The sequence below is a fragment of the Penicillium digitatum genome, chromosome 4, assembly GCF_016767815.1.
Source record: "Penicillium digitatum chromosome 4, complete sequence".
Classification (NCBI taxonomy): Eukaryota; Fungi; Ascomycota; class Eurotiomycetes; order Eurotiales; family Aspergillaceae; genus Penicillium; species Penicillium digitatum.
Genome location: NC_089387.1, coordinates 1,502,411 through 1,635,369, shown reverse-complemented (window position 1 = coordinate 1,635,369; position 132,959 = coordinate 1,502,411). Strand labels below are relative to the sequence as shown.

The 132,959-nt window shown below is 49.9% G+C and overlaps 48 protein-coding genes across 48 annotated transcripts; 31 read left to right on the top strand and 17 right to left on the bottom strand.

The window, feature by feature from the left end:
- Positions 1-548: 548 nt before the first annotated feature.
- On the top strand, positions 549-1,107 carry Pdw03_0541 (Cupin, RmlC-type; the record flags this gene model as incomplete). Its single annotated transcript, XM_014675121.1, has 2 exons — positions 549-842; positions 925-1,107. The coding sequence occupies 2 exons, from the start codon at positions 549-551 to the stop codon at positions 1,105-1,107; spliced, it is 477 nt and encodes a 158-aa protein (XP_014530607.1).
- A 511-nt stretch (positions 1,108-1,618) lies between these two features.
- On the bottom strand, positions 1,619-4,364 carry Pdw03_0540 (Pseudouridine-5'-phosphate glycosidase; the record flags this gene model as incomplete). Its single annotated transcript, XM_066099634.1, has 7 exons — positions 1,619-2,945; positions 3,017-3,317; positions 3,371-3,601; positions 3,655-3,696; positions 3,752-3,851; positions 3,902-4,110; positions 4,187-4,364. The coding sequence occupies 7 exons, from the start codon at positions 4,362-4,364 to the stop codon at positions 1,619-1,621; spliced, it is 2,388 nt and encodes a 795-aa protein (XP_065957361.1).
- A 324-nt stretch (positions 4,365-4,688) lies between these two features.
- On the top strand, positions 4,689-6,357 carry Pdw03_0539 (Oligosaccharyl transferase subunit (Alpha), putative; the record flags this gene model as incomplete). The annotated part of the gene is made up of 3 exons (XM_014675118.1): positions 4,689-5,029; positions 5,131-6,172; positions 6,232-6,357. 3 exons carry the CDS (start codon positions 4,689-4,691, stop codon positions 6,355-6,357), a joined length of 1,509 nt encoding a protein of 502 aa, XP_014530604.1.
- A 347-nt stretch (positions 6,358-6,704) lies between these two features.
- Positions 6,705-7,499, top strand: Pdw03_0538 (Ribophorin I; the record flags this gene model as incomplete). Its single annotated transcript, XM_014675117.1, has 1 exon — positions 6,705-7,499. One exon carries the CDS (start codon positions 6,705-6,707, stop codon positions 7,497-7,499), a length of 795 nt encoding a protein of 264 aa, XP_014530603.1.
- Positions 7,500-7,862: 363 nt separating this feature from the next.
- Positions 7,863-10,413, bottom strand: Pdw03_0537 (Pre-mRNA-splicing factor cef1; the record flags this gene model as incomplete). The annotated part of the gene is made up of 4 exons (XM_014675116.1): positions 7,863-9,834; positions 9,887-10,227; positions 10,299-10,332; positions 10,388-10,413. The coding sequence occupies 4 exons, from the start codon at positions 10,411-10,413 to the stop codon at positions 7,863-7,865; spliced, it is 2,373 nt and encodes a 790-aa protein (XP_014530602.1).
- Positions 10,414-10,722: 309 nt separating this feature from the next.
- Pdw03_0536 (tumor suppressor protein Gltscr2) lies at positions 10,723-12,146 on the top strand (the record flags this gene model as incomplete). Its single annotated transcript, XM_014675115.1, has 3 exons — positions 10,723-10,856; positions 10,931-11,875; positions 11,930-12,146. The coding sequence occupies 3 exons, from the start codon at positions 10,723-10,725 to the stop codon at positions 12,144-12,146; spliced, it is 1,296 nt and encodes a 431-aa protein (XP_014530601.1).
- A 311-nt stretch (positions 12,147-12,457) lies between these two features.
- On the top strand, positions 12,458-13,430 carry Pdw03_0535 (RNA exonuclease 4; the record flags this gene model as incomplete). Its single annotated transcript, XM_014675114.2, has 2 exons — positions 12,458-12,738; positions 12,824-13,430. 2 exons carry the CDS (start codon positions 12,458-12,460, stop codon positions 13,428-13,430), a joined length of 888 nt encoding a protein of 295 aa, XP_014530600.2.
- A 471-nt stretch (positions 13,431-13,901) lies between these two features.
- Positions 13,902-14,643, top strand: Pdw03_0534 (Ribonuclease H2, subunit C; the record flags this gene model as incomplete). Its single annotated transcript, XM_014675113.1, has 4 exons — positions 13,902-14,064; positions 14,133-14,207; positions 14,298-14,515; positions 14,593-14,643. 4 exons carry the CDS (start codon positions 13,902-13,904, stop codon positions 14,641-14,643), a joined length of 507 nt encoding a protein of 168 aa, XP_014530599.1.
- Positions 14,644-15,057: 414 nt separating this feature from the next.
- Pdw03_0533 (MRNA decapping hydrolase, putative) lies at positions 15,058-16,196 on the top strand (the record flags this gene model as incomplete). Its single annotated transcript, XM_014675112.1, has 3 exons — positions 15,058-15,139; positions 15,195-15,872; positions 15,955-16,196. The coding sequence occupies 3 exons, from the start codon at positions 15,058-15,060 to the stop codon at positions 16,194-16,196; spliced, it is 1,002 nt and encodes a 333-aa protein (XP_014530598.1).
- Positions 16,197-16,440: 244 nt separating this feature from the next.
- On the bottom strand, positions 16,441-17,830 carry Pdw03_0532 (putative integral membrane protein; the record flags this gene model as incomplete). Its single annotated transcript, XM_014675111.2, has 4 exons — positions 16,441-16,907; positions 16,981-17,045; positions 17,105-17,607; positions 17,678-17,830. 4 exons carry the CDS (start codon positions 17,828-17,830, stop codon positions 16,441-16,443), a joined length of 1,188 nt encoding a protein of 395 aa, XP_014530597.2.
- Positions 17,831-18,723: 893 nt separating this feature from the next.
- Positions 18,724-19,884, top strand: Pdw03_0531 (Ubiquitin Carboxy-terminal hydrolase L3; the record flags this gene model as incomplete). The annotated part of the gene is made up of 4 exons (XM_066099633.1): positions 18,724-18,726; positions 18,854-18,918; positions 18,999-19,114; positions 19,184-19,884. The coding sequence occupies 4 exons, from the start codon at positions 18,724-18,726 to the stop codon at positions 19,882-19,884; spliced, it is 885 nt and encodes a 294-aa protein (XP_065957360.1).
- A 266-nt stretch (positions 19,885-20,150) lies between these two features.
- Pdw03_0530 (Major facilitator superfamily domain, general substrate transporter) lies at positions 20,151-22,068 on the bottom strand (the record flags this gene model as incomplete). Its single annotated transcript, XM_014675109.1, has 5 exons — positions 20,151-20,519; positions 20,584-20,916; positions 20,967-21,123; positions 21,183-21,692; positions 21,839-22,068. 5 exons carry the CDS (start codon positions 22,066-22,068, stop codon positions 20,151-20,153), a joined length of 1,599 nt encoding a protein of 532 aa, XP_014530595.1.
- Positions 22,069-22,550: 482 nt separating this feature from the next.
- On the bottom strand, positions 22,551-24,053 carry Pdw03_0529 (MT-A70 family; the record flags this gene model as incomplete). Its single annotated transcript, XM_014675108.1, has 1 exon — positions 22,551-24,053. One exon carries the CDS (start codon positions 24,051-24,053, stop codon positions 22,551-22,553), a length of 1,503 nt encoding a protein of 500 aa, XP_014530594.1.
- Positions 24,054-24,648: 595 nt separating this feature from the next.
- Positions 24,649-28,210, bottom strand: Pdw03_0528 (RNA binding protein Jsn1, putative; the record flags this gene model as incomplete). The annotated part of the gene is made up of 3 exons (XM_014675106.1): positions 24,649-24,654; positions 24,725-27,986; positions 28,053-28,210. 3 exons carry the CDS (start codon positions 28,208-28,210, stop codon positions 24,649-24,651), a joined length of 3,426 nt encoding a protein of 1,141 aa, XP_014530592.1.
- A 199-nt stretch (positions 28,211-28,409) lies between these two features.
- On the bottom strand, positions 28,410-29,110 carry Pdw03_0527 (uncharacterized protein; the record flags this gene model as incomplete). The annotated part of the gene is made up of 4 exons (XM_066099632.1): positions 28,410-28,446; positions 28,595-28,625; positions 28,807-28,870; positions 28,934-29,110. 4 exons carry the CDS (start codon positions 29,108-29,110, stop codon positions 28,410-28,412), a joined length of 309 nt encoding a protein of 102 aa, XP_065957359.1.
- Positions 29,111-30,414: 1,304 nt separating this feature from the next.
- Positions 30,415-32,789, top strand: Pdw03_0526 (Signal transducer, putative; the record flags this gene model as incomplete). The annotated part of the gene is made up of 2 exons (XM_014675104.1): positions 30,415-32,365; positions 32,422-32,789. The coding sequence occupies 2 exons, from the start codon at positions 30,415-30,417 to the stop codon at positions 32,787-32,789; spliced, it is 2,319 nt and encodes a 772-aa protein (XP_014530590.1).
- A 1,753-nt stretch (positions 32,790-34,542) lies between these two features.
- On the top strand, positions 34,543-35,793 carry Pdw03_0525 (Life-span regulatory factor; the record flags this gene model as incomplete). The annotated part of the gene is made up of 3 exons (XM_014675103.2): positions 34,543-34,751; positions 34,888-34,947; positions 35,076-35,793. The coding sequence occupies 3 exons, from the start codon at positions 34,543-34,545 to the stop codon at positions 35,791-35,793; spliced, it is 987 nt and encodes a 328-aa protein (XP_014530589.2).
- Positions 35,794-36,553: 760 nt separating this feature from the next.
- On the bottom strand, positions 36,554-37,424 carry Pdw03_0524 (uncharacterized protein; the record flags this gene model as incomplete). The annotated part of the gene is made up of 2 exons (XM_066099631.1): positions 36,554-36,616; positions 36,750-37,424. The coding sequence occupies 2 exons, from the start codon at positions 37,422-37,424 to the stop codon at positions 36,554-36,556; spliced, it is 738 nt and encodes a 245-aa protein (XP_065957358.1).
- A 4,391-nt stretch (positions 37,425-41,815) lies between these two features.
- Pdw03_0523 (uncharacterized protein) lies at positions 41,816-42,300 on the top strand (the record flags this gene model as incomplete). Its single annotated transcript, XM_014675101.1, has 2 exons — positions 41,816-41,904; positions 42,081-42,300. The coding sequence occupies 2 exons, from the start codon at positions 41,816-41,818 to the stop codon at positions 42,298-42,300; spliced, it is 309 nt and encodes a 102-aa protein (XP_014530587.1).
- Positions 42,301-44,665: 2,365 nt separating this feature from the next.
- Pdw03_0522 (Asparaginyl-tRNA synthetase, class IIb) lies at positions 44,666-46,488 on the bottom strand (the record flags this gene model as incomplete). Its single annotated transcript, XM_014675100.2, has 2 exons — positions 44,666-44,792; positions 44,882-46,488. 2 exons carry the CDS (start codon positions 46,486-46,488, stop codon positions 44,666-44,668), a joined length of 1,734 nt encoding a protein of 577 aa, XP_014530586.2.
- Positions 46,489-47,425: 937 nt separating this feature from the next.
- Pdw03_0521 (uncharacterized protein) lies at positions 47,426-48,028 on the top strand (the record flags this gene model as incomplete). Its single annotated transcript, XM_066099630.1, has 4 exons — positions 47,426-47,452; positions 47,586-47,628; positions 47,821-47,935; positions 48,013-48,028. The coding sequence occupies 4 exons, from the start codon at positions 47,426-47,428 to the stop codon at positions 48,026-48,028; spliced, it is 201 nt and encodes a 66-aa protein (XP_065957357.1).
- Positions 48,029-48,269: 241 nt separating this feature from the next.
- Pdw03_0520 (Differentiation regulator (Nrd1), putative) lies at positions 48,270-50,735 on the top strand (the record flags this gene model as incomplete). Its single annotated transcript, XM_014675099.1, has 1 exon — positions 48,270-50,735. The coding sequence occupies one exon, from the start codon at positions 48,270-48,272 to the stop codon at positions 50,733-50,735; it is 2,466 nt and encodes an 821-aa protein (XP_014530585.1).
- An 884-nt stretch (positions 50,736-51,619) lies between these two features.
- Positions 51,620-53,373, top strand: Pdw03_0519 (Transcription factor Iwr1; the record flags this gene model as incomplete). Its single annotated transcript, XM_014675098.1, has 3 exons — positions 51,620-51,686; positions 51,815-53,119; positions 53,225-53,373. The coding sequence occupies 3 exons, from the start codon at positions 51,620-51,622 to the stop codon at positions 53,371-53,373; spliced, it is 1,521 nt and encodes a 506-aa protein (XP_014530584.1).
- A 10,598-nt stretch (positions 53,374-63,971) lies between these two features.
- Positions 63,972-64,802, top strand: Pdw03_0518 (Polynucleotidyl transferase, ribonuclease H fold; the record flags this gene model as incomplete). Its single annotated transcript, XM_014675097.1, has 1 exon — positions 63,972-64,802. The coding sequence occupies one exon, from the start codon at positions 63,972-63,974 to the stop codon at positions 64,800-64,802; it is 831 nt and encodes a 276-aa protein (XP_014530583.1).
- Positions 64,803-67,418: 2,616 nt separating this feature from the next.
- Positions 67,419-68,876, top strand: Pdw03_0517 (putative MFS-type transporter Rv1877/MT1926; the record flags this gene model as incomplete). The annotated part of the gene is made up of 3 exons (XM_014675095.2): positions 67,419-68,010; positions 68,066-68,511; positions 68,565-68,876. The coding sequence occupies 3 exons, from the start codon at positions 67,419-67,421 to the stop codon at positions 68,874-68,876; spliced, it is 1,350 nt and encodes a 449-aa protein (XP_014530581.2).
- A 2,282-nt stretch (positions 68,877-71,158) lies between these two features.
- On the bottom strand, positions 71,159-72,776 carry Pdw03_0516 (uncharacterized protein; the record flags this gene model as incomplete). The annotated part of the gene is made up of 4 exons (XM_014675094.1): positions 71,159-71,234; positions 71,295-71,404; positions 71,465-72,280; positions 72,537-72,776. 4 exons carry the CDS (start codon positions 72,774-72,776, stop codon positions 71,159-71,161), a joined length of 1,242 nt encoding a protein of 413 aa, XP_014530580.1.
- Positions 72,777-73,324: 548 nt separating this feature from the next.
- On the bottom strand, positions 73,325-75,116 carry Pdw03_0515 (Cytochrome P450; the record flags this gene model as incomplete). The annotated part of the gene is made up of 5 exons (XM_014675093.2): positions 73,325-73,441; positions 73,501-74,283; positions 74,340-74,458; positions 74,520-74,760; positions 74,808-75,116. The coding sequence occupies 5 exons, from the start codon at positions 75,114-75,116 to the stop codon at positions 73,325-73,327; spliced, it is 1,569 nt and encodes a 522-aa protein (XP_014530579.2).
- Positions 75,117-76,054: 938 nt separating this feature from the next.
- Positions 76,055-83,980, bottom strand: Pdw03_0514 (Acyl transferase/acyl hydrolase/lysophospholipase; the record flags this gene model as incomplete). The annotated part of the gene is made up of 5 exons (XM_066099629.1): positions 76,055-82,964; positions 83,041-83,374; positions 83,441-83,498; positions 83,605-83,691; positions 83,753-83,980. 5 exons carry the CDS (start codon positions 83,978-83,980, stop codon positions 76,055-76,057), a joined length of 7,617 nt encoding a protein of 2,538 aa, XP_065957356.1.
- A 430-nt stretch (positions 83,981-84,410) lies between these two features.
- Pdw03_0513 (Short-chain dehydrogenase/reductase SDR) lies at positions 84,411-86,341 on the top strand (the record flags this gene model as incomplete). The annotated part of the gene is made up of 7 exons (XM_066099628.1): positions 84,411-84,464; positions 84,531-84,623; positions 84,709-84,778; positions 84,862-85,248; positions 85,306-85,868; positions 85,939-86,099; positions 86,176-86,341. The coding sequence occupies 7 exons, from the start codon at positions 84,411-84,413 to the stop codon at positions 86,339-86,341; spliced, it is 1,494 nt and encodes a 497-aa protein (XP_065957355.1).
- Positions 86,342-86,555: 214 nt separating this feature from the next.
- Positions 86,556-87,649, top strand: Pdw03_0512 (Short-chain dehydrogenase/reductase SDR; the record flags this gene model as incomplete). The annotated part of the gene is made up of 3 exons (XM_014675091.1): positions 86,556-86,622; positions 86,687-87,141; positions 87,224-87,649. The coding sequence occupies 3 exons, from the start codon at positions 86,556-86,558 to the stop codon at positions 87,647-87,649; spliced, it is 948 nt and encodes a 315-aa protein (XP_014530577.1).
- Positions 87,650-89,030: 1,381 nt separating this feature from the next.
- On the bottom strand, positions 89,031-91,080 carry Pdw03_0511 (Cytochrome P450; the record flags this gene model as incomplete). The annotated part of the gene is made up of 4 exons (XM_014675090.2): positions 89,031-89,597; positions 89,678-89,859; positions 89,930-90,601; positions 90,672-91,080. The coding sequence occupies 4 exons, from the start codon at positions 91,078-91,080 to the stop codon at positions 89,031-89,033; spliced, it is 1,830 nt and encodes a 609-aa protein (XP_014530576.2).
- Positions 91,081-91,324: 244 nt separating this feature from the next.
- On the bottom strand, positions 91,325-92,773 carry Pdw03_0510 (Transferase; the record flags this gene model as incomplete). Its single annotated transcript, XM_014675089.2, has 1 exon — positions 91,325-92,773. One exon carries the CDS (start codon positions 92,771-92,773, stop codon positions 91,325-91,327), a length of 1,449 nt encoding a protein of 482 aa, XP_014530575.2.
- Positions 92,774-93,291: 518 nt separating this feature from the next.
- Pdw03_0509 (Cytochrome P450, E-class, group I) lies at positions 93,292-94,959 on the top strand (the record flags this gene model as incomplete). Its single annotated transcript, XM_066099627.1, has 7 exons — positions 93,292-93,340; positions 93,414-93,806; positions 93,871-94,042; positions 94,106-94,216; positions 94,270-94,534; positions 94,591-94,751; positions 94,803-94,959. The coding sequence occupies 7 exons, from the start codon at positions 93,292-93,294 to the stop codon at positions 94,957-94,959; spliced, it is 1,308 nt and encodes a 435-aa protein (XP_065957354.1).
- Positions 94,960-95,711: 752 nt separating this feature from the next.
- On the top strand, positions 95,712-97,399 carry Pdw03_0508 (FAD linked oxidase, N-terminal; the record flags this gene model as incomplete). Its single annotated transcript, XM_066099626.1, has 3 exons — positions 95,712-96,772; positions 96,851-97,065; positions 97,131-97,399. The coding sequence occupies 3 exons, from the start codon at positions 95,712-95,714 to the stop codon at positions 97,397-97,399; spliced, it is 1,545 nt and encodes a 514-aa protein (XP_065957353.1).
- Positions 97,400-98,331: 932 nt separating this feature from the next.
- Pdw03_0507 (uncharacterized protein) lies at positions 98,332-99,197 on the top strand (the record flags this gene model as incomplete). The annotated part of the gene is made up of 7 exons (XM_066099625.1): positions 98,332-98,536; positions 98,595-98,600; positions 98,669-98,679; positions 98,762-98,810; positions 98,892-98,962; positions 99,016-99,035; positions 99,089-99,197. The coding sequence occupies 7 exons, from the start codon at positions 98,332-98,334 to the stop codon at positions 99,195-99,197; spliced, it is 471 nt and encodes a 156-aa protein (XP_065957352.1).
- Positions 99,198-99,892: 695 nt separating this feature from the next.
- On the top strand, positions 99,893-102,216 carry Pdw03_0506 (uncharacterized protein; the record flags this gene model as incomplete). The annotated part of the gene is made up of 6 exons (XM_066099624.1): positions 99,893-99,939; positions 100,068-100,299; positions 100,419-100,461; positions 100,617-100,750; positions 100,810-101,994; positions 102,049-102,216. 6 exons carry the CDS (start codon positions 99,893-99,895, stop codon positions 102,214-102,216), a joined length of 1,809 nt encoding a protein of 602 aa, XP_065957351.1.
- Positions 102,217-104,782: 2,566 nt separating this feature from the next.
- Pdw03_0505 (Oxidoreductase, short-chain dehydrogenase/reductase family) lies at positions 104,783-105,804 on the top strand (the record flags this gene model as incomplete). The annotated part of the gene is made up of 2 exons (XM_014675085.1): positions 104,783-104,852; positions 104,960-105,804. 2 exons carry the CDS (start codon positions 104,783-104,785, stop codon positions 105,802-105,804), a joined length of 915 nt encoding a protein of 304 aa, XP_014530571.1.
- A 159-nt stretch (positions 105,805-105,963) lies between these two features.
- On the bottom strand, positions 105,964-107,727 carry Pdw03_0504 (Cytochrome P450; the record flags this gene model as incomplete). Its single annotated transcript, XM_014675084.1, has 2 exons — positions 105,964-106,648; positions 106,745-107,727. 2 exons carry the CDS (start codon positions 107,725-107,727, stop codon positions 105,964-105,966), a joined length of 1,668 nt encoding a protein of 555 aa, XP_014530570.1.
- A 366-nt stretch (positions 107,728-108,093) lies between these two features.
- Positions 108,094-109,222, top strand: Pdw03_0503 (Terpenoid synthase; the record flags this gene model as incomplete). The annotated part of the gene is made up of 3 exons (XM_014675083.2): positions 108,094-108,376; positions 108,475-108,748; positions 108,808-109,222. 3 exons carry the CDS (start codon positions 108,094-108,096, stop codon positions 109,220-109,222), a joined length of 972 nt encoding a protein of 323 aa, XP_014530569.2.
- Positions 109,223-110,529: 1,307 nt separating this feature from the next.
- Pdw03_0502 (Mannosyltransferase 1, CMT1) lies at positions 110,530-112,104 on the bottom strand (the record flags this gene model as incomplete). The annotated part of the gene is made up of 1 exon (XM_014675082.1): positions 110,530-112,104. One exon carries the CDS (start codon positions 112,102-112,104, stop codon positions 110,530-110,532), a length of 1,575 nt encoding a protein of 524 aa, XP_014530568.1.
- A 572-nt stretch (positions 112,105-112,676) lies between these two features.
- On the top strand, positions 112,677-113,270 carry Pdw03_0501 (Siderophore iron transporter mirC; the record flags this gene model as incomplete). Its single annotated transcript, XM_014675081.1, has 1 exon — positions 112,677-113,270. The coding sequence occupies one exon, from the start codon at positions 112,677-112,679 to the stop codon at positions 113,268-113,270; it is 594 nt and encodes a 197-aa protein (XP_014530567.1).
- Positions 113,271-115,349: 2,079 nt separating this feature from the next.
- On the top strand, positions 115,350-117,409 carry Pdw03_0500 (Siderochrome-iron transporter MirC; the record flags this gene model as incomplete). Its single annotated transcript, XM_014675080.1, has 5 exons — positions 115,350-115,570; positions 115,628-115,758; positions 115,821-116,555; positions 116,608-117,269; positions 117,320-117,409. 5 exons carry the CDS (start codon positions 115,350-115,352, stop codon positions 117,407-117,409), a joined length of 1,839 nt encoding a protein of 612 aa, XP_014530566.1.
- A 2,180-nt stretch (positions 117,410-119,589) lies between these two features.
- Positions 119,590-120,487, top strand: Pdw03_0499 (Small GTPase superfamily, Rho type; the record flags this gene model as incomplete). Its single annotated transcript, XM_066099623.1, has 4 exons — positions 119,590-119,609; positions 119,731-119,850; positions 119,971-120,349; positions 120,425-120,487. The coding sequence occupies 4 exons, from the start codon at positions 119,590-119,592 to the stop codon at positions 120,485-120,487; spliced, it is 582 nt and encodes a 193-aa protein (XP_065957350.1).
- A 1,318-nt stretch (positions 120,488-121,805) lies between these two features.
- On the bottom strand, positions 121,806-123,152 carry Pdw03_0498 (Ureohydrolase; the record flags this gene model as incomplete). The annotated part of the gene is made up of 3 exons (XM_014675078.1): positions 121,806-122,776; positions 122,833-122,959; positions 123,024-123,152. 3 exons carry the CDS (start codon positions 123,150-123,152, stop codon positions 121,806-121,808), a joined length of 1,227 nt encoding a protein of 408 aa, XP_014530564.1.
- A 266-nt stretch (positions 123,153-123,418) lies between these two features.
- Positions 123,419-125,395, top strand: Pdw03_0497 (Beta-ketoacyl synthase; the record flags this gene model as incomplete). Its single annotated transcript, XM_066099622.1, has 7 exons — positions 123,419-123,470; positions 123,865-124,031; positions 124,113-124,220; positions 124,272-124,343; positions 124,400-124,753; positions 124,812-125,180; positions 125,234-125,395. 7 exons carry the CDS (start codon positions 123,419-123,421, stop codon positions 125,393-125,395), a joined length of 1,284 nt encoding a protein of 427 aa, XP_065957349.1.
- Positions 125,396-125,823: 428 nt separating this feature from the next.
- Positions 125,824-127,248, top strand: Pdw03_0496 (Putative 3-oxoacyl-acyl-carrier-protein synthase; the record flags this gene model as incomplete). The annotated part of the gene is made up of 4 exons (XM_066099621.1): positions 125,824-125,851; positions 125,966-126,079; positions 126,135-126,773; positions 126,845-127,248. The coding sequence occupies 4 exons, from the start codon at positions 125,824-125,826 to the stop codon at positions 127,246-127,248; spliced, it is 1,185 nt and encodes a 394-aa protein (XP_065957348.1).
- A 761-nt stretch (positions 127,249-128,009) lies between these two features.
- Pdw03_0495 (mRNA-capping enzyme subunit alpha) lies at positions 128,010-129,257 on the top strand (the record flags this gene model as incomplete). Its single annotated transcript, XM_014675076.1, has 1 exon — positions 128,010-129,257. One exon carries the CDS (start codon positions 128,010-128,012, stop codon positions 129,255-129,257), a length of 1,248 nt encoding a protein of 415 aa, XP_014530562.1.
- A 440-nt stretch (positions 129,258-129,697) lies between these two features.
- Positions 129,698-131,633, top strand: Pdw03_0494 (Histone acetyltransferase esa1; the record flags this gene model as incomplete). The annotated part of the gene is made up of 6 exons (XM_014675075.1): positions 129,698-129,780; positions 129,869-129,896; positions 129,986-130,050; positions 130,114-130,148; positions 130,213-131,399; positions 131,475-131,633. The coding sequence occupies 6 exons, from the start codon at positions 129,698-129,700 to the stop codon at positions 131,631-131,633; spliced, it is 1,557 nt and encodes a 518-aa protein (XP_014530561.1).
- Between the last annotated feature and the right edge of the window lie 1,326 nt (positions 131,634-132,959).

Sequence of the window (132,959 nt, the reverse complement as noted above, 5' to 3'; positions counted from 1 at the left end):
GGGAGTACGAAAATAATATCCACTCATCATCAAATCCTGTGTTTCTCTTTCTCTTGTCTGTATAGCGGTCAGGGTTCTTTAAGCCCAAGTGGTGCCTGAATGCCTGAATGCCTGATTTAGGCCTGGCAGAGAGACATGAAGAACTTTCACAGGCCCCTTAGTCAGCACTGCACCTCTGTTCTGCTAGCCTTAGGCAGCAAATAAAAATGAAGCTTTTCAACCTATACAGAATGCATGCATCTCTGGGTGTTGGGTTAATGAAGCTTTTGTGCACATCTCAGTTTGTACGGGATTGGCCTTTTAAGGATTTAGGGTATTATAACTTATCCGCATGTCCCAGCTCAATGATTGCTATACTTAGTGCTCATTTCCCTTTTCTTAGACGCCCTACAATGTATTACGCCACTGATCTTTGATTTACTGGGAGAACAGCAATGGCACGAATATCGCAACCTGTTGTGACTAATCGAGGGTACAGGTCTATTTGATTGCCACAATCTCTTTCCCACTTCTAAACTCATATCTTCACCCTCTCTACGATTTCCCCCATGGCGAACAATTCTTCTGCACAAGACATTATCAAGAAATTAAATCTCTCGCCACATCCAGAAAAGGGATATTATGTCGAGACCTTCCGCGACCGCCATTCATCAAACGATCGCTCGCATAGCACCTGTATTTATTACCTCCTCGAGGGAAAAAGTGGTCTCTCGCAATGGCACCGTGTTCTCGATGGTGCCGAGATATGGCATTACTACGCTGGTGCCCCTATGCAACTCTCACTCTCCTGGAATGACGGGAAACCCACCCGGGACACGATTCTGGGGATTGATTTTGCGACGGTATGTGATTTCTCTCTATATACTAATGCAAGGGTTGCAATATGTTTTGCGGCTTGACAATGCTTAATTTCTGTTGATACAGGGCCAACGGCCACAGGCTATCGTTGAGCGTGGAGAGTGGCAGCATGCGAAAAGCCTAGGGCATTGGACTCTCGTCGGGTGCACGGTGGCACCGGCTTTCTCATTCGAGTCGTTTGAGATGGCTATAGCGGGATGGGAGCCTTGCTCGGACAGTGCTACTGAAGGCGAGATCCAGACTAGCTAATGCATAGGACTTGATAGCAATATTAGGGGAACACTAGTTGTTCGCCACGTCATTTAACTGTCATGTATCACTCCTTTTACATCCTGCAATGGGTCGTCGCTAGGTGCTTCACGGTTTCTTCATCATATCAGATATTTGCTTGGACTTCACTTACAGAGCAACGTGACCCAGTCCCCCTGTGGCACCGCAAGAGGGACTGGGTCATACTTAACAAACTCTACAAGACGGCAAAGTTGTTACATACCTACTTAGAACAACTCTCTTTCGTCGCCATATGGCGGGTTGCTTTTGAACCTCATCCGGCACTGAAATCCCCCACAGTGGACCTCAGCCCTACAAGTTGCAGGAACGTCAAAAAGCGGCTAGGGGTGAGCACTTGAACGGAACGGGAAAGTCCGATGTATAGGTACATTAGTCCGAAAAGCCCAAGCCATTCACTTCACATGGAGAGCCTCAGACTTCAAAACATCAATGTCACATTAGTACCAAGGTCCTGCCACAGCTACAGATATTACAGCCCCAATGAGTCCCGCAGCTCAACCAGTTTTTCGCTCACACCTCCAGCGCTAGCCAATGTCTTCCGGCTCGCCTCCTGAGCAATTGGAATGACATTCTCAATGCGCACGGAAGGATCCTTGGCCAATCCTGCCACCACAACACCTAGCAGCGTATCACCCGCCGCATTGACACTGACAATGTCCTCGGCATCTAGAATTATGTCAGGCGAGAACAGACGCATGTAAACACCGCCGAAAGGCACGTCCGACCCAGGCCACGCGCGAGCAAGAATATACGGCGCAGACTCCGGGTCCGTAAGACGGGGATCACCAGGCGGCAGAAGCTGAGTGAGCAACGCACCCGCCCCACCGAGCTTGGTAACAATACAGGGAATGAAGGGAAGGAGCTGAACAGTCTGCTGCGGAAGACCCTCGTCGACGAGAGACAGTGAAGTGATTGCAATGAGGCGCTCACGCGAGCCTGTCGGAGACATGTTCATAGAGTTAATGATATGCCACCATCCGGCCGACTCGAACAGAAGTGATTCCCGCGCAGCGGTGTACATAGCCGCCAGCTCAAGGCGGTTTGGACACGCAAGACTGATAGTATTATCTGGGACAGTCTGATTAGGACCGATAGTCGGGCCGGTGCTGCTTGCATCGCTGCCGAATAGACGTCGAGATTTCGCTGTTGAAACGGGCTCGAAGGCTACGCGTGCACCGTGTTTGCGTGCTACAGCACTCCACTTGGCTATCACGTCGGGCCGCCAGTTGGCGTCGACGACGACCCAGGTTGGCTTTGTGCGTTCGAGGAGAGGTTCCCAGAAGCCGTCAAAGTCGATTTGGGATTCGGATAGCTCGATGATGCCCATATCAGCCATGGCTATTAAAAGGTCTTTTTTGACGTCGTTGATTGCGATGTATTGTGCTGTGCGGGTGGATGGTGTCGCTGGGAGGACTTGGATGCCTGCGGTGCTGAGGCCTTCTTTTTCAAGGGTTGATAGTGCGGCGCGGCCGCTGAGATCGTCTGCAATGACGCTGCAGAAGAGGACGTCGCTGCCGACGTAGTTGGCAGCAACGGCGACATTGTGGCCAACGCCGCCTAGACTTTGTCCGATAATTGCTGGGTTGGAGGTATGTGGTACTGGTGCAGCCTGTGTGAGTTCGTCTCCGAACGGAGTATAGTCGCAGGATAGATCGATGGCTAGCGAGCCAGCAACCACGACATCTGCCTTTAGCGTCGGTATAATAGGTGCCTCGGTGATGGCTGGTTTCGGGATATCTTCAACTTGCGAGGCAACTTGACTTGAGAAGGCTACACCTGGGATTGATGGCATGTGTCTATAGGAAAAGAGATATCCGAGCTTAGCATTGATTGAATCTCGCATCTCATATCTAGAAACAAAACTTACCGAGACCCTGTTCCTAGGTCAGCTTGTTCAAGCTTGGCAAGTTCCACAGCTACTAGGGTTGCACGCTTGACGTTGGACTCAACCAACGCCCGATTTGCGACTACACTCTTTCCGCCACTTAGTTCCTTGATCTTAGCAAGCACAAACGGCGTGTTGTCACTGCCGTGATAACCTTCTACATGGGAAAGACGGATAGCTTCATCAATAACAAGATCCATCTCAGCCTTGGAGATTGAGTACTCCAGGGGGACGGGGTTGGCGAAGTGGATACCGGAGGATACCGGGAGCTTTGATTGCGCATCTGGAGATTCCGTCAACGCGACTGTAACTTCCAACACATGGGGGTAAACTTACAAACTATGGCAGCAGCCTCAGCTTCATTTTGGATGACACGGGGACTGCGGATACCACTCTCTCGTGTAAAGAAAGCAGGGAAGTCAACGGGGCCATCACGGCCATCTGCGAATGTACCCACGCAGACACCTTCAGTCTCGAGGTATTCGAGCGTTCGAGGAATGTCCAAGAAGCTCTTGCACCCAGAGCTAATCACCGTCACGGGGGTGCGCCCAAGTTCAGTAAGATCGGCTATAATCATTTGTCAATATTGATGCCGCTTTTGATTCGACAGTTTCTCCTACCAGAGATATCCATTGAGTTTTCACCTCCGCGATGCACACCACCTAGAGCAGGTCAGATGGGCTTTTTCTTCAATTGAGCTTTGATCGTTGGATTTACCTAGTCCACCGGTGCCAAAAATTTTGATGCCAGCTAGTTCTGACAGGATCATAGTGCCCGAGATTGTAGTACCGCCGTACATTGGCTTACCAACCATGCCCTAATACGGATCAGTTTCAATCCTCCAAGCCATTGTTAGAGCTGACTCACCATGCCACAGATATATCCAAGATCCCTACGAGACACTTTCAGAGCGCTCTTATTTTGGGCTGTCGAGGCCAGCTCGATAAGCTCTTCCGCACTCAGGCCAACTTTGGCCACACCACCAAGGATTCCTATAGTTGCAGGAACTCCACCGTTGGCTCTCACAGCAGACTCCAGCAATGCGGCGAGAGCAATGTTATCAGGGTAAGGGAAACCTACAGCCGATCAGTCTTGGCTTCCCCGCTTTTGAACAAAGCTCTTCACTCCCAGGAGTGAACACAGAAGACTTACCGTGTGTATAGATTGTCGTCTCGAGTGAGACGACTGGTTTGCCTGTAGCAACTGCATCACGCACTTCTTCTGACACCTGAAAGAACTTGCTCTGGGCAAGACCGTGGTAACGACGAGTAGACGACAGTTGGGTTCCTCTCAAACAGCCGGACCTTAGAGAAGCCCGAGAGGCAAGCATCGTGCGGGATAACATGAAGATAACCTAACGAACCATTCAGATGTGCCTATAGCCAATTAGAACCTGCGATTCAAGTATGCAAGAAGTAAAGATGCGGGATGAGGAGAGATGAGGAGAAGCTTCCGAGATCAACTATGTTGTAGACCCTTATCAGCGATAAGCCGGAGTGCGCGATGTGGCCGCTTCGGCGACCCTAATTATACAATGGGGACCACGTATCATCAGCCTCGCAAGCTTTCCAAGGTTCATCGACCAGACACAATCCCATCTTGGATTCTTGAACCTTTGGCACCTTGGAGAAATCGTGTCCTCCAGGTACTCAGAATGAGGTTTTTCACCGCCACGGTGCTCGCGCTGCTCGCGCCCAGCCTGTGCGCCGCAACCAACCTTACTACGCCCAATCGATTGGATCTTCCGTCCGGCTTCAAACCCCCGCAGGTTTTCAAAAACACAAATCTGGTTCGGAACACCAATCTTGAAAAGAGCTATGTGCGGGAAACAATCAATGTAGTTGTGGAGAATGTCGATAAGAAGCCTCAGAACGACTACTACATCCCCTTCCCTGCCGAAGTGTTTGACCGTATTGGGGGCTTCGAAGTGAGGGATAAGAAGGCCCCCGAGAAGGGACGCTTCGATGTGGACTACACTGAAGCTGTATCATCTGAGTGAGTATCAATTGGGAGGCCAATGGCCATGCCAGGGGTCTAGCCTTGTAGTGAGCGAGGGATATACACCGTGACACCAATTCTAACATCTATTGAAACAGCGGCAACCAGTACTTTGTCATTCACCTCCCCGAGCCTTTGGCCCCGAAGTCGCAGATTACTCTTGGAATCTCGTACTCGGTGCTTTCCTCTCTCAGCCCGCTTCCCGCGACCATTGGACAGGCGGACAAGCAATACCTCACCTACTCCTTCTCCGCTTACATGCCATCTGCCTACACGACGGAGACACAGAAGACCAAATTGAAATTCCCCAGCACCAATGTGCCGGATTACACAACAACTGATGGTCTCAAGTCCGGCTCGGACCCCGAGCGCAAGGGTGCCACATACACCTACGGTCCGTATAACACGGCCAAGGTGGTCCCTGGCACCGAGTACCCAGTCACCGTCCGCTACGAGTTCACTAAGCCCATAATCACCGTAAACCTTTTGGAGCGTGACTTGGAAGTCTCGCACTGGGGCGGCAACCTTGCAACCGAGGAACGGTACTGGCTGCGCAATAACTGCTCGAAGCTGACCAACCAGTTCTCGCGTGTCGAATGGACCTTCGCAAACTACCAGAAAGCGCCTACTTCGGCCGTTCGCGAGCTGACATATCCGCTTCTGCCTGGCTCTGTCGATCCGTACTTTATTGACGACATCGGCAATGTCTCGACCAGCCGCTACCGTCCGAGTGTTGGTAAGAGCGCGGGTAGCTTGGAGTTGAAGCCCCGTTACCCGATCTTCGGAGGCTGGAACTACAGCTTCCGTATTGGATGGAACAATGACCTTGCTTCGTTCCTGCGTCATGCTGCGGGCGTCGACTCTGACTCTTATGTCCTCAAGGCCCCGCTTATTGAGGGCCCTAAGATGGCTGAGGGTATTCAGTATGAGCGTGTGATTGTTCGCGTTGTTCTCCCCGAAGGTTCTCACAATGTCCGCTTCGAGATTCTTGAGGGAACTAATAGCAATGGCCTTCCTGGCGCGAATCACATTCACGCTCACGTGAGCTCTCTCAGGACTTACATGGATACTCTAGGCCGGACCACCTTGACCCTGGAGGTTGACAGTCTGACCGACGAAGCGCGTGACTCCAAGTTCGTGGTAAGTATTGGTCTTTATTGTCGTTTGTTCATCTCGCAGTTATGCTGATTCGCCACTAGGTCACGTACGATTACACCAAAATCGATGCCCTGCGCAAGCCTTTCACAATCTTCGCGGGTCTGCTCACAGTCTTTGTCGCTGCCTGGGGCATTGGAAAGATTGATGTCAGTATCAAGAAGCGGTAAACTGCCATGAAATGGGCTCATATCGGTATCATATTGTCACTTTTCTATAGTCGTTTCCAACGGATGTCACCAATCGACATGTATGTTTACAATATTTTCTCAGATTCCCAGCTATCCCAGCTTCCTTGCAAGGTCCATGTAATCCTCAAGAAGTCGCTCCTTCCTCTGGACGTACTTGCCCACCTGGGTATAGGCATTCATGCACCATCGGATCGTAATTGTAAACAAACCATCATACCGACTCTGCGCTTGTTCAGGTATTTTTCCTCGTTTTACCCTTCCATTCCATCATCCATCATTCTTCATCTCTTTCACCTCACCCTTTGCTCATTTCATCGCCCTCAGCCATGCTTCAAATTAAGCAATCGCCGGACAAACCTCGTCCACCCCCTGTCGATGACAACACCACCCAAGACTCCCCATCCAAACTAAGCCTGTCTTCTTCGCGCACCCCCCTTGGCCCAGTGGTGGTCTTCATTGCCCGAGCCTCAAACCTGACTGACCACAACTACCCAAAGGCGAAAGTTGACAACAACCAAATGCACGAATACCTACGCTCACTGCTTATAATCACCGTCGCCGAGCACCGCAAGAGATTCGGTCTCCTGGGTCTCCGTCCCCACAAGATGCAGACAATCATCCAACCCGCCCATAGCCGAATCCCATCCGTCAGTCGAGTCGGCAAGTATCTGGGAATGGCTCTCGAGGAAGCACGCGCGTCCAAGACCGAATGCATCTTTGTCCTACACGGCTGGGATGGCTGGACGACTGATAAGATGACCATTATGGATCTCTGCGAGCAGTTCCGCGACATCCCTTTCTCCCTTCATGTTTATGCGAACCGCGGCACGCTTCGTGAGTTCTTTGAGGTCAATGCTCACAAGGTCAATGCCTACTTCAGACACTTGGTTACAGTGGATGATCTGAGTGTTACTGGTGATCATTCGACGGCGCTTTTCATACGCATCCTGGAGGCTCTGCCTACCTTGCAATATGCCAAGTATTATCCTGTTCTGTCGGCAGCGGAACGGGACAATCTTGCCAAATACGATAAGCGGTTCGTTGGGATCTATGAAGAGGAGAAAGTCAACGTTCCAAAGCTTGAAGTTGCAGATTCAGATGGCCCAAAGCCCGAAGTTTAATATGGCATCCGTAAGTACGATTAGTAATGCTGGATTGCATTTTTTAATATGGATCTTAACTTTGAACTTTTTGTGTAGTTTGCTATTTTCCAAAAGGATCTAAGAAACAAGACACTATTTCATGGAAACGATGCTGGAGAGGCACTGGGCCGTTGCCATGTCGAATGCTATCAACCGAGCAAGCAGCTAAATTAATACCAAATCTTCATCAAACTGCTTCTAGCACACCAAAACTTCGTAAAGTCAGGGATATCTTCTAGAAATGACCGCGTACGGTACGTCAAATTAGACTGAGGTAGTAATTGTACAGAAGAGCAAGATATTGTGGTCATGACGCAGAACAGAAAAAAAAAAGCAAACTACCTAGTGCCATCCATTGACCGTTCCTGTGCCAGCAAGAAGTTCATCAAGCTCATCCTTTCGGCTCTTGTACAAATCCTGAGCCTCTCGTTCACGCCGCATAACAAACGACACTGCTTCACGGAGTTTCTCAAGTCTCCGGGTCAGAGCCGACTCCTCAGAGATCTGGAGTGTACGGAAAGCGTCCAGCTCATTTTCAGCGGCAGGTAAAGCAGCCCCTGCCTCCAAGATTTTTGACCGCAGCGTCTTGGCACGGTTCTGGTATCCGCCGTAGTGCAAAGACAACTTCTTCTCAAGCTTGTTTCCGTGCTCAGCGGTAGCAAAGAGGGATGTTTGAATAGTTTCGAACGCTGAATTCATGCGTTGTTCTTGTTGGAAAGGATCCTGCTCGTCGTCCTCGTAAATTTCAAGACCGGGCAGAGACTTAGCGCGAGCTGACGACCAGCCGTCGTCGAATTTTTCTTGCCATTCTGATTGCTGTGTTTCGGTGGAAGCAATCTCAGCGGCAATAGAAGCTCGTGCTGCGTCCAAAAACTGGTCGTCCAACTGGCTTAACTTTGGTGCTCGGCCCTTGACCTGCGCATCGGAGACGGGGAATTTGCGAGAGTCATGTGCAATCAGGATGGCAGCTTCGTTGGCAATCTGGCCTTCGATGGTGTCAGTGATCTTAGAGGCACGTTGCAACAAATCATTCAGATCTAGAACGGCGGGACGGGGTAGGCCTCGCTGGTAAACTTGTGATTGACGCTTGAATTCAGCCTTGGCGGCCTTCTCCCGTGCCTCGTTGTTACGGCGATCACGCTCGGACGCATCCTCTTCACTGGTGTCCGCAGATATGGTAGGCTCAGCAGACTCAGACGGAGTCTCAAAGTCCCATTGGGATTCTTTGGGCTTGGGAAGCGAGGCCAGCTTGCTCCGCATCTGTTGGCGAGTAAAGTTCTCGTGCATTTTTACGTCTCGGGGTGTGCTGCCAATAAGCTGGCCACCCTCTCCCTCCCGATTGAGAGCTAGATGGTCTCGAGGAGTACGCAAGGGCGTAGCACCGGCCCCAACACCGCCAAGCATAGGAGTTGCACCCATGCCATTCGCCTGGCGGAATGGTGTGGCCATGGGGTTGGGGGTGACAATCGCTTGCCGCCGAGGAGCAATCCCATCAAATCCAGTTGATGAGCTGCCCTCATAGAGAGGTGTATTATCCCCACCCAGAAGGGAAGACTGAGTTTCAGTCAAAGCCCGAATGTTCTTGATCTCGTTGGCGATGCGATCCTCTTCGGGGGCGGCTCGCGGGGTTCTGATAGGAGTTCCTCCAACGATAGCCGAGTAATTTCCAAGGAGTTCCCGAGTGCTTGTTTCATCGGAACTTATTCGACTGGCTTTATCACCAGCCATTCCCATCTTGATAATATCTTCCATTTCGCTTTCGCTGACCTGCGGTGCTGGCAAGTTCAGTCCCCGACGCTTGCTGCTCTGTTCAGCCTCGCGAATCTTCTGCATTTGACCTGCTCGTGCAGCTGCAGCTGAGGCGGCCGAGGTGCTACTTTTATCGTTCTTGCGTTTCTTGCGCTCCGCATCATCGTCTTGATCACCCTTTCTCTTATTTGCAAGTTGCTGCTTCCGAGGATCAAATGCCTCTCGTTGGCGTTCATTCTGTTCCTTCTCTTCAATCGTATCGTAGAACCCAGGAGCAGCTGGCTTTTCAAATGGAATGTCTGCATTGTAATCCATCTGACCGGGCTTCCGCGTTACAACCTTTACGTTGATACCAGCATTCTTGAGTTCGCGACGCTTCTGGAGAACAGCCAGTCGACGTGACTCCTCTAATTGCCGCTCTCGCGCCTTTCGCTTGGCCTTTTTACCCTGTGTGTTGGCGAGACGGGCACGCGCTTCGCTCAGCATTTCTTTCTCGTCTTCATCCAGATCGATTGTGTCGGGGCGGGCAGGCTTGGACTCAGGGTCGGGATCGAGTTCACCGGGTCTAAAAGGTATCAGCAACATAAACGTCATGATCTTGAGCAAAATTCGCGTACCGTAAGCGGCGGACATCGTCCGCACTGGGGGCGGCGCTCTCCTCACCAGGTCCTCCCAGACCAAGCTCGTCATTTTCGCGAGATTCGGCTTCATCCAGAAGTTTCTGATAGCGTTCAAGACATTGTGTGGCAGTGCGCCCGACGATAGGAGCAATTGTGCGCCATTGCGTGGGCATCAGCTTCGCAAGGTGGAGCAGTTTCTCATCCTCTTCCCGCGACCACTCGACTTTGCGAATACCAGGGTCCAACCATTCAATCCAGCGCGCCTTGCATTGCTTAGGTGTTTTCCGTGCCAGCAGGGAGGAGACTCGAGCCCACTGGTTGAGACCATATTTGGATACCTATGATCGAATCAGTTTTTGTCCCATCAAATGTTGGCCAGGGAGATTCCAGTGGGTCGAAAACAACGTACAGCTGCCCGAAGCACTTCATCCTCAATGTTGGTCCTAAAAGTATGTTAGCGACGAAAGCTCTTGGGCGGGTTCCAACAGTGGCACTTACCAGACACCTCCTTTGACGACAGGCATGGCGTGCGATCGCGCTAAGCGCAGTGTCAAGCCTTCGAAAAGCGATAGTGAAAGATCAAGGGTACCACCAGAAAGATGGAAAATGACAACACACTGGCGTACAGGGAGTTCACGCGCCGTAAGTGATGACAGCTTGTAGCGGAAGAAAAGCGAGTTCGCAACCAAGCGCGGTAAACGTAGTAGCCGCGATCACCGCCCCCGCGCGTGCTGAGATAAGCAGATCCAGAATTTTTTTTGGACCAGAAAAAAAGATAAGCCAATATTTTCGTACTGTCACCGTCGACTGTCTGTCTCAGTTGATTTTCCACGATGTCGGCCTCAGTGAATGCCCCGCAGCAATTTAAGCAAACTTCCCGTAAGGGCAAGAAGGCGTGGCGCAAGAATGTCGATATCACCGCCGTGCAGGAGGGTTTGCGCGATCTGAAGGACGCCGAGATCACAGGGTAGGCCCATCTTTGCTCTTCTTTTTTTTGGCTCTTTACTTGTGAATTGAGATTCTAACTCTTGTCTCTGATAGTGGTCTTATCTCCGAAAAGCCTTCCGATGAACTTTTCGTACTCGATACTGTCGGTAACGAAGATGTGCGCAAGTCTTTCGCCAAAAAGCAAAAGAAGCCCCTCAAGTCAGACGAGATCCTTGCCCAGCGGTCGATGATTCCCGCCCTGGATGGCCGCAAGCGCTTAAACCCTAACGTCACCGATGGAGTCATTGAGCCGAAGACGAAGAAGCCCAAGAGCGACTGGGTTAGCAAAAAGGAATATCTCCGCCTGAAGCAAGTAGCAAAGGAAGGAAACCCTCTGGGTAAGAAGACCGAAAATGAGTTCTACGATCCGTGGGCGGAAGATGCCGAACCCACGACCACGTACGACGACCCTCGCTTTGATTTCCTGCAGAAGCCCAAGCCCAAGGTTGAGCCGGTCACATTAAAACAAGCCCCAATCTCGCTTGCTGCCAATGGAAAACCGATTCCCTCCGTCCAGATGCCACACGCCGGAACCAGTTACAACCCTGTCTTTGAAGAGTGGGACAAACTATTGGAGACACATGGTGCTAAGGCGGTCGAGGCCGAGAAACTGCGGCTGGCCGAAGAGGCCAAGGAAGCTGAGAAGCAGCGTCTTATTGAGGAGGCCCAGAACGACAACGGCGAGGTGAAGTCGGATGATGAGAGTGCCTGGGAGGGCTTCGAAAGCGAGTACGAGAAGCCCGAGTGGCTGAACAAGAAGCGCCCCGAGAGAAAGTCCAAGACACAGCGTAACAAGGTCATCCGACGCAAGGCGGCCGAGGGGAAAGCGAAGTGGGAGGCAGCGAGGGTAAAGAGAGATGAACAGGCCCAGCACATTCTCAAGATTGCCGAGGAAGTCAAGCAACGGGAGCTCGAGCGCCAGAATCAGTCGGATGCGGATGATTCTGAAGATGGTGATGACACTGCCCTCCGCAGGAAGACCTTTGGTGGCAAGAGAGCGTACGTTTTTGTTCATCTTCATATACCTCTGTTGCAACTAACAAGATCATTTAGTGTACCCGAGAAGCCGTTGGAGCTGGTGCTTCCCGATGAGCTGCAGGATTCTCTACGTCTCTTAAAGCCGGAAGGCAATCTCTTGGATGATCGATTCCGAACACTGATCGTTCAGGGTAAGCTCGAGTCCCGCACACCAATCACCCAGGCACGCAAGGCCAGACGACAGATCACGGAGAAGTGGGCTGCGAAGGATTTCAAGACTGGGTACGAATGATTCTGCATATTCCCTCTAAAAGCGCGTGCATTTTGTTATCTGGACATATAATGTGGTCCTAAGGTTAGATGATATATAGGATCAGGTTTCATCACATTTTTCAAGCACATAAAAGCGACGCAAAGCAAGCACTCTGTTAGAAATAATCGTATCTATCGTATATAAATTGTGAGTACCTCCAACACCACCCAAATATTGCCTGGTCAACTATCAACCCCAAAATAAAAGTGGGTCCCGAAAATTTACTTGCTTATCGCTTTTTCTTTTAATCTTAATCTTGCCCATCTTCCCTCTCACCAACAGAACACAGAATGGACAAGACAGCGCTTTCCAGTAATTGGAAGAAGCTGCAGGCGACATTCAAGAAAGATCCTACGATCAAGCGCAAGCCCTCCGACTGCGAATCTGGAGATGGCATCGTGAAGAAACGCAAGTTGACAGAGAAGCAAAAGCCATATAACCAAGACGCCAAACCAACATTCAAGCGCAAGAGGATGTCTGATAAAAACGAGACTGGCGATTCAGCCGATGCACCCGCTCCAAAGATCGAGACGAGTTCGCGTTACAAGGAAAATGAAGGCCGTTCATCAAGGTAAGTGCCAGAGTGCAGATCAGATCGTACAACCATGCTATTTGGGCTGTCCTCTCACTTTCAGCTACTAACCATCCATCTCCAGTGCCGAATTAGGGAAATATGTCGCCATGGATTGTGAAATGGTGGGTGTCGGACCAAACCCCGACAACGACTCTGCACTTGCCCGCGTCAGCGTCGTAAACTTCAACGGCGACCAAATATACGATTCCTACGTGCGCCCCAAGGAGATGGTCACCGACTGGCGCACGCATGTGAGCGGGATTGCTCCAAAGCACATGGTGGAGGCACGAACCCTTGAACACGTCCAAAAGGAAATTGCAGAAATCATGAAGGACCGCATTCTCGTCGGCCACGCTGTCAGCAACGATTTAGATGCTCTCCTTCTCAGCCATCCCAAGCGCGACATTCGAGACACGAGCAAGCACCCACCGTATCGAAGGATCGCGGGCGGTGGATCACCCCGTTTGAAGATGTTGGCTGAGGAATTCTTGGGAATCAAAATCCAGGAAGGAGCGCATTCTAGTGTGGAAGATGCTCGGGCTACGATGGCTTTGTATCGTCGGGAGAAGGATGCGTTTGAGCGGGAGCATTTGAAGAAATGGCCCGCTCGGATGTTAGCCGACACTAGGGAGAAGGGCGAGGGCCAGAAAAAAAAGAAGAAGAAGAAGAAGACCACACGCAAGCGCTGATGTGGTTGAAAATTTGATATAGCTTTCGAAGAGACATGCTTAGATACTCTGTACATGTATACCCCCTGGTCAGTGTCAATTGTATTACATTTCTATGAGAATTTAGAAGACTTTAATTATTTTTCTACTGTTTCACCTGCACTGAAATATCTACATTTCACTTGCCGAGATCGCAGAGATCGCAGAGTAAGTTTTTATAGTCCTCGTCGATATCCTTCGAATTTCCACTTAACGCGGATAACGGGAGAACGCGTCGCGCCTCACCTTCAATCTTTTGCAAGAAACAGCGCAACTACTCAACACCGCAGAAGCCAGGCACTACCTCTCCCATTTCAGACCTCCAAGACAATCTCAACGACACAAGATAAACTGGCAACCAATTGATTCCGGCAAATATCCTGAATTACACTATTAGTGCCCCGCCAGCCCTCAGCTCAACAGATCCATTCTCTACGAAGAGCAGCCGACACAATGCCCGGCATGTACGCTATCCGGCCCTGCTCAAAAGCGATCTCACTGTCCAAAAAGAAAGACTCGACTGGGCAACTCATGCCAAATATCCTCCCATGCCGTATTCACCACGATGGTCCAATTAACTCGTGGGACCGGTATTGGACAGTGAAAGACGAGAAAGGTATACATGGCAGTGAGATCTAGCTAGACTAATGTACAAACAAGAACTAACATCTCTTTGATCTCCAGATAATACACAAACGGCACATTTTCGCGGACGCAAACTCCGAGGTCGGCGCGTCGCCCTTCCTGATGGCTATCGAGGTACGAGAAAACGTCCAAATGAGCTCCCCAAAATGCATCAACGGCATTTGAATCACAATAGGCTGACTATACACCGTTGAACATGTATAGGTGTCATCGCAACACACACAGACCGTGTGTTACCTGCAACCCAACGGGCAGACGATGGCGGCGCCGAGGAAGCAGAGGCTGAGCCTGAGGAACCAGTGAAGATTATGGAAATGCAGGGGACGTTTGATGAGTTTGTCGTATGGGGACATGAGGCTCTTCCTGCAGCAGACGACACTTTTGTCAAGGGGGTGGAGGAGTGGCTGCAGTTTGCGGACGCGGTATGTTCTGTTCCCCTTTAAATCATGGTTTATCTAGGTCGTTGGGTTGCCTTGATTCTTTTCTGATCGTCTATTAGATGCATACAACTCCAACATCAGCGGCGAATGGAAAGGAATCAGCTGCTTGAGAGAGACTGGTTTGGTTAGGATGGAGTTGATGGAGAAATCATTGTAGATTCTATGCTATCTATCAATTGCATCTGAGCATTATTCTGTGATGCATCATTGCTTCTGCTTGGAACTGAGTACTGGGGTCTGCTTACAACCTTCACCAAATCCGAACCAAGTGTTGACGAAGGCTTGAGAGGAATTATTCTCAGTTCAATGCGCTCAATGGATATACGTAGGGCTCCATGTATCAGAATATCAAAGCAACCCTACTATATGATATAGATCGAGTCTAAGCAGATGAATTTTCGCATTGCCCCTCTTATAGATCTACACCAAACCGATAAGCCTGACCGCCCCACCCGACAAAGATGAATGAATCGTACAAAACCTCTTGAACTTCCCTACAATCCAACATTGAAAGCCTCCCAATCATGGTCGACTCCCTAGACACTGACAAGCTCGCCCCAGAGGCACTAATCACCAAATTCCAAGTGAGCAAGCTCCTCAAACAAGGTCCGACTCATCCACTCCACCCCCGCAACCAAGAGACTAAAAAAAGCCCCTCTAGACCAAAACGGCCGACGAATCGCCCTCCTAGGCACAATTGACAACACGCAAGGCATCTTAACAGCCGAGCGAGCCGCCTTCGCAACCGAATCCCTCGCGGTACTCCAAGCCTTCCACTCAGCAATCTCTCGAATCAACAACTTGGGTGACAACGACATCTACCGGTGGTACCTGGCCTCCTCAAGCGGCAACAGTGACCCAACACCAGCCGAAGCGTCCACCAACCCTCACCAAGACCTCAAACTCAACCTCATCTGGCCCTGCACAGCGCAGCACATCAAAAAGTACTCCGACCAGCAGCTGCGCATGGTAACAGAGACGGCGGAGATATACCGCACGCACGTGCGGCCGTACATGCAAGCGAAACGCGAGGAAGGACGACTGAACTGGGTGTTTAATATTCTCGAGGGTAGGACTGAGCAGGAGGATGTGATTCTACGGGATGAGGGACACGGGCCGCAAGATGGGTTTTTGATGTTGCCTGACTTGAATTGGGATCGGAAGAGTGTGGGGTCCCTGCATTTGTTGGCCTTGGTGCAGAGGAGGGATATTTGGAGTTTGAGGGATCTGAAGAAGAGCTTTGTGCCTTGGTTGAAGTATTTGAGAAAGAGGGTGCTTGAGGCTACGGTTTCTATGTATCCTGCTTTGGAGGAAGATCAGATCAAGCTTTATGTTCATTGTGAGTGGTTGGGGGATTGTACTGCGCTGGATATCGTTCCATTGAACATTGGATGGTGTTTTGCTGACTTTGAATCTCGCAGATCAACCGACGTACTACCATTTCCACATCCACGTTGTTCATGTTATGCTGGAAGCTGGTGCAACCCAGGCAACGGGTAAGGCTTTTGGACTGGAGAACTTGATCTCCCAGCTTGAGACTTTGTCTGGAGATGGGGACGCTAGTCTGGCCGATGTTGATTTGACATATTTCCTGGGTGAAGCTCATGAGCTGTGGACGGAGATTTTCGAGCCGTTAAAGCAGGGAAAGCATCCTAGTCGATAGAGGGGAGTTGTTATAGGTCATTTCAGATGCACATGGGCCAGACATTTTAATGACTGAATGAATCGAATACAACCCATTCGTCATAATTATCAAGTTGCACCCCTATCCACAACTATGATGCCCGCTTGCTAGGAAGTGTTGCACTGTGCAGACCCAGAAAAGAACGAAACAGTAAATGATGAAATTTACAGGGGTTTTTTTTTTTTAAAAAAAAAAAACCTGTTCATAATGTAACGTTGATCAATTATACATGTTCCCTGACAACTTTCCTTTCTGAATCGTCCCTTTCCGATGAAATTTGCGTAACCTCAAATGTGCGATGAATCCCCAACCCAACATCTGGCAACCGAGGCGAAGGCCGATCAATAGTCAACCTCTCCTCGCTGCTACTCGGGCTCGTGCTATAGGCATCGTCAGTGTCCCTCTGGCGCTGGCTTTGGATAGTTGTGACAGTGACCGCAAGCTTATCCGGTCTCAGGCGAGACTGCACGCTACTGTCCAGCGAGCTTAACGGAAAGGGACCATTTTCACCACCGCCCAATGGGCGCGAGGCAGACCTTGAGCGTCCGCCCGGAAGTCTAGAGGAGTAGTATGGGTCTGAATTAGAGCCGGTCCAGGCGCGGAGGAGGGGTCGGAGCGTTGCGAGACTACCGGCGGTAATACCGAGGCCTGCTTCGATGTTAGACCAAACGGCAATTTGATAGGTTGCGTCTAGAATGAAGGGATTTGGTTAATATTTTGCTCAACTGTTGGTCGACCATGCGGGGAGGGAGCAGGAACATACAGAGGAAATCGGGGTCATAGAATGTTTTGACGAAGGGGAAACGGACGATCACGGCCGCCGAAGCACTATGGAATCTTGTCAGTGATCTGGAAGGAGTCCGGAAACTCAAGACGAGGAAACATACATGCAGGCCATGCTTAAGATGCCCACGACAGCGATCTTGGTCTGGCGCTTCATGTGAAGTTTGTGGACGAGGAAGACGGGCAACGAGCCGACGGTGAAATCACACAGTGCGGCAAATGAGCTGTAAATGTAGGTCATCATAACTATGATCTTCACATCCATACATTTTCCTGTGATAGCCGGATCCTCGGCCACCCGAGTCCAGAAGTATTCCAGTGGCCTGCACTGGAGGAGCATGAGGAACATGAAAATCAGGCCTGCTATGACGGTCAAGACCATGATGACATAGAGGATCCAGATATGAATGCGTTTGACGGTGATGCGCATTAAGAAGATGCAGATGGAAATCTTGCATCCAACGGAGGCAAAGCAATAGGCGATCTCGCAGAGCCACCAGTACTTCATTGCGATGCGACGATTTTCGACGGGGAGGTGTTCGAACTTGTAGCCTGTGCCATAGAGCGTGCCTCCGATCATGGTTCCGCAGAACATGGCGTAAAATAGCTGCAGCAAATTGGATCTGTAAGATCTTGTGACTCTACAAAGCCCTTTCGGGGTTCCAGATTGAACTTACCAGTGCAATTACCATAGCTCCATCATCCCATCCAAATGCCTTTACGATCCACCCGCGCACATAGATGCGCAGCATCACTGTGATGGTGGCGATCGGCAGAAAGACCGCGGCGATAGTCTGAACCGCCGTTTTTCGTTGGTGTTCGTCGGTCATATCGCCTAGTACATGTCATGCCGGGAAGAATTCATATATGTGGGGGAGAAAGATTCTTAATAAAAAAAGTTCTCCTGTCACGACCCGCAAAAAGCTACAAAAATACAGGGGCAAACAGGAAAGAACTGGAGCCGTTTCGCCCTTAGGCTGGCCAAATGGGCTGGCCAAAAATGGGAGTTTTAGTCGAAGAAAAGAACGCTAAGCCAACCTTGAGACAATCGATGACATAGCACGCCTCATGATTATGGTCAGAGTATAAAATAGGGTTGAACAAAGGTAGCTGGAATTCATTCCACGTTGAGTGTGAAAGAAGGATATGATCTTCTATGCATTAATTAGCAACATATAGTAGAGGATTAGAACTGCCGAGCACAAACATGTGGCAATGAGACAAGACCCGGAGATTCCGGTATAAGGAATTCCACTAGATTTTCAGTAGCCAGTCTGGGAAGTTCTCGGCAGAGAGTTGCAAAAGCTACCATGTCGTTGGGTCAATGGGGGGGGGGGGGGGGGGGGTGTTCTCCGTAGCTTCATTTGATCTAGCCCCGTTTCCCATTTTTAATGAGCCCGGAAATTGACAGGGGTCCCACGGGACATCAGTGTGCCAATCCAGTCACTGCTGGCGGAGACTCGACGTTTGCGGAAGGAGTGGCCGATTTAGAGGCAAAGTGGCGATTTGACAATCTGACGCTAACGGCACTAGTTTCCTGGAAACAATGTCTTTCTCGGTATCCACTTTTGAGTGGTTCTCAGCGGTGATTAGCATGATCCTTGTTGGAGGAATGATCTTAATCCTGCTAGATGGGAAGTGCAGAACTGTCCCAAGAAAGCTGAATCTGTTGCTGTCGATATGGAACGTGGTGTGTGCAAACAGGGCAAAATACTCGCCTGAAATGGTAGCCTTGTTTTTCAGGCTTCTCGGGCCAATCCAACTCTTTGGGAAAGTATAACCCGATGCAGATAAGTTGTACATATTTTGTACATAAAGATTTATGACCCTATCATCTTGTTAATGATGTCTAGATCCCCAAAAAAATTACAAGGAGAGAAGTCCACTATGTCCAACAAACTGTCAAAGCTCCATTAAAGTAATTAAGATCGAAAGGTCCCCATTTTCTACTAGAAATCGTGGAAGCTAACGGACCCCGCAATCCTTCCCCCCTCCCAGCCCTTACCTTATCCTAAAGACATGCGAACAACACAATCATAAACAAGAATCACCAAGCCCGCATACAATGGCACACGTCGATGTTCCAGCGACGCAAAAGGCCTTCGTGCCATTAGGTTTGCCCTCACCTCAAAACCCCCGCCCCCAAAATGGCCTCGAATCCCAAACTAACCCCTCACCCCCAGAAAATAACCCAGAAGTCATGTCACACCTAGTACACCAACTCGGCCTCGCCCCAACATTTGGCTTCACCGATGTATTCTCCATCGACGAACCCGATCTCCTTGCCTTTGTCCCCCGCCCCTCCCAAGCCCTCCTCCTCGTCTTCCCCGTCTCACAAACCTACGAAGCCTCGCGCGAAATCGAAGACGCCTCTAAACCAACCTACACGGGCTCCGGGCCCTCGGAGCCTGTAATGTGGTTCAAGCAAACTATACGGAACGCATGCGGGCTGATCGGGCTGCTGCATGCAGTTTCAAACGGCGAGGCCCGGAAACATGTCGTCGCCGGCTCGAATTTGGATACGTTGCTTCGCGAAGCGGAAGGACTAGAGCCGATCCAACGGGCGGATCTGCTTTACGATAGTAAGGCGCTGGAGAGTGCGCATGCTGATGCGGCGAAGCTGGGGGATACGGCTGCGCCGGCGGCGGAAGATAATGTCGATTTGCATTTCGTTGCTTTTGTTCGGGGGGTTGATGGGACCCTTTGGGAGTTGGATGGGAGAAGGAAGGGGCCTTTGGCTAGAGGTGTTTTGGAGGACGGGGAGGATGCGCTTAGTGAGGCTGCGTTGGAGTTGGGGGTGAGGAGGTTTTTGAAGATGGAGGCGCAGGGAGGGAATCCGGATTTGAGGTTTAGTTTGGTGAGTTTGGGGCCGTTGTTTGATTAGGGGGGTTCGGGGTATTTCTGGATCTGGTATTCGGATAGACAGTATGTCTTTCTCAAGCTGTGCTTTGAGGCAGTAGTGGGTTGATAAGTACGTTTAATGATGTTTCTGTGCCTGGCATCCCGATGAAAGAGTAGGCAGGATATTCTGGGATGCGATGTATGTATATACATGCCCAGGGAGATCTAGTGTCTCTAGATATCGCCCCCATTTTGCTCTTCAATCCCAATGTCGACCCTCTTCGATACTGAATAGACCAGCTCAGTAGGCTACCTCTTCTCATGCTCCGTGATATCAAAAGTAGAAGACATCCCAGAATCGGCATTAACAGTAACAGCTGTCTTCCCACCAGCCTCCTCGGAAATCAACCGATCGTTTGACGGAACGTTATTGCCCTGTTTACCAATTGTTAAGAACGGCACCAAAAGCAGAGACACGCCCGAAGCGGCAGCCGCAAACCAATAGACCGAGAGGTAAGGCCGAATCGCAGGCGTGGAGGTGGTCATACGAAGGGCGACTGAGCTCTCCACAGAAGTGGCAATGCCAACGCCCAGGTTGTTACACAACTTGATGACAGTGTTGAATATACCGCCGGCAACGGATTGCTGGGATGGTGGGAGGGTAGACATCACGTACATCTAGATGAAGTTAATCAATACCCCTCAAAGACAAGGAATGGACAGGGCATGGAGCTGAGCGTACATTTGTGACGTTGAATTGGATGTCAGCACCAACAACTACAAGAACTAGCGCTGGGAAGATAAATGCCCAATAGGTAGCTTCTTGCTTCATGAAGCTCAGGATAAGGAACGAGGCTGTATACGCCAGTGCTCCGATGCCGGTTAGGATTTTGTTGCTTACGCGGTGCAGGACCAGACCGCAGACGACGTTGACCAGCACCCCGTTGACAACCATTGGGAGTAGCTGGACGGTGATTTCAAGGGCAGACAAATGTTTTAAGTTTTGAAGGTAGAGGGAGAGGAAGAAACTGACGGCAGAGAACCCCATGAAGCCAAGGCAGCAGGCTCCGATGAGCTGAACAGTTAGTTTTGGCCTAAATCTCCTTGGAAAGGGGGCATACACACAAGGGAGAAGTTACGATCTTGCCAGACCCAAAGAGGCATCAGAGGGTTTGTAGCAACGGATTGCCAGTATAGAAATGCAACGAGAAGGAAAAAGCCCACAAGAAGCAGAGCAAGAACGTATTCCGTTTTCCAGCCATCTGGAGCATCTGCAGCGAGACTACTTGAGTAGTCAGCGGAAATCCCAAGAAATTATCCGGTTCACAAGGGAAAACATACGAAAGCGAACTCGAGAATAACGCAAACCCAACAACAATCAAGATCATCCCAAGAAGATCTAATTGCTTCAAAGCCTGAACACTCAAAGGCGTCCTAGTAAACCCATCAGTGGGCACCGTCCAGACGGTCAAAATGGTAAAGATGGCATAGACAACCGCAAGGGCCCAGAATGAAGCGCGCCAGTTATACAAATGCGCCGCGACACCGGAAATGATCATGCCACCGACAAACCCCAGCGGGTTTCCCGCGCTGAAGCAGGCAAAGGCAAGGTTCTTTCGCTTTGAGGGCTTCTCGTAAGTTGCGCCTAGAGTGCCGACCGCGGGTGGAACGACGGCGGCTGCGAATAAACCTAGAACTCCAGAGAATATATCCATGTAGAGGGCGTTTTTTGCAAAGCCGACGATGAGTAATGAGATGGTGAAACCGCCCATGCCGATGATGAAGAGCACTTTGCGTCCGAACATGTCGGCTAGCTTTCCGAAGGTGAGAAGGAAGGCGCCGCTAGTAAGGCTGTTTATGTTGATTGCATGGTTAGTGGTTCATGGTTCTTTGATATTTGATATTTGATGTTTGTTGTATGGTGAGTGTGGGAAAAGCATCGATCAAAGTTGCATATAAAAACTGGGGAAGCTTAGAAAAATATGGGGAGAACGTACGAAGCACCGGCATTGATCCAGGTGATTTCAGCGGAATTCATATGTAAATCCCTGCCAATGGATGCAGTCACTCCCACAATACAGCCCTGGAAGAACGACTGCTGGCCAATGGCCATCGTGGCAGTTAAGACGAAGAGAACTTCTTGGAAGGTGCTGTTGAAACTTTTTGGACGTTCCGAATTGTCGTTGACCCCTGGATCAATTTCACCATTTTCTTGATCCTTAGCCATTTCCGGAAGATCTTAGACAGAACCGTTGGAAACTTCTGTCCACTCGATGAGGCTGAATTCCTTCGGCGGGTTTGGGGGTCACGCGGGGTTAATTTAAGCGATAGAGGGTTTTTCCCACGTTTCCCAAGAGATTTTTAATAGAAATTAAGATGTCTGTTCATCACTGCAGTTGAGTCGCTCGAGGTTACAGTTGCAATTCCAATTAAAAAGATGAAATTTGTCAGCGCAGCAGGATTTCCGCGCTGTTCACTCATCGGGATGAAAGGGACTCCGGGGGGAATAAGCATGCGGTGTGTTCGCCCGGGATAGGACCTCCTCTATGTATATATAATGCACCATACATCATATACAACATGCACCAAGTATGTATCACCACGTATACACAAGTGCTGAGTCAATAGGTAGCCCCCGCTTGTTGACAGCATAGGAGGTCACCGATTAACGTAACGCTTCTGACCGACTCTAAAACCCGACTTGGACAGTCATGCATATTCATGCATGTCTGTATTCTTTGTACTCCCAAGATCGACCCAGCACTCCCGTTCATTGAACCGGAGGACCTCATTGCCAGCAGCCCACCAGCCAGCTGTCAAGTTGCGCGCAAAAACCTCGAGGGCAGAATAACTCTGGAGTTGACCAGTCTCCGTGAAAAACACATTCTCAAGAATCGATTTCAGATTCGGTTTACGAGAATGCAAGTCCGGAACCGCAGCGATAACTCGTCTCGTGGTAATGGCCTCACTCATCCGCGTCAGATCATCCATTTGAGACAGGGGTGGTGCATTTTTGGCGTTGCCAATAGCACTGAGGTTGGAATTGTGGCTACCCTTGCGGCCAATGACAAGGATCTCATATGGTTTTCGCCAGAGCCCGTCCAGTGCAGAGATCGGTTGTCCGTCCCATGTAGTCTTGACCCAGATCCATTCCTCGCAGATCCAAAAGCCTGCGCCGCTCAAGGCCTCGTATGCTGCTCGTCGGGCTTTGTCCGCATTCGTGATCCATATAGCAGCTATAGACTGCTCGCTTTGGATGGGGTCCGAGTGGGATTCAGATGAACGTAGCCCCTGCTTTGTTGTCGGGTCATGTGAGTGGATGCAGAGTATATCTCGTAACCCTTCGGTAAGCACATCCATCTCAGAATATTGATGTGTTGGGTAATGCCCGCTGCGTCGCACGGATTTGTTTGGCCAGGGCGGGTCCATGAGGATGAGATTGAATTTCCGGTACTGAGGCAGACCGGGAATAGGATATCCATTGGATACAGATGGCCGGTCGGCTTGGGCTTGAAATAGAGGTAGTGTACAAAGCACAAAGCTTGACTCAGGTGGAACGACATATTCACACGAATGAGAAATCAATTCACTACCGTACCAGTTTTCAACCCTGAGGATTGCGTGCTCTGGTGATGGATTCTTGACAATGGCAAGATCTGATAAAGACTCGAAGTTATTCAACGAGGTAGTCGATAGAATCGTTGGTGGTTCATTTTCAGTTGAAACATGGCCATCCAGCGCAGACTCTAGGGGCACGTATTCGTTTCCCCTCCGCCGCTTCCGTGTATGCTGCTTCGATGCTGTGGTAAAATGAGATTCAGACCCAATAGGCACCGCTCGAGCCTTACACCATCGGCGATCATGGGAATACCCAGCCTTGATAGTTTCGAGGGAATCCCTCACGAGTGGCAGGATCAGTTCCGAGTGGAACCGCTTCTCGGAGATTGGAATCTTGTTGAGGACCTTAGCAAGAGCAGCTGGCGTTTTAGGCTCAGTAGAAGGGTACGGTTCTTTGATAGGTGAGCATGAAAGTAGGTTCAGGATCTTCCTGCAATGGCCTTTTTGTGTTCCTGAACTTGATTCTGGGGATGGTTGTTGGTGTGTTGCTGGCCTCCCTTCTTGCGCGAGGGCGATTGAATGCGGGATGTCTAAAAGGTATGTTTTTGTGTCCTGGAAGAGAATTGCAGTCTCCTCTTGGCTAGTATTGCTCATCTCTGAATTTCTCTTTCCCTAGTTGGTGATGGTGAAAGTGAGCGGGTTGCACCGGGTAGGTGTGGAGGTTTCAGAACTCGGCCTCAGATAAATTCAACATTGGAGGGATTTTGATAAAGTTGATTCTTCTCAATTCGACTAGATTCAAATTATTTACATTCACCATGACATCGTATCTTTTCACATCTGCATCAATTCACTATGCTTCCACTAGGCAGCCAAAATCTCGATCTTAAAACAATAGACAGAAGAGAAAAAGCTCCATCATAACGATCACAAGGTAAAAGGTCATTCAAAACGCTGAAGAAGATACAAAACTGGGCCTCCACCCAGAAGAGACACAAGACTTTTTTTCACCACCGAATCCCCATGCATCCAGTTCCTCTCCCGGGTCCGATTTACCCCTGCCGGCGATCCAGCGTCCGATCAGGGCAAAGAGATAGGACAGTGAAATCACAACACGTAGCTAGATAAACCCGCTTGGTCTCCATGAAAAATTTCAAAAATGAGAAAAAAAAGAAGAAGTGATGGTCGAGAAAATTTATACATGTAGATGGTAAGGTAGATCGATTATAAATCATACGCGAAGATGGGATCAAGGCTAGGCGCAAGGCATGTACGTTAGTTTTGCCGCAGCACACGGTTTAGGGCCGATCCGAGAATGAACTCACCCGTCCACGTCGGCCTCCGCCCGATTGCCCCTGCACAGGCTGTGCCTGGGGGTAGTATTGCAGAGGATATTGATACATCTGGGCAGGGTTGCCAACGGGGCTGAACTGTTGGTAGTTGTTCTGGGAAAGCATCTGGCCCGGCCCGGTGGACAGCGAGGGAACCTGCTGCGGTTGCATAGATCGTAAGCTGTCCACAGCAGGGGAGCCAGTTGAGTAGCCGTAGCTGGCGCCCGGAATGCCAGGGTAGCCCGTGGAAACGCCACGAGCCTGTGCGGCAAGGAAGGCTTGGTATTGCAGCTGCTGGTGACTCAGAGGTTCCTGGCTGTATCCGCCTGCACCGGCAAGACCGGTCAAGTGGTTTCCGAGCCCGTTGCTCGAGTATAGATCAAGGGACGGAGGGTTGGACTGGTCAGCGGAGATCGGACGGTTGTCAGGGTTCTGTCCAAACGTGTTGGGAGCAAACTGCCCATTGTATTGTCTGTCCATGGACGGCTGGGCCGGATAACCTGTGCTCCCGTGACGAGAGGATTGCCGGTGTTGCGATTTCTCCGGGGTGGAGTGCTCACGTCCATGGTGATGCTCCCGCCCGTTACCTCGTGAAGAGAGGCCCACTTCATCCATTAGACGCTTATAGCCTTGGCTTGGGGAAGCTTTGAGCTTCGTGAGAACCTTGGACACGTTCTTCACGACCTCAGTCCGCATTGACTCGTCAAAGAACGGAGTAGTCAAGACCTTGAAGATCAGAGTTGCACCAGATGTCTGATCACTCAGGATCTTCTCCAAAATTTCATCGCCGGGGCTGAAGAAGAGTGCCTTAAGAACTATGTCCCGAGCATCTGGCTCGTTACGCTGGTTGATCACCTTGAGGACAGTCAAGTAGGCAACCTTGTGCGTGCAGAGGTGAACAAGGTGAGGCACGAGTCTCGGAGCCAACACTGTTCGGCGGCGAGGGAATGTGCACGTATCAAGGAACCAAGTGAGCAAAAGAGCTCCGTTGGCATTAGTAGCCAGCTGCACACTGTGGAGAGCAATGGCAGATGCAAGCATCCGCTGCTGATCCTTGGTGGCATGGTGGCTTTCGAGACAAGCTCGCATTGCTCGGGCGCCGAAACGTCCTTGGGCGATTTCCCACATTCGGTTGAGCATAGACTCAAAGATGAAGCTGTTGAAGGGGCTGGCAAATCGCAGGCAGCACTGCAAAACGTAGTTTCCATACTGATCCAAGAAAAGAGGAACAGTGTATGGGCGGAGAGCATCAACAATCAACTGCATCTGCCCAGGAGTCTTCGCGACATCAATGATCTTCTGCGCAGCCCAAGTACCGTTCTTGTGAACACCAATTTCAGAAAGATGGGGTGCAATGTGAGACAGCATCTGCTCCTTGGTGGATTCAGAGCAGAATTCGAACAGTTTCTGAACCACTGTGTTGCCCAAATAATCGGACGCGAGCTCTGCAACCTCAGGAAGCATGGCCTCGGCAGTCTCCTCAATCTCTTGGATCGAACAGGCGCCATTGTCAATGCGCTTCCGAATGTCACGGAGACGAGGGGCGTCGAACATCCGGGACTGGCTCGTTTCCTGGACCGATGGGATTTCATCCTCGAAGGCTTGGAACGCAATGGAAGTTTGAATACTTGTCGTGATGTTCTTCAAGTCATTTTCAGTTGCGCCGAATTCTTGCACAATTTGCACCATCTCAGGCAACAGATCAGCCAGAGCGGGAACCTGAGGGATGATATGGGCGTTGTCTGCTTGATTTGCCCCATCTGCTGCTGCGAGACTTGATCTGAAGTTTTGGTCAGGAGTTGGAGACGATTGGATGCCATTTGCACCAGGAGTACCAGTGGCCGATGCACCAGGAACCTTGGCATAACCAATTCTTACGGGGCCTGCGCCTGGGAAAATCTCCTTGCCATTGAGCAGCGACTTGGCTTGCACAGCGCTGTCAAGGCGATCAAAGTTGACAAACCCACAGTTCTTGTGAGTTAGAACACGGGTTGACTCAATCTTTCCATATATGCCAAAGATGGCCTCTAGTGACGTGACAGTTGTGGATACAGGAATGCTACCAATCCAAAGTGCCCGGGTAGGGCCATCCTGGTTGTTCTCATCCGCCATCTCACCGGCCTGTCGGCTACCCATCACGGGAATACCGTTGCCGCCAAGATGCATCAGTTGAACTGCCTCGGACAACTCGTCATACTCACCATTCTCGGGAATCTGCAGGTCGGCAGCACTGAAGCTGTTATCAAGGCGGGAAGGTGTGGCGAGGTAGTTGCGGATGGATGATCGCTGAGGAGGTGCTTCTAAAATGCCAGCAGTTCGCGCCCGGGGTCTGCTGACAGATGCATGGCTGGCAAAAGCCTGGACAGCAAGATTATGCTGGTGAATCTGGGCCTGTGTGGCGGCAAGTTGCGCGGCAGTTGCAGCGGCGGTTGGCGTCAAGGTGCCTGAAGGAAGTTGGGAGTAGCGGCTCTCATACTCAAGATCCTCGTCGTCCGCGTACTTCTCCTTAGCATTGACAGAGTATGATCGGAATCGATTATTGTTCTTCATCATCGCCAGCTCAGCCAGGAGTGGCGGCAGCGCCGAAGCTTGCTGTTGCTGCTGCTGCATCAAAACTTCCATCGAGGGACGTGTAAGAGAGGCCATTCCCTGTTGAGGGGTCTCAGCAAGGCCCAAGTAATCCAAGGTCTTCACATCGGTGTCCGCAAGTCCATCTCTCGAGAAAGAAGAGTGGCTAGGCGAAGTCGGCCCTTCCGAAGACCGAATGCTGGTTAATGTTGTAGCCCTCTCACGACTCGTCGACCAGTTGGTTGAAAACAGTGATGGACCGAAGGGGCCGCCCCCTCCCAAGAAGTTACTTCTTTGCGGCATGGAGCCAGCTCGAAGGCGAGATAGCGATGCTGGGTTGGGCACACCAGTTGCACTCACAACCTTTGAACCTGCATCTATGCCGGAAACGCCGGGGGGCCTAAAAGGACTAGTTGAGGGTGTTGGCCGTGAAGTTTGTGGCATATAAGGCTGCTGAAAATCCATCTCATTCAGTGTGCCCAATGGAGGGAAACGTGATGGAACCGTTCCAGCGCGGGCGCGGCGGCCAGGGCTGTCCATCGAGCCGTTGGTGGTAGTAATCAGATCGGGAAAGCTATCTTGACTCGGCGATTCGGGAATATTCTCGCGAAGCGGGGTTGAATGGCCGCTAGTCGGAGGGCCCCAAATACTGGGAGAAATGCCTTCTTGCGCTTGAATTTCACGGGCTCTGTGAAAAAAAATTAAAGTGTCAGCCACTTGATGCAGTTGCGTATCCCACTGAAAGCAAACCTACCGCTTCGAGTACAGACGTGATGCCAAATCATGAGAAGGGGAGCCAGCCCCCGGCCTCGAACTGCCAATGGACCCTGGAGAAGGTCCAAACGGCATTCTTGGGTTCCCAGACCCGGTCAGTTCACTGGGAGAGCTGCGTCCCGTCGAGGTACCCGACATGGGCTGGGTGGTTGGGATGTAATTGAAATTCATCTGGCCGTCAGGTCGCGAAACCGGCAAAATTATGGATTAACACTTTACGCCTGCAGCAAGGCGGTCCCCGAAGATCTTCCAGAATGTGATCTCCGCGTGAATGCCAAAACGGAGCAAAGTCAGAAATTAAAATGTAGCTTTGTCGTTCAAGATTGTGGGGCAGGAATCATGGAATAAGAATAGAGCGAAGGGTTGAGAGCACCCTAGAAACAGAAGTCGAAATTAGTTGGTGTTCGAAATGTGTGTGTTGTTGTTGTTGTTGGGGGGGGGGGGGGGGGGGGGGTCGCAAAGTGGGAGGGGTTGACAAAGCAATTCCACAAAGTCGAAATGGATCGTGAGGTTGTTTCGTACCTAACCCGATGCTTTCCAAATGCAAGCACCGCTGTGCAGTGTCAAGGGTCTTTGACGATAATCTCACCGTTTTCGCGGGACGTTTGACGATCTGCGGGTATCCCAAAGCAGTCGAGTTGATCGATTTGAACGAAAGAAAAAAAACAACTAGTCCTTTTCTATAGTCGTCAAATGCTCAAAAACACGGCAAATTCACAAGGATGGTCTGGCACGAAGTGCGTCAGGTGAGAAGTAAAAGATGGAAAGGATGATCCGGGTCCAAAGGGATCGAGATGGCTGGAGGTGAGTTAGTGTTGCGCTCCGAGAGTGTCTTCGACGCTAACCGAGAGTTGAATTCACCATAAGAATGCAGAAAGCCAAAGAAATAAAAAAAAGAGAGGTGAGGAAAAAGTCAAAGGGAGGATCAGAAGGGGAGAGGAAAAGAAGGAGAAGAGATGTTGGGGAGCTGGCCGGATGCCCGAGGAAGATTGCTGTGGTTGGTGGAGGGCCCTCGTTCAGCTTCACCCACAATTCCATTGTTGATTCAGATGAATTTTGGGGTTTAAAACATGGAATATGGTTAATTGAATGTATTTGGATCAATTTACGCTATAACTATATGATTGGTTTCATTCTCAATCGAGTTCTAACATGTTCAAGATGCATCACTACCTAGACGAACATCTACAAGTACTTAACTGCGTGTTGTGTATGTTCTACCATCCGAACATTCAAAAGAGAACAAAAGATGAGGAATTGGTAGTTCCTCCAGGCGTTTTGGCAATGGCTCAGCCCCATCGACTTCATCATTCAGGCAGACCTAGACATGGTAAGGTATCAACGAATCTATAAGGGGCGTAGAGGTATAGTACAGATGCGAGGCCTTTGAAGGCCCAGCAATCCCTCCAGAAAAGCCCAATTCAAAGTTCACTCGGAAGAAAAGCGCTCATGGCATGACCACGAAAAGAGAGACAAGAGTGGAAACCCAAAAAAAAGCCCCGCATTCCAATGCGTCATGTCTCGACGCTTGAGTCCTTGACAGGACATGGAGGAAGCAGGCTCATCAGAAATGTGAGAATATCGTCCTAATGTATGAGATATGATGCAATCGGTCATGTAAGGAGAATTGATTGAGGGGTTGAAACGACAAAAGACGGCGTTTTGAGTGCGCGCAAGGGATACGGGTCAGGTACGTGTCCTCGTCCTCGTTCCCTATCACAGGCGTCAGGCCGAGAACCCTCTCGGGTTGGTCAAGGTGGCTGTGTTAAAGGTGCAACTATAACATGTTGTAACGTCTATCTGTCGATTGCTAGCTTGAAGAAATCCAGGGTGCATTCTGGAACTTCACCGTGTTCACAAAGCCTCTAGAAGTATTTTGGGGCGGTTGGCGGAAAAACCGGGAGATGCCATGATTCATGGCATCGTGGTCTATGAAAAGGTGGATTGTCACTTTTAGAATAACGGTAGGAGTGGTACCAGTCACTATGCAATGGAGGTTATGACCAAATGAACTATTAGAGAAACCTTGTGTCGTTACTTGAAGGTCGGTGTAAACACGTTGGTGAAGACCATTGGTTAGATCATTTCTGTTCGCCTGAGGCATCAACTTCTCTTTCTCGCCACTATCTGTTCAAGCCACTCACTTAGCTTGCCAACTTGCGGTATCTTTCCATCACTTCAACAGCCCATATTTAATCGTGTGGCAGAGTTCATAACCTATATGCTATAGTTTTCCAAATTGGTGCTGACCATTGACTCGCGATTCAAGCATAGTTTGTCGCGCGCGCGTCCCCTTCTCGTGTCCGATGCTTCATCGTCCATTTTAAGGCGCCAGTAGCACCATGGCCGACGTTGTGGAAGAAGCTCCCTCATCTGGGACTCAGTTTTGGGAGGAAGAGGAGATGCCCGTGGAGTCATTGGTCAGAGGGCGCGCGAAACGAAGTACCGCAGGACTGCATATGTCTGCCCTCCTTGAAGCTGCCGCCGATGATGACTTGGCTCTTCTTTTTGAAGAAGTCGAAGACGATAATGATTTTGCGGACGTGGCAGACCCCGACGCAGAGGATGACTTGCTTGAATCGTCGGACGAAGATGAAGACCAGGGACCGAACGCGCAGAACGATTACGAGGGCGAACAGAAACTACAAAAGGACGAGCGCAAGAAGCGCAGAGCCCTGAATGATCTCCGGTTTCAGACCTTGCGCAAACGCGTCAAAATCGACCCGACCGCCCCATCCGCCATGTCCGCCGCTCCTCGTCCGAAGAAAAAGTCAGAGCGCATCTCGTGGATTCCCACGGTGGAGGATGGGCCTACTCGGCAGTCATCGCGTCGACAGACTATGGTCAATAAGGAGCTTACGCATGCTCGTCTCAAGGACAGCCAGGAAAAACGAGTCCGCATCATCGCTACAATGAAGGAGGCAGAGAAGCGGAAAGCGCATCTGAAGCCGAAAGAGATGACCCAGGAAGATCATCTTGCTGAGGCTGCAAGAGTGGAACGGCTTAACAGCAAAAGTTTGAACCGCTGGGAGCTGTCGGAAAAAAGAAAAGCGGACGAAAGACGAGCGAGGATCGAAGCACTACAAAATCGCCGTCTCGATGGTCCGGTGATTTCCTACTGGAGTGGTGTGGCTACATGGACGAATGGGCGTCTCACACGGGTGGGCAAAATCGACATCAAACCAAAGGCAGATAAAGAAGAATCGAGGAAGAGAAAGAAAGAGAAAGAAGATAAAGAGAAGGCTGCGGCGGAGTCAAAGGCCTTGGAGCCAACAACCACCGTTGGACCCGCCCCTGCCTCTTCCTCTACCACAGGCTCATCACAACCACCACCAGACTTCCATGCAGTTACTGGTCCAGCAAATCCAGCCCCCCCTCCCCCCTCCTTCACATTAGACCAAAAGACGCCTGAAAATAAGCCACCCGCAGCTTCGACTACAGAAAATGCAGACACCCTCGTGGTGTCTTCTGGGGCGAACGTCAACCAACCAGATGCAACCTCTTCGGAGACGAAGTCAATCACGTCACATGCCGAGCAGAGCAAGAATGAGGCTGTAGAAACGAAGGTCCTAGATTTTGACGCAAATACACCAATACCACTCTCTGTGCAAGATCAGTCTATCACCGCTGAAAGGCAACCCTCGGAGTCGTCTAAATCGGAGAGAAGGATGTTTGCTGTGGAAATTCCAGCGTCTCGTCATGCATTAGATTCTGCGGGCAATGGCTCTGCCCAAAAATTGTCTGAGCGGTCCCCCGCCAAGCACGACGATGTTATGGATATTGACCAACCTCATGCGGCTGCAGCGGCCACATGTTCTACCAAGGTTAATCAAGAAGGTCCAGGATCAAAGGGCCAGACAGGCTTGGCCCCTCCGCAAGTTGCCAGTGCCCAACCGACTTCGATAGAGATCCCTATATCACATGCTACTGGGACGACTGTACAAGAAGTACCGCCAGTGGATGACTCTCGACCAATTGAACCAGTCACGACTACCAGCTCTGGAATTCCACTGGCCCTTCAAGCCCTGCCAGCCACTGCAGTACCCGGTCAAGCCACGGTGCCCGAAAATGCCCCAGCTCAGAGCCTAAACCAACCATCCTCATTACAGTCCGAATCACAATTATCGAATGGAATGGTGAAGGAACCAGCACAACCAGAGACTCCAGAACCCCCTCCAGTGATTGAGCACACGGGGCGCTGTCTTACAATCTTGGAAAACTTTGATTATGCGACCGCCAACCATCGCAAATACAGCATGTACTTCAACGCCAAAAAGCCAGCTCGCTTGACAAGTACGCATCATTTTGATTCGTTGATAGGAATGTGTAAGGCTAACATCAAGTTATAGAAATCTCGTCCTCGCTTTGCGTCATCACCTCATTGCCATCGCGTTATCGCGATCCAGAAACCGCTCTTCCTTACGCCAATTCATACGCATATGGCCAAATTCGCCGTCTGCTGTCGGAAGGGTATATCTGGAGCTCGATGCTTGGCTGCTTTGTCGGGCCGGCTGAGGCTGCCCGTGGCGTACCCGAGCGATTTACAGGGAAGCCCGGTCCAGGCACAGTAACACTGCCGACCGACAAGGCTGAGGGTCAGGCCGACTCTACTACAGAGAAGAGGGTTGACGGACTTTTTCTTAGCGGGGAGGTACCTTTGACGCCCACCCCCGCCGCGACTCGAGCAGCGCCTACAGGAGGAGCCACTGGAGGTTGATCAAGCATCAGCGATTATTTGTACGACATGTAGTAGATACCCAGACAAAATCCCAAGCCTAAGAGCCCAAACGTCAGCATCCCCTCTACTCCACGAATACCTCATACTTTTCCACCGTCCAAATTTTACTGTGATGATGTGTTTTCTATGTTGATCAGATGTCACTAGCCCCACCATGAACAATCAATTCAAGCTCGCCCTGTGATATTCTACACCCCGATCTGGGCTATCCAAGGAACGAATTCGGGACCCGGCGGAAAGCAAGCGGGAAGAAAAAAAGACCACAAACAAACGGCTCCGAGGACGGTGGTCTTCTGAGGTAAACAGTGCAGAATATCCGGGAATCATTCTCGAAAGCCCCGATTTTCCCCATAGACCCGAAACACGGAAGATCGACGATTAGCACTCGAGGACTGATACCTAGGGAGTCCCACCTCTTTCTGCCGAGGCCCCAACCCTCTCTCGTAATAGGTAGACGTGTCTGACTCCGGAGTACCACATCGTCCCCGCAGAGATTCTCGATCGTTCCGATCCATTTTGGTTGTCGCCGTAGCCGGCAGTTCTTTTGATTACCGTGTCCGGAGTATGACCTTGACTACACCCTGCTTTGTGCAATTGTTTTTTTTTTTTTTTTTTTTTAAAAAAAAAAAGAAAGGGATGTAAATAAGGGACGGGGTATATTATACCCACTAGGTCATGTCATCTGGGTTTATATGCAATCCTTGTCGAGGTATTTATGGCGTCATTTTAGAATGGAGTCTCTTCCATGGTATATGGTATGTTGAACAAAATGTATCTGGATTGTGAGGAATGGTGTCTATCGATCACGCCAGATCCGATCCCCTCCGGAGATATGGTCACCACTGCATGCATATACTTGGAAGTCGACATCTGTGCGATTCAGACGTAGGAAAAGAGAAAAGGTCGCAAATGACGAAGTATCCTTCAATGACAGATCCGATGAGAAACAGAACGCCATACCAAGAAATATTAAGACCGACTTGTGGCCCTGAAGATGCTCGTCACTTGTGACTCAGCTGGTCTAGATCGGGGGGGGGGGGGGAGGATTGCGTGTTGGGGCAAGTACCCGGGGACCCGGGTAGTATTTGACAAGTACATTTTACCGGTTGGAGACAGCCAAAAGTGACTTCTCAGATACATGATCGAGTTTGGTTACCAAAAGTCTAGACGTGATCGTCTCATCCTACCGCATCAGCACGTTTCTCTTTCGTCTCTCAGGGCTTTTCCCTTTTGTATTTATTATCATCCAATTCATCCCGTTGATTCTTTTTGTGTCCCCCACTTTTACTACCTCTAGTTTCAGAGATTCTTCACAGATTTTTTTTTGGAAACTAGAAATTTCACCGTTGGTATGGCCTTATCTGTCCTCTTATCTCTCCCCACTCACAGGCTAAAGATAGCCTTGCATCAACATCCGAGCCCTCGAGTGTGTGTGTGTGTGTGTCAGATGCTAATTAATACCTTATCAGCATTTCTTTTCTTCACGTTTCTCAAATATACATATTCCGGTGTTTCTTCCTCTTTTTGTTTAAAAAAAAAAAAGCATTTGGATTCTCAATTGTACCGACTCGGCACATTCTAGGTGGAATCAAGACTTTCGACACAAATCCCTCAGTCTGTGCTCCCCCAGGGGTCCTTGTGCTCCACACTTGCTCCAGTCTGGGCTCCAGTCTCGGCGATAGAGTCTTTTTGATAAGAAAGTGAGGCATTTGAAAGTCTTTCACCGCCACCCATGACTCAAACAGCCCCCTTTCAACGCCGTTCCCCTTCCTCTCCCCATGCCTCTAAGTCCAAGTCTACTCGTCCAGCTTTACATCGACGAGGGACATCCGGTGCCAACGTGTTAATCTCTAAATTGGGCTCGGGACAAAAGGGAGCGAGCAAGCCGTCGACGTCTACGGACGATATCGAGTTTGACATGGCCAGTTTCTTGAACTTTTGGTATGTGTTTTAACTCCAAAGCCCTTATCTCTGAATCCTGCAGGGGTTTTTTTTTTCCCTCACATACCTGTTGCCGTCATTTGTGTTCCATACACCGATCTGTTCTTCAATGGACATAAAGCTGACCCAATTCCAGCGCCATGTGTGAGAACCAAATCACTGTCCCCAACAACACTTTGTTATATTGTAGCGAAAGGTATGTGGTACCCCCCTCGGTCTATATTTAGAGCCATTGATGCCCTCCCCTATCGAAAATTTATTGGGTGTGGAACCTGCATCATATATTCGTACTTGAATACTCATCATGTCCATTCATCTATATAGTTGCCGCCGCAAAGACTCCCGCAAACCACTCTCAGCATCACTCCCTTCAATGTCCTCGATGTCTTCCAACACTACACCACCCACATCTCCCCCTCTCTCTCCACGCACAATCGTGGCCCCATTGACCCCTACCAGGGTGCCAAGCCACTCCATCCCTGCCATGCGGATACCTATCCACGCGCATGATGCCAAGTCAGATCTCGACCCCACCGAATGGAAGCCCGTATTAGTGCGCAGCGCCTCATCCCTGGCATCTTCCGACGCATGGAACTATCTTTCTCAGTTCCACCGTGGCACCGGCGAGCTCATGCTCTCCCGCCCCACCGTCCAACGCAGCAGCTCCAGCTTTTCCGCCCTAGCTGGAGGTGTGGCCCCTAGCCACGTGCCCGGCCTGACGAACACCCCGTCCACCGTGGCCTCGTCCTTCAGCAGCACCGCCTCCGACTACCTGGGCAGCATGTACGAGGCTCGACCGCTCCCCCCTCGTCACAACCCCTACTTTTCCGGTACGAGCGTGACCAAGGGCGTCGAGCTGGTTGTCCCGCATATCGTTTCTGCGCATGAGGACCTCGGCCCCATCGGTGTCTCGGACAGTGGCTCCATCTTCCCTGCCAGCAGTGCTGTGTGGGAAGATAACTCTTATGAGAAACGCTCTGCTCCTATTTGCATGGCACGGGGTACCGGCGGCCGGCCCGTCGAGACTTGCATGAAGAACTGACTTGAACAAAGAAAAATGGACAGTTGGCTGTCCCGTGACATGAGTTGTGCTTGTCTCAGGCTGGATTCTCTTTTCTTTGTTTTCTTTCGGTTTACTTCTGCCCCGTCGCTTGTCCTTTTTTTTTTTCTTTTCTTTGGATACTTGGTCCGAGCTAGGTGTGGCTCTTCAACCTCGAAAATGATATGATCTGATGGATTTTGCTCTTTAATTTAATTCTTTACTATCTAGCACACCAGTGAATATAGATTTCTTAATGCGGGCATCTCTGGTATCTAGACCCAATGAAACCTTTGGAAATATTCCCATCCGCTCTGCCCAGACTCAGTAAATCAAGCAATGTTAGTCTAGTACTTTAATTCAACCCCGTTGGCTAGTGGACACAACTACCACCCAATCTAAGGTGCTTATCCGCTGTGCACGTGTACTGCCTGCAGGTGATGTACCACGTACTTGGGTTCAGGCTGAAATCTCAGTGGCGTAAAAAAAAAAAGGGCTACTGGTCGTTTTCAGTCGAAGAGGACGTTCTACCTCGTTGTGCTCTTACATCAGCTTAAGAAAGAAATTAACAGAAAAGAACGTTTTCTTAGCCAGGCAGGTGATGCAGCGACAAGGAACGAGGCAAATAATGAGTCAAATTCAAGACCACGGAAGAGAAATACCCTCAGATCTTCAAGATCTGTCTCATTCTGTATTATAGAAGAAAGACACCAAATTACCTCATCTCCCACAATCTCATAACCTCAATGTCCAAACCGGAATCTTAGAAATCAGAAGTAAAGCAGCACATGTAGCACTCATCAGCTGGCTTATAGACAGCCAAAGACTATGATTTTTTAAAAAAAAAGCATTAGCAACCCCATCCACCCACAGATGGCATAAAGACAAGAGAGATCTACATCTGTCTCTACGTCTTTTACGCAGAGAGATAACGAAAGAAGAAGAAAAAAAAAACTCACATAAGGCTTAGCACACTTCGTATCACTCTCATCTGCAAAGCATTTTCCCGCACAGAAAGTGTTCCCCTCATCTTTGCCATGATTAGGGCTAGTGAAGAGGGGAGGAGGTGCGACCTGCGAATCAGGCCCTAGCAGGTTGATTGGTGCAATGCCGCCCGATGTCCCGGCCGAGTCATCCTCGTCCTCTGAGCCCAAGGGGGCTGCGTGCTGCCAAGGTGAGTTCTGGGACTGATCTTGCGATGCAGACTCGGGGGCGTGAGAAGCGGGGGCGTCGTGGACTGGCATTGCAAATGGCATCGAGGCAGCTGGGCTTGGGTCATTGCCGTACTCAGGGGCCGGGATCTGGGCTTCAGACGGAGCGACGGGTACTTGGGAAGGTCGCACCACGAAGGTGCTGTGAGTCTGAGACGGCCATGAAGTTTGGACTTGGACTGGGGCTTGAGCTGGGGTGTGAGGAGTCGGTGCGGGGGTTTGATAGTCGTAGTCATCATCGAAATCGACGTTGTCGCTATATTGGGAATTTGGGTTTTGGTTGTAGCGCGGAGCCTGATTCGGATTTTGGTCGTTGTTCAGGTTTCCGTTTAGGGGTTTGAAGTATTCTAGTTCCTCAGCACTTGGGCCGAATTGTGCCGATGCGAGAGAGGCACCGAGGAGAAGGAGGGTGGAAAGATGCATGTTCAAATCAAGCTCTGGGTTTTCCTAGCCGCTGCTGTTTTTCTTTTTCGTGATGTGGATGGACGGCGGCTGGTTGTTGGTTGTCGATGGTCGTTATTGTCAGCGGCGAATGCACAATCAATGTGCCGGATGATAGCTACTTATGAGTATTTAATTGCGGACATTGGGAATGGAGGGTTGTTTTTATGTGTTGCTGGTGGCATTTTTTGGGCAGCTGTGGAATGTAGAATTTGGTTCCTTTGGTATGCACAACTTGTGGTTATCACACGGTTTATCAACTGAATAGGGCAAGTTTGTTGAACTACACAATTAGTTCCTTGCTTAGTGTAGCTCAATAGTCCGAACTTGACCTGGCGAGAGGTGTGAGCTTGGCTCATACTAACATCTGCGGGAGGGGATTGACAACGAGGACAACTGAGGTTCGCTGCCTTGATTAGTGTCACGCGTGTACAAGTATAGTTATAAAAGTCCACAATCCTGCCCCTGAGGATATCGTAAAAGCCGCTTGCACTGCCTCAGCGATATAAGATCATCATTAGAATGTTGAGGTAGGTTGAGGTAGAATAGGGTCTAGATGTCCATGGTGCACCACAGGAACCCAACATGGCACATCTCAACGTCACCTGGCCGCTGTCATGTTTACGTAAGGAAGTTACGTAAGGCTTTCCAGTTTTGGCATCAAGACACTCGGCATGGGATGCTCTGAGATGCCTATGATGAGCCACTGACTCGCTCTCTCTCCCCCTCGTGGATAACTTAGGCTCTCATTGAGAACATCCATGGATGTTTGCTCGGTGTTTTGTAAATATTAGGCTATATGTTAGCCTTAGAAATGCATATCCCCTTGACCGAGCTGTGGGTGACCTAGAGAACAAAAATTCATCAATGAAAGCACTTTGCAAAGAGACTAGCTAGGTCAACTCTTTGGAGTAGGTAAGTAGGCTGGGCCACTTAAGTCTATATGTGGGTGAACTAAGAGCATTCAGTTGACCACCATTCAATCCTCAGAGGTCTCACTGCACACCACTGTAGTCAAACCAAGAGCAACTGTGAAGAGCGTCACACCATATAGCGTTGGTTCCAGCTAGCTGCATTAACTAGTGCCGGTATTGAGACCTGCGACCTGAAGAAGTTCCGTCCTATCCCGATCACAGGGCATTCTCTCAAGGCTTCACATCCACAACAACTTCCAATGGATGTTAAGACCTTCACACATTGGCGGAGCACGGTCCGGTCTCCAAAATCCTTGCGAGCCTTGGGTGTACATCATAGAACGCAAGTCTGACGGTCGTTGTGTATCTCAATGTTGGAGCGCCGGTGGAGCCCCCCCAATAACCTCGTTTGGAACTATTTTCCTCATCACGGGTGGATCCAATTGGACGGGTTGAGGGATGGGGCTTTCCCTTCCCAGTTGTCTTTCCATCCTCTTGAGAAAGAAGACCGCACACTTCCATCCGTACGGTAGCTGCATGTGTCCTGCTAGGGAGAAATAGCAATTGGAAAGTCTAGAGATGTACTCTGAAGACGAGATTGAGCCCAGAAAATGTCAGGCATCAGTTGGTGGCAGAGATCCTTACTTGGGAGGTCAGGTGTCGAACCTAATCCATTTCGTCTTTGAAGTCGGTAGACCCTGTATCTACTTCTCACTCAAATGTCATCTCTATCCTGCCATGATACATCTCACCGTGACCGACAAGAAACCCTCATATCGACGGGTAAACGACCACAGAAAGAACCTCCCTTGTGCATCGAGCTGACCAGATGGGGCAGTTCCCATCCTGAGAAGGTTACCGATCATGTTATGTAACGACTGACTCGGACAGATCGGATGTCACCCACAAGTTGCAGCGGATGATGACAGCGTTGCCTGCCTTCATGGGGCCTAGGAAACACGACGACACGACGACACGACGACACGACGACACGACGACACGACGACACGACGACAAGTTTTCGCCGTGCACAAGGCCACCGTCGATGCCCATCACGACCTGTGCTCCGGGACCACGAGACCCTATGCTCAAGTTGAAAATTCGACTCCAAGACAGTCTTCAGACATGGAATTTTTCCATGGCTTGCAAAATTAACAGCCACCATGCCCCCTGACCTGAACGGCCAGAAAACCATCCACAATGCATCATTGATGCACAAAGGTGACCCACAACGACTTCCACAAAGCATGAACTGGTGACGGTGCTCATGGCCCGTACTGCATCACTAGTCACCTACTTTCGTTTCCCGTCCCCGTTCACGTTCGTCGAAACATCTTCATCAAATCCACATGCATAAATACCCCGCAAAGTACCCTGGAGGGGACGGCTGAACCAGATGGAATAGTCCATCGGACCCAAGACACGAATTCCTGCGGCTGTAACAACCTGTTCCGTGTGGCCAATAATCGAAACCACTGGTATAAAGGATAGGTGCCACATCACGCTCGCAGAGAAGGACACACGAGCCTGGAGTTGGGGGCTGGGGGTTGGGTTGACTAGGGTCGATCATACCAAAATCAACGCCAGACTCCGCATCAAATGCTGGCTCCATGTCATATCCCCGAGTTGTGGTATCCAGTCTTATACCCAGACGGTACCATACTGAGTAGCATCAGGAAGTGTTGGTGAAGCGCCCCTCCCATCCAGCCGCGTCTATGACTCCCGTTACTGGACGGCCAGGTAATCTTGACACCTGTTCTGCGCCACGCAGCCAGCAACTGATGCATAAACAGTTTCACAAGACATTCAAGGCGTGATGCTTAAGCTGCAAAGCCATCGGTGTTGTGGTACCGCGAACGAAATCTTCCGGATCATGGGATCGATGCTTGGTGAAAACCCGTGCTCAACTTTATAGGTGCGGTCGAGTGTATACGGGAATGTCGACAGTATGAGTATGAAGAATTTGATTGTCAACAGACAAGGAAGAGAGGGAACAGGGAGCTAGAATCGTCCCGACGCTGGAGAAACGGAATGCGGCGCTAGCAAAGGGTCCTCTAATTGGAAAGAAAGAGTCAGTACACGGTTTCTGTGAATGCTGAATCCTGCTCAGACCATGCAGAGCGAAATTTACCTCTTTTAAGTGTGTCATTCGTGTAAAAGAAAAACTTACCCGGTCTAAGGGATGCCCAAGAAACCCGTCCGGGTTGGAAATTGACAAAACAAGGTTTCTGCAGATCGTCAACAGCCAGTATTCACAACTTCAGCCTCGGGGTATAATGAAAGGTCCACGCGTTTGAAGGAGTCATCGAGATGGAGGGTCAAATTTCATCTTTACTAAAGGCATGCAGTCAGTTTACTCGCAGTTAGTTCGAGTCCACCCGGAGAGTCCTCGCACTCCGAATTGGCTCCTATCTCCTGGGGTCTATCTGGAACAGTGGGAGATAGGTGTGAAAGACAGTACCACCGCACGGCAACCTCAACAAAGTTCAAAGTCACCATGGGTGTAAGAAGGAATGTCTTTTGCCTCTTTGCAATCAAGAAGCTATTAAACTGGAGGAAGATGTCGGCAAATCCGGGGACGAATGCAAAGACAATTCAGAATACATGGCCTCCAACTTCGCGTCGATTTTCCAGCAAATCAGCAGGACCAAAGCTCACAGCCAAAAGTCGGGTGAAAAAAAAAAACTTCTTTCAAAGTCATGGGCTTAGGTTGGCCGCAATATGATGCTTTGAACGTTCTTCCTGGACAAGTCGATTGGCTGGCACTTTTATCCGGGGCCGACTCGATTTCTTGACAACTGTGAACAACTACAGTGCAATTCTTTGACTTTTTTTTGGAATCTTTTCTCTGTTTGAACGAAATCCTGAATTTATCAAGCGAATGTCAATCCAAGACAGCCCTTGAGAGCCCCAAATTGGTAGTACCAGGATTTATATTTCTCACCACAATTCCAGATTGGGACTCGGCTTCCCAAGAGCCCCGGGCCCTCAGGTACCTTCAAGTGCTTTTAAATGGTCCCACCTTTACGTCTTTGATTTCTCAAGGTTCATCTTCGAGTCCCGTCTCCCTACTCTTCCTCGAATTCTATGTGTAGTAGAGCTCTCTTCCTCCAAGTCGGGTGACACTTGCCTATAAACACGTATGGCCGACCGCTCCGTGCCCCCAACCCCTCATACCCTGTCAAGATGCATACATCGCCCTCTTAAACACTTTGACACCATCTTTTATTAGAATCGATCGATTTCCTCCCCCACCCCCCCCCCCCCCCCAAACACCCCAGTAGTTCGGTTGCTAATTGCTCTGAAGTTGTGATATTCGATAGGTAGAGACAGATCGGATCCCAGTGACTCCCCATCTGATCAGCTTCGAGCAACGATAGCCAAAGAACCATCCCCCAAGCCTCTTTTCACATAGGAATAGAACCCCTGGCCGTACACCTGTCTCAGTCAAACCCCAAGATGTCAGACCGCACCGCAGAAAACTCCACGAACGGCCAAGGAGGCCCAGGAGACCGCCAGCCCGAGTCGGCCAGCGAGATTCCAGCAAGGTGAGTAGTCATCTTCCTTGATCCACCTGAATGGCAAATTGCCAAAAATTGTCCTCCATTCTCTCTTACCTTTCACTCTCTCTCTCCCCGAACGCAACTTCCTCCCCGTAAACAAAAAAGACATCCCGACAACCCTTAATTGATCGAAATCTAAGATCTCGTGATCTCACCACCAGCCAGAACAGCGAGCACAGCAGCGACTCACCTCAGCACCGCCAGCAGATCTGCCAGCAGGAAACCGACTTGAACTACTACCGGAAGTTCCTGGAAGACTTGGTCGCCGTCATGCGCGACGCTCATAGCGATTCTGTCGCTCAGCTTGTCTTGCTCATTCGCTCCGGGGCATCAAACGAGGAGATCCACCTCGCCCTTCAACGTGTCCGAGACGAAAGCTGAACGTCGCCTTTTTTTTCGGTATTCGACTTCGCAATGAGGACCTACGCTGTGGTTCGTGGCTTTTGGTGATTTGCCTTTTTGATTCGTGAGGGGGGGACAGTGAATCCAAAGATTCAAATGGGGGTTGTTTGACATGAATCGTGAACCATACATGCCTTCTAGAGGAACAATTCTAAGAGTGCTCTTGATTTTTTTTTTTTTTGCCTAGATCTTGGAAATCAAGTCAAATCTTGCAAATCGAGTGGTAGTCGATTTAACTTGATGCTGAATTTTTTTTTCCATGTTCCATTTCTGAGGATAGCTTGCCCTATTGGACTTGAATGTCTCATGTGTGGCATTTTGGCACCTGTTATATCGCCCTGGTCTTGTCGCATGAACAAGGGTTTGGAAGACGATGACGTGTGTCCGACTCGAACAAGAAAAGAGAAACGAAATCTGCCTGTACCCAGTAACAATGACAAGGCGGTGCTGAGCCAACAGTTGTGATCTCGTTGGCATGAAAACGTTGATCTGCAACGCCCAGGATGTCAGGTAGGAAATACCTACCATGCACCGGTATGAAAAGTGAAGTACCTTGACAGCCGCTTGCCACCAACCAAATTGCGTGGGACCCGATGTAAGCTCATCGGTGGCACGGGGAAATGTCATCCCCGGCGACGAATCAAATTTGAAACATCAGAACAGGAAAAAATGATGCGAGCACCAAGATCGACGAGTTAGAACAACGCGATGAGGACATCTCCCTGGGTGAACTGTGCCGAATTTGAGCTGCGTCTGTCTTTATGGAGGGTGAGTGGCGGTTGTCAAAGCGTGGAAAAGAGGGATTTTCCAATGGGGGAAAGACATGTCCACGCCGTCGACATTGCACGTGTCTATACGATGAACGCCATCAAAAACACGGACAAACACGGTTTCCATTCTCTGCTCCCTTGGACTTTGGAAAACAGAATATCCACTGCTGGAGACCTACAACATAGGGTTGCTTGGGTCGTTTCTCAAAGGGGCTCGAGTGGACTGGGAAGCCCTGTGGGCTGACGGATTCTATCTCCGTGCGGGTTCGAGCAATGGAAGCACAGGATGTAGTGGATCATCCTGGCGCTTCATCTCCTGTACAACATGGACGAAGATGCTCCTCTTCTCTCTTGCGCTCTGCTAGATGTGTCTCAAGGCTTTGGTCCGTTTTGAAAAGAGGCTGTACTAACCCCATGTCAGAGATCGACTTGGATTTCATCCTTGCTCTGTCCGTCCCTGTTCCTGCACACCGAGAGAGAGGCCGGAACTCGCTTCCCCTCTCATTCCTTCTCCCAGAGACAACAGTCACAAAAGCTCCAAGTCCCTATCCATTCCTTTTGAACGAAAAGTCTGTACTAACCCATCTTTCCATGTTGGCTGTGGGAGAGAGGATGAGAGGCGGACCAGGGACAAAATTTCCCGCGACCCGAGACGACCACAGGACGACGACACCACGCCGATTCGATCCCCCGTGCCCATAACCAGACTTCGTCTATCTCGATCTCGACAACGAAGTTTTTCTATACATTAATGACAATTTCATGTCCCATCCTCGATCACAGTCATGCCGTGACAACACCCGCTCCCTACCGATCGCAACCCTGGTTCGCAGCGGACCAGCACCACCAGACCAGGCGAACAGATTCAATCCATGTCTGTAGTTGTAGCAGAAATCCAAAATCAATCTAACGCCAACGTCAAATTTAACACCAACAACAAAGATGCTTCCCTTCCACCGGCCGGGGAGTGGCGGAAATGCAGAACGCACTACAGATCGTGTCACGCCGCGTGAGAACGGTCATGTTTTGAATCTAGCTCAAGCTTCTATGCACACAAGACTCGGGTTGAGGCTGTGTGCGCATGCATGCTTCCGTTTCGGTTGGGCTCCGAATCCCAGGTCCCTGGGACTTGGGCTGGGTGTCAACGGCAACGGCACAGGTTTGGGGAGTGGGGAGTTGAGATTGCTTTGGGACCCTTGGGCCTGGAAATTAAATTCTGGGAGATCCTATCTGTCGAGGACTGTTCATGGGTGGACTGGACATAGGTGCTCAGATGAGGGTGTTAGAAGAATGCTATTGCTTAGGGGGCTGTAGTCTGCGCGTATAGTGTCAGTGGGGAATCAATTTAAAGAACCTTGCAGGGCATGGCAGGGCATGGCAGGGCTAAGTCGATATCCATGTTTTCAAGACCAGCCACATTTACGTAAAATACTCCGTACCTAGGTACGTAAAACAGAAACAGAATCATGTTAAATTGATCTTGGAAGGAAAACTTGTTCTTCATCCATTGTAGCACCCACGCCACATTCCCGGACCTATCGCGATGCTTACATATAACTTTTGGTTCGACAGATCTAAGGGGTGCAACGGCCGGTGTACCGGGGGTACAGTGAGCAGTCACGGACGGTATAACGAGCGCACAGCCAGGCCAAGAAACGCTCAAGACCAAGACCATAGCCACCGTGAGGAGAGGTACCGTACCTATTGTTCAAAAGTTAGTATTGTCGAAACCAAAGAGAAATTTGAAAAAAAAAAAAAAAAGGGTAGAAGGGCGAGGGATCAAAACTTACTTGCGCTGGTCAGTGTACCAGTAGTAGGGCGAGGGGTCCATGCCCTCGTGCTTGTAAGCAGCCATCAGCTCATCCCAGTTGTCCATTCTCATACTGCCTCCGACAATCTCGCCAACACCGGGCATGAGCACGTCAACACTCTCAGTGACACGGCGATCCTCAGGATCCTTCTTCATGTAGAAAGCCTTGATATTGGCGGGGAAGTGAGTTAGGAAGATGGGCTGGTTGATGATATCGGTCATGCGACGCTCAGCAGCCTCGGCAATATCGTCACCGAATTGGTGGGGCTGGCCCTCCTCGTTGGGGATTTCGTGCTCGATCAACCACTGGATAGCATCGTCGTACTTCATGCGGCGGAAGGGACGGGACGGGGGCTTGAAGTCCGGGTTGAGCTGCTTGATATATCCGGCGATCTCAGGCTCGGCCAGAGTGTAGTCGATCACGCGGCAGATGATATCCTCAAGGTGGTCGAGCAGATCAGTGAAGGTGATAAAGTCCAACTCGGCTTCGATGTGCGTGTACTCCGACAGGTGGCGACGGGTCAACGACTTCTCGGCACGGAAAGACGGGCACACACAGAACACGTCACCCAGGGAGGGGAGACATGTCTCCAGGTACAGCTGCGAGGACTGGGTCAGGTAGGCGTTCTCGCCGTAGTAGTCGAATCCGAACAGAGTGCTACCGCCCTCGACCTGGGTCTGCACCATGGCGGGAGGAGTCACCTCCAGCATGCGGGTCTCCTGGAAGGCCTTGCGGAAAGCACGCAGAGTAGCGGCGCGCACCTTCATAACGGAGGAGGAGATCTCACCACGTAGAACCAAGTGGCGGTTGTCGTAGAGAGTTTGCGGGTCAGCGTCCGGCGCCACACGCGTGGTAATAGCCTCCTTGTCGCCAGCGGCCTTGCCGATGATTTCGAAGAAGTCGGCGTGCAACTCGCGGTCGTTGGGCGCATGCTGCTTGGGGGGCACGGCGCGCATCTCACCGTGGATGGACATGGAGGTTTCGAGGGTGAGGGTCATGATATCGTAGGTCTTGACCATGTCACCGGTCAGGACGCACTGCAGGTACCCATAGCCATCAGTGAGAGTGATGAACACGACATCCTTCTGAGCGCGGGCCCGGTGAACTCGGCCCAGAACGCGGACTCGGGTGCCAGCCTCATCGGACTCAGAGGTGCGCAGCTTGATGGTGGCCGGGTCAGTGACGTCCAGACGAACGCGCAGGGGCTTCGGCAGGGAGGCGTCCTCCTTGATCACAATCTTCTTGGCGTCCTCAAGGACCTTCTGGCGCTTGTCGGCCTCGGCCTTCTCGCGGAAGGCCAATTCCTGTTCCTTGGCGGCCTTCTTCTTGCGCTGCTCCCAGAGGTTGTTGGCCTTCTTCATTGCCGACTTGGTGGCGGGCTTCCACTCCAATTTGGCCGCGGGATCGACATCCTCGCCGGCGGCGTCGGTCTGGGACTTGCGTGTGAGGTACTGGATTCCTTCAGTGGTGGGGGGGTGTTCCACGTAGGCGTGGACGAGGGTCTTGTAGGGGGCGGTCTCGGTGCCGGTGGCGGGGGACTCATCTCTACCGACGTCTTCGTCGATGTAGATGGTGGTAGATGCCATGGCGTTGGTTCTAGTCCTTGCAGACCGAGGCTGGAACTGATCGAGTTGCGGGAGAGTTCTGTGGGAGAGATGATTAATATAGGGTCTAATCTGTGAGTCATACACCGTAAGGCTAAGAAAAATCCAGGTAGGACAGATTAGAATCTGAGCAAGAGCAGGCCTTACCTGATAACGCAGATAATGGAACTCTTGTCTCCTCCGAATTGCAAGTTGTCCAAGGGAATAATCGCACATTGCGGCAGAGGGGTAAATTTCCGATAGATGCGGGATTCCCCATTGGTGCCTGAGGCATTTCCCGGACTGGACACCTTTCGGAGTATATTTGGGGTTGATGAGGTTATGATCCAAGGATGATCGATTTACAAATATCAGACGCTAAACACATCATTCTGGGATTTGACTCTATTCATTCATATAATTCTAATGCTATTTGACCCACAAGAGGTACAGGATACTATACCTACCTGCATGTTGTATACCATATACCACCCGCAGATAAACATTTAAAGCTGGACGTTAACGAGTTCAGTCAGAACTTTATATCTGTAGATATAGTTGTCCCTCCCTATTTAGAGTGTACTCATGATCTAGCTGATTTAGAATTTTGCCGTCGTTATGGATAGATGTATAAAGAAGGTCATAGGACCCAGACTTTCCCCATGTCTTTTGGAGGGCCTACGGAGATTAAAAGAAGAGGATTTCAAAGATGACCGTTGGGTTGCGTACTGCGTACTCCATAGAAGGTATATTAATCTCATGAACACGTCAGGGGTAGGAGATTGGGTCCTGATCCAGTTCTGCAGGAGCCACGGGAACTCGAAGTTTGGGGAACCCAAACAGTCTCTTTTCTTGTCTTCTTTAGATTGGACTTCGTAGATATGACAAGATTCAATATACCTATACAATCCAATAGAGCACAACTGCATATAACTTCCCTATGATTCAGTATGAATATATCGACAGAGTTAGTCCGCCCCTTAACCCACTCCTATTATCTTCCCCCTTTTATTGTTTTTTTTTTTTTTTTTTCCGTCTCCATACCTTACCTGGATTCACTTCCTTGCCTTTCATTCCTTTTTCTCCGCGCTTGTGTTTAGCCCTTTTTAACTTGTGTTTCTTATTCCATCGGTTCTTTATTTTGTAAGGATTCTTTTTTTTTTTTTCTTTTTTTGTTTTTCTTTTTTTTCCAAAAAATTTACTAGTTCAAGCCTATCAATTGTCAACTCTTGCCTCAATTTCCCCCAGTCTTACCCCCTTTTTTTTTTCTTCTTCAGAACATTTCTTTCCCTTTTGGACATCCAATCTCTTTACGCTAATGACTTGAGTTGGTAGTCTTTGACTTGGATTCTTCTTTTCCCTTGTCCTCTCTCAAGAAGCGTGTTATAAGTGTTCTGCATGGGGGATATATAAGTGGCATTCTCCAAGAGAGACAAAAAGAAAAGGACAGGTTTGTCTCCATCCCCATTCCCCAACTTCAACCTGATTGAATGAAACATTCCAATTGACTTTTGAACTTCATTTTAGACACGTCTACATTTGAAAGAGCTTCGTTTCTTCTTTGGATATTCTTCTTTCTTCTCCACTCGAATCCTCCCTATCTTTCCCTGTGATCTTGGCCGTGGTGTCATCCCCTGAATGGTGATCTGATAATCCTCCCTCTATATTTTTTGTTCCCTCCCTTCCCCCCCCTTCTCAGAGCCTCTCAGTCTGGTAGTCAGGGCCTCCTATCCCCGACTAAGACTAGGTTCTTGTCTTTGGACAAGTGTTGGATTTATCTCGCCATGCAAGCCTCGGATGTATCGAGCATCCCGAACAATTCGCGTCTAATCCTTGCCGGGCCTAAATACGTGCTGAACGGTGACACTGGCTTTTCCCACGGAGCTTACAACAACAACCACCCCAACCCTATTCAAGGATTCTCGGACCGGAACGCTCGTCGCGTTAATATCCCCGCTATAAACACCGCCGCCAGCCAACACTCCGACATGGCATCCGGCTTCGACATGAACTACACCCCCCTGCTCCCCTCCCAGCTGCTAGTAGGCAGTCCCTTCCAACCAGGAACTCCATCGGCTTTCGCTTCGCCTCAATTCGCCAATTTTGGTGGCTTCCCACAGGCCAATGGCAATGGACACGTCCAAAACAACCAGAACCATATTCACAGCCCAACGCAAGGAATGCAAAACCACGGTTTGTATGGAATGATGTCACCTGACGGCATGGGTGCCTCCCAAATGATGGGACCTCAATCGCCGATCAATGGTCTTGGAGGTATGGGAAATGCGGCTCTCGGAAGCCCCCAGGCTTCCGTGGCCCCGGGCATGCTTTCAGGAACCAGCCGTACCGTGTATCTTGGAAACATCCCGGCTGAAACATCTGCCGAGGAGATTTTAAATCACGTGCGTAGCGGTCAAATTGAGTCGGTGCGTCTGCTCCCTGACAAGAACTGTGCCTTTATCTCCTTTTTGGACAGCAGCTCCGCCACCCATTTCCATTCAGATGCTATCTTGAAGAAGTTGGCCATCAAGGGAAATGACATCAAAGTCGGCTGGGGCAAGCCGTCACAGGTCCCTACCTCGGTCGCCCTGGCGGTTCAACAGTCTGGCGCGTCACGTAACGTGTACCTTGGAAATCTGGCCGAGGAGACATCTGAGGATGATCTGCGGGAGGATTTGAGCAAATTTGGGCCCATTGATACCGTGAAGATCGTTAAGGAGAAGGCGATTGGATTCGTCCATTTCCTGTCGATCAGTAATGCCATGAAGGCTGTCACCCAGCTCCCCCAGGAGCAGCAATGGCAAGCGCCAAAGCGGGTATTCTACGGCAAGGACCGTTGTGCGTATGTGTCCAAGACTCAGCAGCAAAATGCTGCGCAGTTCCTGGGAATCGCACCGGGATACGCGCACGTGCTGAACACGGCGGATCGTGACTTGATTTCTAATGCACTTGCGCAGCAGTCTGTTGCCGCGGCCGCCGTGGCAACAACGGCGGGTGGTGTTAACAATCTCGGCAATCGCACCATTTACCTTGGAAACATCCACCCCGAAACTACCATTGAAGAGATTTGCAATGTTGTCCGCGGAGGCTTGCTGCACCATGTTCGATATATTCCGGATAAGCACATTTGCTTCGTGACATTCATCGACCCCACCTCGGCTGCTTCCTTCTACGCCCTGAGCAACCTGCAGGGGCTGATGATCCATAACCGACGCCTGAAGATTGGATGGGGCAAACACTCCGGCCCCCTCCCACCCGCCATTGCGTTGGCAGTCAGCGGCGGCGCATCCCGCAATGTCTATGTTGGTAACTTAGATGAGGCCTGGACGGAGGAACGCCTTCGCCAGGACTTCTCGGAGTACGGTGAGATTGAACTAGTGAACACACTGCGCGAGAAGAGTTGTGCCTTTGTCAACTTCACGAATATCGCCAATGCAATCAAGGCTATTGAGGGAATGCGCAATCGGGAGGACTACCGGCGATTCAAGATTAACTTTGGCAAGGATCGCTGCGGAAACCCACCGCGTCAGGCCGGAAACACCCCGAACGGACAGCAGAACCGCAACGGATCCGGCATGGAAGGCCAGTCACCACCATCCGTTCTTAATGGATTCCAGCAGAATCTCAGCCAGTCTGGCTCCCAGTCCAGCCCGACGCGCCCTGCCCTTTCCCCGGCATCAGGATCCACCGGCTCCCAGAATGGACAACACCGCCATCCGCTGCAGAATGTGACCTCTCCCTCTGGGGTTCTGAATGTCGGCTCGAGCAATCCGTTGACCATGTACCTGAACCAGATGTCTGCTCATCAGGCACAGGATCAGGAGAATCATCTAAACGATCATATGGTGCTCTCTAGCTTCCAAATACAGTCTCAGTCACAGCAGTCGTTGTACAACGGCGACATCTCGAATGGACACATGGACCCGCCTATGCACCAGCACAAGTCCACCAACAGTTACCTAAGTGTGGGCAATGGATCAGGACACGGTCACCACGCAAGCACCAGCAGCCTTAGCGTACCCCGTGCTTCGCACTCCCGGGCTGTCAGTTTGCCCTCATTCTCCCAGGAGCCCTTTGGACCGGTCTCAGGTCAATCCGGCCACACTCGCGCAGGTGCGGCACACCAGCCTCAGAGCAGCTTCTCCGGCTTCTCTGCTCTCAGTGGACTCAACCACTCGGCATTTGGCCTGGCTATTCAAAACGAAAACTCGCTGCCTGGCTGGGCGGAAGAGGAGATCGGAGCCAAATGATAATCTGCGCACGTTCCACAAAGGATGCAACCTTAACTCAATGTTCTCGGTGAACCTAATGCCACCATTTTCTCTCTTATATATAGTCCCTTCTTGATTGTCATGTCTTTCCTCTCCCATTTTGATCTGATTCGTTTCATGTATTGGTCATTATCTCTTCTTCTTTTTTTCACTCCGGACTCTTTGCTCTTCACTTTCAAACCCTTGTTTTTTCTTCACTTTTTTTTGACATTTTGGATTTCCCCTTTCTTCGTCCGGACATATTCCGTTCGCAATGATTTTATATTCCCCTATTAATCTTCTCATGCCATCTTCCCTTCTTTTATCACGTTGTATTGCTAGCTGGCCTTGAGTCTCTTCCTTCTTTTTTTTTTGCTTTGGGGCTGTGAGTACGCCGGATGTTTCACCGGATGATGACCATGGAGAGGGACGAGTCGTGTCGGCGATTATCGCAGTGCATAGCGACCACTTGGGACTTTCATCCCATTGGCTTTTTCTTGATAGCAGAAAATGGCCATCTACCCACCAAACTTGAAACACTAGTTAGTAATGTAAATGATCATTTATCGACAATAATTGAGATTCAACAGAATTCGTACGTGAAAACATTGAACCAAGTCAAACGTCCTGTTCTCTTGTATCTGTCCTGTTCATTTAACATTCCAGGTAGATACATCCAGTCGCTCCTTTTTTGGGTTTCCCTCACTTTGCTCCCATGCAGAAATCTGTCGTTGACTCCCACGATATTTGAGTCACGTGACTGACCGAACCATATCGGGCAAAGGTCAGACACATCAAATTGGATGCTTCAAACCGCCTCATCCATTCGTCTCTCCTCCCCAACCCCAAGCTAGCCATAGCAACATCAGTATTAATTTTGCATCATGGCGCTTCCGCCAGAGCAGATCAACATCAAGCGTCGGCGCGAGGAAGAGCCCGTCGAGACCTTATGTACGAGGACAACCCTCTTGTTTTTTTGCCCCGCAATGCATTCCCCTTAAAAGTGATACATGCAAATGGTTGCCTTGGGAGATGAAACTTTGACCGACACACTGACAACACACACTAACTTACTCCAGTCATTCAATCCGCACTCCATCAAACCAAGCGGCGCTTCACTGACTTCGTCTTCCACAGAGTCACTCTGAAAGCCAGCGAGAGCGGGAGTGGAGATGCATCTCCAAGTCCACCAACAACGCCAGTCGTGCAGCGGCTGTTGAAGAGCCCACGCTCAGTGAGCAGTCTTCATGTTAACCGGCGCGCGCCAGCATCTACGATAGGCGTGCCTACGGTGCGGGCCACCTCGCCGGGTGCTGAATTCCGCGAGGCGCAGCGAATTGTAACCGTGCGCAAAGAAGCAGAGGCAAAGCACAGACGTGCCGTCTACGGGGGCCCTTCTCCGTTCACTGATCTGCAGCCCAACTCTGCGGCCAGCTCTGATGTGCCCCACCAACCAGCCTTACATGACAGCAACCCAACATCGGCGGATGTATCCTCCAGCCGCGCGCAGACCCTGCGCCGCTTCCAGATCTCACGTTCAAATCTTGACTCCCTAAGAAGTTCCCCTGGGGGGGTTCAAAAGCGACGCGCTGGTGGCCCTGCACCTGGTGTGGCTGTGCTGGTTGAGCAGCTGCAGCGGAATGCGCACACCCGCAAGGCTTCCATGGTCTCGGACCTGGTTGCGGATGCACGGGCTCTCTCGTTAAAGCCTAAGGAACTTGTCCAGGACACAGACACCATACCCCCGTCACCGGTTAAACCACGCAAACGACCTGTTGTTAACCAGGCCGAGAGACGGTGGCGTGAGGAGCGCAAGGGTGTCATTTCGGCTGCGAAACAGCATCTATCTGATACCTTGGAGAAATCCGCTCAGACACTGCAAAGGAGCTGGGATCAGGAATCTGAACGTCTGGCTCATGATCTCGAGCAGGTCGCGCTGGAGCTCGAGCGCGAGGCTGACCAAGACCATGGAATGGACCTCGATCCCCGGGTCGTTGGAAAGCCGGCCCCTCCCCCGCCTGCATCTTTACAGCAAGCTTTCAGCACGGCTCCTATGTCCCCTTTGAAACACCAGCCCCGGCAGCCTAAGGAACCGAGAGTTGCACCTACACCGCCGCAGTCTTCGGAAGTAATTGAACAGGCTGTGGAGGAGGATGACGAAGGCGACTATGTCTACGATGTTTACGTCCGGCGCCCGCTTTCAGAAGCCGAGATGCTGAAGAATCCGCTCGCCGAATACGAGTCTGACCAGCAGCACAACCATATCGCCAAGACTCAGCCCGGAGTTGGTGTCATTGTCATCACGGCCGAGGACGAGGAGTACTGGGACGACTTTATTGAAGATGACGAGGAAGAGTGGGATAGTGAGGATGCGGACTCTAATGGTATGTGATTCCTCCCCTTCTTTTGGCCTCTCTTTACCCGTGGATTGTCCTCTCGTCCCTCTCCATTCCAACCAATCGAATTCCGCTGACCCTCTTCGATCACAGCTGAAAACAACCCCGCCAACGATTACCCAGATGAAGAAGCGTCGTCTGATGACGATGAATTTGACTTCGAGGATTCAGCGAGCGAGGATGGCGGGACTGGGTACATGTCTCGCTACCGCGGGCACGTAGACTCGGATGAAGACTACTGATTCCGGATTTGGTTGTTTATGGCGTGCATCCAACTAGCCCGCTATGCAACCCATCCCCTTTTCTTCTCTCTGTGTTTGCTCTTCTTCCTGCCGGGCTCCGTGGATCGGGTGTTTGCTTTGATTTTCCTCGGACATTTCAACTTCATATTTTGATCAAAACAATGCAAGCTTCGTCTGTTACTTTCTTATCTACTGCGGTTACTAAGAGTTAAGACCTGGCTAATTAGCTAAAACAAACACATAGGGTGCACCAGCCGGAGAGGAGAAACACATGGCTTGCAATAATGTTGAAACGCCTAGCTCAAGCTATCTCTACCAGCTCCGCACACCGTAGGCTGAATACCCGAAACTGGTCCATCCAGTCGGAATATAGGCAAACGGGCGTTGCATCGATGCTTGACAGGTTGTGATTCTTAGGTGAGACCTGCCGTATACCTACACTCTATGTACGAGATGGCTTCTAAACCATAAATCTACCCTACTCGACACCCATGCATTCACAGTGGACCTAAGAGTTATCTCCGAGGACAAAGAACCAAGATGAGAGAAAACCCCTCCTCTCTCACCGCCGATCCTGCATTGAAAGTGAAACCTGAAACGGAACCACCGCAACCCATACTCCTTTGCACTGCACCCATACCACCATTTTATGCAGTATTCCCAGCCGAGTAGCAATGTATATATACAAGATAGTCCTTTGCAACCAGTAGCACCAAAACCAACAGCCAACAGCGCCAAAAAGCCCGAATTCAAACCCCGCCCCCCACTATCCGTCCCATTTACCAACTCCATACCTACCTTCCCTCCCCCCCGAGCGCTATCCCATCCTTGCCCACCCTTGTCCAAACTCAAAAAATATCTCAAGTAAATGCGCCTCGTTCAAGGAGTGTAGTCAAAAGAACTCCATGTAAAGTGATCAGGCAATCGAAGGTACAATCGCACGAAAGGGGTGTGTGGGCCAACGTTCAATTCTCCGATTCACGCCGGAACCAACCAGGAGAAGTGGGCGGTGTTGGGTGACGATGCAGCTTTCGCTTGTTTAATCTCAGGATAGGAAGGAGTTAGTTACCGCGCCACGTGGATTGGATTTTTGGTGCGATGCAGTCATCCTGAGATGTGATGAGATTGAGGGTTGGGGCTGGGGGCCGGCGTATTGCGGGGTAAACATGCAGATGAAGTCATTTTGAGGGTTTTTCTACGTGGGTAGAGATGTGGGAGTTGGTTGAGGGAGATTTCTTCCTTTGATTGTGTTGATGATGATGTTGTTGGGTCAGGTGTTCCGATATAAATGTCGGTGTGTCGACCTTGTTTCGATGTCCTTGGTAGCTGGAGAGTCTATTGGACGGAGGATGTGTTTAGTTTAGTTCATTTCTCCGACAGTTGGATGATGACGATTGAGGGTCAGAGTCTGTATTGTATACATCAACGTGTACATCTTGCTACGAAGTTCTCCGTACAGACCGGTGTTTAGTGTAGTTCGTAGGCCGCGGTGTTATTCGCTGGACGAATCAGTCTACCTGCATGCCCCAAAACAGTACCCTCTGCATACTGCAGGAGATATATCCAATCGCGGTCACTAGTATAGCGTTAAACGCTAGCCAACCCAACATTTACGGCGAACAGCTTCTAGTTGACACAAGATAGAATTCAATGCAGGATGATCGCACATGCGTTCCAACGGCGCTGGACCAAAAAGTAGAACCGCCTTTGAAAGCAAGGTTGAACATTACTCTACATGTGGACTCAGAACATCCAAGACAAGACTACCAACCCCACTACCTCCTGCAGATATAGCCCCATGCCTACCGGGAAACGCGGCCTAACACATGTCGAAGATCACCAAAGATAAAATACAACCGGGCAGATCCCGGTGATGCCAGGCATCGTAATCTTCACACATTTTTTACCTTTCACCTTAGGAACAGGGGAATGAATATCAACCTCTTGAAGAATTTCCGCATCTCCGTGTTCTCCGGTTTCGATTAACCCACATTTGACGGCTACCCCGAAGTGTACGGAAATGAAATTAAATTATGGCTTCAGTTCCATGGTTCACTTTCAGTTGTAATTTAATACCTCAATGCTGGTTGGGCGGACAGAACCAGTGAGAGTTTCCGTGAAGAGGTGAGGCTCTGCAAAAGGAAATCAAAAATAAAAATAGAATAAATAAACGAAAAGAAAATCCAAAAAAAATTCACCAAAAAAAAAAAAAAAAAAAAAAAAAAAGTGCCAAGAGGTACTTGATCAATCCACTGGATTGATTACAGTAAACCAATTACCCAAAATAAATTACAGGGACAGATGAGTTTACCCCTTGATTTCACTGAGATATTGGATTTCCTGGACTTCGGCTGCACGTCTCCCGAACACGAATTACCCGTGCAACATTCTGTCTCTCAGACGGGATTACAATACAAGGCCGACGTCATTTCTGAAGAGAATCCGCTTTCTATCAAGCCTGTGCCCCCCTGCCATGGTCCAATGCGGACCTTAACTCTCGAGGGAAGGCTGTTGCCAAACCGAGTGAAGATGTGCAAGTTGTCGTCAGGTTCCTGTGCCTGGGGAGTCTTGACTACTCGCTATTAGTTGGGCACGAATAGCCAGCAGCAGTCGGAGGTACATCGAAGATAATCGAAGATGATCCTTCGTCATAATTAACCGGGATAAATCAGGTCTTCATGTGATATTGCAGTCTTGGGGGAACTCCTTGAAGAGTCGCATAGAATGGTATGCCTGAAGACCAATGCCAAGCCGACTAAATGATAGTGCCCGATTATACTTTGGCAGGTCCTAATAATATTCAAAGACAAAATCGACCTGCCCAAATGGGTGTTTAGAGTACGCCAGAGTTACGCATGATGATTATACTCTCAGCTTACCTATAGCAATCATTGCTCATGATGACATCGACTCAGAACTCAGAGGAATTCATCAAGACATGAATAAAAGACTATTCTGCCAACTACCTGCTAAACCAGGCCTAGTCCTTGCAGTCACAGTCTGACATCTGCCAAAAAACAATATGAAAAAAAGCAAATACGACCTCAACCTTCAAGTTGCGACGAATCCTACACACCAAGATCCATAATCCCCCCCAGCCCCTCCTTTTTGAACCACGCACCCTCCACAGGCAACAAATCCCGAAGTGACACATTCCGAAGATATCAAATATCCGATATCCAACGCCCGACAGGCTGGCCTCAAATCAGTTGAAACATCAAAGTGCAGAAATAGCTCACGCCAGAAGGCCCGATCCCGGAGCTAATGACCCGGGTCTCTGGCTTCGGCGTGATGATGGCAGCATTAGTGCTTCGCTATGGTGTCAATGCTCGGGGGCTGATTGGTGTGGGCTGGGGCAGGAAGTACCACGCACGTGCGGACATTGACCTGATCAGTGTTCTCACCGATAGTTATAGAGGTTGCGGTGCATTTGACTGTTTACCACTTTAGGTGTCATGGGTGATTCAAAGGCGGTGCGCAATGCCCGGATGTCAACGCGCATGCATTCAACTCATGATCGCGGCGGTCGCTTATGATCACAAGTCGCAGGAGGTGGTGCTATGGTTCTTGGGAGTCTTGTTCATCCTGACGAATAAGAAATGAGTCTCACTGTTGGTTCTTGGACTTGTCCACTCTGATTTTAAAATTTTTTTTTTCCACTCGGTGTTTTTTCTTCCGTGTTCAAAGAATCCTCCATGTCACATCTTCCCATGCGAAACATCCACACACACACACACACACACACACCCTGGTCACCCCCTTCTTCCTTAACCCACATCAGACATCCAATCCAACCATTCATGATCTTGCAGTGAAACCCCGTTCCCGCTAAATCATAGGCTGTATTACATCGAGAGATGGCGACATTTCCATGTTTTACTGCATATCCTTTGATCGGCTGCTGTGTAACAGATTCCGTGCCAGATCAGGCCGTCAGGGCTGATCAGGATCCACAGTGGGAAATTTCACATTCTGCAAGATCTAGTTTGAATTCACAGTAACCATGAGTGAGCCCTTGGCAATACTATCTGCCGATGAAAATCTTCGAGAGAAAAAGAGACGATAGGCCAGAAGTCTTCTACCGGGATCTGGCAGTGACATGGTTCTCCACCTATATCCGAGCTTTGCATATCCGCCCTATCAAATTACAAGACTAAGACGGCTGTGTTTAACCGGGACATTAGTGGACCGATCTAATCAAAGTCTACTCCATAGAGCCTGGACTTTTGTACACTGTACCAGATGTATATGTTTACTCACACGGCTATACGGCACAGACCAGAGACGACCCAGGCAGATCGGGTTCTCTGGGGCTAAAAGAGCTGACTGAGGATAATGGAACAACTAAACTCAGAAATCAGCTTCTGTATACATTGAACGATAGAGCAATAAATGCGATGTCATGTAACCATCCACAATAAATGTGTACAAATTCCATGGATTATTGCGTAAATCATCTCACCCAGCAACCCTGCAATCGTGCAGCCTTGCAACCCTGGAACCCTGCAACCTTGGAACCATGGAAACCCGGAGGCCTGAGATAAGCCACACCCTATGGCCCTGTGCAGTCACCAGATTCTAGAAAAAGAACCAGGACGAAGCTAGCGACCATGTACGGTGAAAAGAAGAAATAGATCAAAAAGGAGAATAAAGCACAGTCTCCGTCAGTTCATCATGAAATCCCACGTGTCACTAGTGCTTATATGTACTCTCCACAGCCAGGATCAAGTGGCTTCTTGGCCTAGGGCGGGAAATGGTGGCCATGACAACAGTATCGGGAGGAGAACACCCCGGAATTACAACATACAGAATACAATACACATTCTACCCTATCACAAAAACCACAAACGCCCAAGAAGGGAAAGTGATGCGAGAAACGAATAATCTCGACACGAAACACGAAGCTCTATCCACTTTGCCCAGCAAAGTCGTGAAGAAGATCGGCAATGGCAAAATCGACATCCAATAGTGAGCTGGAGACTATAGTTTCATCCAAAGATGGAAAGACATCATGCAATAGATGGTACTTCTTTTGATTCTGGAATTCGATAGAAGATTTTCGGTGCATGGCGGCGCAGCGGATTGGTGCATTTCCAGGACCGTGAACATCAACGTCATTATCCGGAATGATGTTTTCCATGCGGCTGAACCAGGTGCACTTAGAGAGTACGAATGACCGTTCAGCTGGCACACTCTGTAGCTCTGCTATCATCATCTCGATGCGTACCAAGGGATGCCGTTATTCGGTAGGTTGTATTTCACGTAATGGAAACTCAAAGTACAGAGATGTCTAAGACAGCTATCAAGTATGTACAAGAGCTAGCGTTGTGTTTTTGGTTTATAGGCTGGGGATCCGCATTCGCTGCTTCGCTTATCGTTCCTTTGTGATTTGCGCATTGATCGATTTTCGAAGCGTAATCTAGAGTCGATTCGTATTTGCAAGTTTCCAGGACTTGAACTGTTCTGGTAATTTTTCACAAAAACTGAAATTTGGAGATCTTCCACGTTTCTCACTTTGTCCTGGCCTTTTTCATGGCTTTTTTTAAAAAAATTTTTTGACAAAAATCAATTGCCGAAAGTTAGATCTTCAGACAAAGGTGACAGACAAGAACTCCATACCTTCCTCGGCCTAGACTGGATATGGAAAAAGAAACTGGAAGCGCTAGTAGATACTCGAGAGTGAACTAACTTGGCATATCAATTTTTCCCATTTCTGATTCGTGAGGCGGACATCCGTACCTGGTCCAATAATGAAAGGTTGCAGGGGTGCATTAAAATTAGTATGATGCCAGCATGACGATGCACCCCAAATGCCGAGACGGCACAGACACAAACCAAAAACAGGGAGAGGATCGTGGCCAATCTCATGAGCCTCGCTGGATCGAACCCATTCTGGTGCAAAAGACGGCGTGGGGTCCAAAAAGTGGATGTAATCGGATTCAACACATTTGAACTCATATCGCACCTCGTAATGTAGTCTGTCTGCGTCTACTGGTTTGAATGTGGACGTGCATGGCGGACACGAGCTACTCTAAACTAAATGTAGTAAAAGCTCCCGCAATTAAACACACTGCAGCTCATGCGCCCTGCCAATGTAGGCGTCGTGTCGATAGTGTCATAAATTCTGCATTCGCGCGTTATGCGGCTGAATTGTACACCGAATCTCCGAGGACGAATGGTAGACTGAATTTGGGCCCTATGTACAGAGTACGGAGTAGGTTGGATATCTTGTGAGCGAACTCGGAGCCGAAGCGGAAGGCCGAGAGGAGGTATGGGATCATTGATTATTAATTCGAAAAATATAATTTTTTTTTTCCCTGACAAATTATAATTTATGGATCCCAAGGTTTTGAGCAGCCAAGAGATAGTTTGGAGATTACCCGGACCCATGATCTGATGTTGCAACACTGGCGCCCGGCTTTTACGCCTTTAGCGGGCCCAACCAGCCAACACTTTGCGGGATTACCGGGGGTTTCACTATGGTCGCCTTGCATGCAGAAGGTCACTGTCAGGTGCTCTCGCGCCAACGCAGGATTCTCACTGGGCTCAGGGAAATTTTTTCCTAGTTAGATAGCGATGAATGATTGGGTTGTTGGCTAACAGCATAATCAGCTGGCAACGGGCATATGTGCACCTATCCGAATTAAGCACTATTCTGCGGTCTCCTAACGTTCATGTCCAGTCAAGAAAAAATAATCATGCCACGCATTCTTAGATCTGACAGTTCGGCGTAGTTCGGAGGATCGACTCCGATCCAAGGTTCGCTCCAAATCCATCTGAGCCTCATAACGCCCCGATCCATGGTTGGACGATGGGTTCCCTTCCCCTCCAGAATAGGCAATGATTCAGAATCTCCGAAATGGATCGGTCGACAAAGGGATCGTCGTAAACCAAATTTTACACGCATCTAGGGAGATCACCTGTACGGAGTTTAGATGGATTTGCAGATTGGAGAAGATTTTATCTGGCCCGGTGTGGGGGAAAGAGGATTCTATCCCCCTCTTCCTCTCTCCAGTAGGCAACGGTTCTGCCCACTCCAAAACGGTGGGTTTCCTGACTGTTGCGCAGTCACTGCGCGTCTCAGATCCAGGGCCCATCCAAGACATGTTAGATCCTGATATCCCTACAATGTAACATCCATAGTGCATTTTTCGGAAATTTGCGCATCAAACGAGTCATATTTTTTTGCCCTGTTGTCGGGGCCATCCCGTTTCAAATGCGGGCGAGAAGATTTCAGGAAATGAGGCCAGCGAAGAGTCCAGATATAGATGGATTCTACCTCTACCGTGAGGACACAAAGTCCCCCGTCAAAGTACTCCGTACAATGCTCATATCTGCAGTATCATGCATAAGCCTTCTCACAGGATCATATCCATGGATAGAAATGATGTCACCCAACTAATTGCGTGCTTCGGCCATGGGGCAGTCGGCGGCTATCGCTAAAAGCAACACATGAAGTTCTTTTGCCTGCCTGGGCCGGCTGCAGAAGCCTGGAGAAAGGAGGCATAGAATTTGGAATCCAATGCATACAATATCTAGGTTCTCATAATTGAGAAGCGACGAACAAAGAAAACTCAAATCACAAAGAAAAAAAAGTACCAAAAAAGGGGAATTTCGACACATCTCACCGATCTACGCGGCTCAGACAAAGGATTGAAAAAAGAAAACACGAAATGATCAGATGTTAAGCGATAAGAGACGATGATTGGCTCGAGACACATGAATTTTGGACCAATCTGCCCACGTTCTGAATTTAAAAGAAATTCCCCCAAAAAAAAGGTAATTTCATTTTTGCTTCTTTGGTCGCCCTGATGGTTGGCCGTTAGAATGCCAGGGCATGCCCACATGCACAGCATGACTCGCGCGATGTGACGACAATTAAACCCTGGAAATTACCCAGGTTTTTTTTTTGGCTGCAACCGTGGATGAGCATCGGCGACATTTTTCTATTCAGGAAGGAGATGATCTCTAGGTCACAGGCGGGTCAAGCGCGGTGCATAGGATCTGCATCTATACTCTTTCGTGCGTATCTCTTCTCTCTACATCGTCTCACGGTAAAAATGAATATGTAAGGGAACCAAAATGGACAGTTGGGGTTCGTATTGTCACGGAAGAATTAGATTACCAACACAATATCACGTGATTTAACCGGGCTGCGGCTACTCGACTGACGAACGCCAAAAATGTTGTGATTGGACTTGGTGGAGAGCGGCAAACAAAGAACATAGAGTGGGGAGAGGGAAAAAGGCTGGTTTTAGCCCCGGGGGGAGCCATGTTGATCCGATCTGCACGGAATCGGGGGCTTCAGGGACTAGTATTGCCTATGAGTAGAGGCTTGCCAAGGAGAGGGGGGGGGGGGGGGGGGGGGGAGGTCTCGGAAGTAACGGGCCATACAGAATGGACAGATGGTGCCCTAATTGAGTATGAATTTCACGCTTGCGCAAGTTGACTGCGCCGCAGAGATACGATCATAACGTTTCTGCTTTTTCTGGACAATTTGAGGAGATTGCGTGGATCAATGTCTCTCGGCCATTAGAAAGGGTTATTGTACCTAATACCCTGACTATACCTAAGAATGCCTGAAAATACATGGGTGCACCTGCCTACATAGTCAACTTCTCTAATTTTTTTTTATTTTTTTTGAAATAGAATACTTCAAACGGCCAAACCGTGAAGAAAATCTAAGCAAGCCGTTGGCGGCTGCAGATGACTGACGATCGTCCTGGTCAAGGCGCAGATCGAGGGAAAAAATGACGCAGAGGAAAATTCATATCACACGAGAGACCAACGGAGACAGGGGCAATCCATAAGTGGACACGTATCGTCACGGATTTGATATTTTGGATGCAAGTTGACTGCGCGGGAAATCCGCTTTCTGTATCGGCTGCTGCCGAGTTGACGCTGGAGCTCATTATTGGATGTTTCCCCAATTTCCCCCCGCGTCCGGTTCTCAAGACAAAAAAAAGAATCTACGGTTCGGTAAATCTTCGTAAAAGGGTTGAGAGAGTTACATTGTCAAGATCTAGGAATATCCGAGGCTCTGTAAATAGCCCTGAAGGGGATAGAGGAGAGCAGGGAATGTGCCACGGTCAAGGATCTCTCTCTCTTACCTCATCATGCGCCTGGCAACCTTGGACAGATGTGTTGGCAGTGCCAAATTGAACTTGCATTAGCCCCTCACGCTCATTCGTCCCGACATCCCAGGGCCATGGCGCACGTCGCAACAGATGACTTTTGCGTCTACCAATAGACGCCGCGCGTTTGTGTTGGTTTTTTTTTTCATCCTCTTTGATCTCTGCACTCTTTTTCCCCCTTCCCACATCCACGACTCCGAACAAAAAATTGAAGAGAAAAAAAAATTTCACAGTCAACATCTGACGGTGTCAATTAGTCTACCTATCCACTTCTCACAGGAACGGGCTACCTAGTATCGTTGGACAGCGCAAATGAAACACTGCCACTAAAACAGGAAATGCACGCGATTGCTTCGCTTCTTCATTCCTTCACCTCTTGGTAATTATTTTGGTAATTGTTTTTTTTGGGGGGGTTTATTAACTCGTATCTCCAAAGCTGAACCTTAATCGAGCCTATCACCTAACCACTCATGCAGCAGCAGCGCTGCATGTACAGAGAAAGGGTTTGGATTCTTTTGGCAAATCGTTGTGTCCTCGAATCTCCTCGGGTAACTGCTTTTTGATATTCAACAAAACTAACCGATTTGTCATTCAGAAACTTCGCCTTGGCGCTAAGATTGCACACGGCTAAGGGCAAATTGTATTATGGTTACCGCGTGGCCCCGTTTTTTCGTAACTTTGCATCTACAAAACCATGAAAACAAAAGAAACCCAGAGGATCGACATTGTCAAGCTAGAGAAGCTATCTACGGAGACAAAAGTGTCGTTCAAAGAAAAAGGACGGATTCGAAAAAAAGGGTAGGTAATCGGAGTAGACCGAAGCCCGTTGCCACATTCAATATCACATTAATTGAAAATAATAATGTCTATACGGTCTCTCCACTAACACCGAACACGGAGCAATAAGGCCGGTTCACCGGTCCATTTAATTCCTTTTTTTTTATGATTATTATTTCATATTATTTTATTTGAAAAGAAAATGTTGTCTCTCTGGGGGTGGAACCAAACCTCTAAAAAAAAAATATTAAAAAAAGACCCCTGCTAGCTAAAGGAGCCTTGTGTATCCGCGGTACACAGCTATACAGGGGGGCCAAAGGAACACAACCAGACCCAGGCAGTCGGTCCAGTGCACCCAACAGCGCTGTTAGTCTAAGAACTATTTTTCAATTTTCTGAATCCTTTTTTCTTTCATTTAAGAACAAGTTGTATTCCAGGAACTTTTCTTTTTCTATAGTTCCGAGATCTATAAACCTTGCCTGCTACCCCGAAGACCTTTTTTTTTTTTTATACTTCCTCATCTTCTGTACTTCACATTTGTCCATTGGCTCTTTGAGATAGACCTCTTATATCCCCACTTCTACTATCAGACCTGGTCTGAGCATTCTGAGGGATTCAAAGCTTGGTCTCTATAAATTTCGTTTTCCAGCCTCAAACCTCACATTGGCAAATCAATCGATCTCCAAAATGGCAACACACACAGAGTCATACGCAACACTGCCATCAGCACGTCAAAGCAAAATGAAAATCGACGCCTTGCTGAATCCAGGCGATGAAGAAATCTCTCCACGCACCCAACATGCTTCAATTCCATCATCCCACCGCCACAGCTACCACCAACCCTCACCGAGCTTCCCCCCAAGCCCAAACTACTGGTACAACCGCAATTACCACGATACCAGCCCGGGGGCACTATCCAACACGACCACAGCAACAAGCCAGAGCACCAGCACAAACGCAAGTCATCATAGCGTAAACCCATCCCAATCCCACCAGATGTTCTTCAGCTACCGGCCCTCAGCAACAAGCATAAGCACCAACCGTGGAAGTGCAAGCACACACCAGAGCTCGCTATCCACGCCTTCCTCGCCGGATCCTTACCACTCCCGCGAGCGTTACTCAAGCGTCTCAAGCTCATCTTCCACCAGTGGCGACCGTCGTCGTCCTCCCCGTCCCAAGTACGAGGAAGAGGAAATGTACTTCATCTGGTACCACCGCGTCGACCTGTGTCAGGAGTGGAAGGAGGTCCGCGAGGCTTTCAATCGTCAGTTCCCGGACCGTCAGAGACGCGGCTTCCAGGGGATCCAGTGCAAGTTTTACCGCTTTATCAAGGAGAAGAAGTGTCCTACCCTGCGGGAGCAGAGGCGCATGCGGGATGGGGAGTTCCTGAGGGAGGGGGCTTCGGCTGCGTTGGCTGGGGATCATGGGGCCGCGCCGAAGTTTGGGGTTAGGGAATATACTAATGTTTGGTATCCTTGGATGAGGAAGGATGGGGATGTTGCGTTGCGACGGATGTGATTTCGTTGTTTTTCTTTTGTTTTTCGGAATTTGTTTCGTTCTTTGGGGGGGGGGGGGGGGGGGGGTGTCTACTTGTCTCTTGTCTTATTTTTTTTTTGCGTGGGTCGGTCTTCGTCTTTATTTAAGATACCTCAGTTCAGCGTGGGAGGTCTGCTTGTCTTTTTGATGTTCTCTCATTGCCCCAAATCTTCCACCAGGGTTTCTGTCTTTTCGTCTCTTGTCTTTCTACACCTTCACTTCCTACACTCCTCAACCTTGAAAGTGTGTTTCTTGGTTTAACATCTACATATGTCGTATGGATTGCTCCATACCGTGAGAGTCAACACGAGTCAGATTTAGATCTAGCTATTACTATAAAGAGTCGAGGTTGAAATTTAAAATATTTCAACAAATTGATGTCTTTCCCAGGCTGTTACTCGGTATGACAAATCACAAAATATCTGCACATTCAAGACTGCCCTCCCCGCATTATTGTTGAAAAGCATCCCCAGATAACAACCCTTGCCTATGTCCTTCCTCGAGTGTGTATTCCAAATCCCGAGTAACGCACATGGGCCTTCCTCACCTCAGTCAATATTTGGCACAGTTCCGGCCTTGCCTAGCCTCCCCACCTAGGAAGGTTGGCCGAAACCGCCGTTGAATTTGACCTGTTGAGAATATAGTAGTAGATGACTCATATTCAAATATATGCTTTGTGTATGTGCAGCACCGACTATCAAACACAGGCATTTGGTTATTCTGTGATCCCTACACTAGAAAAAGAAAATTTGCTCACGTCATAGTGCTTCCTGCTACCTACTCCATACAGCCGCCTAAGCACAGCCGGCCAGACCGTGCTAAGAAAAGAACTTATCCACAGCCCGACCAAACCCTCAGATCCGTCGATCGTGGGGTCCTAATCCTTCGCGGCACATTTTGTCGAAGTACTCCATATTTGCACAGAGTACAAAGTGTAACAGGGATCAGAATCTTTGGACTATCTAGTGCAATCATGAGATTTCTGCTGCTTGTCCGAGACAAAGGGATTGTAATTTTTGCGACCTGTTTTTTTTTTTTTTTTTCTCTCCTCTTATCTGTCTGTCTTATCTGGCTGCATTCTCTTGAGTTCACTTCACGATGTCGGCGCTAAAATACCTATATGGATTAGTACTCCTCACCAGGGCTTTCCGAGACTGGGGGATATGGGCCTGTTAGGTAGGGGCTTGGGCCAAAATATTGCATTTTTAGCTCATGGTACTTATGTACTGTACTATTTGGCTTGGGGGCCATTTGCTTTGGTTTCGTTCGGACAGTGATGTCTTTTCGATACATCGTGAATTGTTAGTCAATCAATATGTATGTGCATGTACATGTACCGGGTATTCCCTGGCGGGTGAGGTTTCCCTATTTGGGCTGCCGCCGCTCTAAGCAGGGCGCTCAGACTCAGGCGCTTTGAGTAGACATCAGCACGAGCTCAGAGTCAGTGGTTGTACTCCCGTAAGCGCATCAGGTTACTTCCGATGGATTACAGAAGGCCATTAACTCGCTAGGCCAAAAGATCCGAAGGACAAACAGAACATCGGTTTGTCATTGCAGCGGCATTTCGACTACTTCGTTGGAGATCACATGATGAGCTCAGACCAGTCACGTGTATTCTGACTAATACCAGGTTAATGCCCTGGTGCTGCTGTCACCATGTGACTCGGCCCTCTTCGCTTGCCGAGAGAAATATGGATATCAAATCCTGAGCTGGAATGCATCATTGAAACTGGGTATCATCCCTCATACCGTCATATGACTTTGAGGATCAGACATACCCGGCATACTTTCTGAATTCTCATCATGGCTCAAGCTCGACATCTCCAATGTAAAAGCAAACCATGTCTTGGCCATTATATGTGAATCGTTCCCCCGTTTTCTATTTCAGCGCCTTAGGCTAAATACGTTGACTTAAGACCGAGTCCATTTGCCCAGAAAACCTGCCTCCTTGTGGCATTGCACTTGATCATGGATAGAAAAGCTTTTTCCTTCTAAATATGATGAGATGGCCAAGGGGAGGCGTCCTTTACAACGCGAAAGACACAGTCATACTCCTGGAGCCCGCAGACAATTCCTGAACAACGCTGACTCCCACTTAGCTTTACTGCAGATCCAGAGAATGGACCCAGCAAGAACCAGATCAAGGAGAAGAAGGGGAGTAGAGTCACGTCAAGTTTGGAGTGGAGAATACGATCACTGGCATCTGGACCCCAAAGCAAGATTGTGAACTTGGCGCGCGTGGAAGTTATGTTCACGACTGTTCTTGGCAGTTGAAAGCCGGTGAACTGGGTAGATGTGGGAGCGGTGAGATCTCACAGTCCAAAACTCTGGAATTCCGAGATCTTGAACTTCCGTTGGGACTTTCAAACTCACACGAAAACCATACAGCAAGTTTGATATTGAGAGAAGGCACTCGGAGCATGTTAGTGACCTTCCCAGGATCAAGGAATCCCCAGCTTTGAAGTCAGTTCGAGTGTGAACAATAAAAGTGGAGCGGAGAGGTCGAGGCACGGACCTGCTCCAGACCAAGCACCTGGGCACATTCTGCAGATCTTCCCTTGGCGTCTATCAATTCTCTGCAAGACGTCCCTTTGTAAAATGGCAAAAAGAAATCGATCAGCTTCACCTTCCAACACTCCACGTACTCAGCGAGCTAAACGTCGATTAGCAAGGGCATCCCCGCCCACAGCACCCCCGCCCACAGCACCCCCGCCCACAGCACCCCCGCCCACAGCACCCCCGCCCACAGCACCCCCGCCCACAGCACCCCCGCCCACAGCACCCCCGCCCACAGCACCCCCGCCCACAGCACCCCCGCCCACAGCACCCCCGCCCACAGCACCCCCGCCCACAGCACCCCCGCCCACAGCACCCCCGCCCACAGCACCCCCGCCCACAGCACCCCCGCTCACTGCATCCCCGCCCACAGTACCCCGCGGACTGTCAACACTCTCCACAGACACTGCAGACTCACTGACCAGCTTGGAGAAAGACGCCCGAGTTAGGATCGAGGCTTATGAAAATCAGTCTCTTCGCGACGAGACACTGTTGAAAAGCGGCTTGAATGCATTTCTCACATGGCTACCAGAGGCTGGCAGAACCTCGCTCGCGAGGGATGTTCTTAAGACAAGCTCCGGCCGAGAGCTTTATGATGTTTTTATGAACCTTTTCACCGGACTTGCTGCACCGAGTTAGTACGTTCCGTTCAAAAGAATCCGTTGACTTTTCTTAACATTACTACATAGTGAAATCCCGATCAAAAGCACCCTCTGTTGTGGAAAGTCCTCATTCAAAGCGCCAGGAGCAGGTCGATACAGTTGCCGCCACCCTCGATCAACCGGAAAGGCGTGACTCTTCGTTTGCAGCACAGCTCCAACTGCGCGACAACTACCGCTGTGTGATAACGGGCCAACTGAATACCGATCAATGGGAACACGAAGGGGAACCAGGAAACGTTTCCCATGGTCCGACTGAGGGGGCTCACATCATACCTTTTGCGTTTGCCTCTTGGCCAGGGGTGTCCGGAGCGCCAAGAGATACATCAAGCACCTGGACTTTACTGTACAAGTGTTTCCCTGCGCTACGTCGAGTACTTGCAGTGGAGGAGATCAACACTCTTCGCAATGGGATCACTCTTCGAGACTCGGTACATACCCAGTTTGGCAAATTCACAATTGCCTTGAAGCCTACTGTAAGCAGGCAATGATCTACCATGTAACCGGTTATGCTTACTCTTCTTATCAGGACATCGAAAATGAGTACGAGGTGAAGACTTACAAGCGCTATCCCCCGGCTGACATCCCTGCCATCCCCTCCGATCGGCACGTCCGGCTTTTGCCAAATACAGAACATGAGATTCCATGCCCCGCAATTCTGGATGCGCATTGGAGAATGTGCGAAATTTTCAATGCATCTGCTATGGGAGACACCATTGAACGGCATCGTCGGGACTGGGAAGAGTTGAAAGGCTCTGGACGCGCTGTTGTCAGAGAGGACGGTACGACGGATCTTGCTAGTCTGCTGGATATCGCGCTATGGGGCCAAGTATCCGCATAAACACACGCTTTACACTTCTGTATTACACTTCCTGTATTTAGTATTGGGGTAGGTCGGGCTTACTTTAATAGAGTCCCCTTCAATTGCCATGATGTCCATCCTTCATGTGAGAACACCGGTGATGGATTCCAGAAAAGGTGAGACACATCTCGAGCCCACTTTCGATATTGGACGTGCACATCATTCAGGGGAGCCACTGTGTGGATTTACAGTGGAAACGCATACACCATCCTAACCCGGGGGCGTGCTCCCTTTTCCACTGAGACCAAAAAGCGGCACGAAATGAGCACGAAAATAGAAGGAGAGAAAGGTCTCGAGTGCCCGGCATTCTCCAGTCCCTCTGCATCGCCAGGAAAGATTGTCCACTATAAGGAATAGATGTCCCTTCTCTTTGAGGTTCTAGGGATGAGTCCGGTGATACCAGGCATGGGGACAATCGGAAATGACACGTCGCGCTTCGGCATTTGCTTCTTGCTTCCATTGCTTTTTTTTTTTTTTTTTGTTTCGTTTCGCGGTCTCTTTTCGGACATTCTCTATGTTAAAGTGACCTATTTTCCGCCCTCTTTCGATGTGATTGTAAAATCGAGATCGGCGAAAACCAAAAACCACATGAATGCCGATGGCGCCAATCCTGCCAATTTCTAGCGTGTCCGGGTTCGGGAATTCACGCGCGAGCTCCACCGCTAGTTCCTTTTATGCCTTGGTAGAACGACCAATTCCGATCCGATGTCTCAGCCTCATATTTTTGGAGAGGGCCTTGTTGGATGGCTGGGCTGTGGGGCGAATAACGCAATAGTCAACCCGGGGGGGCTGACATGTCAGTAGAGTGCGGTGAAGACGCTGAAAATGCACTCGTAAGACATACAAAACACGTCAGTTTCTCATCTATCCCAGATTGTTGCGACGCAGAATCTGCGCTTCGGTGAGGCTTTGATCTTTAAAGCATTGGTAAGGAGTGGGAGGGCGCAGGAGGATGAAGCCGGCGGTGATTCGTGGCTTTCTGGGGGAAATTGTAGGCGGAAATTTACGTTAGAGTCCTCGTATGTTTTGGATAATACGATCCCGTGGTATCAAGATTGTGAAGTTGTGAAGTTGTGAAGTTGTGAAGTTGTGAAGTTGTGAAGTTGTGAAGTTGTGAAGTTGTGAAGTTGTGAAGTTGTGAAGTTGTGAAGTTGTGAAGTTGTGAAGTTGTGAAGTTGTGAAGTTGTGAAGTTGTGAAGTTGTGAAGTTGTGAAGTTGTGAAGTTGTGAAGTTGTGAAGTTGTGAAGTGATGGATAGTTCAGGTTCGAGTGCAACCATTTGAAATCCACAACACCCAGTGAAGTATAGAACCAGAGACTGGGCCACCGTGCTGCAACACAGGAACCAATCTTGATTCCCAGGCAACTCTGCACTCGAAAGTCGAACGGGATCAGACGGCATTTGGGGTAAGTTGCATGTTTGTTTTCAAAGTAGCACTCGTGCAGAGTGGTATGTCATGTACCTTGAATTTGGTGATTGCACTCCATGTCTCTTGTCCGAAGATACCACGGAGTACGGAGCACGGAGTATACAAGACCACTTGATCTAAAAAATAAAATAAAAAAACGACCAAAAAAATTTACGATTCCAAGCTATCCACATCGGCTTGACATCCCCCGGCACTATAAACTCCACAATCAGCTCCAATAGACCATCCTCTGGCATGCTGTCGAATCCAATCAGCACTAATCTGGAAATAGCAAGAGGGGCCTTGCACATTCCGATGTAGTTCGTGACTAATTTAATTTGAATCGGCCTATCAGAGACGGTTGATGATTTTGCATGCAATACTTTTTTGGTGCAATTGGGTTCTGTTAGATCGAGTGTTTTGGTGAGACAGCCTGGAGGTTGTGCGAGGTGAGCATAGAGGGATATAAGTTGTACGGCCAAGGTGGTGTGTGTAGGTCGGGCATTTTGGATGACCTGCATGTCGATGTTAGATTTCTCCAATGACTGGACCAACCGCTAGATACCATCGACGGGAGCTTCTACAATCTGCGGCGGTGTCTGTGTTCCCGCAGTAAGGTTCTCTCAATGAAGGTGAAGTTGCAGTTCATGGATTGGGCTACGCTAGATAGAATCATGTCCTAACCAACGGAAGAATCACCAACTAAAAACCCATCGAAAACAAACAGCACGATCTGACTTCAGAAGTGCTCGCGTTTCGCTCCATCTCTCTCCTTCACTGTGATCGAATCAAATAGCCATAATGGCTATCAGCACTGCCGTGGCTGCTAGCGGAGAATGATGGGCAAATCCAACTAGTCCACAGCGAGGATTCCAGAGAACATCAAGTTGGGCTCATCCATGAAGTGGAACCCCTCAGCAAGAGCGCATCTAGTGGAAGAACAAGTCAGCTAAGAAATCCTGGAGAGGAATTGGAAACCGCCAACATACGGATCAACTTCAAAGCTGGCAGTGCAGTCGTACGCTCCCTCCTTGATGCTTTGCAAGACGTCCCAGCCGTCGTGGAGGTCGTAGAAGAAGATTTGAACATCGACACCAGACTTTAAAAAAGACAGATTAGTAGTGACTAAAACTATAGAACTACTGACACGCAGAATTACCTCAGCCTGCTTGATCAGAATGCGCTCGAAGCTCTTGCTATGCCAGACCGGGTCGGCGGCAATACCCAAGACGTTGTCGTTGTCACTCGTCTTGAAGCCAGTGGGAAGGCCGGAGAGACATATGACACGGGAAGCACCCTCTTCGACGCGAATCGAAAGCTCGACGTTGTCCGAAAGACCTTCCTCCGGCATGGTAACAGATATGGTGAGGTCATCATCGCCATCCTTCAATTGGATGCCATCGGAGTGGTTCTCATAGTATTTGACGCAGTCATCTTGCTCCACAAACTGCACAACGACTTCGCCATTTTCACCCCAAGCACGCTCGATGATACCACCATAGACGAGCTGCAAGATGCTGGAGACATTTGCCCACTCAGGAAGATTTCCGAAAACAACTCGGCGAGGAGGTCCAGCCGGCACAACTTTGGGGGCCATCTGCTTCTGGAGGTGGAGCAAACGGACTTGTTTCATGAAATCAGCCGGGGCAGTCAGACCTCGCGGCTTCGGGGGAGAACCAATGGATTCCTTATCTTCAGTGGATTCAGCCTTCCGGGAAGCCTTGGAACTAGCGACGGAGTTGTTGTCTGCATCCTTCCTCTCGCCATTGGCATTGTCGGGAGTGGCTTTGTTGGGCCCATCAATGGCCTCGCCGGGATTCATCTTCATAGGTGCACGAGCGACTTCATCCTTGAGTCCAGCAGCCTGGGTGGCAGCCGGGACAAAGGGCTTGGCGCGAGGATCAATGCCAAGATGCTTCTGAGCGGGAGCGGGGATGCGCGAAGCCGTGACACGAGAAGCAGCAGCTTTCTTGTCCTAAAAATGCTTAGTGTGAGAACACAAGCAACGAAGAGAAATGAGCATCATTTTCGAGAGTGACAGGAGTCGAAGGGATCCATGGACAAGAAACAAAAGCAAGATCAGAGGAGGGAAGCGCGTCCAATAAAGAAGAATACAACATGCAGTACAAAGGTCGAAATCTGGATTGAGGAAGGGCGTGACATGCCTTTTCGGCCTTCATGGCCTTTTCAATTTCCTTCGATGCAGTGTGAACCTTAGGAGGTTCATTCACCTCCAGCTGGGCGAAGCGACGTGAATTCAGGCAAGACGAGACAGTTTGCACACCAGCAATGCGATCAGCACGCGCCTTGTTGCGAACAGCCACAGGGGCATGGACGCTCTCCTCCAGGCTTATCATTTTGCAATTGGTAATCACATCGTAAATCACCTCAGTGGTAATGCGTACATCGGCCTGTCTTTGGAGACTAATTGGAGAAAGACCATCTGGTCCAATAACCTTGGGCTTCTCCATGATGCAACGAAGAAGGGAATCGGGATGAGGATGTACAGAAGAAGAGAAAAAACCGAAAAAAAAGAGGGAAACCAAACTATTTATTTTAAACTGGAACACGCGTCGAACGTGTTTGAGATGGAGACTTGGGAAGGCACAATGGACCTCTTCCTCCTGTGAGAACACACAGCGCATTAACATCTCTGTAGTTAAGAAGATCCAGTCCAAATCTCAGACAGGGGACAAGGGTCATCCTACTCTTCACAGGTCCACGAACAGGTCTCTAGAAAATTACAAGAAAGAAATCTGCCAAACCGCCTCTTGTAGCTCTTCCACTTCTTATGCTTTCATCAACCATGCTTATTGTACTGTAGATACCAGCTAGTTCATCAGTGATTGCGTAGACATTGGTGAGACCTCTGAGTATGGTGTTCAAGTATTCATCCACTAAGAACTCTTCTAAAAAGTAGCTTCAACTTTTCTAGTCTTAGTTCACTAACATCTGCCAGAGATCCCTTCTGGATGTAGGCGTGAAGGGAGAGTCCATTGCTCGTTCAAGAATTGTTCCCCTATGGATGTAGCACCTGTCCTTCCTTGTTATGCGTCAACCGCACGTTCATGTTCTTTTGGATCACAAACCACGCATTGATAATCTCCCATTCCGCACTAGGATCCACGAATTTAATCTAAAAAAAGGCTCTGGTTAGACTCAAAAAATCTCAAATCTCACTAACCAAATTCTCACCTTGTATCGTAGAAAGAGCGAGGGAATCAACTTGTAAATCTCCAGAAGACTGATATTCTTGCCAATGCAAGTCCTCGCTCCAGCCCCGAAAGTAAACGTCGCCCGAAGCATCTTCTGCCTTCTGTCCTGAAAATTGGCCTCAGACTCAGTCTCCATCTTGAGCCACCGCTCCGGAACAAATGAAGTTACATCCTCCCCAAAGACATGGTTCCGATGTATGACCCACGGATTGGCACCAACTATCGTCCCAGCCGGCAGAAATGGACCACCATCCGGAAGCTGGAGTCCCTCAGCAGGCACTACCCGCTCAAGCATCAATCCTACGGCCGGGTGAAGACGTAGTGCTTCTTTAATTACCGCATCGAGGTAGGGGAGTTGCTCTTGGCTTTGCTTCCACGACACGGGTAAAGAGATCCGATTTTCTTTCAAGGCGAGGGTGAGCTCTTGGTGCAATCGCATACTTGCTCGGGGGCTCTTGAGGGTGTAATAAAGGATCGCCCGGAGAGAAATCGCCGTGGTGTCGGAACCGGCACTGATATTGCTGATCGTGTATGCGAAGACTTGGGTATCGTTTACAATATTCGGGTGCTCGTTTTTCGCTTCCAAGAAACGGTCGAGAAAATCCTTTTGCTTTCTGGCCACTGGACATGCGTCTTTCCGGTTTAATCGTTCGTCGAGTCTCGTGCGAGCAAAGCGAGCCGCAGCCCCGGTCGATCCCTTTCCGAGAAGGTTCCTGAGAGGGTTCTTGATGAACAGGTAGTCAAGCCATGGCATCTGCCCAATCTGTGCTCAAATCCATTAGCGTTCCGGTCAATTATCTTCTCGACGGAAGTGCTGACCGTTCCGGCATAGTGGAGAAAATGCTCGATTGCGGCAATGATTCCGTCGACATCATTCCCTTTCTCAAGGAAGCCCAGTGGCTTGCTGTAGGTTAATTCTCCGATAACATCAAATGCATCTGTTTAGTTGGCGCTGTTAGCTTCTATTCTCACGTTTCACGGGAAGAGATCGATACTTACAGTATTGTAGCCAGATGGCAATATCGAAGACTTTCGCTTCGGCCACAAACTCATCCAACTTCCCGAAAAAAGTATGAATGGTCTTGTCTACATAAGGCTCGAATTCGGTCAGTGTGCTCATTGCATAAGCGGATGAGATGGGCCTTTTAATCGCAGCATGTAAATTTTCATCGATTGTGGAGAACAGGGTCGGCAACGTTTTGCCTTTGGCAAGCTGTTGCTGAACACGATAGAAATTTGTCTTGCGGATGTTAGACAGATCGATCGGTTCTTGTGAATGGGACTCACCTTTTGATATCCCTTATTGATGCCATAGATAGTTTTCAAGGCATCTAAATTTTGGACGCTGACTACGTTGGGTCCTAATCGAACATAGTCCCCGTATTTTTGATGAAGGTTGTAAAGCTTCACCTCTGCACGACCATGGGCCACATCAATGAACCTCCAAAGGTTTGTAATCTTAGCCAATAAGGGTCCGGGGACTGACGCTACTCCTGGTTTGAAGTAATTGCGAGTGAAGTGAAATAATGTCAGGGTGACAAGGATGGCTGGTAGACCTGACCAGATTGATATCAATGCATCTGCGATGATGGCCATGGTGAAATCCACAGGTATTCTTCCCTGATGTGCTAGTAGACCTAACTAGGTATACTATTTATACCTTGGGCGAGAAGAGGGGAAATGAGGGGAAAGTGAAGAACTCCGCTCTTACAGCTCCTCGGCTCAATGCATGCCTATCTCTCATTTGGGGGTGAGGCCAAGCGTCGGGCCGGGTACCGAGCGGGCCGAGTGTGGATTGATAGAAATCTATAATGCACCAATGAATGCACCAATGAATGCACCAATGAATGCATCACCATTTGTCGTCGGGAGCGGGCTCTGGGACGCAATCCCCGCATAGCAGCACGTATGCAATAGCGAGCTAGATCGGGTCAATGAATTCATCATCATCATCATAGTGCACCAATGCATGGGATGACCGATGGGCAGGCATACACACCTCTCTGAATTCTCGGATTGAATTTTCAAACTCCGCTCTTTTCCCTTCTATGTAGACACAGGAGACTTGAACCTTTCATTTGGATAGGCTACGTTATGATGGTGGTCTGAGTAGTTTTCCGGGGCATTGAGCCCTGTTTTCAGCCATGCATGGTACCAATTGGGTTCGATTAGGTCCTTTGACCGCTGGCATGAATTGTGGGACTATCTGCACTGTAGGGAAAGCGATGCTGTTGCTTTAGGAACACTCTCGGGAGGCTCTGATCCGCATCAGTCACTACCATAGGTTCAACGTCTCCATGAGACGCAACCAAGCATCACATACTATACTGAATACCGATATGGACATGGGAGTAGCTAGCGATGCGGTGGGGAATAATGTGATCATTACTGGCAGTTACTCTACACGCCCTTGAACAAGAATTCGAAGAAAAGCTTGAGGGGAAACGGGACCGTTTGGGTTTGTGGCATTCTCTGACAATGGAAAGAAGAAAACAGACTATTGATTATCTGACTGTGCGCTATAGTGAGTTCAGTCACCGGTGGTTGAGGCGATCAGCAATCTTATCAGCTAACGCGGACAGTGAAGCACTTCCCATCACATCGAAAATCGACATTTCACAGCCTGACTGAGCCACCAACCAGTTCCGCAGCTCGACCGCGACCAGGGAATCGACTCCATAGTGTGACAAGGGCATGGACGGGTCGATCTCAGATACGGGCGTGGCGAACATCTCCGACAGTTTCTCGATGACAGCGTGCGTGATCAACGGAGCAACAGGCTGCTCTGCGGCTGCCGCCTCAGCAAGTGCTTGTTTGAGGGAACGAAGTGATGTTGTTGGAGTGACAAGCCCAGCAATGTGGATTGCTCCATGACGCCGCTGAAGACCAGCAAACCGCGGGTCGGATCTCCAACCGGAGGCACCTGCATCCGGAGCTTCAGGATCGAAGCCCGCAATGCCAGTAATAACCTGACTGGTGTCGATGGCCCCGATCGGATCCCGGATGGCGCTCTCGACCAGCTGAAGGACCTCATCTTCGCTCAGAGGGCGATATCCCTCGCGGACCAGCCGATCCCCCACGGCTTTGTTTTCCGCTAGCCATCCGACTGACTGGACCATGCCTAGGTCGAGGGCAACACCTGGTAGCCCCTGCGCGACGCGATGGCGCGCCAGAGCATCCTGATACGATCCGCCGGCGCCGTAGTTGGCTTGACTGGCGTTCCCAACGACGCCGACAACCGAGGACAGCATGATGAAGAAGTCCAGGCGGTCTCCGAAGAACTCGTGAATATTTCGTGTGGCCTGGACTTTGGCGGCGATGCTACTGGACCATTGGGTAAAGGACATCTGTTCGAGAATCGAGTCCTGAAGGTTCATCGCGGCTTGGATCACGCCGCGGATGGGTGGCATCGTCTCCTGGCACTCGAACAAGACTTGTCCCAGGTTCATGGACTGTGAGACATCGCAGTTGACGGCCACCGCTTCGCATCCCATATGTCCCAGCTCCTTGATTAACTTCTGTGACTCCGGTCGGGAGGCGGAGTTACGGGAGACCAGGATCAGATGCTTGGCCCCACGTTCGACCATCCAGCGGGCAATTGACCTCCCGATGCCTCCCAGACCACCGGTAATCAAGTAAGTGACCGTGGAGGAGAGTCGAACCGGGCCAGGACCGGCACTAACCTTGACTTTATCACCTGATCGAGGCACTATGACAATCTTTCCAATATGCCGGCCCGCTTGCATCTGTCGGAATGCTCGACCGAGGTCGGAGATGGGGTAAGTGGTGATGGGGCTGATGGCACGGACGGCTTTCTGCTCGAAAAGGCTGACCACGTCACGCAAGATACGGAAGAGAATTGGACCCCGGTAGTCGCTCAGCTGGACTAGATCAAAGGAAGCGAAGGTCACCGCATCTTGGAAGGGCCGCATCTCGAGCTGCTTGTTGGACTGGATGTCTTTCTTTCCGATCTCCACGAAACGCCCGTACGGGGCCAAACAATGCCAGGTCTCGTCAAGCAATTCGCCGGCTAAGGAGTTTAGCACGATGTCTACTCCTTTGCCCCCGGTAGCTGTCTTGACGGCCCGAGCGAAGGAAGGATCGCGGCTAGAAAAGATCTGGCTAGCGGGGATCTGGTACGTGTCCATCAGGAACCGCCTCTTTTCCGGAGTTCCTACCGTGGCGAAGATCTTGGCCTGCTTCCATTGCGCCAGGATGATGGCTGCCTGGCCGACACCCCCAGAGGCGGCGTGAATCAAGACTGTCTCTCCTGCCTCTAAACGCCCGGCCTCGAATAAAGAGTAATACGCGGTGACAAACGTCATGGGGATGGATGCTGCCATCTCGAAGTCCATCTCGTCTGGGATACGGGCTGCAGATGTCCAGGGCACACGCGTGAGATTGGCCCAGTGGCCATGGGCCATAATGGCACAAACTCGATCTCCTGCCTTGAAGTGGTGAGCGGCAGTCCCCTGTGTGCGCTTGACGATGCCAGCACACTCGAAGCCCATCTGAGGCTCCTCCATCTGTCCCATGGCTACCATGATATCACGGAAGTTGAGACCGAAAGCACGGGGTTCAATCTCCACATAGCCCTCGGGCAATGGGTCATGTGCCTCGGGGTCATCCTTAAACACCAGGCTGTCGAGCAAACCCGGGGTCCCAGTGAACAATCGGAAGTCTCGACCTGGTTGATGGAATGGCTGCAGCTCAGCTTCTGTAGATGGCGTCACTGCCTTACTCGCCTCCGAGTCAAACCTAACTCGGGGAACGAGGAGCGCGCCATCTCGTAACGCGAATTCAGAATCAGGCAGAGATCGTATGAAGACCGCCTGGATCACATGGCCAATGGCGCTTATACTCGACATGGCCCAAGGCTCTTCGGCGGGGTCCAGATCTAGGGAGATGTATCGTTTGCTGCTATTCTCTGCGCGGCAAGTCCGAAGCATTCCAGTATGTAGGGCTTGGTCCGGGAAATCACTGTTGATTTCTGATCCCCGCGATAGCCATGCAACGTGTTTGGACTGCGTAAGAATGGCCTTTAAGGCAGTGAAATCCGGTTCGTTCATTTGACGAAGGAATGGGGCAGCGATCTCCGCAACGAACACAACTACCTTCTCACGGGGGTCAAGGCCATGGAGTGGTTCAACAATTACGGCGCTATGCGTGAGACCAGAAAGCGCGGCCGTGAGACTGTTAGTCCACTCCTCTGGGGGCTGGCTATCAGTGTACACCACCGAGATGCTGTTGATCTTGGAGCCAAATGTTTCGGGTTCGTTGACGGCAGTAGTAGCAGTGGAAACAATCACACTAAAGCAACGCTCTTCTTCGTCATTGCAATCAGGGATCTCCAAATCGATGCCAGAAAAGCCCGTCTCGCAGAGAATTTGCTCCCATTCAGCCATCGATCGAGGTGGGTTCCAATGCTGTGATAGAAGACCAAAAAGAAGTCTTGTATCTGCTGTCTCGCGCACCCTTTCAATCACGATTAATTTCCCACCTTCCTTCAATAATGTTCGGGCATTGCCCATGGCTGCACGAAGATTGGTAGCCTCGTGGGAGAGCAACGACGTGATAACAATGTCGTAAGACCCGCTCTCAAACCCTTGGCTGCTGAGATCTTCTGCAAGGTCCAAGGGCTGATACCTAACCAGGGGTGCCCATGCAGAAAATTTATCAGTGGCTGCATTATCGGAGGTCCTGGGGCCTGTCACAGTATACTCCCCCACGCGAGCAAATAGCGAACCCGCACTGTCTCCCGTGAGAGATTGCATGATTTTCTCCACACATTCCCCAGGGCTCCGAGTTCCAATCTCCAGAATCTTGGCTCGGGGAGTCTGATGAGCGTAAAGATCTACAATCTGGGCGAGCCGCTCGACTGCCGCGGGTTTATGCAGCATCTTTTCCAGGAATGTGTCGAGAACTGGGTGGTTGGCCTCTCTGGAAGCCTGCAATGGATCCATCTGATCCCGGAGTATCGCCAGCAAATTCTGGCCGAGAGTAATCAAGAGCTGCCCGTTCACACTCTCGGTGGCTACTCGATCGAGGAGCCGTTGTTTCACGCCTTCACTGGCGGAGGCCCATCGAGAGCTGCGTGGGGCCAGTTGGTTACCGGCTGCTCGATCTACTAGCTCCTTCATCCATTGGAGAAGCTCAGGATATCGTGATTCGAGAGTTGCAGCATCCCCATCAGTCAACGTTGTCAGAACCTGGCGCACAATGTGATATGTCGCGCGAGTGAGGTCTGCTTCCATGATCTTTGAACCTGCATCAGCCTCTCTGGCAAGACGCTGGCGCAAAATAGTAGAGTCGATTAAGGCGATGGATTCCCTCCAATCCACAGTTAAGCACAGTGGTTCACTATGTGGATGATCTGACGGAACGGTCTCATTTGAAGCACTACCCACGCGTTGGAAATGCATACCGTCAATTTCAAGAACAGGTGCTGGCGGGCAACCGTACTGCTGGCCCTGATCAACCAATGCGATGGAGACGTTGAAGCCTCTTGCACTCCTTTGGTCAAGGTTGACAAAGGCTTTAAAGGCGTGGTTAGACTCGCGGCTGATGGCATCGGAAATGTACATATCTTTGATCGACGTGGGAATCGCGGCTCCCGTTTCACGTTGAGCGTCTTTAGACAACGCCGCATACGCCAACTGAAAAACGGAATCCAATGTGATGGGATGGAGAACATGATCAGAGGACGTTGACTGTGTTGCGGTGGAGTCCACCGATAAAATGGAAGCCATTGCCTTATTGGATCCGGCCCGCACGGACGACAGATTCTGAAATAACGGACCATGATGAATGCCTGCCTTACGCAGAGTCCGGAACATCTCCGCTGGTTCGATGGACCGGAAGTATACCCCATCTGTACTGTTCAGATGGATGCGTGCCGTGGAGGGAAGACGGATAGTCGGGTCCTGGGTACTTGGCAGCTCCTCGGTGTCAACCCCAACAAGCCCATGGCAGTGCTCTACCCAATCTCCATCGGTAGTAGCGGAAGAAATGTGGAACTCGCGCCAATTTGGGGCTAGTCTACTGGTCGGCGGTTGGAGAAGAAGTTGCACTTCGACGCCGTCGGTGGTGTCAGGGATGATGAGGGCACGGGTAATCTCAATGTGGCGAAGGCGGTATCCTCGAATTCGAGGAAGCGGCGATGATTCGGAGACTGAGATCTGTCGCATGCCCTCAATCGCCATAGCCAGGCAGCCAGCTCCCGGGTAGACCATATTCGCCTGAACGAGATGGTCGCGAACCCATGGCATATCCCCGGGGCGAAGTATCAACCGGAACAGGGCAACGTTGGATGCTAAACCAGGCATCCTGTTGCCTAACAGCTCATGGGGCGGATGCTCTCTCAGCCTATGCTCGCGACTGATACGGGGCTCAACCCAATATTGCTGAGAATGGTTCCATGCATACGAGGGCAGATCGGGGATTGCACGGAGTTCTTTATCTTCACCGTTGGGGAAGTTGACCTGAGCCAGGTCTACGGGATTCCCGTGAGAGACGAGGGTCGAAGCCATGGATTGAATCGTTTGAACAGCATCTTGGTTCCTGGTCAGACAGGAGGTGTACGTGATAGGCGATGCCGCCGCCAGGCACTGGCGAATAGGGCCTGCGAGGGCGCCATGAGGACCTATTTCAATTATGATGTCCACCCTTGAGACTGAAGTGTCGGATGATCCTTTCTCAAAGCACATATTGCCAAGGGATTGATCAAATAACACTGGCTGTAGCATATTTCGAACCCAATGTTCCGGTCCCAGGGTGAGCGCGTCATGCACCACCTTACCGGAGACAGGAGAGGAGAAAACCACATCTGGGTTGAAGTGACGAGTCGGACCAAGATGCTTGCCAAGAATTTCACGGTACTGCTGCTGTAGGGGAAGCATGTGATGGGAGTGGTAGGCAGACTCGACCCGAAGGCGACGAGCAAAGACCCCATTGTCCTCGAGATACTGTTGAACCTCTTCGATGCCTGCGAGATCACCGGAAAGGGTGACGCTGGAGGGGCTGTTTACGCACGCAACAACAATGGTCCCAGTGGTCAAGCAGTTCAGGTAGGTCTGTATATCTTTCTGGCCCAACCCAACAGCCAACATGCCACCGGGAGATGTGGTTTTTGCAACGTGCTCGGACGTCAATAGTCCACGGAAGTACACAATTGCTAATGCTTCTCGGAAGCTCAAAGCTCCCGACGCATAGGCTGCGGCCACCTCTCCACTAGAGTGACCCGTTACGGCAGCTGGACAAATACCCCACGAGGTCAAGAGGCGAACAAGTGCTAATTGAATCAAGCATGAAAGAGGGAAACTGAGGCAGGGTTGGTTGACACGTGTTGTAGACGAATCTCGTGAGAGTTCTTCGATGCACGACCACGGTGAGCCAAACTCCTGGAAGATCTTCTCGGCGTCATGGAGTGCTTGACGAAAGACAGGATATTTTTCGGTCAGTTCTTGACCCATGGCATGCCATTGAGCGCCCTGACCCGTGAAGACAAAGCCTATTCTAGCAGCTCCCGCAGCATAACTCGGGCGAAGCGTTTGGTCAGCCAGATTTATGGAAAGCTCATCGGTCGAGGCGGCAGAAAAAGCCACGGTATAGGGAAACCGAGAGCGGCGCTGGCCCAAAGTGTATGCAAGCGCTGGGAGCGATAGATCATGTCCTTTGAGGTGTTTTAGGAGGCGATCCATGAGCCCTTTGGTGGAGCCCTCGTCTTTGCCACTTAAGACAAAGATCTTCCGAGAGCAACGAGCACCTTGAGATACAGCGGGTCGCTGTCCGCTATATTTTTGTATATGGCTCACAGCATCCTCCACGATGACATGTGTATTCGATCCACCATACCCGAAGTTATTAACCGAGGCTCGCCGAATGTTGGTCTCGGGCCAAGCTTCCAAATCCTGAGCAACATGTAGAACTCCATCTTGGAGGCCAAGATTCACGTTGAACTGCTCTATGTTTATTGTGGGGGGTATCTGGCGGTTTTCTAATGCTTTGACAACCTTGATGATCGCGGCCAAACCGCTTGCTGCTTCAGTATGCCCTAGGTTTGACTTGACCGAACCCAACACAAGCGGCCTCTGGTATTTTCGTCCGGCTCCAAATACAGACCTGATGGCGGCGACTTCTTCTAGATCTCCGGCTTTAGTGCCCGTCCCATGAGCCTCGACGTAAGTAGTTTCATCGGGATTCAAGCCAGCACGCTGGTAACAGGCCCTCATCAAGGCCTCTTGAGCGTCCCTAGAAGGAGAGGTGATGGTAGGCGTCTTTCCATCCTGGTTCATCCCAGTCTCTCGAATGAGCGCACGGATAGGATCGCCGTCTCGAAGAGCTGCATCGAGGGGCTTCAGAACCAAGGTTGCAATTCCCTCACCGCGTCCGTACCCCTGGGCACGCTGATCAAAAGCAAAGCATCTACCTTCTGGCCCAATGAAGCTATGCAACCACGAGGGCTCATGTATTAGTCTTTTTCTTCTTCTTGGGTTACCAGCAAGCGCGAAGTTTGACCTACCCGACACTTGACAGCTGACAAAACATATCCGGATTCAACATTATGCAAGTTCCTCCGACAATCGCGGCATCTGCCTCACCTGTGCGAAGGGTCTGACAGGCGAGATGCAACGCAGTAATTGAGGTCGAACAGCCCGTATCTACCGGTGTACTCGGACCTCGAAGGTCGAAGTAGTGCGATATTCTGTTGGCCATCATGGCCGTGAAGTTGCCGGTCGAGAAGTAGCGTGAAAAAGTGGTGGGATCCCTGCTCATCAGGTCTTGATAGTCGTGAATGAAGGAACCGGTGAACACAGAGGTGTTGCTTCCAGCAATCTGGGCCAGCGACAGGCCGGCTTAAAAAATCAATCAGTAAATTTGGACCTGACTATGCATTACAACTGCAGATACGAAAACCATACCGCTTTCCAAGGCTTCATATGTGACTTCCAACAACAGGCGGATTTGCGGATCCATTGACTAGATTAAAAGCATCAGTGTTTATGCGTGTGTGTGTGTGTGTGTGTGTGCGTGAGAGAGAGAGAGAGAGAGAGAGAGAGAGAGAGAGAGAGTTGAGCCAACTTACCGCAGCCACCTCCGCCGTGAGGCCAAAGAAAGAGGTATCGAACAAGCTAACATCCTCCTGCAAAAAGCAGCCACCTTTCACATTCGACTGCAAAAATCAGCGAATTAGCGATGAAACATCCATGCTAGCCCTCTGGTTTTGCACTCACAGTTCCTAGCCTTTGAGAATCTGGATGGAAAAAGGCCTCTCGGTTGAACCGATCTTGGGGAATCTGAGACCAAGCACTTTTACCATCTGCTACCATCTGCCAGAGTTCTTCGGGGCTGGTGATGCCTCCTCCGAACCGGCATCCCATTCCCACGATAGCGATGGGCATGGTCTGCGGTAATATATCGGAGTGCACCCCATCGGCCAGAGGAGTGCCTATATCTCCCATGACGAAATGATCCAAACACTGTGGACTTGGGAAGTTGAGGGAGTTTCTTGCGTCAAGTTGAATCCAGAATCAGGCGCATACAACTCTTCATTAGTATAGTCTAATAAGATAAATAGACAGCACATAAACAGAAATAACTAAAGCAAATGACAGCAAATGAACAAGTATATAACTGACCACAGCCATACTTCACTTTAAGGATAAAGATGGATTCTTGCCCTAACTTACCCAGCTAATACCTTTATGGAGGAGCTCCAGAAAGCCCCGGTGGCTCTCCATTTTGGGTAACTCCCGAGACCGAATCAAATCAGACAAATCATGGCACATCTCTTCATTTCGAGCCACCGTCGGGGACTTCTTCCTCCTCCTTTAGCCAGAAGAAACTCAGTACCAGCTGTAAATTTGCAAACTTACAAGATTCATTCAAAAGATGGGTTTCTTGAGTGTTTCTCTGTATATACTTGCCGCCATTTGGACAGGAGGAGTAAGTGATCAGTACCGTATAGTGTTGGATGCGAACTGGACCAACCTATGACCGAATTCTCTATAGTACATCATTCGTTGGGTGTGGACAGCATTCTATAATCTCTACTACCATCCACTTGCTCGATTTCCGGGTCCGAAACTTGCGGCAGTCAGCAATGTGTGTTTTTTTTTCCCCCTCCAAACCCCCACAATGACCTGTGTGAATACCATTGCGAACACAATTCAACTGACTGCAAAATTAGGGGCCCTATTGCTTTTGGTTCCTAAGTGGTCGTCAACCATATATGCTGCTTGATTTACATCGCAAATACGGTATCTGGCGAATAATCCCACATCCCCCCGCAAACAAGAAGGAGGGCACAGATTAACTCGAGCATTTCCATTCCCCCGAATAGGCCCCGTTGTGCGTACCGCACCGAACGAGCTCTCTTTCAACACCGCACAATCATGGAAGGACATCTATGGGTTTCGTCAAGGTCATCAAGGATTCCTCAAGAGTGAGTTCTATGACGGGGGCAGTTTCGCTGATCGAGTTCACTCCCTCGTCAGCGAGCGGGATCCCATCGAACATGGGATCATGCGGCGATACCTTTCACATGCCTTTTCCGATCATTCTCTTACCGAGCAGGAACCCCTGATCGCCAGGACTATCGATCAATTTGTCCAGCAAACGGGGGTCAAGGGGGTCCACGGATTTGATCTGGGAAAGGGCTTTGAGATGATGACCTTTGACATTATCGGGGATTTGGCCTTTGGTGAAACCTTTCGTGGTGTGGAAACTTGTAAGCCAACCAAAACTCTGTATCCTCTCTTCAGATGTGATTTGACTTGTGCCACAGTTGAGCCGCACCCGTGGATTTCCATCACTCTGGGAGCTCTGACCCAAGGCAGCTTGGCCGAAGTATTCAGACGATTCCCCACCGTGGCCACGGTGGTGAACTTTCTGTATCCGAGTAAGATCCAGAAACTTACCGAGCAGACCCGGCAGAATGAGCAGATGGCAATCGACCTCGTACAGCGACGCATCCAACGAGCGACCAATCGCAAGGACTTTTTGACTAGGATCCTGGAACAACGAAATCCGGCGCAGGTGTCGGATTTGCAGCTTGCAGCCCATTCTTCGGATTTTGTCCTGGCCGGCAGTGAAACCACTGCGACAACCTTGTCGTGCATCATGTACTACCTGATGCGCAATAGGACGGTGCTCGCCCAGCTACAGGACGAGTGCCGGACAGCGTTCGCTTCATATGACGAGATCACCGCCTCGTCCACGCTCCAGCTGAAGTATCTCCATGCCGTCATTCTTGAGGGATTACGTATATATCCTCCACTTCCCCTGGCACTTCCCCGTATCGTTCCTCAAGGTGGCGACACGGTTGATGGCCATTTCTTACCGGAAGGCGTATGTATATCCCACCTTGGTTGCTCTGCCATATTTTCAGGCGAGGGCATTCGTTGACCCTAGCGAACAGACGATCGTATCTACAAGTCCGATTGCCTCCAGCCTGGATCCAACCAATTTTGAGCAGCCTTTCGCCTTCGAGCCGAAACGATGGCTGGGTAAAAATGAGCGCGACATTCTTGAAGCCAGTCAGCCCTTTTCTCTTGGCCCAAGGGGCTGTCTAGGTCGTCAGTGAGTGATTTTTGTGGCTTATTGCCTGACTAGATACTACCACCTGTTTCCCCACACAATCTGACCCAGATGACAGTCTAGGATGGATGGAACTGCGTACAACCCTGTGCAAATTGCTGTTCACGTATGACTTCGAACTGCTAGACAAGGGACTGGATTGGCACCGAGACTCACTCATGCATACGTTGTGGCAAAAGCCCCGCTTGCCAGTTCGGGCGGTTCCCCGAAAGAGCTCGTCCTAGTTGGGACTGGACGGAGACCGGGTGACTGCCTATTCGGAACCCACGTGAGACTATCCAGATCTGACATCGATATGTCTATAGGATCTTTGTTCTTAAATTTGCTATCTGTCTCTATATCTTTCTTTCCATCTATCTATATTCTTCCTTCCGCCTCACCCACGTCTGACGCCTTTCCCTTGAAAGGGCGCTTCATTTTGTGAACTATAAGCTAAACATGTCTTCTTTGACTATCACCGAACAATCTATCCCCCCACTAGACGGTACCGTCGCCATTATCACAGGTATGCATCAATTTGAGTAATTTCGGGAGAAGGGAGGGGAAATATCCATTGATCCCTCATGCAGGAGGGTCATCTGGAATTGGCTATGCCACCGCTCAGGTCCTCACCAGCAAAGGAGCCACCGTTCACATCCTCGATCGGAACAGTCCAAGAGATGACGACGCTGAGTCCTATCGGCACAACCCGCGTCTGGTAGTGCACAAATGCGACGTCTCCAAATGGGCCGATCTCTGTGGGGCTTTCGACTCGATCGGGCCGGTCCATCTCGTCTTCGCCAATGCAGGCATTTCCGAGTCGACAAATTACTTTGCGGACACATGGGATGCGGCCACGGGGTTGTTGGAGGAGCCAACGTACGACGTACTTGACACCAACCTCCGGGCGGCCATGAATGTAGTCAAATTGACGTGGAGCTCCATGAAGCGGCACCAAATTAAGGGCAGTATTGTCATAACCACCAGTGCCACCGCCTATGCACCGGAACAAACCTTGCCTGTCTATGCGGCGGGGAAATTGGCAGTAGGCCTTTCTTTATTTCTTCTCTTTCCTATTTACCCCTTTCCCTGACTTGTATCCTCGGAAAATCTAACACAGAAATCAGCTGGTCGGTCTCATCCGCGCACTTCGATCCGTGACCATCCAAGACGGCATCACCATCAACGGTGTCGCCCCGGCGGCCACCATCACTAGCCTTCTTCCCGCCCACCTCGCCGCTCCGATTATCGCTCACGGCTTACCGGTTAGCTCAGCCCACTTTGTGGGGTTGGCTATGGCATACTCGGCCACGGCCACTCAGCCCCGGCGCGTCGACGTTTATGGCAAGGAGACGGAGGCCGAACGATACCCAACCACCACCTCCCAGGAGAAGGAGGAACGATGGAATGGGCGCATCATCTTGACCCTGGGGGACTGTTATACTGAACTGGAGGAACCTATCGCGGATCTTCGGCCGTTCTGGTTTGGCCGGGAGAATCTGGCTCTTACTCGGTTGCAGCAGGCCGCGACTGACTTTCGGCAGAAGACATAGAACAAGATGGAAACGCTGAGATTTCTGAAAATTAAGAAAATCAAGAAGAAATCAAACACAAGTTTTGTCTGGGCGCCAGGTGGGTGCGGTGGAACCAAAATTCCAAAGTTAGAGAATGTGAGGGCCTGGGGTATGACGAAGGCATCGATCACTAAGCAGGATAGGTTATCTTATGTAGCTACTCCATAACAGTAAGATCATCTTTACCACCACCTGGCTTATTCCATAACAAGGAGGAAGGAGAAAACAGAATCTCCCCTTAGATCACTTGAGAGCCTCTTACGCGAGCGCCTCTCCGCTTAAAGCTTCTTCTATGATTTCATGATATAGCCTATCATGTGTCACACACCAAAGTCTCCCGTATTTTTAGGGTAAAACTGCCTATCTTGGCCCACTTCCCTTGGGTCTTTAAATTTCCTAAGAGTAAGAAATCGATTTCGCTAAGAGATAGTTATTAGTTTCGGTCTATTATTATAAGGATATGGTTCTACCGTAAAAGTTTTCGGGGATCCTATACCTATCTAAATTTATATCCACTAAGAATAGCTATTCTACGCCGAGGTTTTATCTTACACTATTAATTAGTTTTACATAACTACTACCAGATCACCGCTTAGATTATAATTAAGGATCTTTTTTTACTTCTCGTATTTAGTAATGTATTCTAATTTAAAATTTTCGTAAAGGTTATTAAGGCAGAAGATCCAAGGGCAAATATTCTATTTCCTAATTTTAATAGAATTTTTACTTGCTCTAAATCACCCTCTACGAGGATAGGGGGACGCCTAGAGCGAGGTAGGCTATACCTTCGTAGCGGAGTGGATCTTATTTAAGGGTATATTTAACGGTCAACTCGGGTAAATCATAGTATCGCATAAGAGTAGCAATTGGTAGCCTCGCTTTATGCTAGCCAGCAATCTAGCCCATAAAGTAGGGAGATGGATCGTTTCTACGCCTACAATTTGAATTAATAGGATGTAGAGGTATTCTTGGTGGTATAGTGGGTGGTTAAAGTTGGTGGGTTAAACTGACGCGTAGCTAAAATCGCGGGCGTAGGGCCGAATCCCCGACAACTTTTGCGGAGGGACTTGTAAATGATTTGGCAAATCCACCAGAACTAGGCTTAACCCCATCTTTTGTTAAGAAATACGCGAAGATTCATTTTATGATAGGTCTCTAGAAGGAAAATCAGAAAATCTTTCAACTTAAGACGATTCAAAGGTCATTTAATCGGTCCATAACCCCGAAAGTAGAATTTTGAAGTGTCGGGAGACTTGTTGAAATGTGGTTGTTTCATGAATCTATCTCGGTAGCATAACCTATTAGATTGCCTAGCACACACACATTCACTCCCTTCCCCCCTCCGTAGCGCAAGAAATCCTCAACATGCTAATAAGCAAACTTTTACATCGACAGGGGGCACCAATGTGACCGGTGAGCCTCCCCCGAGCAGACGGATCTGGCGCTCCAAATCTTCCCGATCTGTGGTTGAGTCGTTCACTAACCCCAGCCGATGGTCCCGCAGTAACTGGGCAAAGAACGCGACGAACTCAACCTGGGCGAAACGTCGCCCAGGGCATGCGCGAGGACCTTCATTAAAAGTCATAAAGGTTCCGCGACGATGTGTTGTCCCCGGTCGTGCGGAGGTGACCGTAGGCTGGGGGGTTGTTGTTTTTGCTGGCTGATGAGGATCATCTGGAGAAGTCGTATTGGTGGTTATGGTGTTGGTCGGGTCAAAGGTGTTTGGGTTGGTCGTCAGCCAGCGTCGAGGCTCAATGATGTGAGGATAGGGCCAGTTAGCCTCATTGTGGTGAATGGCCGTATTGTTGACGATAGTGAGTGTCTGGGCAGGAAGGGTATGTTTGGTCCCATCGACAACAAGGTCCTGGTCTGTGACCGCTAATCGGGTGATAGGAATGACGATAGGAAAGACCCTCATGACTTCGTACTGCAGTTGAAAGGAAATTTGTGACGAGTTAGCTCTCTCTCCTTTCATGGGGCGGAGGAAGATAATAATCTTGTAGGTACCATGAAAGCTAATAGATAACGGAATTTAGGCAAGTCTTCGTCATAAGAGAGGTCAGATCGCCCGGCAGCCACGGCTTCACGATGCACCTGGCGGATCTCAGCAATGACAGCATCTTGGATGGGAGGATTCAGTGATAGCACGATGGTCGAAAAGAGTATCGTATTAGCTGTGGTGTCGTATCCTGTTGTGGGCATGAGTTTGGTCGCAGTGACATTTTGTAGGGTTCAATATAACTAGCTGTGGTTCCATACCTGCCAATAGGAGCATGAACACATTCCCTTTGACTTCAACATCTGTTAACCGGGTGCGTCCTACAGGACCTGACACTGCGCCCGAAGTCTTGAGCTCCGGTTGTTGATTGTTGGATTCGACAACGGCAGTGAGTAGATTTCCTTTGGCCCTAGTCGTGTTCTTGGCCTCCTGGCGTCTCTCTGTAACGGCCTTTTCTTGAGCCAGAAGCTCGTCCATGTACTGGTTCAACTCAGAATACGCCGTATATACCGTGTTCGCACAGAATCGGACTAGCCAAGCCGGGACCAGCACGAAAATGGGCAGATTAGTCACTACCAGGAAGATTGACTCCACTAGCGACAGACGATGATGGCCCAGGGGTGAAGAATAAGTCGAATCCTCCTCTTCTTCCTCCCCCTTCTCCAGTTGCTGGTGTGACTGTTTTTCAAACCCCGCAACGGACATGACATTGACTGTCAAATCGTAAACCCCATCCCGGAGGGAAGGTGCTGCTTTCCCTTCTGCTGCTGCTTTCCAGCGGGTGGCCAGAATCTCGCTTCGATGCAAAGTCTCTGTCCAAACAGTTCGATGCACAGCATCGCCTTGTAGTGGGGGTACAGTGACCCGGAGATGAGATTTCCATAGGTTACCATCGGTGGAGACCACATTGGGACCGAAAGGTTCGAGCATTTCTTATTTGAAGTTGTCAGCAGAGGAAATCGGTATGCCTGTCGAATGGGGGGGGGGATCGTCTTTGCGTACTCATTTTGTTGGGAGGCTTGATGAATGCTTTCCGCCGAGTGCAAACTGCCATTGCTGTATCGGGATCCTCAATATAGCAGATTAAACCAGCTGGACTGACCGCCAGAAATACTGGACCATACTCTCGATGCGCTCGGCCTCGATCCTCGTATGTCCAGTCTTTGATCATCAATCGCGCCCATCGGGGCCATCCGAGTCCCGACAAGACGTGGCCACCCAGCCACGACCGCAATAATGGATTTGTCAGATACGCCCAAAATTCGAGCTCATGAATGGGAGATAAGACATACGGAAGCCCTGTTCGTTTGGCCGCTTTAATGTTCAGGCCCCAGGCCACGCCTCGATACACCAGACTCACGGCAAGTAGACTCAAGGCCGAAGAAATGACCAAAAAAACCGACGTTGTCATTTTTCTTAGTTTGCTCTTGTCTTGGTATAGTTATGAGAGAAAGAAAGATCAGGAAAAATCAGAGGCGATTTATCTTTCGGCGATGGAAATATGTTCGGGGCTTTCCTCTTTGGGATGCCACATAAAACCACCATTCTGGAAAATAAGCTATATGTGGCCTTGAAGAGCCTCTTGAGCTAGTAAAAGATATGAAAATGAACTTTTCCCCTGAGATTCGCGTTATAGTAATCTATCAACGATGAACTTAATGGCACGCCACACAAGCAAAACGCGCAAGCTCCGGGTCTTGCTCCAATCGCTGCATTTCATCTGCAACCAAGGAAATAAGAACCTCACAGCCTCCATGACTCTGCAAAGGCAAAACAACACATCGACGACACACAGCATCAAACTCTTGCCTAGGCGGGCGTACGAAATCCGGCCGCCCCCCGTTTGCGAATATAGGTCCGAAGTCGAGATCAAACATGCTCCAGGCGATCCAGGAGGTAATGCAGACTTCCGCCCCGGCAAATGTGGCAAACGGATAGGTCAGCTTGGTGTAATCAGGTATCGATACTGCCAAACCGAACGCTGCATGCATACGGGATGAATCGATATTCTTGGCCGCCTGACGGATTTCATGCGCTACAGAGGCCAAGGACGCTGTGGGGGATACCAGCTGGGATCGTTGCATCCGAGCAGTACAGGTGAAGATCAGACTCCCCATATAGGTGAAGGGAAGGTCTGGGGAAAATCCCGCTCGCCCATCGTAGGTGGTATCGAGAATAGCCTCATCTGTATCCGTTGATGACGTGTTACTTGGAAACCTCGCACGGATGATGGACCTCCACAGTAGAGCCATCAGAGCGTCGTTGGTGCTCACCCTCCCAAATGGCTCCTCTGTGGAAGCTTTTTTCAAATCTTCCAAAGCTTGTGGCGAGAGATAGAAGATGGTCGACTGCATTGGCCGTTCTTTTCGCTCCTCTGGCTCCACCATGAGTGGTGGGGACGGCGGGGTATTTAATGGATCAAGTCCCAGAAGTCGCCAGAGTGATGGATCATTGGAACCCTTGGCTCCAGTTTTAAGCTCCTCCACCGTAAGTGGGCTGTATCCTTGAGCGAGCCAGAGATCTTCCAATACTCCCGGGTCCGTACTCCGCGGCATGATCTCCAGCAACGCTCTGTCTTCTGTGACGCTTTGTAAATGACGGGTATGCTCGGCCCATTTCTTTGCTAGCCAGACCCCGCTTGTGCCATCAATCACGGAATGATACAAGCCGACTGCAAGCAACAAGCCCCCCGTCACAAAGTTAGCCTGAGCTAGAAAAGCCGGGGCCCCCTGCTCTGAATCCGGTGCTCCAATCACAGGAAACAAAATGTTGGGATCCAATATGTCTTGCGGGAGGCCTTCATCCAGAAGCTCATCATAGTCCAGCTCAGAGAATTCTCGGGCGTGGACAGTAGGGCAATAGCTGGGATGAACCCGCATTTCCAACTGGCCCGCGCGGTCTGGAGTGACTGGCCTAGTGAACACCTTGCCCGCAACACTCGGAATGTCTGCACTGGTGCGTCGAAGCCCTTGTTCTAGCAAATCTCGGATTTTTTGATGGTCGTGATTTGACGAGCATCGAAAGGCAAAGATGAGTCGAGCATAAAACCGGGGCATGACATTGTCCATAGGACTTAGATGAATACATTGTGGATCCGTCCGCATTTTGGGCATCGAATGTGGAATGTGACAACTGTGAATCTGAAAGTGAGTGTGCAAAAGCAGAACCTACGTGCAGATCCGACCTGGTCGTGGGAACCCTTTAAATGGGGAAATGGCCGAATTGTCGGCCAAACTCCTGTTTGGGAATCGATTGGCGGCGGGATGGCTGAGACCAAATTCCTTGATCAGGGATAGAGCCCTATAAGGGTCAGGTTCATAAAACTCATTCCGTCAAAGCTGACAAGACACAACATCATCATGGATAGTGATACAATTCAACGAATCGGTTGTTGGCTAGCCACAATCCAGCCGTGGATATGGTGGCAAGCAGTCTTAGTACTGGTATGCCCTCCCCTCCCTGAACATTTTGATTGAATCCGTCTTATTGTTAAATCTCCAAAGAGTAGGCGGTCTCTTACATCGTGGGGTATGCACTATATAACTTGTACTTCCATCCGCTCGCCGTCTTTCCCGGGCCCTTTCTGGCGAGATCATCGTTACTATGGCGGTTTTGGCACACTATGCGGGGTCGTAGCCATCGTTCAATTCAAGAGATGCACCAGCACTACGGTATGAAGGGGGTGCACCTGTGTTCTTTCGGGCGACCCAAAAAGACTTCTCTAACCCAGCCTCACTCAGTTAGGCCCCGTCTTCCGAGTCTCTCCTAACGAACTCTCTTTTGCCTCCATCAATTCCTGGAAACATATATACGGAGCGCCCGCGGGTCAAGGCTTGCACCTGATCAAAGGCGAGTTCTATGATATCTACGGGGCAGGGTTCAAGACCGGCTGCATTGGCAGTGAACGGACTCCGAAGGTTCATGCCCAAAAGAAGAAGAATCTTACCCCGGCCTTTTCGACAAAAGCCTTACAGGCCCAGGATGGGATTATTCAGCGATGCATTGATGCTTTTGTCGACAAGATCAGCACTCTCAGTGGTCAGACTGGGTTAGACGTCGTCGAGTGGTATGAGATGCTTGCCTTTGACATTCTAGGAGAGATGGCGTTTGGGGAGAGTTTTCACTGCATTGAACGTGGTAAGTTGGGAGAAGAAGTGGCTGGATGGTTCATGACAACTGACCCCCCCCTGCCCGGCCTCAGAGGAACATCATTTCTGGATCAAACTTATCCTCGACCACCTTCTCGAGATCACGTTGGTTGACAATCTGCGGCGTTTTGGAATATTGGCGACCGTGGGTAAGCTCCTTTTACCCCGTTTGACCGTTCAAGTGCGCAATCGTCATTCCGGGTACAGTCGGGCAAAGGTTGAAGAGTATGATTTCCCATCTAACTTCCCTTGGAATATGAAAACGACGATGCTGAGTATCGATGCCAGGCGTCTGAGTAGTACCTCCGCTCGGCAGGATTTCTTCACAAATATTGCAGGAAAAGTGAAAAGTGGTGAGATCGACAAGGAGGAAATGACGGCTCACGCTTCAACTCTTATGTATATCATCCCCTTTTCCTGACTGAATGGCCATGTTATTAACAAGATCCTAGCATCGCTGGAGGAGAGACGGTGGCCACTTGTCTTGCCGCAGCAACATATTACCTTTTGAAGACTCCGCATGCATACGAACAGCTCAAGATGGAGATTCGTGGTCGTTATCAACGCTACGAGGACATCGATGCTGCCTCGGCTCTCCAGCTAACATATTTGCAAGCCGTCATCAATGAATCACTTCGCATTCACCCGCCTGGCTCGCAGGGCTTCCCACGGGTGTCACCAGGGATTGACATTGACGGATATTACGTCCCCAAAGGAGTGAGGACCTGCCGTTATTATTCCTCTCAATCCACGAATGACTAATCTTTCACTAGACCGAAGTCTATACCAGCGCATGGACCGTGACACATGATCCGCAGTATTTCAAGAATCCCGACTCCTTCGTGCCAGAGCGTTGGACAGACCCCATGTGTGCGGACCTCAAAGAGGCTAGTCAGCCATTTTCACTTGGACTTAGAGCATGTATCGGTCGCAAGTAAGGCAGTTCCAAACTTTGTTGAGAAAAAAAAAGTTACTGACCATCTAGTTTTGCCTATACGGAAATGTCATCCATCTTGGCCAAGTTGATCTACAAATATGAGATGGAGTTGGTAAACAAGGGATTGGATTGGGAGGGTGAATCCCACTGTCACGTTATGTGGTGGAAAGCACCGATTCACGTGATCTTTAAAGAGCGTATTTAGTATCTGTGTGTGAACTGAAATGCTTCGTCTCCCTGGGTCAATGTTTCCCCCATTTCCGCCGCTTCCTTGGACATAGATGATGATAGTGAGAGACGGCGATATTAGCCACTCCTTAGGCATAGATAGGAGGTAGTTCAACACTACTGGAGACACTAGATTACATTATCCATTGACTTGAACCCCTTTTCATGGTGTTTTCACCTAGGACGATACATCACCAAACGCGTGGTTACCGAGTATAATACCATGTATAGATATTGTAGTATATCGAAATGATATACTATGGTTCCAAAAGCTTCTTGAGGATTAGATAGTTTAGATGGTATAACACTAGACGGGTGAGATGAAGTGGAAGGGAATCAGTTCGAATCTTCCCGGTGTTGAATTGGAGTCAGGGACTTGAAAGGATGAGACGCTTGAAGAGCCGGTTTTCGCAAGAGCCGACTGCTGACGGAACTGCGTCCCGCTCCAGGGCCCAAGGGAAATTGTCCAGAAGCGGGAACTTACCGTCTGACTGCGTTTTGATCTTCCTCGGATCCCTTCCCTAATAAGTAACTCGCCGGGTTTCTCTCGAGGACACCCTCATGACGTCCATCTAGTCTCGGTACCTGCATGGAGGGAACAAAACCAGGTGGCATGGTAACCATACCCTATTCGGATGGCGATCGATGACTATAAAGCGCTTTTGCTAAATAGAGCTTCGAACTCCATTACATCTAGGAAATTGTTCAATCAATAACCCATCCGTCGCAATGTTGGTGGAGCTTGCATCCCGCTCATTGCAAACGTGGCTAGCAGCTAGCCTGTTGGCGACAACCTCTCTAGCCCAGGCAGCTCCGGAGAAACCCACATATGGCTATAACCGAGGCGTCGCAGCCTGCCACCAATTGGCCGCCAAGTTTCCCTCCTTAGTCTTCAGCTCCAATACGTCCACCTATGCCAATCAGAGCGCCTTGCCGTGGTCCGAGACATGCCTCCTCTCACCAAGTTGTGTTTTCCTCCCTCAAAAGGCCGCCGACGTTGCGGCTGCGTTGCCTCTCATCAAGGAAGCACACGCCCCATTCGCAGTGATCAGCGTGGGCCACATGCCCGTTCCGGGAGCATCCACCTCCGAGGGCGTCCTGATTTCCTTGAACGATTTGTCGCAATTGGAGTACGCCGAAGGTTCGAATAAGACCATTGCGCAAATTGAGCCGGGCAACAAGTGGCTACAAGTCTACCAGTGGCTCGCGCAGTCTGGTCGGGCTGTGAACGGCGGTCGATACGGCCAAGTGGGCGTGGGTGGCCTGCTCCTTGGCGGCGGAATTGGGTACTTCAGCAGCAAAATGGGCTGGGGCGCGGATTCGGTCGTACAGTATCAGGTTGTACTAGCGAATGGGTCAATTGTGCATGCCAACCGCACCTCGCATCCAGAGCTCTTTTGGGCCCTCAAGGGCGGATCGAACAATTTTGGCATCGTGACTCGCTACGACATGCTGACGATGGAAGTGGGGGACGCTTTTGCCAGCGGCACTATCTGGCAGTCGGCGTCGACCCCTCAGTGGTTTGAGGCTCTGAATGCGTATATGGCCCCCGGGGGTGGTGCGGAAGACGTCAACGCCGCTATTATGCCCATTGTCGCACTCACCCCGGGTGACGGCACCTACGAGGTGATCAGTCTAGAATTCTACTCCGAGCCAGTTGCATCGCCCAAGGCGTTCGAGAATTTCACAGCGATTGACGGCCCAACACGGCTCCACGAGTCCAAAGTTGGATCATGGATGTTCCTCGCCACGGCTCTGGATACCCCGGCCTACGCGGCCAAAAATCGCCGGTGGGTTTCCTTAACAACTTTTTTAACCTCTTTTCGTTGTCATTTGAAAACCGTGTGCAAACGCTGAAAACGTTTTAGACAACTGTTCTGGGCCGTCAGCTTCCGACCCGATCCTCGTGCGATCAGCATTGCTAATCACACGGTGTTCGACCAGGCTATGGTGGACTTGAAGAATGTCACCGGCTGTACCATCAGCTTCAGCTACCAGCCCATCTCCAAGGCTTGGCTCCAAGCGTCCCAGGCTTTGGGGGGGGATGCAATTGGTTTAGATCCCGAGGATGGGCCTTTTATTGGTATTTTCTAGCTTCTCCCCCCCCCCTATCACAGGATGTCCACTTGACTAACAAAATGGAAACAGCGGGCTTGATTTCTTCTTCCTGGAGCAATGCAGAAGACGATGAGAGAATTTATCAATTCTCTCGGGATGCGGCTAACTCAATCCGCCGTCAAACCGAACCGTTGGGTTTATACCATCCTTTCGTCTTTCTCAACGATGCAGGCAAGGGCCAAGACCCCTTCCCTGCGTATGGCGGGGGTAAGAGTCTGAGGCGAATGCGGGAGACACAGGCCAGATATGACCCTGAGGGTTTTTTGAAGAACCATCTGGCACATGGCTTCCCGCTATGAAACTTGGAACTTTTGCTGTCAATCAGGGGATTGTGATGTCTCCTTTGTATGTACAGTATGTATATATACTAGAGAATAGATAAGTGGATTTTGCAGGTGAAAGTGGACTACGGCAGACCCGCACGCGGCTAATGCCAAAGATTTAATCCTGTCGTGACTCCAAGGAGTATACACGGAAGTTTACGGCGACTCCAAGATATCCCCCCAGGGATAGGTCAGGGAATAAGAAGGGGTAGATCAACAAGCGTTTGCATACGTGCCTGTATGGAAAGGTCTCTCATTTTCGATTTCTCTGTATCCTTGAATGACCTCTTCTGCATATTGGACCTTGGGGCTTAATCCTGCCCACCCACGAGCCTTTTGGAGAGAGCATGAATATGACTTCCCGGTACTTGCTAGCGTCGCCCGCAGTGTCTTCTCTATTCCTGCAAGTGACACAGGGGGGGGGGGGGTCGTTTATTTAGCAAAAGAGGATATCTCTATGGGAGAGGATGCTGCACTTGATGAAGAATGCGATCACCTTCGATCACTCATGGATCTCGTCGAAATCCAAGCAGCACCAGCAAGGCAAAAGCGACCTCGGAGCAAAACATCTGAGTCTCTGCATGTCTTTGTACTCCCAGAAATGCCAACTGGAGGAAAAGACACGCAGAGAAGCACTTAACGGGAACAGATGCCACCAACACTGCCCGATGGATTTGAAATTGTTTCCTTGTAGATCCGGTATATAGAAGATAGTGAATTGGAGACCTGGGAATTCCAAGTAAAATTTCAGCCCAAAAGGATCAGAACGTTCTGTGGATTATCGGGAAAGGTTTCAAATTCTGATAAAAAAAAATCCGGAACCCCCCCCAGAGTACTAGCAAAATTGCATAATTTTTGCACGCCCAAGAAAGTCAGTGTCTACTCCGTAGACATACAACATATTCGTAATGTTGACATCTCTGCAGATCCTTACGGACGTGCCGCAGCCTATTTTTAGAACCAATTTTGTTGGGGAGGGTAGTGCTTTGATCGATTGGAGATCGGGAAAAGCACGGAGTACAAAGAATTCCAGGGCACAGTGGCGTGGTGGATCAACAACAGATACCACACGAATAGTAAGCCGGACCTCGGCAAAGGATCCCCACCCCCCTGGTGCGATTCAGATCCCCGACAAAGAATGAGAGGTCATAATTGAATCGCCCCAGTGCAGAGCAAGGTACAACATAAGCCCAACATACTCCACGTGTACGGAGTACAATATGCTGATTTGACAGTCCTGCACAGTTCAGGCTAGGGTTGGTCATGAGAAATGCAGGTGAATCGTATGGATGTCCCGATCAATGTCGCTTACTGCCACCCCATTTCGGCAGCGTTTAGTGCAGTGCGCAAGGATTCGTGCAGGGGATCCCAATTGCATGTAGCGTGGGTTCGCACGACTCGCATCGTCTTTAAATGTCCTTCTTGGGTGGGCGCAGAACCATCTAGTTTCTGACGTGGGAACCAACAGTTCCTTTCAAAAGTCTCATCTCGCTATTTCGGAAACGGGATCGACTCGGACTGTACATCTGGAAATTGGTGGTGCACATTTGATGTTCAAAAACAATCAACTCATCAAAAAGAGGTCGTGACAGGTGCTTACGCCCCTTCCTAGGTAATCAAAATCTGACACGACCCTATCTTGCCAACTATTGAGAGATTTGCTAGCCTTCGGTATCTATACCGGATCACGGAAGGCCTTGCATCCGTCTTGCTGTTCAAGGCTGTCAGCATCGATCAATGCCGTGCGAAGCTCTATCTACTTCGCTGGGCCTAGCGAGAGCATCAGCAAAACTGTCTTCTTTTGTGTTCTTTGCCTGGAAATCTCAAAAAGTCTAATGGGTTGCTCCATATCTCGATAAACCGATTTCGACAAATGGGATGAGACACCGCAGCCACTTCCAAGGTTGTCTTTCTCCTACACTTGAAAGGTCTAGGAATCTGTCAAACGTAGCCCTTGGAGCAAGTGTAATTGGACTTTACAAGCGACTGGCCCTGTATTTTGCTCACCCGATAACCTCATTCCCACTAACTCTGTCGACAGCTCAATACCATGATCACCTCCCCGAATGAACCAGGCAGGAAGAACTGTAAGCTAAAAAGCGAGTCGTTTCTCCCTGTAATAATTTCCACTCGTCCGGCAAGATAGGCTTCGTACTCAGGGCTAAAATGATAGCTCTCGGAATCATACGGTATTTGCAAAGACGCTAATGCATGTTGACGACAACACAGGTGGTGTGACTGTGTTTCGCCGGTGCAGCTAGGGTGCCCAACTCATGGAGATAGGTGGCAAATATGACATCGTTTCGGGTTAGTGTCCGGCAAAGTCCCGGATACCATGATAACTCATCGGTGCTTCCGTACAGTTCCCCCCAAGGCCGGTGCTGGAAGGTTCATATCAACAGGTCATGCGCCTCTCGGCCTTAGAGATTAAGGCATGTGTGGCGTTGAGATCCACTTCGCATGGACGCCATGACAATGAAAGACCTACAAAATCCTAATATCAACCTGATCACAAGGTGTGTCATATTTCTAGACTGATCAAGACTATTGCTTCCGGGAGTCCTGGACAATGAAGCACTGGAAAAGATGAGGCCAGAAAGTAAACGGCCTGTATTGAGACACTGATGGAAGGTTACCTTTGAAGAGATCGAGTCAGGCCTTCTTATCTGTCGATTTTCTTCCTTCCACGCCACAGCGCTACTCCACTCCGTACGCCGGGAGGAGTTTCCTCCAGGTACCCTCCAGTGAAGAATCGGGATAGGTGGTCGAGTGATGGCTTGGTAGGGGGGAGCTGCGACAGATTGCAGCCTCAGAGCCCAAATTGCGACGAAGGAGAATGCCCTTTGGCTCTCTCTATACGATACATCCTGTCTCAAGTACGATTGCTTCGCCCCCACGATTCGCTTATCTTTTTGAGTCATGTCATCCGATCGGCTAAACAATCATGCATGTTGGCTCGTGGCGTGGATCTTGGAATATTCAGCTAAGTGGATAGGCTAACCTCCTGCATGAAAAATCAAAGCTTTGGAGGTCTAAGAGTGAGATTCAGTTTTTTTTCTAAGAATTTGTTTGCTCGGAGAAGGCTGACAGGGGTGGTGCCCATTGGAATAAAATGACGGGATGGAAAACGAGGACGTCCCTTACGGTTGATTCGATTCCTTTATACTGAATTTGCCAATTCTCCCATTCACAGAGAGGATGTTTGGTACCCTACGCTACGAAGCGGCGGATAAAGCCGGGGAGTTTTTGGAGCATGGAGTAGGAACCACTGGGGTCCCAATAAGCCGCTTCCAGCACATGGCCTGCGATAATTGCCGCATCAAAAAGGTGAAGGCGTGCCTGGCTGTCCCCCGTGCGTTAAATAAATTGTCTAACATAGAACGCAGATCAGGTGCAGTGGCAAGCGGTCAGGGTGCTACAGATGCACCACACTCAACGTGCCCTGTAGCTATTCCGGCCCCAGCCCTCGCAAACGACTTTGTAAGAAAGAATCTCCTTGTTACAAATCCAATGAACTCGATATGGACAATGAGGTGTCCAGTGACTCCTCCAGTGCGAGTGCAGAACTGAGGCCAGATCACCACTCCCGAAGCTTCTGTCCCCCGTCACTCAACTCTTCCACTCTGTTCGAGAACACTAGTGGTAGTGGCAGCCCGCATCCAACCCAAGTCGGTGGTGCTGAAATCCAAAAGGAATACGACCCAGTTTTTTTCAACAGTTTCGATTGGCATTTGAGCGAGCAGGACAGTCAGGGGAGGTCTCCACCTTCCACATCGATGCCCCCTGATATCCATCTTTCACACGGCACGAACAACTCTCCATCGACGGTCGGGTTAGGGAATGTGTCATCTCAGCCAAAGGGTAACTTGGTTCCTGACGACCAAACCAGCCATGATGTACCCCTGATGCGTTCTGCGGGTGTAGTCGACGGTGCTTTGGGCCCCAATGCCCTTCTTCCCACCTCGACAGTCCCAGCACCCACTCCAAACCTCAAACCCTGGCCACATCACCCAGGGGAGTTAACTGCCTCCTTGTTAACACCATCTTCGGCCTCAATCACTCAAGATCCAAAGCCAGTACTGGTCATCCAAGATCGATGCAGATGCTCTTGCCTGACCATTGCTGTCTTTCTCCTAGATGAACTCGAGGACTCTGGTGACCCTAGCTTGCACCAGGAGAGGAAACAGCTCGACTCCCATCTGAGCTCCTTCCGCGAGATTTTGTCACAATGCGAGAGCATGCTGCAATGTCACCATTGCCGTCAACGGCCCGAGAACATGGCGGTCTTAAATCTTGTTTTAGAGCGCCAGACGAGCCTCTCCGACGGCATCGTCAAAGCCTATCTTATATTGACATCCTCGGCAGCGGCGGCAGAAGGTGACCCCACCACCCTTACAAGGGAAAAGCTTGTCGTCGCACAAACTACCTTAGTACCGGCGGAAGAAACAAGAATCACATCAAACACAACAAGATACCCTACCCCCGTCATCCCTGTGGCATCATCACCACCGGAGCGCCCGGAAATGTTACTGGGAGAATACAGCATCACCGAATCGGAGTGGACGACTATGGTACGCGTATTAATCCTGACCCAGCTGCTGGCCTTTGATCGACTCGTCGCGCAGATGATGCGAGTCCCTTCCTTGGCACAGCGAGATTCCCAAATGAAGAGGCTACGTGCTTCGGAGTTGCGGAATCGGCGGCTCACGCGACAGCTCTGGCCCGACTTATCAGAGTCGAGTCCTCTATCAGATTTGGGGTTGTGTTTCATATCATCATCCCGGCTAGATTAAATGAAGTTATTAGTTTTTTTTGTGAATATGAAAGAGCATGAATGAACAGGAAGACTCAACTATCACAACCTGGTAAGGTGCAGGTTGCTCGGGCCCTCTTGCAGTCTGAAGCCAAGATAAAAACACAACTCGGTGGCAACACTAGAAACTATCAAAACCTGTCACAATACAAAGTTTGACAACAGTGTATACACACGCAGAAATTACTCGGACGGCCATAATAGCGCTGCCTATTTAAATATCAGATTAGGGTTAGTTAGCTTTGTCTGTATAGAATGGAAAAAGAGCTGGTTGTGTTATTTTAGTTAGTTAGAGAGTTGAGAGGACTTTCATGTATACCTAAAAATGTCCAATGTATTGTTACACCGTAGATTTCTATAAATCATACGCCCCGAATTGTTCTTATAAAGATTGGTGTTTGTGAAAGGATTACTTATGACCCTACTTTTGGTAAAACTAGGATCAAATTAACCCCTATAAGTAGACTTCGGCAGAATGTAAAAGGTACATGATCTTCAGGTGTATGGCCTGTCAACCGGGTAAGATACAATAGTGGGTAAAAAAAGAGATTTGATTGGAATTCTGTCAAGACAATTTCTTGTCCCTGATTCGGTCTGGGGAATCACATCTCTTATAAAGCAGGTCCGGTTGTAAGGATCATCATCCGTTGCATAGAACCCATTTTGGGTTCCGCCATCGATAGCCTAACCTAACAGTAACCTATTTAACCCTATTTTCGTATAAATTATCAGTCTTCGCGGTTCTAACAATGCCCCAAGTTATTTAAAAAAAACAATCATTCTTTATCTATCCTGGTTCTTCTATCTAATACTACTATATCACCAGCCACCCGTAAGCGACCACCTAGACTTCGGCAGAACCCATTTTAGGCCGGAACCTCCAACCTAAAACCTAACCCATCAGGTTAAACCTAATAACCTAATAATAACCCATTTAAACCTTTTTTGATATAAAATATAGGTCTTAGCGTTTATAATAATACTAAGTCATTTAAATAAAAAACTATTTTTTTTTAACTTTTCTAGTTTCTTTATCGAATTTTACTATATTATCACGATGTTAAGTTAGAAAATTTAGATAATTACTCCGAATTTAAAGCTTATGGACTTTATATAATATTAATCACCGAAAAAAATTAAATTTAAATATAGTAAAGTGGTATTCTCTTAATTTAAGTACTTATTAACTATAGACTGTTAAAAAACATGTATTCATAGTAGAGGGGAGTAAATCTATTATAGGATAACTATAAATGTAAATAGAAATGTTTTATTCTTATTTTAAATCTTTACGTATGATTAATATTACATTAAAGCCATATTTCTCTTCTCTTATATTTTAACTTCTTATATATACGCTATAAGTAAAATATTTAAAATTTTAAGTAAAAAAATGTATTAATTACATAGTTATACTCTAGAAGTCTATTTATCTAGCTTACACTATATTAGGGCCCTAACAGGTTACCTAATGGGTTTTAGGTTGTAAGCTATAACCTAAAACCTATCGTTGGGTCGAAGGAATGGACCTAAACCCCATTTTGGGTTAGGTTGGGTTAGGTTAGGTCCGGGTTAGAGTGGGTTGTGCCGAAGTCTAGATAGGTGGCCCACTCACTGGTGAAATACGTTAGCCTAATAGATCACAAGGACCAACAGAACGTCTGTTTCTCATTGCAGCGGCAGGCCCTAATATGCGCTAAGGACCACAAGCTCTTAATGTCTGCATAGGCCGTCGGCCTAATTAATTCCGAGTCGGCCTAACCATACCCCTGAGTAGTCTTCCACATGACCGATTTTAGATCGAGGGTCTCGACCCAAAACCCAGCCCAGTCTGGATCTGGTTTGGAAGCTCAGAACATAGTCCAAATTGGACCTAGTGGCTTATGCCCCAGAAAACTCAATTTAGGCTCAGTTCGATCCGGTCTTTACAAAAATTAGGGTCTTGGCAGTCATAACTGGCTTAAGAAGTAGGGATTATAAACATGATAAGCGTGTTCACATAGTTGGTAACCCAAATTTGGGCCCTAGACCCATCACTAGATCGAATGGTTCGACCCAAACCCCAACCCGTCTCGGTCTGGGTTTTACTAGATCCTGCGGAAGACTAGCCCTGATTTGGCCTCTAACAAAGAGTCGGCCTAATGTTAGGCTGTCGGGGTAAAGTCTACCCGAGTTAGATAGGGCCTTCTTTTTTTTCAACACCCCCCTGGAGTGCTCCAGGAGCAAGATGAAGTGTGGGAATCGTACGTGACTGCGCTAATGCATGGTTTGTGGCGACTAGTTGGCTCTCGCAGCCGATCTGTAAGCTGCCGCCCCTCAACTTGGTGAGGTCCGTAACAAGGTAAAAATGAGAAATCAACTGATTCGAGTAATGTTCCGCTCCGGTTGCCTTCCTTGTTCTCCCTAAATCCGGGCCGACTATTCGTCCACTTCTATCCTCTTAAGCATCAGGTTTCCTCTTTTATTCACCACTAGGATAGAGTCGATCCATCATCACAAAACTCGTGAAATCGCTGCATCTCATCTTTCCCTCCAACAGACACACCATGCCGACAATTACCTACAACCCAGACAGTATGCCCGATTTGTCGGGAAAGGTTATTCTCATTACTGGCGGTGAGTACAACACCACTAACCAACCTGAAAGCCCCGATACCTTCATTCAGTCCTTGCATATAATGGATCAAAGAGCTAATGTCGGTCCTCGTTATGTCCTCTGCTAGGCACTGGAGGTCTTGGGGCTGAAAGCGCACTGCGACTGGCGCAGAAATCGCCCGCGCACATCTACATTAGTGGCCGGAAGGCCGCCAACGCGGATAAAGTCATCCAGCAGATCCGAAAAGCTGGCAGCAAGACGCCGGTCACCTTCCTTCCCTGTGACCTGGCCTCCTTGGTCTCAGTGAAGCAGGCAGCAGAGTCGTTTCTAGCCCTAGAGTCCCGCCTAGACATTCTGATGTGCAACGCCGGAATCATGGCCACGCCACCGGGGCTGACGGCGGACGGATACGAAATCCAATTCGGCACTAATCATCTCGGTCACGCACTGCTGATCCGCAAGCTGCTGCCACTCCTCGAGACTTCAGCAGAAGCTGCGGACGTGCGCATCATCCTGCTCACCTCATTGGGGTTCAAGATGCACCCGAGTGGAGGAATCGTCTTCGACGCCGTGCGCACCAAGCAGGAGTTTAGCGCCTTTGGCGGATGGATCCGCTACGGCCAGAGCAAGTTGGCAAATCTGCTGTACGCGCGTGAGCTCGCACGTCGGTACCCGGCCATGACCAGTGTCTCCGTCACGCCCGGAGTCGTGAATACCGGGCTGGTCGAGAACCTAGGCCGCTTCAACCGCGCCTTCGTCTGGATCACCAACTTGGGTCAGCTGCTGAAGCCGGAGGAAGGTGCCTATAATCAGCTCTGGGCTTCGACAGTCGCCAAGGCCACCCTACAGAATGGCCAGTTCTATGAGCCGGTCGGGGTGCTCTCTACCAAACTAGACAAGGCATCTCAGGATGCGGCATTAGCCAAGCGGTTGTGGGAGTGGACTGAAGAGGCCTTGCAGGCATACTTGTAAAATTAGAAACATGTAGAAACAATCGAGGACTTTTCAATGGTCAAACATGTTCAAACTATGTACTAAACTCATACCGATTAGGTGAGAATAAGAACGATCCTATGTTATGCGCGGCTATGCACTATAACATGACTTTCGGGGGCTATCCGTCTAGTTTCCTCAGCGGCGGCGGCGCCGGATGCGAAACGGAATAGGCTCAGCGGGAGGCATAGCGCCCACCCCATAGTACCGGTGGTCCGGGCGCGGCAGCCAACCCTTGGGACGGTCTACCACTTCCAGCTCGTAATATGACTGAAAAATGGCGACACTGCCCAGTATCTCCTGTTTCGCAAAGTGCCGTCCAGGACACATAAACCCGCCGCCGCCGTAGGGGATCCATGCGCCCGATAGTCCGTCAAGGGAGAACTGCTCCGTGCCCCCCTCATCCGGCACCAGGAAGCGTTCTGCCCAGAATTGATCCAGGGGGTATCGTCCGTCTTGCGTGTGCCGCGGGCCCCAGGCCTCGTCGTCATGGGCCGCATGCTGCGTGCTCATCACGATGAACCGTCCGCGCTTCAGGCGCCACGGGCCAAACTGAGCGTCGGCATGCACGGGGGTTCGATTCAGTAGGAGGGAAATGCGCATCCGCAGAACCTCGGCGTAGACCGATTGAAGACGCGGCGAGTTGACCAGGGTTGTTATATCAAATTCAGTCGGCTGGCTGGGGGTGGTGCTCAGGAGCGATCCAGGGACTTGTGGAATCATGGCACGATCAAATTCCGGCTTTAGACGCTGGTGGAGATCGGGGTCTGCATAGATGTGGAGGAGAACCCAGATCGCACTGAGAATAGCATTGGCGTTTGCGCTGTAAATGAGGACAGTTCGGGATAATGATTAGCATAACGGGAACCCTCCCCCCCAAACAATTCAGAAAGAAAGAGAGGGGAGAAAAATCACCTACGCTACAAGTAGGGCGACATCCTCCGCTGCCAAGGCATCCTCATCCATCCAGCCACTGTCCTGCCCGAACTGCTGTCGAACTTTGAGCCAGGCTGAGCCCCAATACTTATCCCAGTCAGGGTCATCCGGCCCATTTTTGCGGTAATCAGAGTGAGCGCGCGCAAAGCGATGCCAGGTCTTGACAGCCGTGAAGACTCGATCGCGGGCAGCGTATGCCCTGGGGATCATCCAGCGCGGTAGTCCCATCATGAGTGTTGGAATCGCATCCACATAATTCCAAAAGTCCTGCTCGAAGCCCGGATTTAGCAGGGTAAGATAGGGCCCGAACAGGGCGTGCACGGCGGCGTGGAAGATACGACTCTTCCAGAAGGTGTAGAGATCCGGCAGTTGGACCCAATCGTCGTCAGGGCCGATGGCAGCATCGTGGTGCAGCTCCCTGCTGAGAACACGCGTGAACCGCTCTGTCATGCGGCGGAGAGCACTACCCGCGAGGAATCGGTGAGCGGACTTGTGCTGATGGTAGTAGATGCGATGCTCTGGAGCCACATGGCTGTTCGGCAAGGGAGTCGGGGCAATCCCCGAATCATCCAGGCGGTATAACGGCATGGTGCTAGCCGGGGTGCCAAACATGTTCTCCATGGCCAGAGCGATGAAAGGCTTGGGAGACAGATTGCGGGGGGAGCGTAGGAGCTTGTCGATTGCCTCGGAGCCCGCCACTAAATATCCTCGTACGGGACCCAGCACGATCTCCACGGGAGATCGGTTGCCATATTGTTGCTGGAGCCCATCCACAAAGGCTCCTGGATCTTGAAGGAATGGAATTGAGTGGCCTAGGAATGGAATCCAGTAAGGATACACCGGCGGGTTGCGGCTGGGAGACTTTGACCAACGCAGCGATTGCAGTGATTGCAGCGTCAGGAAAAGACGCCAGCATACTAGAACGATGATGCCACCGCCCACCCAGGCATGCCAGTGCTGAATCATGATTTGAATCGGTCTGTTTTTTTTTTTCTGCGTTTGATTCAGGGTGGGAGCACATGTTCACCTCTTTGCCATAGTGCTATCTATAGCTTTTCCCTTCCCCGATCCCTCCCTTCGGTCCCTCCGGAAGAGAAGCTGAGGTATGTCTCTATTCCGGTTGACTCGTTGAGGCAATCCTCCAGAGGTTCAAACGTCTCAGGATTCTGTTCCCGATGGAGATGGTCGGAAATAGGCAACTCTCCGAAGAAAGCCTTACATAGAGTGCAGTATTCTTACCCGTCAGAATGGTGAGGTCTAAGCCGTCATTGATCCATCTGTTTCTATTCTGCCCCAATCCCCTCCGGTATTCGTTCTTGTATTATGACAAGGATGAAGAACCCGTCCAACGTCAGTCGCGCCTCAGGCTCTGGGGGATTCGTGCAGCCCCCACCAGCGTCCATCCTCCAGCCTATATGTCACCCTCGAATGACAGAGGTGACCCGCGAAGTGAATGATTATTTTCTCACTCATTGGGACTTTCCCTCCGAAAAATCACGCAAGAAGTTCGTTGCCGCCGACTTTCCAGGGGTCACCTGCCTTTACTTTCCGAAGGCGTTGGATGACCGCATTAGCTTTGCCTGCCGCCTTCTGACGGTTTTGTTCCTCATTGATGGTTACTGCAGTCCCCCCCCCCCCCCTTTTCCCCCCAAAAAAAGAAGATGAAAAGCAAGATCAAAAGGATTAGTGGTTTCTAACCGAACGTTAATGCAGATCTCCTTGAATTCATGTCCCTCGAGCAAGGATCTGCCTATAATGAGAAGCTTATTCCGATTTCCCGTGGTGATGTGCTTCCAGACCGTTCCGTGCCGGTGGAGTATATCACTTACGATTTGTGGGAGAGCATGCGCGCTAAAGATCGTTCGATGGCGAATGAGATTCTCGAGCCGGTCTTTGTTTTCATGCGTGCCCAGACTGACCGTACTCGCATCCGACCAATGGGGCTGGGTTCTTACCTGGAATATCGCGAGCGCGATGTGGGTAAAGCGTAAGTTACGTGTTCTTTTCGTGTTTTTCTGGAGTTCTCTTTACTTATTGTGCCTTTAGTCTCTTGGCCGCCCTGATGCGTTTCTCAATGGCCTTAACAATCAGCCCCGTTGAGTTAACTCTACTTGGAGAGATTGATGCCAATTGCTCCAAGCATTTGTCGGTCATCAATGATGTCTACAGCTACGAGAAAGAACTTCGTGCTTCCAAGACCGCTCACGCTGAGGGAGGAGCGCTGTGCACCTCCGTGCGCATACTAGCTGACGAGATCGCTATTTCCATCGAAGCCGCCAAGCGCGTGCTCATCTTCATGTGTCGCGAATTGGAGTCTCGCCACCTGGTCTTAGTGGAAGAACTGCGCGCCAATGGGCGTCAGTCGGCCTCGCTGGCGGCATATGTCGAAGGTCTCGAGTTCCAGATGAGTGGCAACGAGGAGTGGAGTAAGACCACGTTGCGATATAATAATCTGGTCTAGGAGTCCTAGTCTCTGCTCTCGTCTCAACCCGTTCTACAGTTTTTTGGGGGGAGGGGGAGGGAGCTTTTCCCGCAATGACGTGCCACGTGTCTTTGAGATTTAGAGTAACGAAGTACTATGAGTTGATTAGCAGCACTTTTGGGGCCTCTCTTCTTTTTTTTGTAGCCACGATCGAAAACAAGGATATGCCCAGTGTAGTGTATAAATTTCCCGGACGGGCCGACCCGATCAAGCCCCGCAAACAAAAATCCGGAATGCCTGGTTAGCAGATGCTGGTTTGCTCGGCTTTACGGATAGCCGAAATTGCTATAAAAGAAGATATGCAACAGCCCAGATTGACCTTGGAGAAAATTTACCGGTCGTCCCTAGCCCTGATCCCTTCTAGTTCTTTGGGAATGCTGAGATATTGCGCTTAGTCACTAGTAGGCTGCTCTAGTTATCCGATCCGCCAATTGCAGATAACGATGGAAGATTACTTTCCATCCGTAACGAAACGAGACGATCATTTATCATGCGCGGAGATCCACGGATGATCGTATTAACAAGTGCTACAAGCTACGACTCGTGACCTGAAAGAGTTAGCATAGGTTATGCCCTTTTTTTTTCTGCAGCCTTTTCGAAGCATGTTGTATGTATGTTGTACGGAGTACGGAGTACGGAGTATTTTGGATTTGATTTTTACCCCCCTTTTATCAAGTCACGCGAGAAACCCCGCGCCAGCGATATCACCCCCCTAATCACCCTAGATTAATTCGTCGACAGAATGACTTGCGTCGAGCAGGGCTAAAATGGTGCGCGTAATTGAGATGAACTACTGACTTAGCAGGTCATGCTCAGTGAGCTGAAGTCACGCTCCGATCAGGCTGCTCAGTAAGCACCCCGCGGGGTTTGAGAATTATGTAATACTCCGCGGCGTGCTCAGTTGTACCGATCAGAAAGCGACAAAGGGTGAGCACTAAAACGGAATGGAAAAGCCATCTCGCTCGGTCTAAAATCTGGTATCTCGGTAGGCATACAGCTGGGGATGACCGGAGGATGGCTACATGTAACAAGGATGGGCAGGTGCAGAATGGTGGCTCGTAAAGTGTAGTTATGCAGGGCAAGAGCAGCCGTTTCTGGCCACAAAAGCGGTTACTTTTGTCAATTCCCCAGGTCCTTAAAGATGTGAAAATTGGTCCACACGTTATTTGTTTCTCTTATGCTCTTAAAGATCTCTCCAGCAAAGATATCATTACACCAAAGACACCAAAGGATAAACAAATCTATATAAAAAAGGCAGGGTAGAATGGGTATCTGATTCCAGAACATTAAAGCTTCAACAGTGGGACAGGAATGTTTTCAAACCCTTTCTGCCCGGGCTTACGGTCTTCAACAATTACCTGAAGGCCGCGACGACCACAATAGCCATCGTTGCCCGCAACCCGATCAACGACTTTGAAAGAGCCGCTACCATCATGTGCAGCATCCGGAACCCACACGGTTTCCTGCACGGTTTGGCCAGGGACTTCCGCGCGACGGGGATTGTGCCAAGGCAGACCGACGAGGTGATTTCCGAGGTTGTGGAGAAACGAGTACAGCCCCTCGAAGCGGCGGGTAACCCCCAGCCAAGACAGGGTGCGGTGATCATAAGCAGTTCGCACGAATGGGTTCATATAGATGCCTGTATCGGTGATCTCGTCGACGTTGGTTGGCCGGTCTTGAATGTCCGCGTGGATGAGACAGCATTCAGACGCCTCCCAGAAGAGATCGTGCCCGGAGCGGAAACGTGCTGGGTTAGGTGTTGTGGGCGGTGAGCCTTTTTGAAAGTATTTGGCATCAAACGCCACCATTCCGCCCCAGCAGCTGCGCACTCGCACTGCGTCTTTGCCGGCGAGCACATCGCTTCGGCTCTCACCTTTGCCGGATGTAGTGAACCATGGATAGAAGGGTAGACCCATGCTATAACCTTCAAGATCGCGGGTAGCGTATGTGTCGTAGAATTTGATGGGGTTGTCGAAGTCTACAGCGCAGGCTGCACGGTATTGGGCAACACCGTCTTCGTTGGCGTTTGTTGAGAATAAGAGCTGAGGGACCTCGGCGGGGTGGAAGAGGATATCATTTAGATAAAGCAGCTTATCGAACTTCATCTCCGGGTGGTCGGCCAGTGGCTCTAGTGCTCGGTTCCGAACCTGGGCTAGATACTCAATGCGCTTGATTCGCTTTGACCCACCGGGAATGGTCACGGTTGGCATACTCTTCGGGTCCAGGTGCTTTTCAGACACAATAGATTTCTGGCACTGCACTTTCTTCTCTAATGCGCGCAATGCGCTTTCACCCTCCTCGCCGCTGTCATTTTCGTAGATACTCAGAAACACATTGTCAGGTCCAAGCAAATCAATCAACTCCAGAAGTTGTGTTCCCCATTGGCCCTGAGCAAGCTTGCCACCACTATCATACAGACTTGCTGCAATAAAGACCTTCTCCTGGCGGGGATTGCCTCGTCCGGGATATGAGCTCTCGAGCACCGATTTGCGGAGTGTAGAGTAATGCGCGGGCAGATGGGTATATGACGGGAAGAGTAGCGAGGTAAAGAGCGCAAGGACAAAAATGATGCCGGCAACGATGGGGAGGTAGCAACAGCGGCGAATGCAGAAACGTCGAGAACAGCTCGGTCGTGGCGTGCCTGCGAGGGCCGGTCTGGAAGGGTTGTTCAGGCGGCGATAACCTGCTGACGCCGAAGAGAGAATTCGGGATAACCAGGGCAGATGGCGTTTGCCAAATTTAGATGAGTATGGGACTTGAGCTTCAAAATCAGCCTCGTCGAGGTTGAACGTCCCCTGCGAGTCAACTGAGGACCGTGAGGCAAGCTCCCACTCATCAGGATGGAGTAGTCGTGTAGTCATGGTGGATCGTGTCACCAAATGGGTATACACCCTTGGGACTATCTTCAACTGCAAATTGATCCAGTAAAGTGGCCCGTTGCAGCCATAATTGATGATAAGGAAAATGCGACTTGGTTGGTGATTTCCCCCAGCCCCATGGAGAACTTACATCATCAGTCCGATCACGTGGTATCAGCAAGTATATGATGGATATACAACGGTGAGCCTAAAAATCTCTGGACTTCAGTATGCATGGTTGTAGATATGGGAATAATACATTGATAAAAAGGGCTAGACTGAGATGCTCTTTGTCCATCTCATCTTTTAGGAGACTCCAGTAATGAACAAATGTGCAACATGATGGAAGTTCCAGTTTATAGTGACGTAGCTGTAGTCGGGGCACCCGTGGACTGCCAGTTCTCCTCGCACCAAGATGAAATCATTTATCTTTTTACTCCCCCTCTGTGTCCACTTGCTTTGTACTTCTCAAATTTTCATTTGAGCCCTCCACTTGTTTAAATTTGTACGACGTGGTGACTGAACATACTTTATCTGGGATTATACCACTACTTCCCCGCATTCCACAGCCCACCATGTCACCATCACAATTCAAATTCGCCAACTCTGAATCCAAAGTCCCAGGAAATGGTGCCCTTCCCCCAGAGTTTACCATCAACGCACCAGCTTCCACGGATATATGGGCCAAGCCGCCCTCTACCGCCCGCTTCTCAGCTCCGATCTTGTATAAGTCGATGCCGCTAAAGTCATTCAAGCGGATCCGTGTCGCGTTCAATGCCCCTTGGGAGAAAAACTATGACCAGGGCGGCGTGATCCTTGTCCTCAATACCGCCAATCGTGGCCAGAAGTGGGTAAAGAGCGGCATTGAACTTACCAACGGCAGACCCCACCTCAGTGTCGTTGCCAAAGACAACTGGGCGGACTGGGGCTTACTTCCAGTGCCTTCGGGTGGTGGTGCAGCAACCCTTGAGCTTGTAAAGGAAAAGGATGATAGTCTGTGGATCTATCTTGTTGAGGGTTTGCAAAAGTCTCCTATCCGGGAGGTCACTTGGGTCTTTGCGGAGGAGAATGTGAAGGAGTTCTGGGTTGGTATCTATGCTGCCCGGCCATCAATTGAGGGCGGGGAGTTGCCTGTCAATTTCGGTCATTTGATTGTAGACCAGGATTAGATGAGTGGGATGTTGCTAGTTTTACACCCCAATGAGTGAATGGCGACAGCCATTGATGATATATGACGAACAGTGATAATTGGAATGAAGTCAGGCAAGATTCCTTTTGACCTTGCATTTTAATAGAGCACAGCAGAATATTCATAACCCATCCAAGTAGGAATAAGGATACCGGCTTGCTGCAGACATACCAAGGCTCCACAGAATTCTAGGTCCACCTGTGCATGTGCCAGTTATGACTGGCATGGCGCAGATCAGCCGATGTGCGGATAGATTCCAGTCAGCAAATTTTATTTCTTCCTATGTTTATTGATCAATCGTTGTCATGACGGATGATTAGCCATGCTGGCAGTTACTAGGTATATCAACAGAGTGAGTGAAGCTAGCACGAGCACACATCTACAAGGACATTGACCACGTTAAGCACTTGGGGTTTTATTGTGCAAGGTGGGTTAAGTTCCGTGTCGACAATCTCCATTTTACTCCTAGACCTCTCCCAGTATGCAGAATACATACAACATACTCCGTACATCCACATTGGATCCTCTTTCTGCTCGTGTTCTTATTTTGATATTGATGCCATGAAACCCTATGTTTGTGCACTACCGCTGTTAGAGGGCACAATTCTACCCCTTCCTAATCGGAGTTATCTGATCCTACTATACTTAGTGTAATCCCGGCAATCGGGTGCACGCGCTGCACAAACCCGACTTCGGATGCCGAGGTCACACCAATCGCGTGTCAACATGATGCGAGTGGAGAAAAGTCAATTAGCGATTCCTTCCATTGCATCCGTTCTTCCAATCCTTTTCTGAATTTCCCTTCCCTTTCAAGATTGAATGATGTACGGAGTAGAAGGGAAAATGATATAGCCCCCGGTCAAGTGACCAACTCCGTCATTCCGGCATTTACATGATCTTTCCCTGGATCGGAGTTAATTAGCAGGGTAGCAATGCGTGCTGCAGCCAGATAGTGGAGACATTGAATTTCCTACTTGCTAAAAGTCAAAGAAATCCCTTCCTCTCGAACTAAATCCATAGAAACACAGATCAAAAGGAAAATCAAACTTTCATCTTATCTGATGATGTGAACCGGGGAAGAAATGACTTGGCAGTACCAAAGACTCAGCTCATGCCACCAAGTGAACAGACGTGTTCCGCGGGTCCTCCAATTGTAACATCAAAGGGTTCCCGTACCCGAAACTCCACCATTATTAATTTTCCTTTTTGACACATCTTACCATACCCTTTGCGAAAGAAAAAAAAATTTAACACTGGGAAGCACCTGGGCATTTCAACCTACCGGAGAACGATGACTGGACTACCACTGTGACACTGTTTCTTAAACTGTCTTAGTGCATCATCCTGAAATGCTAGGGATGAGCTGAGATCGGACATCAACCTCTCATCTCACATCTCTGTCACCACAGACCCCATTAAAGTGCATAAGTGCGACCGACGATCGGGCTTGGTGTCATTTTGCGTAGCAAAAACTCAGACTTGCCGGCCTAAACTCTTCAAGGCCTGCTTCCCCTTACATTTGGGCGTCTCCCTCCGAAGCGCTGCGGATCTACCCATCTGCCAATTTGCCCCATATCTGCCTACCGGATCTTTCTTCTTACATAGCCCTTCATGGGTCGACCCCCGAGGCAAGCGCGCTTCCATACCTTTTTACACATTGCGCCCCATATTTATTTTCTTCTTGTTCTGGCCTAATCCGGTCTCCGATTCGCTGTTGGCATCTCGTGTTGTCGCTTCGTTTTCCCAGTGGGCCTGACTGGCTTGGGCTACTTGGCTGAAGACCGCCGAAACTACCTGCTATGAGAGCAGGCTTTCATCTCATTTTTGTGGTACACCTGCCGTCACTTGCATCTGATGTCGCATGAACTCTTATTCCTTAATGATCTATTTTCCGCTTAATCGCCGCTTTTTAGATCACCGTCTTCCGTACATGATTTTTACCAGCCCCAGGCCGAACTCTCTTCCCGGTTACTATTATTCTTATATGGACGCTGTCTATTAAAGAACACTCCAGTTGAAAACGTGTACGATCTTGTGGTGATCGTGCATCGGTCACGAGATGCCACTTCTCGATCCCCGCTCAGGACCGTCCTACGGCGCGATCGAACACGAAGACGCCAGAATGGAGGATGAAAGGGATCAGCTGTTGCAGGACGACTACGAGGTCGAGGGCCAGGCTAGTGGACTGTCTACACCAGATGATATGCAGGAGGGAGTTCAAAAGATTGAGGCCATCAATCTGACTTGGACAACCAAGTCTTTAATGGTAGCCTATATCAGGTTCGTGTGGCTTGCAGTCTCGTGCCTTTGCTGAATCTCTACTGACCTGGCGCGAAGTATATTCCTCATGGCATTCTGCACGTCGTTAGAAGGTCAGACTGTGATGTCGCTGTCTGCATATGCGACGAGTGCATTCAGCAAACACTCGTTGATCTCGACCGTCCTCGTTATCCAAAATGTGGTCAATGGTGAGAGTTCACTACCCCGCTCCAAAGGAATGAGCGGCTGCTAATTGATAATCGATCTAAAGCTGTCATCAAACCCCCTATGGCTAAGATCGCTGACGTATTCGGTCGCTTCGAGGCATTTTGTTTGAGTATCCTTATCTATACACTGGGATATATCCAAATGGCTGGCTCTACCAACGTTCAAACCTACGCCTCTGCCCAAATCTTCTACTCCGCCGGCTCGACGGGTTTGCAGATCCTCCAACAAGTCTTCATCGCCGACAGTAGTGACTTGCTGAACCGTGCGTTCCTCGCCCTTCTGCCTGAATTCCCATTCTTGGTTACGGTGTGGCTCGGGCCAACCATTGCGGGCGCGGTGCTGCGGACTAGTTCATGGCGATGGGGTTATGGAATGTGGGCTATTATCTTGCCTGCATCTTTCCTGCCACTTGCCCTTACGCTACTCTTCAACCAACGGAAAGCCCAGAGATTGAACTTGATAAAGAAGCGGACCAGAAGGCGGACGGGCTTGGTCAGCGTCATGCGTCGAACCTGGTACGATTTGGACGTGGGTGGACTGGCCCTTTTGTCCGCTGCTGTTACATTAATCTTGGTGCCATTGACTCTTGCGGCCACTGCAAAGAATGGGTGGAAGAACGTCAACATTTTGGTGATGATCGCGCTTGGTGTTGTTTGCCTGTGTCTTCTACCGCTCTGGGAGTCGTCACGGAAGTTGGCCCCAAAGCCCCTGCTCTCTCTACACCTTCTCAAGCAGAAAACTGCTCTTGCAGGATGTGCATTGGCGTTCTGGTATTTCAGTAAGTTGAATGTTCACTCTACCTTGGAAGTGTCGTTGCTAATTTTACCTAGTGGCTTTCTACTTTTCCGTTCAGCCTTATCTCTATTCCTACCTGCAGGTTGTACAGGGGTACGACGTTGCCACTGCGGGGCGCGTCACCCAAACCTTTTCTTTCACCTCAACCATTGCCGCTTTTAGCGTATCACTTCTTATCAAGTATACCCGACGATATCGCATCTACATAACCATCGGATGTGTTGTGTACATGACCGGCCTAGCCCTAATGCTTCTGTGCCGAGGAGAAGGAGCCTCTCATTTCCAAGTCCTGGGCACACAAATCATAGTCGGCATCGGCGGTGGTCTGATTAACGTGCCCGTTCAACTAGGAGTCCAAGCCTCCGCCAGCCACCAGGAAGTCGCAGCAGCCACTGCGATGTTCCTGACTTCCATGGAGATGGGCGGTGCAGTCGGCGCCGCTATCTCAGGAGCCGTATGGTCCTCTGCCGTCCCACACAAGCTTCTCCAATACCTGCCTGAGGAAAGCAGGGACCAAGCTGCTGAAATCTTTGGCAAGCTGACCACCGCCCTGTCATTCCCAATGGGATCTCCCACTCGCATTGCCATCAACCGTGCGTACCAAGAGACCATGAACCGGCTCCTGACGCTAGCTGTCATCGCCACCCTCCCCCTCATTCCGTTGAGTCTCTTAATGGTCAATTACAAGCTCGACAAGGTACGTCGCCAACCAGTGATGGCTGTTGATCTTCTCTAACTTGGCTCTAGATGGGTTACGGTAGTCCTGAATTCCGGAGCGACCCAGTTGAGGCAGAGGCAGAGCCCAGCCCGGATGACGGACACTCCAAACAAACCTAAACCCCGTCATCTCTGAGTGCATTCCCCGCGCATGACAATCACGACCTTACGAACTGAAGCTTTTTGTGTGGCTTTTTCATGGCTTCATATTTCTACTGTATCTCGATATAAACCAGCTAGCGGCGCTTTGGATTCTTTGAGCAGTATGCAACACATCCTCGGTATTTTTTGTTGACCATCATTTGCCCTCAGCGTGACTGTTTATGAAGTCATGGGGTTGAGTGTATCTATCTTTCCAAGACAGTAACTGTTTATTAGACCTGCATGTAGAAAAAATTAAATACCCAAGCAGCACTCCGTTGAGAAAGACTTGCCCTGTCAGACCACCCACACAACGTAGTAGTTTGCATCGTTGAGAAAGATGAGAAGCTCATGTCGACTCCGATCCATAACCCATAGCTTGACCAAGCACTATCCATGCACCTCAAAGCACTTCGGCAGTTTTCATCCCAACATCAAACTTCCACCGAAACCAAGTCATGATTCCGATCCGGCCGGCTTGCCGCTCTTAAGACTCTCGAGCTGTAACAGTTTTCTTTCCAAGTTCCAGCAGTTACAGGCTAGTGGGTTTCATTTCCCTGCAACGGTCGGGGATAGAGTCGGTTCCCCCTGTTTTTGACACACTCGACAAGGTACGGGGTACTTTGCATTGATCTATGCCAGCGAATATCCCGGTCTAGCTCAGCCCAAACTTCACGCATCGCGGCCTTATATCCACGGCTATCCGTCAATGCAGGAAGAATTTGGATTTGGGGTTGCCTTGATTTCAAATCTTGCAAGCCTAGCTAGATCTGTAAAGATGAACGGGCCTCTTTTCTTTTTTTTCTTTCTTCTCCTTCCGCCACCCCATCCTCTTCTCTCCCCCGGCCCTTATTCAGCTCGTATACCACGTATATTACCCGTGCATGTACCTGCATATCTGCATGCATACCAGATACCACAACGGAAGGACTTGAGGATACAAAATACGAATTGAACTTGCTGAGCACCCCTGACATGTGCATGTGCTTCCTGTAAATGTATCCTCTACGGATATCCTGCGTATAGGTGCCGCACGCTGCAATACACGGATGCCATGTCAGCCGTCAGCTGTCAACCATAATAAGAAGGCGTGGTTAGTAATGTGAGTCACCTAGCTGGGTAATGGCCTCAGCCAACCTAGTGAAGACGACCATTGTAGAGAGACTGGATCTGGATCTGGCTGCCAAGCTGTGACGGGAACAAGCCACTGACGGATCACGGAGTAGATGAGAACTAGAGCATGCATGATTGAATTTGGATTGTACAACATATAGTGTATAAAACCAAGGATGTATTTTTTTACCGTATCTATCTAGGCTCTGAGATCTCTCACACGTAAAATGGCGGTTTGCAAAAGGGGAGATTTAGGGCCGAGGGAAGATGGAACCGGGAACCCGTGAATGGTGAAACGGGATTGAAATTGGAAATTGGGGTCTTTTTTTTTTATAACCTTGCTTTTTTTTCTTTTCTTTCTTTCTCGTTCTCTTGGGGTCACGGGAAATAGGTGAAAGAAAATAGTTCGAAGGGGAAAAGGGGGTTAATACTCCGAAGGATACCTTCTCCTTTTGTTCCTCGACGGCACTTTTATACGGCCCTTATCTGATACTGAGACCGATCATTGGTAAAATTGGGGTAGTTGGTGTTGAGGACTTATGTGCTCTGTCCATATGTCGAGATACTGGGCTTTGTTTCAAAGCTGTGATCCCCCTAGAGACCTTAAATTCGAGTCTAGAAATTAAAGAATTATGGATCACAGCGCTTAACCGACAGCGGTTGGCCGTTGAGATTAATACATGTAGTTTATAAACTAGGAGTCGAGGGAGATAGGGAGATACTGACACCGTTGTCTTGGCAGTAATGAATGACATCGACAGAGAGTCTCTTTAATTCACGGAGGTTAGATCCCAGATCAGAGTGAAAGAAAAAATGATAGAAAAGATCATTTGAGATCGAAGAAAAATCCCCCTAACTAATAAATACCATAGGCTGTTCACCAAACGAGAAGCTGTACAGACCGTGTATCGAGACTAGCACCGTGTCTAGACTCCATACTCTGCGGGTTGCCCCATTCAATCCAGATCACAGCTTCTTCCTCCCTTTTTGTCTCCCACACTCTTCTTCCCTATCACTCTTACATCAACACTTCTCATCTATTCAAAATGGTCGTCGCTACCATCAAGTATGCTATCCTATTCCACTTCACTATTCCCCCCCCCCCTCCTCCTCCTCCTCCTCCTCCTCCCCCCATTCTTGCCGAGGCGAAACCCCCCCTCCAGATCTCATGGCTAACCCCAACCCAGATGTGTCGTGGTGGGGGACGGTGCAGTAGGAAAGACCTGTCTGCTCATCTCATACACAACGAACAAGTTTCCTTCGGAATATGTCCCCACCGTCTTTGACAACTACGCCGTGACCGTGATGTAAGTCATCCCCCGAATCCCCCTCCAAACCTCCCCTCCAAACCTCCCCGAGAAAAAAAAAATTCATACGTCAGTCCAGCCTCCAAGAAACAGTTCTAACCGATCACTCTCCAACTGCAGGATCGGCGATGAGCCTTACACCCTGGGACTGTTTGATACCGCTGGTCAAGAGGATTACGATCGCCTGCGCCCGCTCTCTTACCCGCAGACTGACGTGTTCTTGGTCTGCTTCTCCGTCACCTCACCTGCCTCATTCGAAAACGTTCGCGAAAAGTGGTTCCCCGAAGTCCACCACCACTGCCCCGGTGTTCCCTGCTTGATCGTTGGTACCCAGACCGATTTGCGCGACGATGCCGGAGTCCGGGATAAGCTCGCCCGCCAGAAGATGTCCCCCATTCGCAAGGAAGACGGTGACCGGATGGCTAAGGAACTTGGCGCTGTTAAATACGTCGAGTGCTCCGCCCTGACACAGTATAAGCTGAAGGATGTCTTTGATGAGGTACGCCGAATCTTCCATATCTTGCTACCCCCAAATCTCCACACCGCTACTGACACGTTCCTTCTAATTTTCTAGGCTATTGTCGCGGCACTCGAACCCGCCCCCAAGAAGAAGTCAAAAGGCTGCCTCTTGCTGTGAATTTATCATTCACGGACTTACCGCAACAGGTTGGTCCGAGTGCGATGGATCTGTCGCACTTGGGTTGATGCCTAGTTGATGCGCGCCTCGAAGCAGCTACGATGGAATGAACCTGTTTATTTCGCTTTTTCTACTCTTTCACATTCTATTGGGCGGCAAATATCTCTGGCTGGACTGGTTTTCTGGGATGTCAAATTCAGCGACAAAAAAAGGGGGAGTATGGTCTTGTATTATGGTTAGCGATGCTATCTGAAGCGTTCCATATCTACGTTTGCCGGTTGAAAATAGCTTCTGTGCTTTTTCTTGATCCCCTTTTCTTTCATTCTGTCTCTGTTCGCATATCCCGGTTCCAGCTCTAGCCTATCTAACCTGCTGTGTCCCGGTTTTTTTGGGTTATTTCTTCTTCTTTTCTTCTTGCTTCGCCTGGCTGCGTCTATCTGCCATCTTCAACGACCTGCTCTCGAGTTACTGTTGCTACTCATCTCTTCTCGCCTTTCAATTTCCCCGATCCTCCACCCTCATTCATCCCCTTCACCAACTACAGCGACAGCAATTTTGACCTTCTTCTCCCGTTTTTGTCGTGTCGACTACACTCCCCGCATCCTACCTAGTACCTTCTACACACCCGGCTCTTTCACCTCTTTAGCCGTCTCTCTCGGCGTTGGACGTCAGGGCGTCGTGTTTTGGCTTTTGGCTGGCGGACAGTTTCCGTCACTGTGATCACCCCCATATCCCCCTGTCTTCGTTTTGCTTCCTTGCGTGCTATTCATGTACCCGCCCAGCTTTGTGACCCCCGGACTATGAATTTGAGCTTCCTGTGCCCTTCTCTTGCAGATCCGGCTTCTTCTCTTTGTCTTTTTTTGGCCTTTGTGTGACTTCGCCTTTTATTCCAATCTGATCTACTATCGCCATTACTCTCTATGCGCGCGCGTTCTTGATACAAGCATCTCCGTTCGTGTTCTTTCTGCGACTGATCTATTGCAGTCTTTCGAATTTTGTCTCACTGAAGAGCAACGTTATCTCTGGGTCTTAGAAAGTTGCCGATTATGGGTTCCAATTCAACCAGTTCTATCAAGTCTTTGTGGGGTGGAAAGGGTACCTGTTCCTCAGCTTGTAGCATTTTGATATTGTACTTTTCAAGGTTCCCTCCTATGGTTCAAGTCTCTGATGTCATAGGCTCAATGAGCTCACCTGGGTTTTATGCTTTGCCATGACATCACTCCAATTTACAGGTATCAAGAAATCAAATTCAAGAGCTTCTAGGTCCTCGGGTCTTCACCTCATTTCACATACATGTCGTAGATCTAAATACTCAAATTCAAAGCTCATCCTTACCTTCCTTCTCCCGAACTCCCTGCTGCTCCATCCACCCATACCACCCGCCGAGCTCCTCATCAACACCAGACTTAACAAGACTAGTAATAATCTCAAAAGCAACCTGCGCCGCCGCAAGAGCAGTAGTCTCCCCTTTATTATCATACGCCGGCGAAACCTCCACAATATCCGCACCCACGATATTCAACTTCTCCAACCCACGCAGAATCCGAATAAACTCACGCATCGTCCAACCGCCAGGCTCAGGCGTCCCGGTTCCCGGCGCCGTAGACGGATCCAAAACATCAATATCAACAGAAAGATAAACAGGCTGCTCAGGGTCCAGCCCCGTACGGGCAATTATCGTCTCAACAATACCCATAGGTCCAAGCTCATCAATATCGTCCGCATGAATCCGAATAAATCCCTGCTCGGGCCCTGGGTTCGTGTAATCCCCCACGTCAACACCAGTAAGGCGCGTCCGCAGTCCAGCATGCGCGGAAGTGGAATTACAAATTAATCCCTCCCGACTCGCCTTGTGGAAAAACGACCCGTGGTTGAACTGCGTCTGCTCGGACTGCCAGTACGCGCTGTACCGCACAGGATTCCACGTGTCAAGGTGCGCATCGAAGTGCACAACTGTGATCGGCTTCTGGTAGATCTGATGCAGAGCACGCAGAGCACGCAGCGCAATGCTGTGGTCTCCGCCAAGCGTTACAAGCTTCGGGTGCTTCGCGCCGATCCCGTTCTCCTTGGGTGCTTGGTTCATGACACTGCGTGACCCGAGCTCTAGGAACGCTTCGTACATCTGGCGCTCGGCGAGCCCGTTGTCGAAAGGGGTGATGGGGATGTCACCGCAGTCGGTGATCTTAGCCCACGATTGGTAGGGGTTCAGTCCCGCGCGCGTGTTGTAGCTTGTTGCGGCCATCTGGCGTGCACTCGCGGCGCGGATTGCGCGTGGCCCGAAGCGGGCTCCTGGAGGTTTTGTTGGCACTGCCTTTTTGGGGTTTGGGATGAATTTGCTTTCGTACCTGGTCGGTAGCTAACGGCCGTATCGAACGGCGCGCCGATAATAGCAATGTCGTAGTGCTCATCGGGCTCGATCAGACACTTGACTGGCTTTAGATGGGCGAAGCTGGCAATACCGGAGAAGGACCACTGGATAACTACATTTTAGGAATCGTTTGAACCTCATTTCTTGGAAATTGAAGTATCATCATACCTCCTGGTCCCACTTCTTAAGTAATTCCGCCCGCTCATGTTCGGGGACTACCTTGCCGTTATCGTGGTGCGCGCAGGAGACCGCAGAGCCGGCCAAAGCCAATGTAAGGAAGAATTTCCATGTAGGCATGGCTGGATTTATTGGAGTGAAATAGAAAAAAAAGGTTAAAATGAGAATATACATGTATATATATATGTATATATAAATATTCTACATGACTCTGTCTCGTCAAATTTCCTGAAGCAGTAGTGTTGTAAAAGGAAAAGGCGAACAGATAGGGTTGTCCCGATCGTGCAGACTTTCCCTTCTTGGCTTTGGCCCGCTTTTCGGCTTCTTTCTTTCGACAACTCCTCTGATAGCTCTGATAGCTTTGATACAAAGCTATTGACGATGCAATGCGGCGAGTTGTTGTAACTGGTCTTGGGGCGGTGACACCACTAGGTGTAGGTGAGTTGCTTCAATCATTTTTTCGTTCTGTTGGCATTGAGAACTCCAAGGTCGTCCTTGAAGCTCATTTGGGCTTATCGGGTACGATGTGCAATTACGCAATTGCACAATTCCATCTGTCAGCAAGACAATCTGCGCGAATGCACTCTGCCCTTCTCTGGTTTTCCGGGAGGATATCCCCGGAACCTGGGCTCTCGAGCTCCCTCCACGTTCCCCACTTCCCAGGCCGGAAAGGGAAGGTTGTGACAGCCAATGACGGAGGACATGCGGTCCGATGCGGAGATAAGAGACAGCACCCGCCGTATACATGCCGAGTTCACTATACGTGTTTGATTGTACTTTTGTGTTTGGAATCTGTGAATGTTACTGTGACTAACACCGTGCTTGGCTACAGGGTTTCGACGTACATGGAAACGCTTGCTAGATGGCCATTGCGGCGTTGTTAATGTGAAAGATCGCGATGAGCGCTATGCCGAGCAGCCCTGTCAGGTTGCCGCTGTTGTGCCACAGGGCAGTCGCGAGAACGGGGGGTGGACTGCCTCTGAATGGTTGAGTCGGACTGTATGTTTTCCCTCAGCTGCCCTCACCTTGAGAATTTTTTTTTCTTGATAATTTGCAATGCTGATGATTCGGGGTGGGTAGGAGGAGCGGAAGATGGCCAAGTTTGCGCAGTATGCCATGGCGGCGACAGAAGAGGCGCTTCAGGATGCAAACTGGAAGCCGGAGCCTTTTGAGCAGAGGGAGGCGACGGTATGTGTGGGATTGTGTGCTGGTTTGAAGGCTATGCTAATCATTTGATAGGGAGTTTGCCTCGGATCAGGAATTGGGAACTTTGATGAAATCTACAGCACGGTCATAGCCTACGACAAGGGAGTAAGAACCTTCTATCATAATGACCTAAGAAAATCTACAACTCACTCGTTGCACAGGGCTACAAGAAGGTCAATCCACTGTTCGTGCCAAAGCTGCTGATCAACCTTGGCGCTGGCCATATTTCCATGAAGTACGGGTTCATGGGCCCGAGCCATTCTGCAACGACGGCTTGCACGACTGGTGCTCATTCCATTGGCGATGCAGCTCGGTTCATTGCCTGCGGTGATGCTGATGTGATGATCGCCGGTGGCGCCGAGTCCTGTATTCATCCATTGGCCATTGGCGGTTTTGGGCGTGCAAGAAGTCTGGCGACGGGATTCAACGACACCCCAGAGAAGGCATCACGGCCTTTCGATGCCGACCGTGCGGGATTTGTGGTTGGCGAAGGTGCAGCTGTATTGATTCTCGAGGTATGTGTCCTGTGTCTTTTGCGCAAACGACAACCCAAATCTAAAATCCGGAGTAAAGGAGCTAGGACATGCCCTCGCAAGAGGGGCGCGGATCTATGCAGAACTCAAAGGATATGGCTGCTCCAGCGACGCACACCATATGACCTCACCTAAAGAAAATGGCGAAGGGGCTTTTATGGCTATGAAAAAGGCGCTGAAGCAAGCCCAGTTACGCCCTGCTGCGGTTGACTATGTCAATGCACATGCAACTTCAACCATTGTCGGCGACGCTGCTGAGAACGCTGCTATCAAGGCGCTTCTGCTGGGCCCTGATGGCAAACACAAGGCTGCTGATGTGAACGTAAGCAGCACAAAGGGTGCCCTCGGTCATCTGCTTGGCGGTGCTGGTGCTATAGAAGCTTTGATCAGTGTGCTTGCAATCCATGAGGCAAGTTACAGTTGTGTACTCACTGTGGTGTAGTTTCTGCTAACAAGGAACAGAACATTATGCCCCCTACTATCAATCTAGACCGCCTGGCTGATGGGTTCAATTGCAACTATGCGCCGAAAGATCCCCAGTCACGACAGATTGATGTTGCCTTGACAAATAGCTTTGGCTTTGGTGGTACGAACAGCAGCCTTTGCTTTGCGAATCATTCATGATCTTTGTCTCAAAAACATGTGTACGATATAATGTGATTTTTTTTGGGTTCAGACAACAACAGACAATGTATTTAGGGCCGGAAGCTTGGTAGTGCTGGTTTGCCTAGAAAGAGTCGCTGTCTGATTGATCCGACTGATCAAAATGTACGATCGTAAGAGATTGGCTGAATATACATGAATACCCCTATCCATTGGCCATTTTCAACAATAAACTGAAAATGTTACGCTTAAAGCACAATAGGGGCCAGAATGACCATTTAATAGATCAATAGATGGCACGTGACCAATCCTAATGCGGAGCCCCAGCCCGACCTTGACTCCGGAGACCGAACTCATTCCTTGATATCTACCCTTCACGCCATTTCTAAGGCTTTCTGAGTGACAAGAAAGCGTTCTGTCTTCCAGTGCTCTTTCAGTTTGCGCTCACCATGGCGAACAATGGTGACCCCGGTCAAGGTACGCAATACCTGGTTCCTGTCAAAAGCGCAAAACACTTGGGATACTTTGACATCGAACTCGGCGTATCTCAAATCCGTGAAAGGTCTGAGCTAAGTCTTTTTTTGTTTACAGGACGGGGAAGTCTGGTTGATGCGTCCGGGTACACCTTTACGGACAAGGATACCAAACTCGGCAAGATCAAGGTGAAGAAGACTTCCAAGGCGTCGACCAAGAAGAAGGCAGATGGTACAGCTCCCTAGACATGTTTCACTGGGCATTGGTGATACTGACAAACACATAGAGGCCAAAGATGGCCCAATCGATACTTCCCCTACTGCCTCTCCCCTCCCAACCCTCGACAGCAAAGTCGTCGCTGTGTTCCCAACCGGCAAGCCACGTGAAGATGACCTCCTTGAAACCGTAATCTGCAAGCATTGCAAGCGGCCCACTCTCAAGCAAACCGCAGCGGATCATGTCCGCGGATGCTTGAAGGCCAAGCAGGAGAAGGCGCGTAAGAAGAAGGAAGCTCGCGACGCGGCCAATCGCCTGAAGGCCGGCGACGATAGAGACGATGACGGCCCCGACAAGGCCGACGGAGAATCCCACAACATGGGCCACAAGAGCGCCAAGAAGAGCGCCACTAAGGGTATCGAGGACGGCAACAAGAAGGGCAAGAAGCGCAAGGCCGATGAGGACGACGGCAGAGAGTCAAAGAAGAAGAAGAAGAAGGATGAGCCTAAGCAAAAGACAGCCAAGCCAAAGGGCCCTGTCGATGTCGAAAAACAGTGTGGTGTTACTCTTCCCAATGGCGCGCAGTGCGCTCGTTCCTTGACCTGCAAAAGCCATTCAATGGGGGCCAAACGCTCGGTTCCTGGCCGGACACTGCCTTATGATATGCTTCTCCAGCAATATCAGAAGAAGAACCAGGCTCGCCAGCAGAGTAAGTCAATGTTATCTTTTTTCTGCTCACTAGGTATAGATCACGAGATGACTAACCCGTTCGAACTACAGAGGCTGCGATCGATGCCAATGCTCCTCTACAGGAAGATATCGAGAACACCGGTCCTATTGACTCAGACGAAGAAAGAGATGCTGTCATGGCTGCCATTGCCCGTTCTGCGCCCCAGCCCCTTGTTCGCCACCCCATCATTACCACCAAGTCGAAGTACCGATACGTCCGTATCAAGGAGCAAATGTCGCATGCCATGGGAGTTCGGAACGGCGGTGGACTTTTTTCCAACGACGACAGCCAACCCCTTTTCGGTGGCATTCTTTTCTCGACTGTGGCAGCCGATTTGGACTCATCATCTGTTGACGCCAATGGGGAGCCTGATGTCTCCGCTGGTGGAATGGATGTAGGCAAGAGGTCCGCTGTTCCAGGTAACCGCAAAACTCCGGTCACTGGAGCCTCTTGATTAGGTTTTAAGTGGACTTCCGCATATCAGGCGATGATTTATGACGACTCTCTTTTCGTTTGCAGTTGGGTTTGACCTTTTACTGCGTGTACTGGATACTGGATGCTGGCGTTCAAGGGTGCAGGGGGACTACTAACCATCCCACCATTCTTCTTCGGTTTCTTCGCATCTTTTTCGCTCTTCGATTTCCCTGGATAGGCCATGGGTACAGGCTGGTTCTGTCTGCTTTGAAAGGTGACGATATGATACCCCGGCTGGCGTGATATGTACATTTGAAGTTTCGAAAGTAGTTGCAATTGAATACTTTCCTCCTTATTGGGTTCTGTCTGATGTTTCTATCGGCATAAATACCATATGAAGTCACTTGGTGCTTTCCAACAAATACACTATGCAGGATATTCATCTCTATGGCCTGGTGAAGCCTTTCAGATCACGTTACATGTGCCTGAGGCATCAGAGAATCTCTCAGTTCATTCCGTTCGCCGGCCATGCATTGTCTTTTTTAAACTGACAGTCTAAGCAAAGTGAGCCATACTAGTATGACGTTTGGGTGATCTTCTTTATTCATTCTCTTCAAGGCCACCTGCAGCTGAAAAGCGTCTGGTTTATATTGTCGCGATTGCGGGCGAGCGCCCTTCGCATTTGCCATCACTCCACCACCAAGCTCTCCGAGTCTTATTGATCAAGCCCGAGATTTCCAGTCTTATTACTGAGTTTCTTCTACCATAAAGCCTGCTCCTCTGAACCTTCGATCCTTCACAATGGGCCACGCCGTCCCCGATCTAGACGCGATAGGCATTAAAGCCGACCATGACCTAGCTGATCAGTTTCGCCGCGAAGTCGCCAAACTCCTCGGGCGCAACAACCTCAACTTTCCTGGAGCACAGCCGGTCAGCTTCTCGTCGCGACACCTCAGCGAGCTGCAGCGGGAGGACTACTTTGTCTGCGAAAAGACCGATGGCATCCGCTGCCTGATGTACTTTGCGCGCGGAGATCCTGACTCCGATATGCCAGAGATTCACTACCTGATCGATCGCAAGAATGACTACCGCTACGTACCTGGCCTACACTTCCCCCTGCCAAACGATGAAAGTTTCCAGGGATACCACGTCGATACCCTGGTTGACGGCGAGCTTGTCAACGACACCTACGAGGATGGAACCACCCAGCTGAAATATCTGGTCTTCGACTGTCTGGTACTGGATGGACAAAGCTTGATGCACCGTACCCTGGACAAGCGGCTGGCGTACTTCAAGGAAAAGGTGCTCAGGCCATACAATGCCATGTACCGCAAATTCCCGGAAGAGAAGAATCACCGCCCCTTTGCAGTCGAGGATAAATCCACGCAATTCAGTTACGGAATTGAGATGATGTTCCGCGAGATTATCCCTAAGGTCAAGCGCATTCACGGTAACGACGGCCTCATCTTTACTTGCCGCAGTACTCCGTACCGCATCGGCACCGACGAGCACATCCTCAAATGGAAGCCACCTCAAGAGAACACCGTTGATTTCCGCATGCGCCTCGAGTTTCCGACACTTGAGCCAGATACTGAGGATGAGGCCGAGGGCATCACCCAGCCCTACGTGGATTACGACGCTATCCCGACCTGCCACCTGTTCGTTATGCTCAATGCTGGCGAGTACCGTCTTTTTGGAGAGATGTTCCTTGAGCCAAAGGAATGGGAAGATCTCAAAGCTCTGCGCATTCCTCTTGATGATATTATCGTTGAGTGCGCTAAAGATATGGAAGGACGCTGGCGCTTCTATCGTATTCGTGAGGACAAGAACGATGCAAACCATATTTCCACCGTTGAAAAGGTTCTTGAAAGTATTGAAGACCGCGTCACCGAAGACGATCTCATCCGCCTTGCTCCCCTCATCAAAACCGCCTGGAAGCAGCGCCAGCACAACATGGCTGCTGGAGACGAGGAGAAAAAACGGAGAGCCCAGGCTATGCCACCGTCTGCGAATGCGAATGGTGTCAAGCGGAAGTTTGAAGGATCATGAGAAAGACGCCCTTAACTAGCCTTTTGGCTAAAACATATAGCTTCTTTCTTGGCTTCTCTTCGTCTCTGATTCATTGCAAGGCGCTTGGCGTTGGTTTGGGCTTTGTATTTCATCTACAAAATCATGGCATGGCAACATGAAAGGGGTTTCAAATCCCAAAACAGGAGACGGTGTTTATGGCATTATCATTTGGATTAGTTTTAGCAATAAAATGAAAGTAACTCTCCCTCTTGTAATAGTAACTCAAATCTTCAACACAAAGATGCATCTCAAAATCCTGTATAGATTCGGGCACCCCGATGCGGAAAAGCTTACATAACAACAACCCAGTCTGCTCCCTTTCCCGCTCATTTTCCCATCACCAGATGACCACAGTATCTGCTCGATTCCATCATTCCCATCTCTGATATTGATTCGGTTTCTACTGCCAGTCCAACAAAATGGGCGTCCGAGATTCCCACGGGGAGACGACGGGGACGCCCGACCCCGTTGACAAGGGGTTCGCCACACTCAACACCATCAGGTATGTCACTTTTTTATATCCGAAAGAATATATATTTGAGGTTTTAATGTCAACTTTTGTCGGTCGCAGATGCTAACTAGCCTCATAGAATTGGTGTGAAGGCTATGGTGCAGAAGGTTCGTTTAGACCCTGTGGTCGCAGATTTTGGTGGCCACTCACGTGATTATAAATCAGTTTGGACTGTGATACTGACTATTCTGGGTAGGATGGAGAACTGCGAAAAGCTGAGATTCTGTCCATTAGACAGCGGAAGGATGGCCCTTCCTTTTAGTAAGTTTGGCTCTGTCTGCTTCATGTCTGTACTTTTTGAAGTGGTACTTATATAGATCCCAGCGTACACTATGTTGATTTCAACAAGCGTCTTGATGGTAAGTTCCCCACTCCAGCAAGTGCATGGATTCAAGTTGAACTTTTTCTTACTGCCTTTTCCAGAATGGGTTGCGGCTGCTCGCATCGATCTCTCCCAAGAAGTTGAGTGGCCCCAGCCAGACAAAGCTGATAAGAAGAAGACCGCTGCTGCCAGCAAAGCGGCACCCAGCAAGAATGTGAGTGCGAATAAGCGTGCCCGGGCTGAGAGCCGCGATTTGTCACAAACCCCCGATATCCTGGGTGGCAAGAACGTGAATGTCGGCAAGATATCACGGCTCTCGAAGGCTGGAGGGAAAGAAAATCTCGGTGCCGATACGCCTGGAGGAGACACGTCGATGTTCCCATCCGAGGCTGTGTCAACAGTCGGCACGCCGAGGGCCACCGAGTCAGAGGACTTCGAGATGGCAGATGCTGCAGCGGAAAGCAAATCAGTAAAAGAAGACCAAGTCCAAACAGTAACAGGTGAGGTGATTACGCGCGGAGAGGAAATCGAGCGACTCCGCACAGGTGGTAGTATGACACAGAACCCGACAGAGATCCATCGCGTGCGAAACTTGACCCGTCTCCAGATGGGCAAGTACGACGTCGAGCCGTGGTACTTCTCACCGTACCCGGATTCCTTCTCGGACGTCGACCTTGTGTACATTGACGAGTTTTGTCTCAGTTACTTCGACAACAAGCGTGCTTTCGAGCGCCATCGCGCAAAATGCACATTGACCCACCCACCCGGTAATGAGATCTACCGCGACGACTATATCTCCTTCTTTGAAGTCGATGGTCGTCGCCAGCGCACCTGGTGCCGGAACTTGTGTCTCCTGACTAAGCTCTTCCTCGATCACAAGACGCTTTACTACGACGTCGACCCGTTCCTGTTCTACTGCATGACAACGCGCGACGAGACCGGCTGCCATTTCGTCGGCTACTTCTCCAAGGAGAAGGACTCTGCTGAAGGGTACAACCTGGCGTGTATCATGACTTTGCCGCAATATCAGCGCCGCGGCTTCGGTCGTCTGCTTATCTCGTTCAGCTACGAGCTCAGCAAGCGCGAAGGCAAGCTCGGCTCTCCTGAGAAGCCACTTAGCGATCTGGGTCTGCTTGGTTATCGACAGTACTGGCGCGAGACGCTGGTGGAGTTACTGATTGAGCCAAACCGAGAAGCCATAAGCGAGAATGAGCTCGCGGTGCTCACCTCCATGACTGAGAAGGATGTTCACGAGACTCTGGTTGTATTCAACATGCTCCGATACCACGTAAGTTCGAAATTCCAAGTGTGCACCGCACTACATCATATATACTGCGTTATAATGTACTAACTCTCTCTGCAGAAGGGTAATTGGGTTATAGTACTCACGGACCACGTCGTGGAGGAGCACGAGAAGCGTCTCAAGAAGGAGGAGATCAAGGGCGCGCGCAAAATCGATCCGGCCCGTCTCCAGTGGAAACCTCCTGTCTTTGCCGCTTCCAGCCGGACCTGGAATTGGTGATAAGTGTTTTCCTGCTTATTATTGTGCTCAAATATTCCTGTTAGCATTTTTAAACATGCATGGTTTATCTATTGGATTTTGGGCTTGGCTTTGGGGCGTTGTGGATGTCAAAACTATGGTGTTCTGACATCACAGATGCCACCATCTCTATACTGATTCGGTTGTTCTGACATTGCGGTTGTTCTGGGCGGCGTTCTCAAGGGACAAGGCGTTTATCTTTGAGTCTTGTAAGGACTCTCCTCGGTTGATACCTATCATTTGTGCAAATTATTTAACACTCTTTTACTTCCACTTCTGAGCCTGTTTTTTTATTCAAAGCATGTCAATACTAGATCGTCGTAGACGCGAAGCTTTACTGCCTCCTTTTATCGATGTGACAATACGAACTAAGTAAAGCTATCCTAATGCAAGACTGAACATATGTATGTACGCGATTTACTTGAATCCCTACAAAGTAATCACAGCTTCCAGATGTGCATCCGTCTCAACAGCACAAGAACCCCCACATTTCACACTTCGCTCAGGCGTAAAGTATGCGACACCCCATATCACCGCCGAACCCCCCCCCCCCGCGGTAGTCCCGTAGCAAGGCCGAGTATCCCATCTTAGATATAACATGGGTCTCACCCACCCTTCTCCCCTCCCCCCAACCACGCGCAAGGAGACGACCTGCCTTTCGAGTTCAGCGAGTCTATTTGCAGAAATTGGTGACCAGCGTGGCTCAGGTCAGGGGTCCGGTGACTTCATGGGCATGGTAGTACGGTGTTGTGGGCGGGGCAGGTTAATGGGTCAACCGAAATGCAGAGCTCTGGGACATGGTCAGGTCGCGCATTCTCGTCGAGGTCCCGAGTGTGTCCTTTTTACCCTGTAATACGTATGGTACAGTTAGCCCATGGCCTAATCAAAGGATTCGTTGAGCTCTGGGTTGTGGTTTTGACCCATCGCCTTCAGTGGGGCAGTTTCGCTGGAATAAATCCCAGTGCCCAGGTCGCGACTCCTTCTTAGAGAGCAGAATGGCACGAGTGTTACGGGGACTTGACGGGGAATTTGACGGGCGAAGGTGTGATGGGGACAACGATGTCGCCTCTTGGATAGATTCAGTTGAGAATGAGCACTCTGTGGAAGTGACAGATCAAGGGGGAACACAGGTTTTAGGAGATGAAGGTAAAGGCACTTCTTTACCTATCTTGTCATTGAGAGGTTACGTTTACAATAGACAAAGACAATGGAGTTGTGTAACAATAGAATTCTCTTGGTAAGTATCGGTGCGGATTTGCTGAATACTCGTCAACATGAGGCAATGTGATACTGCTAGGTCGGAACAAG